Below are 136,396 nucleotides of genomic sequence, written 5' to 3' on the forward strand. Positions count from 1 at the left end.
TGCGTACGATAGTATCTCAACTCTCAACTGTCAAGTACGCTTGAACATCTCTCTTGGACTTTCTCTATTTCATTGATTGAGAAAGCGAATGCTGAGGCCAATATTACATTAAAAATGCTAAAGTAATCTAGTAAAATTAATGTAGTAGTATACGAATGTATTTTCTGGGACAGGATTCAGGCTGTGGTGACTGTGGTGACACCCGCCATCTTGGATTGTAACGTCACGGCGGCCATCTTTGACTCAAAATTCCTCAAAATTCCTCAAAATTGACTCAAAATAATTCAAAATTTCCCGTTTTCGAGGGAAAATTTCCCGTTTTCGAGGGGAAAATTCCCGTTTCGAGGTAAAATTAGGATTTCGAAAAACCACAAATGTCTTTTGCCTTAGAAAGAACACAAATTCCTGATATAGGCTTAAGCATCCTTAACTACAGCCTCCGATAGGCCTCTTTTAGGATTATGACGTCACCGTTGCAATTTTCGTTACGCCCGCCATCTTGAAAATCCGCAATTTTTATGTTAGAAAATCGGGAAAAATTTTAAAAATCATTAAAAAATTATTTAACCGAATAAATAATAAAAATCTTAAAAACCACTGTTGCAGTTATCGTTACGGTCGCCATCTTGGATTATATAAATGTTTAATATTTCGTTTCACCCGCCATCTTGGTTGAGTACCATGTCATTCTTACACTTTACGTTACGACCACCATATTGTATCCTATTAATGTTGCAATTATGGTTATGGTCGCCATCTTGAAATTTAGATGCCATCTTGGAAATCCGTAATTTTTATGTTAAAAAACCGGGAAAAATTCCAAAATTCATCAAAAAAGTAACTTAATAGAATTCTGATTGATTATATCGATTCCCGTCCTTGGTCCGAAACCGGTGAGGGCAAAAAATAAAAAAAAATCAGATCCTTCCTCCACAGAAGCCACCTTCAGACTGACCTACCACCACCAATAACAAGATATTTACCTTCAGCTGGTATGACGTCATGTCCGCCATCTTGTCTTTGTCCGCTGGAGGCATCCATCTTGTTTTAGTCTGCTAGAGTGTGCTGGCGACATGTTGATATAATTTTCTGTTCACCACACCTTTGACCTTGTCCTTGAACTTTGTCATTGACCTTGAACTTTGACCTTGAACTTTGACCTTGAACTTTGTCCTTGACCTTGAACTTTGACCTTGACCTTGAACTTTGACCTTGACCTTGAAATGTGACCTTGACCTTGAAATGTGACCTTGACCTTGAAATTTGACCTTGAACTTGAAATTTTAACTTGACCTTGTTATTTGACTTTGACCTTGACGACCATCATGGATCCGTCATTTTATGTTCACTACATGCTACCAGGAGCTACCACATGCTAGTGTTCATTACCGCCATCATGTTTTCGTCTGCTGGAGGACACCATCATGTGTGTACTCGTCTTACCATCATGCTAGTTTTATTCTAACCTGCTACAGTGCAGTAATCATTTATTATTACTGAGGTGCCCGCCATCTTGAAATTTGGGAGCCATCTTGAAATCATGTAATTATTTAGCTAGAAATGCGGGAAAAATTCCAAAAGTCTCCGATGAAATCAATTATTAATTTACAAATTAAATCGATGGATTCCTGTCCACGGTTCGATTCTTGACCAGTGACAGTTGTAACAAATTATTAAATAAATTTTATATTCTGTTTTCCATTACCGTTCGTGGTGTTTATTAATCATTCACTCTACGAAAAACAACTCAAGTCAATATACCTGACCAACGAATTAATACAGTGCCGATTATCCTATTATGAAAGTCTAATTTTTGAATGATCTGAATAACCTATAAGCCGTTCATGTAAAAAGCCACACATATAGATCAATTGCCTTCAGTCCATGAGACCGAGTCATGTCATTATCAGACGTATAGGCTAGTCATTTCAGGACCGCATGACCTTCGTCGTTAGCTAATTATATTCAATTAATCCATCGTGACATTTTTATACATTCTAAAGGACCAAGTAACCTTGAAAAATATTTTAGTAACACCAAGAGGTTTTAAACCTGTAAATATTCAATCACTACATTTTGTACTACGCGCAATCAACAAAAAGGAAGTACCGTCAACGAAAAGGCAGCACATTTGGAAGCACCGACAACGAAAAGGCAGCACATTTGGAAGCACCGACAACGAAAAGGCAGCACCGCCAACGAAAAGGAAGCACATTTGGAAGCACCGACAACGAAAAGGCAGCACCGCCAACGAAAAGGAAGCACCGCCAACGAAAAAGCTGCTCATTTGGAAGCACCGACAACGAAAAGGCAGCACATTTGGAAGCACCGACAACGAAAAGGCAGCACATTTGGAAGCACCGACAACGAAAAGGCAGCACCGCCAACGAAAAGGAAGCACATTTGGAAGCACCGACAACGAAAATGCAGCACCGCCAACGAAAAGGAAGCACATTTGGAAGCACCGACAACTATAAGGCAGCACCGCCAACGAAAAGGCAGCACCACCAACGAAAAAGCAGCTCATTTGGAAGCACCGACAACGAAAAGGCAGCACCGCCAACGAAAAGGAAGCACATTTGGAAGCACCACCAACGAAAAGACAGCACATTTGGAAGCACCGTCAACGAAAAGGCAGCACCATCGACGAAAAGGAAGCACATTTGGAAGCACAAGTTACGAGAACTAAGTTTTAGTTAGAAATCAGAATACAAGAAATAAAAACATTAAATTTTTATAATTCAAATTATTTATTTTATATCTGTACATTATACAAATGCAAGTAAAACAAGCCATTATTGTATGTAGCAAGCTTCCCTCAGTTCTTTGAGTATGAAGGATATTTCTTTGATGCACGAATAGTTTCCTGCACAAAGCGAGCCATGTAGAAGTCTTAGCCGGTCAACCAATATGTTTGGATCTTTCCATGATGTGTAATCAATCTCTTCTACCACCATTTTATTTGCTTGTTTATTATAAATATTATTATCTCTGGTGTATTCCGTTTTAACAACCTCAGGGTAACTTTCATTATCGAGATAGTGATCATCACAAGCTTGATCAGATTTATTTTATATATCTCGACGTTTCCATCGTTTCGGTCTCAGGACACCGACACAGTCTTCGATCTTGCCTGCTTTAGCTGCTTCATCACAGTCTATGTCTTTGTCAACAGCCTCAGAGTCGCTGTAGCAATCACCGTAGAAGGCATCATCTTCACCCAGATTACCGTAAGAATTCGATGCCGATGATGTCGAAGTGTCTTCATCGTCTTCATGCTTCCTTTTTAGGAGTCCATCATTTTTACAGAGTAGGAAAGATCTACTTGAATTCGGCTGGAATGTATTCTCACTTTTCACGTTAAGGATTCTTCCATGGTCTTCATTCTTCCATAAATCATCATCCTTCAATTTAAGTTTTTTGTCGAGATCGGAAGAGCCGCGTACATAATCTCTCCCAAGACAAGGAAAATTATTGTCGTAATGCAAATCGCTCTTCCTTAGCATAGTAGAGCCATCGTTGTCCTCTAGCTTGTACGCAGGCTTGGCGTTACAAGTTCTGTCATGTCTTTTTAAACTCTCTCTCCGCGTAAACGACTTGCTACATCTAACACAACTTATCATATTACGTAGTGGATTTTTAACACAGTCAATCTTCTCGTGTTGTCTTCCATTCTTTCTCAAGATAAATTCTTTGCTGCAAAACTTACACCTGTGTCCTTTCAATACAGCAACAGTCTCCGAATCAGGATTCATATTAGTTACTGAGACTATTGTCAGATGCAAACTGAGTGAATTAAATCAGATACATTACTTAAATAGAATTTTCTAAAGATTTCAACAGCAAGAATTAAGTTACCTCATACAAAAGAAATTGTTTCATGTGGTTTCGATTATTAGCATGAGATGTCGCCACGTGTTGTTTTGAGTCATAATTTATTTAGTTCTTTTATGTGGTATGCGGGATTCTGATTAAGTTGCGCAGCGTTTCGTTAACAAAAAAATTTTTTCATCGTTGCGTCTCAGTAAACAAACTATAAAAATAAAGAAAATTCACATACATAATTTATAGTATGATTTAAAAAAAATAATAATTTTAATTATTTTTCTAGTTTGTTTACTGAGACGCAACGATGAAAAAAAAAATTTTGTTAACGAAACGCTGCGCAACTTAATCAGCATCCCGCATACCACATAAAAGAACTAAATAAATTATGACTCAACACAACACGTGGCGACATCTCATGCTAATAATCGAAACCACATGAAACAATTTCTTTTGTATGAGGTAACTTAATTCTTGCTGTTGAAATATTTAGAAAATTCTATTTAAGTAATGTATCTGATTTAATTCACTCAGTTTGCATCTGACAATAGTCTCAGTAACTAATATGAATCCTGATTCAGAGACTGTTGCTGTATTGAAAGGACACAGGTGTAAGTTTTGCAGCAAAGAATTTATCTTGAGAAAGAATGGAAGACAACACGAGAAGAATGACTGAGTTAAAAATCCACTACGTAATATGATAAGTTGTGTTAGATGTAGCAAATCGTTTACGCGGAGAGAGAGCTTAAAAAGACATGACAGAACTTGTAACGCCAAGCCTGCGTACAAGCTAGAGGACAACGATGGCTCTACTATGCTAAGGAAGAGCGATTTGCATTACGACAAAAATTTTCCTTGTCTTGGGAGAGATTATGTACGCGGCTCTTCCGATCTCGACAAAAAACTTAAATTGAAGGATGATGATTTATGGAAGAATGAAGACCATGGAAGAATCATTAACGTGAAAAGTGAGAATACATTCCAGCCGAATTCAAGTAGATCTTTCCTATTCTGTAAAAATGATGGACTCCTAAAAAGGAAGCATGAAGACGATGAAGACACTTCGACATCATCGGCATCGAATTCTTACGGTAATCTGGGTGAAGATGATGCCTTCTACGGTGATTGCTACAGCGACTCTGAGGCTGTTGACAAAGACATAGACTGTGATGAAGCAGCTAAAGCAGGCAAGATCGAAGACTGTGTCGGTGTCCTGAGAACGAAACGAAGGAAACGTCGAGATATATTAAATAAATCTGATCAAGCTTGTGATGATCACTATCTCGATAATGAAAGTTACCCTGAGGTTGTTAAAACGGAATACACCAGAGATAATAATATTTATAATAAACAAGCAAGTAAAATGGTGGTAGAAGAGATTGATTACACATCATGGAAAGAGCCAAACATATTGGTTGACCGGCTAAGACTTCTACATGGCTCGCTTTGTGCAGGAAACTATTCGTGCATCAAAGAAATATCCTTCATACTCAAAGAACTGAGGGAAGCTTGCTACATACAATAATGGCTTGTTTTACTTGCATTTGTATAATGTACAGAAATAAAATAAATAATTTGAATTATAAAAATTTAATGTTTTTATTTCTTGTATTCTGATTTCTAACTAAAACTTAGTTCTCGTAACTTGTGCTTCCAAATGTGCTTCCTTTTCGTCGATGGTGCTGCCTTTTCGTTGACGGTGCTTCCAAATGTGCTGCCTTTTCGTTGTCGGTGCTTCCAAATGTGCTTCCTTTTCGTTGGCGGTGCTGCCTTTTCGTTGTCGGTGCTTCCAAATGTGCTGCTTTTTCGTTGGTGGTGCTGCCTTTTCGTTGGCGGTGCTGCCTTATAGTTGTCGGTGCTTCCAAATGTGCTTCCTTTTCGTTGGCGGTGCTGCCTTTTCGTTGTCGGTGCTTCCAAATGTGCTGCCTTTTTGTTGTCGGTGCTTCCAAATGTGCTGCCTTTTCGTTGACGGTACTTCCTTTTTGTTGATTGCGCGTAGTACAAAATGTAGTGATTGAATATTTACAGGTTTAAAACCTCTTGGTGTTACTAAAATATTTTTCAAGGTTACTTGGTCCTTTAGAATGTATAAAAATGTCACGATGGATTAATTGAATATAATTAGCTAACGACGAAGGTCATGCGGTCCTGAAATGACTAGCCTATACGTCTGATAATGACATGACTCGGTCTCATGGACTGAAGGCAATTGATCTATATGTGTGGCTTTTTACATGAACGGCTTATAGGTTATTCAGATCATTCAAAAATTAGACTTTCATAATAGGATAATCGGCACTGTATTAATTCGTTGGTCAGGTATATTGACTTGAGTTGTTTTTCGTAGAGTGAATGATTAATAAACACCACGAACGGTAATGGAAAACAGAATATAAAATTTATTTAATAATTTGTTACAACTGTCACTGGTCAAGAATCGAACCGTGGACAGGAATCCATCGATTTAATTTGTAAATTAATAATTGATTTCATCGGAGACTTTTGGAATTTTTCCCGCATTTCTAGCTAAATAATTACATGATTTCAAGATGGCTCCCAAATTTCAAGATGGCGGGCACCTCAGTAATAATAAATGATTACTGCACTGTAGCAGGTTAGAATAAAACTAGCATGATGGTAAGACGAGTACACACATGATGGTGTCCTCCAGCAGACGAAAACATGATGGCGGTAATGACCACTAGCATGTGGTAGCTCCTGGTAGCATGTAGTGAACATAAAATGACGGATCCATGATGGTCGTCAAGGTCAAAGTCAAATAACAAGGTCAAGGTCAAATTTCAAGTTCAAGGTCAAATTTCAAGGTGAAGGTCACATTTCAAGGTCAAGGTCACATTTCAAGGTCAAGGTCAAAGTTCAAGGTCAATGACAAAGTTCAAGGACAAGGTCAAAGGTGTGGTGAACAGAAAATTATATCAACATGTCGCCAGCACACTCTAGCAGACGAAAACAAGATGGATGCCTCCAGCGGACAAAGACAAGATGGCGGACATGACGTCATACCAGCTGAAGGTAAATACCTTGTTATTGGTGGTGGTAGGTCAGTCTGAAGGTGGCTTCTGTGGAGGATAGGATCTGATTTTTTTTATTTTTTTGCCCTCACCGGTTTCGAACCAAGGACGGGAATCGATATAATCAATCAGAATTCTATTAAGTTAATTTTTTGATGAATTTTGGAATTTTTCCCGAATTTTCTTACATAAAAATAACGGATTTCCAAGATTGCATCTAAATTTCAAGATGGCGACCATAACGATAATTGCAACATTAATAGGATACAATATCGTGGTCGTAACGTAAAGTGTAAGAATGACATGGTAATCAACCAAGATGGCGGGTGTAACGAACTATTCAACATTTATATAATCCAAGATGGCGACCGTAACGATAACTGCAACAGTGGTTTTTAAGATTTTTATTATTTATTCGGTTAAATAATTTTTTAATGATTTTTAAAAAATTTCCCGATTTTCTAACATAAAAATTGCGGATTTTCAAGATGGCGGGCGTAACGAAAATTGCAACGGTGACGTCATAATCCTAAAAGAGGCTTATCGGAGGCTGTAGTTAAGGATGCTTAAGCCTATATCAGGAATTTGTGTTCTTTCTAAGGCAAAAGACATTTGTGGTTTTTCGAAATCCTAATTTTTCCTCGAAACGGGAATTTTTCCCTCGAAAACGGGAAATTTTCCCTTGAAAACGGGAAATTTTGAATTATTTTGAGTCAATTTTGAGGAATTTTGAGGAATTTTGAGTCAAAGATGGCCGCCGTGACGTCACAATCCAAGATGGCGGGTGTCACCACAGTCACCACAGCCTGAATCCTGTCCCAGAAAATACATTCGTATACTACTTAATGTATCATCAAAGTTTTATTTTATTTTAATTTTTAAGAGAAAAACGAAATTTACCATATTCAAATTTACATGTCTGTAAACTTGAAGTTATCATTTAAATCGTGTTTAAATTTATTGTTTGAAATAGCTATTTGCGATACATCAATACGTCCGTAAGTCACAGTCGTAAGTCCTAGAAAACAATTAATCATTCCATTTATTAAACTTATTTTAAAACTAACTTACCGAAATAGTTTTTTACATACTTTATGTTATTTGTCCACGCGTTTGCCTGAATACTCAAAGAATGTTACTTACGTACGCTAAGTAGAAGTTGTAAATTATTCCAGTACTTAGTTTTGATACCTGGTTATCTGCAGCGCGTTGTGATGACATCTGTATTATTTACGGAGTATATAAGTTTGCAAATTCATAATATTGAAACCCGATTTCCCATTTCTTCGAACGCGGACACACGCAACGAAAATTAGCAACTCCTAACCTTTCTGTGGTACGTAAATTCGTGTAACAAATAGCAGCTCAGTATTATTTATCGTGATGGTAGCCATGTTTGTTTTTAATATGTTTGTTTGACTACAAGAATGGATGCACACAACTGAAATGTTATTAAAATGAAGGGTTTGATACTGTCATAGGTTGAAGTATGTGTATGTTCCTCCGAAGTAATTTTTCTCATCGCTTAAAAAAAATTTTGCGTACGTTACGTGACGTAATCGCCATTTTTTGTTTCAATGACTATCTTTGCCCTCCAAATTCAAGAGCATTAAAAGTTTTCATATTTCACAATACTTTACTACATTGGTAAAAAAAATTAGTTTTATCACGCGCAGCATTTAAACTTGGCTATGCTTGCGTTGATCATAAATTTGCCAAAATCATTGACATTCTTCGCCATTAATTACATTTATTTACACTGGGAAACAAGCAGATGGAAGACGAACAGCTGGTGCTTCCATGAGCTAACATATCCGTGTCATTGGATAACTGATCCGCCATGAAGGGGTAGTTTCCTCTATAATATTTTTTGTATAAGGTTATGGCTTGGTCCGTATTTAAATTTAAATTTTAAAGAGTATTTTACAACTCTAAGGGTATATTCATATTTCAACACTTGGGAAAACTGAGAGCATGTATGCAAGTAACGGACAGTTTTTAATTAACCTTTAGTGTGTAGTATTTTTTATCATTTATCTGTTTAATTTTGACAAAATCTTCAAACATAAATCTTTCATGGAATTTGAAATAACCAAATTTGTATACATTCATTAATGTTATTATTAAAATAAACCGTTTATTGACACAGGTTTACATAGTAGGGTTAATTAAAAACTAAATAACTAATGAATACATGTTCCACATTCATGATAGTGTTGAAGTATTGTTCTTTTTAATAAATAAACACTTTTGAATAAAAACACCAAATCGTACAGGAAAAATAAATTAGGAACTAACTTCCAAAAACTAAGCTTACTTGCTTGGGCAATACCCCGCTGTTCTCAGCAGAGCAGTAGTTTCGCTAAAATCCACGTGAATTATCTGGCGCTTCTAGCGATCCATTTATCGACTTGTGTTTTTCTTCTGTAGATGCCAGTAGTTACGAGAGTTCCCCCAACTAAGTTTAAGAATTCTCACGAGATGGCTCTGTAATTGGCGCCCTAGATACTTGAATATTCATATAATTAGTAAGAGGTTGCTGTGGATTTCAACTGGCATTCTTGGAAAATTTGCGTGATTTCTTGATATAACATTCAAATTGTCAAAGTCCGTGTTCGAACTACAGAGTAATGATCAAGAGCGTACGTATATTTTTATTTCGGGGAGAAAAGACCCCCTTAACCCGCTATTTACTTGCAAATTCTTTACTTTTTGGTGGTAATGATAAATTCTTTTAGAATTTCTGTTCAGCATATTTATATAATAATAAATGCGTTTGTTAATAAATAGTATTACAAGTGTATTTGTAAAAAAATATTTAAATGTAAAGCTATAGTTTGACGCAGCACATATTTAATGTGTACCAGACACGAGATATTGAATACACCGATGGCTTTAAAACTTACGGAATGCTATGGGTTTTTAAAACCTCGACATTGTGCTAACTGATTACGCATTAAAACCTTTTTTAAGAAAGCTATTAGTAAAGTCTAATTACTTTCTACGTAACTTCCGTGCTTTGTCGATCTAATCATTAGTGTGTGTGTGTGTGTGTGTGCGTGTGTGTGTGTGTGTGTGCGTGTGTGTGTGTGTGTGTGTGCGTGTGTGTGGTTCTAACTCCGCGTTTTGCGGGATGAGGTTTGTTTGGAGTTATTTTGTAAAAGTTAATTTATGTGTCAAATGCATTGACAAAACATTATTAACTTTATTGACCTATATAAGTAACTTACGTAATAATTCAAGTGCCATTGAGTTATTTCAGAATTGTTTACTTGATTATTTCGGAAACATTTATTCAAATCGGGATCAGCTGGGCAACAAAATAAAGCATCACCAGAGGCAATCAGTGGGGCTTTAGTCCATTTCATTTAAATTCTATCTTATTTTCACAATTCCTAATAATATTTATTTTATTTATTTCGTCTTCAATTTGGTGCAGTTAAGGCGTGTACGCCTTCTCTTAAACTGAACCATGAAACATAAACAACATACATATATATAAGTTATACCTAGAAATCAAACATAAAATTACATTCTAACAAATTACAAATTACAGCAATTACTGATGAACAATCTTCAATTTTACCATTCAAATTAAGTACTAACATAAACCATATAAAATAATGTTTTTAATATAAAAAATAAAATTCAATTACATGCAAGCCTAAATCATATTAAATATTGTTTTAATACAAAATATTAAAATATAATTAAATACTAACCTAAAACATATTAAGTATGGATTTACATAGAAATAAACATTAAAATATAATTAGAATTATTATGATGAGGAAATTCTCTCTCACACACACATTCATTCAATATTCCCTTGGTTACATGTCTAACTAAAAGAGCTATTTATTCTGCCAATAAATCTTGTGCAATTAAACGCCTGCATGTGCCATGTACCTAAGTAACGCAGCCCTGAAGACCACAGCCTTGCCGCGGTCCAGAGACACAACAAGCACGCATACACACACCTACACACACATAAACACGCACATAGTTCTTTAAATGGTTCGTGCGATGGCTAATGTTGATGTATTAAAATATTTTGGACCTACGCCATTGCAGTTTTGCAGTGTTTTCTTATGGAAAAAATTCTATAATTAAAAATAATAAATTAAAATGAAAACGTAAGCGCACCAAGAACAAGCCTAAATAAGCTGATGCCAAACATATGGACCCAATGATGAACTTTAACAGGTCTTAGGGACAACATGACGACGACCTGTTGTATGTTGTCTGCGTTGTCCAGGTTCGTTGTCTGTCTGCGTTTACTGTTCTTTGTTCTTGTTGGAACTGTCTCGTCGTTGTTAGCTCACTGTGTTCGTCTGTGCTGTTTATTTTTCCATGATTACGTTCCTTCCACGGAATACTTGTGCTGTCTCATATTTTACGTTTGAATGCTTTCGTCTGTGCCGTCGTCCTTGTGTTGTCTACAATATCTGCTAAGTTCATCGATGGATCCATCTGTTTGACTTCAGCTTATTTATGCTTGTTCCTGTGGAATTTCATTTTCATTTTTATTTCTTATTTATAATTCTTCAATTTTTTTTCATTAGAAACGGTGCAAAACTGCAATGGCGTTTGTTCAAAAATTTATATAAAACACATATAGTATAAGAAGAATACTTTTAAAATGAACTAAATACTGCTGTTTTTATAGGATTTGCATGCTACAAACAAAATTACTATAAAGTGATTTCTTAACGCGTTTCAATCACTTTGAAGACGTAAATTTAAAAAGGAACAAGTTATTTTTCTGCATCTTTTCTTTACCACTAGTTACATGTGTAGATGAAACATAACAGTATTTTCACGTAAGTATCATGCATCATTTTATCCTGTATATCTAAAAACCTTTTTTAAGGTCGTCATCATGCATCGAAGAAATATTAAATACAAGTTTTATACATACCTAGATAAATACGAATTTAGATTTAGTTTCACTATTCGTAGTTAAAGGTAATCTAGCTATAAACAAGTACCAACGACCCATTTGTAGAACCATGATTCAATACTTTTCAAATATAATGTTTTGCTTGTTTTCGTTTTTCAATTTTTATATAATAAGTGCTTATTATACTTTACAAAAATAGGGTACTTTCAATTATTTAAGTTTAAGCATGCTCTTTCTCTGTATAATATAAACTATTCGCGAAAATATTTAGTACTCAGGCTTGGTCATGTAGCCAATATATGTCTTTAAATTATGGATATAAAATCGGGCATTAACACGACAATAATTCAAGATCATTTGCCTGCTCTTGTACAGAGATACTAACATAAACATAAAGTACATGCCTTAACTAAATAAACAGTAAAACTTATATTTTCTTAGATACGTAACAAATTTTCTTTAAGAAATATATTATGGAATTTAATACTCTTCTATGCGGTGGTTTTGGATTTTCTCAAAAGGGTTGTATGCAACATAGCAGTACGAAAAAACAAAAAAAAATTACGGAGAGAAGTACGTTGAATAAATTGAAGTACGGGTGTTATGTCACACCAAAAAGCCTTAAGCGAGGTAACTTTCAAATTACACTGAACTCGCACGAAAACTGGCTTTTAACTCGGTATTCCTAAACAAATGCAAGTGATGGTTTGATTAACCTTTGCTTCTTCCCTTGATTTATAATCAAATGGCCTTTGGGATTAAAACATGTTAATACTTTACTAACAAAGTAAGGGGTTGTTCTATTTTACTCAATATTATCTGATTTGTAGGGAAGGATCACTAAAAAAAAATTATTAATGTGAAAAGTGGCGTGAGTTGTACTTTAACCCACCCTCTTTCTGTTCCATATCTGTGCGCGAAAAGCCCCTGACCCCTTATTGATTCCCAAATTTAAATATTACTGCTTTTTCTGCCTCAAAACATCTTAAAAACTAGTGACGGTATCTCCAGATTCATCTGCACCTATGCGGCGCCTGGAACTGCCCGAGTATGCAACCCCACAAGCAGTTCGAATATGCTGACAATCTGCCTTCCCGGCTGATGTGGGCGAAGGTGCCTCGCCTCGTCCTATGAAGTCATCTGCGCGCGCAGGGATTGGCAGAGACGGCCGAATGACGTCGTCGGGAGCTAGCCCTGTTGCCAGACTTTGCGAGGAGCCGTCAACGTGTTTACGAGGTGAGGAGGAGGAGGAGTCTTGCCACTTTCCTGACTGCGGGGCCGGCGGGGATGTGTGGGGGACATCGGCCGAAGCTATTTGCTAGAAGACTGTTGTTTCCTTTCTTTATCGAAGTTGTTCCCGGGATTGCGAGGCGCGGTGTCCGCGCTATCGCTGAAAGGATTTCGAGGGCTTCAGGCCCGAGAGAACAGAGACAAATATGGTTACGAGCTCTCGAGAAGATCAGATTCGCCACAGCCAACCAGAGTTCAGTTTAAGCTCCTGTTCGATACTGTTGGAATTCAGAAGATGATTTACAGTTTTTGACAATGACACTGACGATATAGTCTATGTACTTGTCGTTCTTGGAAATAATCCACATAGTTGCTCTGCTGGGCCTCCAGACCTAGTAAACGTCTCGTGGTCGAAGGAATTAGTCTCTTTACTTTAAATTATCTAGAGAACCAATCGCAGAATCGCCTTTGTACCAGGCGAAATTTAATCTAACAGAACGCGACACATTATGGAGGCATCAGACGAATTTTTTTTTTAAATTAACAATGGAGTCAAAACACTATCGAGGCTTTTGTAATGGCAGGCCAAAAATATTACAAAATCTTTTGTTTAGAGGGCCAGGTTTGTTTGGGTAGAGATGAAGTTCATTGTAGCCTGCTTCCCACAGAGAGCATGATGTCACTGTCCTGCAGTCGCCTGTCCTCTCAGCCAGTGTAGTAGTTCTCTGAAGCCCGCCAAATGCAAATTTGTGCTCTACTGCTCGCGCCTGTAACTTTGCAGGGTTTAGTTTCCATGCATATGTTCCTTAAACAAAAGTTGCTTGTTTTGCCATTTCCGGCCACACACGAATATTTTACCGGACTGGTCTTTTAAAACCGGTTTATTTCTGACCTTTGAAATGAGCAATCATATTGCCTACACTGTAAAAAAATGAAAAAATTACAAATACCTAGTGCTTAGTAATTTATTTTTTTGTTTTGTAATTTTTTAAGGACTTTTTTTCTTAAAGTGTTTAATTGTTTTGCAGGTTTCAGTTGAATACACGAATTTAATTTTTATTTCAATAACTAACGTGTTTAGTTACACATTTTAATGTAAATGTAAATTTAAACACAAAGTTATCAGTTAACCAACCTCTATTTTTCATCGGTACACCGTAATTGCATGTAGGCTACACGCTTCGTTAAAGTGCATAACATTTGTCAGTGTTAATTAATTAATCCGCAATTAAGATTAAGGTTAAGATGATGGACTGCCACCCAATAGATCGTAGGTTGGGTTGTTTGCCAGTTTTCTCAGGTTGTTGAAAGTTTTACTAGATAATTAAAATATGATAAAATATTTAAAATCACGGAAAATACTACATTGTTCTCATAAGGCTATAAACTACAAAAATATATAACATTTTTTTGGAAATAGTGGAAATTTACGTATTCAATGTTTGTGTAAATATATTTAAAAATTCGGTAAAATTAAGTGTGAATTGTAGTGTGTGCGTGCATATGCAAATTTGTATACCATGAGGTAAAATTACTTCTACATATGTAGCATATTTACCAAATAATATCAATATTAATTACTTTTATTTTTTGATAGTATTTTGAATTGAGGACTTGTGTAAAAGTACTCATTTTTAAGTGTAAATTTACACTCACAATAGATTAAAATACGGCTGCCACGTATATTATGTTTTAAAATAACGGTGTGCGTTATCACTTCCAAACTGCTCAGCTGGCGCTCAGCTATACACAGCGGATATGGAAACAAAAAAGGATAGGATTTTCTGGCCCATTCTTTTTAGAACTTTTTCTCTCTCTCCTCGCCGCCTTTTACTCATTCGTCCATTTTCCATCCGCAGTTTCAATCTGCCTCGCGAACGGACGGACGGACGGATAATAACATGAGACTCGCGGTGGATCTGGAATTTTCCATCGAGCGGCATTTGTTTCGCGTCCGCTTCTGGAGACAGCGGCCAGCAGCGAGAGCGGAGGAGCCCCCCGTCTGCCGCGGTCCGGGAGAGAGGCACAAGTTGGGACGACTGCCCCAGAGCTCGTCATATCACCGACACGATACACACTCACAATACTTCTGTGCCTTTACAAACCACTTGCCAAGAAATAGTTTGTGATACTACAAAAAAGACATTGTAAATATACAAAACATGGCTATGTTAATGTTTTTTTTTTTTTCATTTACTAAGATAATACTAAGTATTTAATACGAAAATTTGAGGATGATTATTTATTTTAATTGTTGTTTCATTCACGCATTTTTTTAATCAAGGAAAATATATTCGAATTTTAAATAATTGGACTTCATTTTGTTTTATTGTGCGTATTGTGTGCGCAGTTAATGCTGGAAAGCTATTCAGGAAGCGGTTAACAAATAACTTTAATTTTTGGAGGTACTGGGACAGCACAAAAAAATGCCCGGGTAAGAATACGAAATTAGTATTACTGTGAACACTATTTTGTAGTGATGCGGTTTTAGTTAGATTTCAAAGAAATACTGCTTATTGTAGCCGTTACTATTGTGCGACTTTCGGAAACATTATATATATATATATTTTTTTTTCATTTCATGGTCCATTGACCCAAAAACCATTGTCAACTCAAGAGTTTATTTATATATATACCTATCACAATTTTGTGCACACGATAACTGTCCCAATTTTTCACAAATCACTTCCAAACTGATACATAAAATCCAGTAGTGGAAAATTTCACTCGAATTCGTTAATGGGCAATATCCGACCAAAGACGTAGAAATGGGGAAGGGTTTTTTTTTTTTTTTTTTTTTTTTTGGAAAACAAAAATATTGCTGTAACTCCCATATGGAAAATATCATATCTATTTGAACAAATTATAACTCGTAGAAGTAATGCCAAAAACGTTTTTCTAAAAATCTTTTTGATAAAACTAACCATAACTGCAAGGGTTTTAAATAACAAGGGTTGGAGGGAAAAAATTGTAACTCCCTTCGTAGACACGGCATAAAATTTGTACGAATTTTTTATTAATGTTATAATTTGTATCTAAAGCTGTTTCATAAAAAAAAATTGATTAGACGAACCATTGCAGTAAGGGATATAAAAAATGAGGAGTAGAATTTTTAAAAAAATAAAACTTCCTTAGAAGGAACACTATCATATCCGTTCAAATTATGAGAATTTTGTAATTTTTATCTAAAACTTTTTCTGAAACAATTTTAACAATTTTTTTGATAAAATGAATCATTGTTGAAAGGGGTTGGAAAAATAATGGTGTTTTATTTTTAAAAAATTCATAATTTACGTACCATTTAAACTGTTAAATATGTACTGTTTTATTGTAAAACCTTAAATTATTATCTACAACTGTCGTTTAAAATAATTGTTGACACGACCATCCATTACTGCAAGGGGTAGAATAAACAAGGTTTGGAGAACAAGATAAAAATCATAACTCCTTTCGTAAGCACAACATCGAATTTGTACAAATTTTTTATTAATCTTATAATTTTTATCGAAAACTTTTGTCTGAAACAATTTTTGATAAGACGAACCGTTGATTCAGGGAGTTAAAATAATAAAGTTGTAGAATTTCAAAAAATTCATAATTTACGTGCCATGTACACTGTTAAATCCATTTTGTTTTATTGTAAAACCTATAATTATTATCTACAACACTCGTCTGAAATAATTGTTTATAAGAACAAACATTATTGCAAGGGGTAAAATTAACAAGGGTAGAAAGACAAAGAATATTTTTTTGATTACATATACGATCAAATCCATTATAATTTATTGTAAAACGCCTAAACTTTATCTAAAACCTTTGACTAAAATAATTTTTGATGAAAAGAACTATTACCGTCAAAATAGGGGTTGAAATTAAAAATTAAAACATTCTTCGTATCAAATTCTTCGGAATTTATTAATAACAATCTTAATGTTACCTTCAACGTTTATCCAAAAACATTTGTACGACTACGTATTAGTGCAATAAAATGAAAAATATCAAAAATAACTGCATAACTACGTTATTAGGCATCACATGAAATTACTTGGTCATGTCGTGATGGCTAAATTGCCTTGCGTGATGCGCACAGGCAAGCACACTTCTTGCTTGACGACTTGCATGGTACTCACGAAATTATATAAAAGCGAACTCATTTATATGTTTGTCTCAGTTGCGCTTAAAACCTCGAAGAGGTAAGAACAAAAATCAGATCGGCGTAGGTCTCGTAAACTTTCTGATTCATAAACTGTCTTTCGAGCTACACATTCCAGGCTACAGATTTTGTGGTTTAGGAACGTAACTAGCCAAACGAATAGCTCGAGGTGAAGTGAGCATTAATTCTCTCGACAAAAAATACAAGCAGCCCGATATTGCCTATTCATTCAGCAAGAATCTGGGGAAAAAGGCACCAGGCTTACGAGATAATGGCCCAGGAAGCCTAAGATATAAATAATTCGCCAGAAAAAGGACTTGGCGAGAAAATCGTGGCATGGGGCGTATCCAAAATCAAGGAGACCAAGACCAAATTAGGAATGAGTGCTCGTCGAACCATTCCCTGCAAGACTAAGCCCAAGACTGGTGCAGGCATGCAAAAAGCAAAGCAAAAAAGACCGATTCTCGACAAGAAGATTACTGAGGGATATCTACCGGTACATTTACCTGCATTGGGCTTCCTTGGTGGCCTCATCGGTGCTACTTCCAAGAAAGAGCGCAAGCAGTTGGAAGAAGCACAAAGACACAATACCAGCATGTAAACAATTATCATGGGTAAAAAGAAGGTGCAGGACTCTACTTACGACCCACATCGATACAGTTGTAACAGCAGAAACACTAGAGATAGCAGCACCAGAACCAGACAAAACATGCTTTCGTAGTCTGGCTATCCTGCTCCGTTCCGGCCACGTGCGATGACGCGCTGCCGTCTTATGGCTATACGTATGATGACGTGGAACAAGTCAGAGTGGTTTACCCCTTGCAAAAACACTCGGCACGCAACCTTACAAACACGTATGTATGGTGGTTCGTCTACCAACAAGCATGAATTACTCGATGGGTTTTTATAATAAAGTCTACAGGGGACATAATCACAGTTCTTTTCATTAATCATTAGTAGAGAGTTGCCAAATTCACTTTTTTTATGTGCTCGCAACACATAAACAAACCAAACTATTCCGCTCATTGAGTGCTGCCACATTCTACCGTTTCCTCGGGATAGCATATGGTTGGGTGGTACGTAGCCTATTGATTTTTATTATGTTATTACTATCTATCTGATTTCAGGGTAAGCCAAAGACTCGTGTGTTAAAGGAAATATTAATCAATTAAATAATCGTATCAACTTAAGACAATCTTCAAATTATAACGTTCATTTTTCACGTACTAACACATAAGCTGCTATCAAAGCGATAGTTTTAAATTTACTCTAGAAAGGGTTTCATGTCACGCATCGTGTAATTCGCTGTGTATTTTTTTTTTCTCCAAAGTTGTCTCGGAAGTGCGAAACACGTCACGTTTTATTGGTCGGTTAAGCCCGCGCGGACTCTCAGCACCGAGCTGGCGTTTCCGCTCGCTGGCCGCGCGTCTGTGTGAGGTATGGGGCTACGTCCGAGAGAGCGCGGTCAAATGGGGTCGGCCACCTGTTTCCCTGGGAGTTGTATTGGGCTTCTTTCCCACTGTTATTACGAACTGTGGCCCCGCTTCATACCGCTCCGCAGAGGAAGCCCATTGGTCTTCTTTATTTGTAATTCAACTGCCTCGCTTGAAGTGTTTCAGTGCTTACGGTATCGCAAGTGTTGGTGCGTTAAGCCTGATTCTGTCTAGCAAGTGACTCACCCTTGTCTTTCCGCACAGGGGACTGAATTTTTGCGCGTCGCTTCTCTATGGGTATTTAATCCTTTGCCGCATCAGTTTTACTGCGAACTGTGCGCTTCAGATAAAAATAATAGTGTTTGTAAAGGTCTGTAATTGAAATTAAACTAAGAAAAATAACCTGAGTAAATGTTGTTTATATTATTTAACATATATATATATTCTTATTGCTGGGAAGGCGGACCCCTATAATACGACCTTTTTCTATGACGTTTATACCTGAAATGAGAATTCAGACCTCTATATAATACGACCTTCTTCATCATTATATATTTAGTTCATGAGACAGATGTTTCGTTGTTAAAAGTGTTTTTTTATTTCGAGTGACCGCTTTCTATTTTCACTGCAATTCAATTTAAATCGTAATAAATGTACAGCTGCTGAATGGAGATAAAATTAAAATATATTAACTAGTTTTACTTCTACTTAAAATTTACTGTGAATAAACTTATATAACTTTAAAATATATAATAATATAATAAGTAGGCCTATAATATATTATCTAATATCTAAAAACTTACACATTTTAAAGATAAACATCTTAATTATTTTTCTACTTAAAATCGACTCTCAATAAATGAAGATATACAATAAGTATTTCATTTAATGCGTTTTTAATTACACAAATTAGGTAAGTATTATTAAATGAATATATAAAAAATATGTAAAATGTTATTAAATACAATGCATTAACTGATAAATAATGCAAATAATTCAAAATTCAAGGTAGTATTCACAGATATTCACCGTTGATCTCGCATTGTTGAGCCGTGCGCGCTCACCGCCCATCTATCGCAAAAACGGTTGAGCGCATGAAAAATGTTTCAAATAAAATTTGTCGAAACTTGTATGTTCTACAATTTTTATAATAGATGTTAACGTCATTGGAGCAATAGAAACAGAGATAATCGCGAAAACAAGCTTTTTTACCTTTGACCTTGAATAACTTACGACGCAGACACGAGCTATGAGAGACTTTTGAGACAGCTTTAAGAACACCAAAATGAAGGTACATACGAAAAAATTCAGCTTATTATCTCTCATTCCGAGGTTGGCCCTTTTTTGACGTGATAACGTCTTATAAATCTTAGAACGCCGGCTGCACGCACGAAAAATTGTCACGTTCCGCCTGAGGCTAGCGTGCAAGAACCGGCCAACCACCGTGCGAGAAAATCTTTTATAATATCAAACAGGTTAAGGCGGGCTTTTTAACTAATTGTTCGTGGTTATATTTAAAAAAAATATTTAAATAAAATTTGCAAAAACTGTAAATAATATTTGAAAATTAAAAAAGTATGCAATTTTTCATCAATGTTTTCTTATGACGTTATCACGTAAAATTATCGTCCGTAAACCGACTTTACAGACAATCCCCCCCTTTTTTTATGCTAAAGTGACTGGACTAAAACGATAGTGTGCCCTGGAGGTGGCTACTGAAACGTGTAGAAGTGTCTCCGGAAGACAGCGGCCAAGCGACTGGAAGGCCGGCGCCAGGGACGAGAGAACAACAAGTTGTTAGGCTCACACCTCATGAATACATCAGAACTCCACCTGGCAACTGGACCCGTTAGGGTGTACTCCTGGTTAGGATAAAAGATGGTTCTTTTACATGCAGGACACTGTTGCCAGTGTCTGACATGGGTTCCAAGAACCGGGAAATAGATTAGCCATTTCCATTCGCGGCATGACTGAGGGAACAACAGTGGATGTAGTGGGCGCCGGGGCGCTGGCACGCGGGCAGGTGGAGGCGGCCCCAGTAACTGTACAAGCACTGCCGGCGAGCAGGGATACTGTTAGGAGCGCGGCCCGCGTCCGGCCTGCTACAACCACTGGTCGCACTCAGGCCCGCGCGAGCCGCGTCACTGCGCGTGCGGCTTCAAACACTACTACACTCCTCTACACACGCGGTCATTTCACTCCAGGATGGACACACATTTCCTATGTGCGTGTGTGTGTGTAAATGTTCGTTTGTTCAAAATCTAAAATCTTCACAGATTTCTTTGAAATTATGACACAACGTTGCATTAGAATACGCGCGTGTTTTTATACACCTATGTCACACCTGTAACAGGTAAAAAGATAGATAAAATGTAGATAGGTAAAAACATAGATTTTTAATATTTTCATTGCTACAGAGTGACAAATAGAGATATAGAGATATTTAGATATAGGTATATAGAGGAGAGAGAAATGTAGAGGTAGATATAGATACATATAGTGATAGAGAGATAAGAAGAGAGAGATATATAAAGATATACATATATACATAGAGATATAGATAGTGAGTGAGATAGAAAATTAGAGGGATAATAGATGTTTTGTATGTGTGTAGATAGTTTATAAATTACAACAAAAAAAATTATTAGGGCATTGCAACGCATGCTGGGCATTAGCTAGTTATATATATATGTATATATATATATATATATATATAATGATTATTGGTCAATAACAAGATCACGTTCTTGGACAGCAAATTCTCATTGTTTTGTAACTGGCTCAGGGTCGTCCAGGGCGTGTCAAAAGCACTGAATCCAATCAACGTGAAGAAGATATGTGAGCGCTTCATGTCTACATACTTTGCCACCCAAATAGCCCGCATAATTATCTTTGCTCTACGAATGACAAACACCCAAAGATTATTTCGTAAATGCTTCGGGTAGCAAAGTGAACTTGAAACACATGAACATCTGCTTCACGTTGATGATTGTACTACAGAGCTATATGTAGGTGTTAGTGCCGGTTGTAACAAAAAAAATTTGTTGTCTGTAAAGTCGGTTTATGTACGATAGTTTAACGTGACAACGTCATAACAAAACATTGATGAAATTATTGCATACTTTTATGAATAAAATTGAATCATTTTTATTTCAATAATAAAAGAATAAATACTTGAAATTATACTAGTAATCAGATTTTTAAAATGCAAGAATAATTAACCTTTATGGCCGAAATTGTTGTTGTAATAAGCAATGAAAACCACATTAACTTTTCACTTCACTTAATAAACAGTCGACGAAACAGTTCACGTGTAGATGACTTGTAATTAATTTTAAAAACTGGCGTTTAGCTATAAAGTTTAAATATAATTATGAACAAGTTTTCATATAAATAAACTGTAATCAATTATCTATCATCAAGTATATGAATCACCATAATTTTTTAGTCAATTGTAACATAACCTATTATTACTGCACTCGCCGACAGCGTAACGGAACACAGCGTAACGTAATAATGATCGTAAAGGGACACAGCGTAACGGATCAATGAGCGTAACGGAACAATGTGCGTAACGGGACACTTTTTCGTGCGTGCAGCCGGCGTTCATCGATTTATTAGACATTGTCACGTCAAAAGAGAAGAATTAGTAATGGTTTCCTAATCAGTGTCACGTGTAACACGCTGATAATGTGTCCTTATTGACAAATGTGGATATAGTTAAGTTGAATCTGACCTGGTGCGGAATGAAACCGTGAAGTTAGCGTGGCCCTACATTCAAAAGAGACGCGCGAGGAAAGGGAAGGAAGCGAAGTGCGGTAACGGTAACAGTCCAGCGAACAGCTGATACTTGTCTATGTTCGATTTTGTGGATCCCAATATGGTGCCAGAAAATAGCACTTTTTTTATTTTTATTTTTTTTTTCTAGGTGAAAAGATAAGTCAGGAAAAATTGGCTTCTGGGAGAATAAACACACACCAAGGGTTTTGTGGAATGACGAGGGAGGGGGGTTATAAATACATCAGTCATCATACTAGGTGGTCTAGGCCTCTATTCATGCAATAAGCGGAAAACTTTATAGTATGAAAAAGTTTTTTTAGGGCATGGTTATTATTGTATTTTTCATCTCCGTTTCACAGTTACAATTGTCACCACAGTAGGAGGCATTAAATGTCAAGGGGATCTAATCCCCCCTGCCCCTCCTCCCAACTCCTTCCGAATATACACATATGCACATAGGCACGTCCACCATCGCAAAAACCCACGCCGGTAAAAATATTTTACCTTAAACTTACAAAAACACTTGCTACAAATTGTCCATGGATCTTCGTATATTTACAGATATCTTTTTAGTTTTACTGAAACATAGTTTACTAAAAAAAAATTTAAAAAAATGTTTCAAGCTGAAGCATTGCTCTTTTTCCATTCGAAAGTTAACACTGTTTGCGAAGGAAAGCAGAACTACCGGAATTTAATATCAGTGATCCTAAGATGCCCAGCTGGGAGAGAAGTGAGCGAATCAGGTATTGCCGATTAACAAGAGCAAAAAAAAAAATGTTTCTCATCTAGAAATCAGCCAACGGAAATATCAAACGTTGGCAGAGCAAACACGGGGCTTTGAACTTTAGCTTGACGCCAAACGAATTCCCAAATTTTTTTCCGGGGTCTCTAACCCTCACTAGAGACCGAAAAGGGGCGCGGCTTTCGTTGACTCATATGACAGACACCGTGGTCATCCATGCACTCGGGCAAATTAACACCTGCTCATTGACTACTGACTCCTGACGGCTGTTTTAACTGGGATGCCCGTGATTCGATGCTTGTTTTTGCTGAAGGGTTTTTCCATAGGCCCAGAGTCCCGTGGCCCGACCACTGAGGCAGTAGGAAAGGCACACGTGTTGATGTGGAGATGAACCCGCGGATGGTTCAGGTGCCTGGCGGCGGCGCGCTGGTGCGGGAGGTGGTGGTGGGGGGTGGCGGGAGGCGGCTGGCGGCGGCGGCCTGGATCCCCCGGCAGTGTGTGTCCGGAGCCCGACGAGACCAGCCGCTCCTCCTGCCCGCCCCTCGCCATGGATGTCCTCAGGCTCGCGGTGAGTGTCCGTCAGCCCTGCCTTCCAGGAGGTCACAGCCAGTGGCGCACCCGGGGGGGGGGGGGGGGTTTAAACCCACCTCCGAAAATGTGAAGGAAAAAATCTAGAATGGAAAAAGTAAAAACATTCCCAGTCCCAGCAAAATAGGTACGATGGTCAATGGGCAGCGCTCAATCTACCAAACTTTGTGAGATGTTTTCACGTCAGTGTATACATTATATTATGGTGTTAGTATTACATTTGTAGTCTGCTACCGTGAATTACTTTAATTTTTTTTTTTTTTGCAAATTAGTTTGTGTTATATAAAAACTAAGAATTGTTTGTGCGCTACGTTTATCTCAATTTTTGCATAATTTTGGACTTTTTAATGCATGCTATGATTCTCATGGTATTTAAATAATACTGATTTTGAGCGGACGAGACCCTGGGTTTGATAAAGGTATCTTTGTTTGATTCTTGTATAAAACAAAATTTATTACCGTACTAAAAATTATTCTTTTTTCTACCAGCAGTATATTCAATAATTAGATACAAAGCTTCTTAAATAGCACCAATTTTCACCTAGAAATCCAAATTTTCCCGGGAGATGACCCCCGGTTTTGAAACACCGGTGTTCCTTAAAAAAACAAACATCAACCCCCCCCCCCCCAAAAAAAAAAATTCCTCGGTGCGCCTCTGGTTACAGCGAGATGATTTCAGAAGGGTTAATGTGTATTCCTCAGTGGGCTAAAAGAATGTTTTTCCTCTCCATCACAGTCCGACATGCATCATACACAGAAGCCGCTGCATCTAAATTTTACGCCGGTTTGCACACGATATCTGTAAGCGTGTCTTGTTATACAAACTTGATTTGTGTGTTGCATTTATTTAATACCAGTAATTTATATATATATATATGTCTACGAATGGTTTTAAAGAAATACTCAAACATGTCATGTATGACAAAGTATTGAAGGTATTTAAATAAACACCAAAGTAATAAATTTTCAGTTTTCTATTTTCTAAAACAAAATCATCACTTAAATTTGTTTGTGTGTACATTCAAGTTTTAAAAGTCTGCTGCTTCCTGACATTGTATTTTTACATTCAGATTCCTTTTTAAAAGCCATTGTAAATAAAACATACTCATGAAATATTATATAACGGCACTGAAACTGTTTTGGGTTCAAGGGTTTTCCATTGGCTAAGGGTCCTCCAGATAAACTGTGTCTCAATCACCGAAGCAGCACAATGTTAAACGTTTTTGAAGTGAAACTTCTTTGGGCGCGATGGGAATAAATTTCAAGGCGGAATTTTAACGCAGCGTTTTCGTGAAACATTGTGAAACGTGTCTCACGCGAAAAGATGGAGAATAGGTTGCGGACGGTTCAGAGAACTAGCAGGGCCGTGATGCCTAGAGCGGGCTCCACGTGGCGGCGTGCGGCTCAGGTTGAACCCCGCCATGCTGCAGGGATAGGCGGGTCACGGCGGTAGGGACCCGCCTGCGTCTGACGCCACCCGACTTGCTGGCATCTAGTAAGGGAGTATCTGGGCAGAGGGCAACACAATGGGGTTTGAGATTATTTTGAAGTGAGTAATACTTTTTGTTAATTCATATTTGTTTAGAAAATTATCTTGTCGCTTTCTCTCTCTCCCCTTCTCCTGTTTTACCCCGTTTTACCACTTACGTATCGAGGTTTTAATTACCAAATAAGTATCACTTTTATCACGTGTACTGAGTTACACGAGCTCTTTTTTTTAACGGAGTAATATCTGCTGACGCATTGCATCCTAATTAGCATAGTTGCTTACGACTGGGACATTTTATGCAAATTTGGTTTTTATTGGGGTCACGTATTTTAGGGCGTTAAATAACCCATGAACCAATGATAGAAGCTTTTTAAATATACAATATTTCACATTATAATCTGCTGCCAAATAATAACGCGAAAATTTGCAGGTTTCTACCCATAGCTCGCAGATAAATTGTGGCACACCAGTGTTAGGGTAGTGGCCCCCACCACAAATGGACCCGCTATATTTTTAATCTGTGTTGTAATTTTCTTTCGCTATTTTAATGTTGTCCAAAAATTTTTTGTAGAATATACTCAAACGTCCTCTACGTTGGCTGCTCATTGGCCATCTACATGTGAGGCATGTTGATTTGGATGCGTGTGATTCGTAACTTCTGACTATTTCTCACTGGCTGAGTTCTTCAGATTTAAATGTTAACCCTTCCCAGATGCAGCAAAAAGGAAAGAGCGTTTCGATTCAAACCTACCACGAAATGAATGCTTGAAATTTCCCTGTCTCTAGTAATTGGTGAATACCGGAATAATTCACGAAGTTTTTCCATGGCGGGCAAAAATTCCAACCCGCATAAATTTTCACTGTGTCCGTTAACTGGCCCACACACAAAGCAGATTTCTAAACGTCTGTTACAAACCAGAAGCTTCAGAAGTGCCGCGTCACAGGCAACCAATACCAGCGCGTAGTCAGCAGCCAATGAGCAAACATCAGCCCGAGTGTACAGAAGAATGCGAAGTTGATCCTGTAGGTCACTGAACTGAGCCTATTAGGTATTACCAGTTCCCATTCTATAGAGTCCGGTAACAATCCGCATTTCTATTTCGCGCTAGGCTGGAGTCAAAACAATTTACTTTTGGTCTCTTTAGTGATTGTTCCACATTTAATGCTTTTGACTATGATTAGAGACCGGAAAATTTCGCGGGTTCAATGAACTTCAGGATAGACTCCAATATACTCTACACACTCGGAAAAATGCCAACTATACATTGGCTGCTGACTTGTGAGTCGTCTCGACTGGGTAACCTGTGATTCGACACATCTATGAATGAGGGTATCTAATTGGCCCTCAGACCTCCAGATTAACAGTGAACCAATGGTAGAAGCCGCATTAAAGTATAATTATTTGAATTTTAGCATAACACCAAATGAAACCGCGAATTTTTCAGGTCTCTAACTATGATCCATTGACGAACAATCAACCAAATAAATATCACAATCATGTGAAGCTCAGTTCATTGGGCATTAATTAAGCAAGTAGTACGTTATTTGCTCGAGTACAAGAGAATTGTTGAGTTAATCCTAGAGGTCATTGGTCCGCGTATTCTTCCAGTTCCTACCTCTTTATTGGTTAGTAGATGACCAATTAAGGTTACACTTCGCAATAGGCTAAAATTCAAGCAAAATTAACTTTGAGATGCTTCTAGCAAAAACATATTGAATGGAATCACGAAACACCAAATTCATACCTATCTCAAATAAGCAACCAATTAACCGGTGGAATTTTCCCGAGTATGAATAAGCAGGATTTAATATGGTTGGCTGTAATTTTTTAATCTAAATATGTACTGCACTGAGTTGTTTTTTTTTTGAGTGAGTCAGACATGTACTCATTAATAAAACTTTCTGGTTTACTGCGCTATTGTCACTCGCAAGTGCATGACCTGTATACAAATCATCCTAAACCGTTATTTATAACATGTCCATGTATAGCATGAAATATATGTATAGCACTTCCGAAAAAAAAAACTTACCGGTGACCCGATACAAACAGTCTTGAAGTATGGCGGATACATAGGGACTGGAAAAATTCGCTGATTCAATGACCTCCAGGATAGACTCCACGATCCTGTGCATACTCGGGCAAACTTCACCTGTTCTTTGGCTACTGACTTGTGAGGCGTCTCAATTGGGGGACTCGTGAATCTATATTGGTTTGCCTGAGGGTCTATAATTGGCCCACAGTCCCCCATATTAACAGTGAACCAATAGCAGAATTTGCATAAAAGTATAATTATTTGCATTTTAGCATATCGCGAAATGAATCCGCGAATTTTTCCGGTCTCTGCGGATACGATACAGGATAAAGGTTCCTACAACCATACATTTTTATCGGTGTGCAACGTTCGCCCACTGCTACCACCGCATAAGTTAACAAACAAGGAGATTTGTGTGTGAATACGTTCTTCGTCCTTCTCCTTTTCCACCATACATCCTCTGTAATAGAGAGTTCACTGTTTAGTAACTTTTTCCCTTTTGGAAATTAAGTTCATTGGTTCATTTATATCTCGATCAAGAAGCATATGAGCACATCAGCCGAGAACAAGTATTCTAAGTACAAGATTACACGGCACAGCTAAATTATTTTTAATGAATGTGTTTTGGCAGCCATATTTAAAAACATTTCCTTTAACGCAAAAAAATAATTGTTGAGTTCCACGGGAATCAACTGTTTACAGCTCGAATTGTTCGCAATGATAATGTTTATATTTCGGTGTTTGTCAGGATGCATCTTAGTTTCATGCTTAAAGCTACCATGCCACATAATTATTTTGCATTTTCATTCACTTACACCTGTTTTTTTTTATGACTCATGTTTAGTCATCCATGGTCTGTTGACGTTAAACCAGTCAATCGGAAGCAAGTTTAGAATATATGTCGTTGTGAAGTACCTACTTGCGTAATATGATTGGTTTGAATGAGAAATAATCCCAACTGTGACATTACTGATTCAAGCATGTTCACTCTGACATTTTTTTTTTTTGTAAATTGAACAGAAATATTCCTATAGAATTACAGGTTGTTATAATTTGTACATTTACATGAAAACAATTGTATCAGTACACAATAATGTTTGCAGTAATACTGGGTTAAGATAATTTTCTTACCTGGGCATTTATGCTTTGTGTTGTTCCAGTATCTCTAATAGTTAGTTATTTGTAAACCGTTCCCTGAATAGCTTTCCAGAGTTCCATTATTGAATATTCTATTACCTTTCCCGTGGTTTAAAAGAAAATTATTCTTGCATGAAACATCAATCAATGTATAAAATAATGCACAAATTTCTGTAAGAAATACTTAGTGTTATCTCGAAAAAACTTAATTCACATACACAAAAACACCATAGTAATGTGTTGTTTAAATATACAATATTTTCTTGTAGTGTTACAAACTGTTTATTGGCAACTGGTTTCCAAATGAATATTTTTTGACGTGACGTCTAATAAATCGATGAACGCCGGCTGCACGCACGAAAAAGTGTCCCTTTACGCACATTCTTCCGTTACGCTGTGTCCCGTTACGCTCATTGTACGCTTGCGTCGCATCTATCTCTCTTCCACTCGATTGGCATATGCGTCCGAGGAGAAGAAAGACAGCGGCAGTACACAACTTACATCTACACGTGAACTGTTTCGTCGACTGTTTATAAAGTGAAGTGAAAAGTTAATGTGGTTTTCATTGCTTATTACAACAACAATTTCGGTAATAAAGGTTAATTATTCTTGCATTTTAAAGATCTGATTACTTGTATAATTTCAAGTATTTATTCTTTTATTATTAAAATAAAAATGATTCAATTTTATTCATAAAAGTATGCAATCATTTCATCAATGTTTTGTTACGACGTTGTCACGTTAAACTATCGTCCGTAAACCGACTTTACAGACAAACCAATTTTTTTTCTTCTGTGTTGTAAAGACATCGTGCAAAGTGCAGCGCGGCCGGAGCCTGACCCCCGCTCGCCCGCGCGGCCGGGAGTCACGTGACTTCCCCCGCCGCGGCGGGTTCGCCGGCTCCGAGGCGCGGGCCAACGGGAACGGAGTCGCAACCTGTTGGCCGAGTGGCGACGAGTGTAGCGGAGGGAAGCGCTCCTAACGGCACCCGTGATCCCTGCTGGCGACCCGGCGCCCGATGAAGAAGACGGGTTGTTACGGCGCGCCGAAGCGCAGCGACTCTTAGGCCTCTGTCTGACGAGCGACCTGGGTGGCGCCACCTACATTCTCGCCACTCGCTGTGCGACCCGAGTGGCTGGCCAGTTGAAGAATAGACACCGAGGATTAGTTGTACATATGCATTTGGCTAGCAAGAAAAAGAAAAAAGGCGATATTGGGTACATCCAATGATAATTAGTACTACTTACCAAATTCGTTTTTCTCTTCATTCGACGCCGCTTCATTGTTAATCATAAACATGTTAATTAACTCTTCCCATGCTTTCTTCTTTTTGTCCCTACTCGAATATTCCGATGTACCAGCATCCCAAATAGCTGGGCGGAGTTGTACTTCGTGAATAAATGCCTCAACGTCGAGGTCCATAGTGAAGTGGTCGCTTCTCAGTGGTGTCGTGTGACAGGCTGCACTGACTGGGTGGCCGCCGCTTACAAGTGGCGTCCGGGTAGCGGACGGTCGACAGTCGCGAGCCACTTGATAGGTGGTACGACCCCGTCTGGCAGGTCCGTTCAAATATTGTTGTCGACTGGGTGGCGCCACCCAGGTCGCTCGTCTGACAGAGGCCTTAGACCCGTCGCACCTGGCACGGATATCCAGGAACAATACCACTGTCGTGTCTGCTGCTCCCACAATGCACGGGAACGTAACAAACGGCAACCAAGGATACTAAATATTATTTTTTTTTAATATATTATGTTTCGATATCATGTTACAGGCCGCATTCACACGTATGATCAAAATAAAAACAAAGTTATAATATAACACCAGATATTCTTGTACGTGAAACAATATTTAACGTATTTATAACATAAACAAACATGGCTACCATCGGAACAAAATACTCTGCTTCTAGTTGTCGCACGGAGCGACGTGAAAGGAGGAGCTCAGCATCGCTGAGATAATCCATGTGGGTCCGACTACGTCTGCGTGCTGTTGTGTAAACTATTGTTCCGTGAGATCCGTCTCCGTTTCCGTGATCCGTCTCCGTTTCCGTGTCACTGTAGAACGGGCCTGAAAGCTGAACCACGCACGGAACGCTACAGCCTGCACGCAACCAACACAAGAAAGTCACAGTCGTTTATAAAGCACGTTAAGTCGCACGACGTCGCTAACCCTATAACTAGGGACCGGAACAATTCGCTGGTTCATTTTGTGTTAAGCTAAAATTCAAATAATTATACCATAGTGCTGCTTCTGCCATTGGTCCACTGTTAATCTGGAGGACTGAGGGCCAATTAGAGACCCTCACTCATTGAAGTGTCGAATCACAGGCCACCCAGTCGAGACGACTTACAAGTGAGCAGCCAATGAACAGTTGGCATTTGCCCGAGTGTGTAGAGGATATTGGAGTCTATCCTGGAGGTAGGTCATTGAAGCCGCGAAATTTTTCCGGTCTCTACCTATAACTTAAAAAAATGTAAAACCGTATAAAACATATATTTACCCCAGTCTTCTTTTAATAACTCAAACTTTATCACTTTATCAGTGATTGGTTTTAAAATATGTAATTATTTTCCATCACTGTGAGGAAGTTTAGCAAGTGTAAACATGATGTTTAAAGGAAAAGAAGGCTGAGTTTTTGAAAGTCTTCGTGGCCGTCGAAAACGCAAGCCAAAACGCAAGAAAGTTGCGTTGCAGAATTGTGCTTTGCGCAGTTTACAAACCGGTACTTTGAATGTTATTTCTGAACATGTGGTGTGTTGCGTGCTGCCCTCTGGAGAGTGCGTGCCTCACTTCCCCGCAACTCTCCTCCAGCAGCCTGCTGCCGCTGCGTGAGGCACATGTCGCGTGCTGCTCTCGTCCCAGAGTTCAGGGTTCAGCCTCCGTGGTATCGATCTTCCGATGTTTCCCGAGATCACTTCAGGCATACGTTGGGATGGTTTTTACTGAAGGCCATGACCGATTCATTTCCCAATGATCCGTGAGTACAGACAATTTTTTTTTCTATACGTAACTATTTTAAGCACTCTGTTTAAAGGTGTGACAAACTTCAGGGAATTTATTCCATTAGCACAACGTAACATTGATTGCAAAAATGTCTGTGGTAGTTACTTCTGCCAGGTTTATTTTTCTTGTAGTTTTCTAACGCTCATCATTTCCCCGTTATTCTCACGCATAGATTAAAAAAAAATAATGATTATATGAACAACAGAAGGCTTTTCTTTTTGGTACCATGTATCTGTTTCTGAAACAAAATAATTTTATTAAAAGTTCAATTTATTTCCGGTGTGAAGACTCGTTTATTACAGAAATGCCTGCAGTCATGTCTCTGCTTGCTTTACTTACTGCAGTTGAACCGTGGATGCAACCAAGCAGGAGTAACGAAAATACTCCTCCATTCATCCGTTCCGTTGTTGCTTTCATTGTTTTATTTCGCTTTGGCCAAGAATGAAGAATGTGGAAGCTTGCAACCGTCAGGCATTATTTGCGAAAAAAATATGAACTCCCATTAGACTACAACAAGGTATCTCCTTTGCTATTGTCTGCGAGAAGTCGTTACTTTATTCTACCGGAACATTCAGGACGCGTTTGCTTCCGCACTGAACTACTGCAACAAACAATCCACTTGCAGCTACACATCTATTAGTAGACGAGCCCGTGGGAGATCGACCTTCACCCATCTGATAACCAGATGAGACCTATTTTTTATGAAATAGTTTTGATTTATAAACACGCCTATGATAGCTTGCCTATCAAAAAGTGTTCATGGCTATTTTTAATTAAATTAATTTTAATCAATTTTTTTTTCATCACCTTCACTCTTATGATAACCAAACCAATTTATTCTCAACAGATAGTTTTTAACATAGAGAATATGCCTTGGTAAGCTTGCCTACTGATTTTTGTTCATAGCTATCTGGCAAGCAGGTATGAACAGGTAAGTCAATTTAGATAACTTCATCGATATGATAACCAATACAAATTGGTATCAGAAGAAAAATAATTTAATTGCAAAAATAACAGTATAGGCTTGCCTGCAAAAAACCGTCCATAGAATATTATTGCTATGCTTTAAAGTTTTGAAATTGGAGCGATTAAATATGTGCGAGAAAGAAAGTAGATTGTCTGAAGTCCGTGTGATGGAACAGGACGCAACGTAGCAGCTGCGTGCGACCAGCCAAAAAAATTATCTATATGATATAAATAAATTCTCATATTAATAAAATTTTCATTCATATTCAGTTTATTAATTAATGAACACAAATTTCCCGGAACTCAAATTTACAGACAAAACAATTTTTTTTAGTTTTAAAACAATCAACATAATTAAAAAAATAAAACAATATTTACAAATATAAAATCTTTGAAAATCAACGTACCTTTTAAAAATGTATTTAAAGTTTTTTTACAAAAAGAAAAAATCAAGAAAGTTGCTAATCTGACATATTGATTCAAACAAAAATGTTTACTTACGTCATGATTTTGATACAAAATTCTTCTTTATATTTATTACTTAAAACAGTAACTTTATTGTAACACGTGTAGTGATAGACTAATCAAAAAAATCCAGCGATTCTTTAGTTAGCTGGATATTTCCATATTTAAAGTTATGTTTTTTACGAAAATACAACTTTAAGAAACATATCTCAAATGAATCATCATTAAAATCAATAATAGATTTTTTTAATTACACAAAAAACCATTTTTATCCATCTTTCTAAATTTAATAAAAAAGCACTGAGCACGTGTTGTCACAAAATATTTTTCTACAATAAACACAACTGTTTCTGCGAGTCCCGTGTCTGGGAGCATGCGCACTGGGTCACATCCACAGGCTGGTCGCGCGCAGCTGCTACGTTGCGTCCTGTTCCATCACACGGTCTTCGGACAATCTACTTTCTTTCTCGCACATATTTAATCGCTCCGATTTGATAACTTTAAAGGATGACAATAATATTCTATGAACGGGTTTTGCAGGCAATCCTATACTGTTATTTTTGTACCTAATTAAATTATCTTTCTTCTGATACCAATTTGTAGAGACCTGCAAAATTCGCGGATTCATTCGGTGATATGCTAGAATTCAAACACATACGCCTCTTAGATAATTTTGCTATTGGCTTACTGTTCATCTTGGTGAATCTCAACCAATTATGAACCCTCAAGCAAAGAAGGATCGAATCACAGACAAACCAGCTGAGACGACTTACAAGTCAACAACAAATGAACTTGCGTTATTTGCCCAGTGTACAGGAGAATGTGCAGTCTATCCTTAAGGCCATCGAAACTGAGAATTTTGCAGGTCACTACCAATTTGTATTGGTTATCATATCGGTGAAGTTATCTAAATTGACTTACCTGTTTATACCTGCTTGCCAGATAGCTATGAACAAAAATCAGTAGGCAAGCCTACCCAGGCATATTCTCTATGTTAAAAACTATCTGTTGAGACTAAATTTGTTTGGTTATCATAAGAGTGAATGCGATGGAAAAAAAAATTGATTAAAATTAATTTAATTAAAATCAGCCATGAACACTTATCGATAGGCAAGCTATCATAGGCGTGTTTATAAATCAAAAATATTTCATAAAAAATAGGTCTCATATGATTATCAGATGGGTGAAGGTCGATCTCCCACGGGCTCTTCTACTATATCATCTCCATCAAAAATTTAATTACTCCACTGGATAGCTAAAGGATCAAAGAATTATTTACGCTAAGTGAGGACTTTGGCGCATAGCGCGCGGTGGAGGAAGAAGTGCCGCCATTTTGAAGTCATTTTGCTGCGTTTCGAGATTTCCATTTAATATAACTTTTGACTCGGAGAAGCTAAGACGTACGTTTGGGTTTTTTATCGTCAGCTCTCGTCCAAATCTATCGATTGCGTGTAAAAAAACATTAAAGTTAAAATATTTACAGTGAATGTATATGGTTTTAAAATAATGTATCATGTCGGCATATACGCGACTTCTTAGTGTCCATACATAAAATAGCGTATTTTATATTTTGCATGGAAAATATTACCTGTTTACGTGCATGTATTCACGTACAACACACGGCCGTGTCCATGACACAGTCACACCCCATTTTTTTTTTGAAGTGGCAACGTCTAATAAATCGATGAACGCCGGCTGCACGCACGAAAAAGATAACTCATTGTCCCGTTACGCACATTGTCCCGCTACGCTTTGTTCCGTTATGCTCATTGTACGCTTGCGCCGTATCTATCTCTCTTCCACTCGATTGGAACAACCATCGATTTGACTTTTTCGAGGCATATTAAACTTGAAACACTCCCATTCGTTTCCTACTTTTCCTATCATCGTCCTATCATTAACAGTATAACACAGATTGGAAGAAGTTAAATAGCAAACATGTATAAACGTTATAGCTAAAATAATCTGTTCGTTAAAGTAATAAACATATTTGAATTAATTAGTGCAAATGAAATTAAAATTATCAAATAAATTGTAGATTTCATTTCACTCCTTTGTATCCATACAAAATAGTGACAATTCAATAAAAAATATTCAATTTTATTCATAAAAGTATGCAATCATTTCATTATGGTTTTGCTATGACTTTGTCACGTTAAACTGTCGTCCGTGAACCGACTTTACAGACAACCAATTTTTTTTATCATCGAGCTAGTGTCGGGATCTTCACGCGGAATACGCGTGCCCCAGGATGCAAGGCAGGCCTGGACTGCGCTGCGCCGCGGTGCTAGCACTGCCTCGCGCCAAGTCTAATGGCTACAGCTCGGTGCTCGCTCGCATGAGTGAAGCGGCGCGGTTCATTTGCTGCGAGTGCACGGAGCCGTCGAGCGGGAGAGCTTTCTCGTGTTCTCTCGCTCCGCTCAAACTTGTGAACTTGCTCAAAGAACACACAAATAAATATATATATTAGCGAGTCCTTCAGTACTCGCTAGAGATGCGTAGCCTCGATGAAGAGAAAATTATATCTTGTTCTCGTGTTGCAAATGCACTTATGATACGAAACTCGGACACGAAATTGAACCTAAAATTCTTTAAAATCAATCCGAGTTTGATACAACACGCAAATCGTATTTTCAACTAAATTTCAGTCTGGAAACGTAAAAAACATTTAGTTGCCGGAGCAGCTACGTTGTCTATCGAATCGACTCTGTAGAGATCAGCACACAGCCCATGGCCTTCATCTAAACTATAATGGTAAAATGGTATTGGTAGAGACCTGAAAAATTCGCGGTTTCATTTGGTGTTATGCTAAAATTCAAATAATTATACTTTAATGCGGCTTCTACCATTGGTTCACTGTTAATCTGGAGGTCTGAGGGCCAATTAGATACCCTCATTCATAGATGTGTCGAATCACAGGTTACCCAGTCGAGACGACTCACAAGTCAGCAGCCAATGTATAGTTGGCATTTTTCCGAGTGTGTAGAGTATATTGGAGTCTATCCTGAAGTTCATTGAACCCGCGAAATTTTCCGGTCTCTAGGTATTGGTTGAAAAAATCTGTGAGGCAATAAACAAATTTCAAGCTGTAAATCACAAAGATCCAACTTTGTATGTTCCCATATGACTAGAGAATTTTTTGCACATCTCAAAGACAACATGTTGAAACTCAAAATAGCTTTGGGAGTGTTCAACAGGGTATACCTTCAGATTCTCATGATTTTTGTTTTTTGAATATATTATTACTAAATGTATTATCTATTAGAAATAAAGTAAATGAACTAGAACTTCTTATAAATGAATACTCTGACATATCTTGTCTATGTCTATGTGAACATTGGTGCAGTGAGGATGAACTTTTCACATTGCATGTAACTAATTATGGTATTGGCAGTTATTTTTGTAGGTCAACCTTTAAATGTGGTTGTTCCTGTATATATGTTTCGAAAAACTTAAACTTTAAAAGAAGAACAGATCTGGAGTGCTTATCTGTAGAAAAAATAATTGAGGTTGCTGCCATTGAAATTACTGATGCATACAATAAGGTTTATATTGTATTGTGCATCTATCGATCTCCTAATAGTGCCATAAACTCTATTTTTGTTAAGCTTGATGAACTTCTTGCTAAAACTATTAAAATTGATCAATCTGTACTTCTTTGTGGTGATTTTAACATAAATATAAATAGTGCCTCAAATGATGTACAACAATATTTTGCTATTCTTCCACAACATGGAATGTTACTCTTAACTAATTTTGTAACAAGAGAATCTATTAACAGTTCAACCACAATAGATCATGTTATAATTAGTAAAAATATTAAGGGCGCCTCTCTAACACGAATAACAAACAGTCTTTCTGACCATTATGGTCAATTATTAAAACTAAATCATTTTAAATTTGTTTCTAAAAAATGTCTTATGTATATTAGAGACTACAGTGCTCTTCCATGGTTTTATTGTGATCTTCAACTTGAAAGCTGGGATCCTGTTTTTAAAGCCAAAACAGTTGATGATAAATTTAGGGTGTTTATGAATATTTTTTTTTTGAAATTTGAGCAGTATTTTACAAAAAACTAAAACATATAAATAAGTGTTCTGCTAGAATAAATAATGGTTGGATAACCACAGGTACAAAAATAGCAAGTAAAAATATAAAAAATCTCCATATGAGAAGTAAATACGATAAATCTCCATATTTTGTCAGCTATTACAGAAATTATAAAAAAATATATAAAAGAATTTTAAAAATTGCTAAACAAAATTATGTTGAAACTCTAATAAAAAATTCCAATAATAAATCAAAGACAATCTGGGGTATAATTAATAAGGTAACCAATAAATTAAAAACTTTGTATGAAACTCCACAGTTAGTTGGCTTAAAGGGTGCTCCAATTAAATCAGCCTCTTTCACAGCTAATTACATAAATAGTTTTTTCTGCAATGTTCCAAATATAGTTAGATCTAATTTACCTATTCAAAGCGTTTCACCCTCATATTGGCGAACAAAAGTATCTGAATTTACTATGTTTTTATATCCTGTAACATACTTAGAAATTATTGTATGTATAAAAAATCTTAAATCTAAAAAATCTTCTGGACTTGATGGAATCCCCATTAAAGTCATTAATGAATGCTCGGATGTTTTAGCTGCACCTCTTGTCCATATTTTAAACGAATCTTTTATACATGGTGTTTTTCCAAATGACTTAAAAATTGCTAAAGTTATCCCATTGTTAAAAAAAGGTAATCCCACATTAATTGAGAACTATAGACCAATCTCACTTCTTAGTTTCTTTTCTAAAATATTTGAGTCTATCATTAATAACAGATTGGTTAGCTATCTCACAAAATTTAACCTGCTATCTACATCCCAGCATGGTTTCTTAAAGGGAAAAAATACAGAGTCGGCTATTGGCGAGTTCGTTGATTTTGTCACAGAATGCAAGGACAGATCAGAGGATGTCGTTGGTATTTTTCTTGATCTGTCCAAAGCTTTTGACACCAGAGATCATAAATTACTTATTGAAAAATTATATAATTTGGGAATTAGAGGTGTAGTCAATAAATTGTTGAAGTCTTATCTCACAAACAGAATGCAGATAGTTCAAGTTACTAGAGTCAATAGTAACAACATATTAGAGTCTTATAATTCCCTACCTAAACTTATGAATGTAGGAGTTCCTCAAGGTAGCGTTTTAGGGCCACTTCTTTTTCTGGTCTATGTAAATGATCTAAGTTATCATTTTACCGATATTCCTATCATTTCTTTTGCAGATGATACTAATGTACTGATTAAAGCCAATCCAGCTTCCAAACTTGATGCTCTGGTTATGAATACCCTACATACATTAAACTCGGTTTACAAATAATAAACTGCTACTGAATTATGGTAAAACAAATTTTATTTATTTTTCCTCTAAATTAAAATCAAATAAACCAAATACTCTGTTAAAAAATACAAACTTAAGTTTTGTGGCACATTCACGATTCCTTGGACTTGAGATTGATGAATTTTTATCATGGGACAAACATATGTTTGGTTTGCTAAATAAATTAAACAGTATGTGTTATATGTTTAAAGTACTTTCTTATATAACTACCAAACAATGCCTATGGTCTGCCTACTTTGGCTATGTTTATTCTTTAATCAGCTATGGAATTATGTATTGGGGGAGTAATAGACATAATCTACAATCAGTTTTTATTATACAAAAAAATTAATCAGAATTATACTCCACATGAAACGTTTGGACAGTTGTCGTAACATTTATAAATCCTTAGGTCTTCTTACTGTACCCTGTATTTATATTTACAAAGTATTATTGTTTATTCATAAAAACAAATTAATTTAATTTAAAAAATACTAATATTCATGAGCATTTCACGCGAATTAATGCAGATTTTCATCTGCAAAGGGTTCACAAGAAAAAAACTTTAGTCAGTTAGAAATGTTGGTATTAGATTATTCAATAAATTACCATCAGTTCTAAAAAATATGGACCAATATAATTTATTTAAAAAGGAATTATTTCTTTATTTATCACATAAGGATTTTTATAATATAGATGACTATGAACAGGAGGTAGCTTCGTAATTTTTTAATTTTTTTTATGTATGACTTTTCTTTTATATCTAATTTCTTTTATATATAATATATAATATGTGCTTATTCATGGAAGAGCAGCTGTTATATTTTATTATTTTAATTTTTTAATGCTTTTAATACTGTTCCTGTACCTGTTTATGTGTTTGTATTTATGTTTATTTGTAATTTTTCTTTTGACATATTCTATACCATTGTATGGTCTATTGAATGAAATAAAAAATCAAATCAAATCAAAATCAAATCATTAGATTTTTTTAGAGCGAAATGTTAATCTTAATAATGAAAAATCTCCGTGAAAATAAATTAACAAAAACTTGAAAAAATAATATACTTTGGTTTTGGGCCGTATTTTCTACAAGTAATTTTATTAAAATACCCCAGCTTGTTAAAATTTAATAAACCGTTTATAATATAAAGTTTCCTTTTGGCTTTGCGAGTTTTGGTTCGCGCCATCCGCCACAGATGGCAGCACCGTGGTCACGGATATCCGTTCCATGCGACTTCCGTTCCATGCACAAAGTTACACCTGCCAAATTCCGTGTACCGAATTTCTAAGATGTAACACGTAACAAAATTGCTGTAATGCAAGACAAATGCACTCGGGAAAACCTTTTGCTTCATTTTATGCTTTATCATTGTTTTATTTTGTGAAAAAAATTATATTAGATATTAGCTTTTGTAGTTTAAAACGTTTATAAAAAAGTTCGAAATGTTAGAGGTTTTCTTGAAACAGGACACATTGATTAAATTTTCAGCTGTTGCTTTTTATCGTTAGTAATTAAGAACGAAATACTCTTATCGCTGTTACCTTTGGCTTTGTGATACTTTTTACGAGATTAAGATTAATCAACTGTTAAGTATATTTTATACTTATATATGTATACCTATATATTAAACTACTATTTGAATATTTCTATAGCTTTAAAATTATACATCTGTGCTGATTCTTAAATCTTTATTTTTTTAATTTTTACCCACGGAATGAGCAAAAAATTCGTGGCTGGCCTCAAATCTAAATATACGCATAATATTTATTACTGGTCTCCCAGTCACCAGGAAAGACTTTTTTGCACAATAAGTGAAAGTGATCCCTTACGGAATCATGCGTCATTAAAAAATGCTTTTAAAAGTATATGTTAAAAATATCATTAACCTCTGGAGATAACCATACAAAACTTTTGATAGTGATTTTGTTCAATGGATATATCACACCTATAAAAATTATGATGTAATATATCCAATCCACCATAAACTGTTAAAACTGGACTATTCATCCTCTTTTCACACACACGCGTGCTTACACACACACACACACAACTTATTTATTCATTTAAACAAGATATCAGAAATCTTTTTGAAATCTTTTTGTAGAAACTCTCCCATGCTCATCGTTTTCAAGAATTCAAATTTTAGAGATTCCTACGACAAATCTGTCTCCAACATGAACTTAATTTATTATTACGGTAATCTTGCCAACGGTGAAACTGGGAATATTTCTACAAGATGACCTCCTCTATTTAATATTTTTTTCGTGTTGTTTTTTTAGTAATTATGAGCCCTTTAATCCTTTGTTATAAATTACTTTTAGTCGAGAAACATCACTACTGGAGATAACATAATTCTGTATAAATCTTCTGTGAGTGAATAAGTTTAAGTACATACATCTCATTTAGTTATATTACCTTCCATTATTCATGAAACTTTTTTTCAGGTAGAGTTTTCAGACGATTAGTTTTAATCTTTAGTATGGCATGCTAACTAACTCATTTACCTATTTTCGATTCAGATTAAATACTAAAAATGGTGGCTGCTCTCAGTTTATCAATGAAACTTTATAGTATACTAATTTAGTTTTAAGTGTGGTAAAACGTTCGTCACACATGGTATAAGTTTGTTTTTTTTATTTCATAGTCAATAGTGGTTTATTAATAATCACAAAAAAATCTTTTGTTAAAAATCTGATAAACGTTGACGTAGTCACATTCTATAGAAAAGGTAGCCTTAATTCCCAACTCATAGTTTCATAAAGATTAACTTTCAAGCGTGCGTAATATTAAAATACCACAGTGTATATTGTTTATAGTATTTATATAACACAATTTTCATCCAATATAAACAAAATATGCAAATATTGCAGGTATTTAAAAACGTTCCTATAGTTCATCATTTTCCAGAAACCTCTTATTTTTGCCATTATCGAACAGAATACGTAGGTGCTAGAAGATTTATCACGGAAAAAATTAAGATTGTTAACATAATTTTTTTCAAGATATTGTTAGATTACCTCAAAAAATTTTATGAAATTAAAGTTTTTCAATTGTAAAATACAAATAAAATCATCAAAACATAATATTTCCATTACTGCATTAGATACAGGGCGTTATGGCAGAGGGAGCAGTAAATATGTATCCTTCCACCGGGGTTCCGGGCATATGTACGCTGTATTTCATAACTGATTACATCTGCGGCTTCGTGGCCCAGGTGAAGCCACCGAGAGGGTTCTTGGTTTCTAATAGGAGGGGTTAAATAAGTGGTGCGAGGTACAACAGGTGTGAAGGAAGGATGAACTAGAGTGAATCAGTGGTCCCAACAGACTTTGCGTTTGGGTGTAGGGGGTGGGGGTAAGGGGTCGTACCCGTTACCCGCAGATATCCACGTGAGGTAGAGGAAAGGGGACTTTGTTCCCCTCCCTTCCCCCCACCATATAACGTCCCCGGAAGGATGAACGGCCGACGGAGGAAAAACAAGGGTCTTAAAACTGGGCAGGCTCGTTAGTCCGCCGCCGAAGCGCATTCTAGCGAGGTGGCGCCCGTGCTTAATTAATGAGCTCACGTGGAGCCGCTTTGGGCTGGAAAACGGTGGGAGGAAGTGGAAATACCGCATCTCCCTCCCCCCCCCCCTCACCTTTTTTCCGCCCCCAAAAACAACTGTTAGATACAAAAACTTTAATTGCCTCTTCCGCGGCCCCTAAAAACGAGTTTTGGCAGTTTGGCGCGCAAGACGTGACGGGCGCTAGTCCGCGAGCTTTATGGCAACATTCATTACTGCAGCAAAGTGACTTCCGCGCAAAAACCGCTGTACGTTGAGCGCAAAACAGACGAGCGCTGCTAACCCATCACGTTGCGTGGAAGCGCTCTGGAATTGTCTCGTACTGCATGATCGAGAAAGCATCGCAAGAACTGCCAGCATCTCTGCCGCTCGGCGCATGCGCCGTATTATAGGCCTTGTTCCAAACTGCCGGCCTCGGTGCTCAAGTTGTTAGCCTCTGACTTAAAAACTCTAAGATGGTGTTTCTGATTTTTTTTTTTAATTTGGGTTTAGTTATTTTGTAACCAGCTCTCATCCTCCGAGGAAAAAGTGGAGGCACCAGAGTTCGTGCGAGGTTATAAGCTACGTGACCTACTTACAAAAAAATGTTTTCTGTACTTTTACAAAAGATTCCAGTTGCCTAGAAATAGTTTGTTATAGCTACTACCAGAAAGATATCTATCTTTGTTCAACACATGGCTACGATTATTTGTTTATACATGAAATAGGTTTTTCGAAATAATACTGAGTATTTCTTACAAAAATTGGTCCATGATTTTACATTTTAATTGATGTTTCATTCAAGCTTAATTATTTTAAAACACGTAAAATATAATCTAATATTCTACAATTGTATTTCATTGTATCATGCTTATTCTATGCGCAGTAAATACTACACAGCTCTTAAGGGAACGGTTAACAAATAGCTTTAACTATTGGAGGTACTGGGACCACTCAAAGCATACATTTCCAGATAATAATTCGAACCCAGTATTACTCCGAACACTATTTTGTATAGTGATACGGTTTTTTTTATGGAATTGTACAAATATACAAATTTCTGTATTATATAACATTTTAATTTCATAAATTAAACTAAAAATTTAAAAAATTACTATAAAATTTAGTAATGTTTGATTTGATTTATTGAAGTAGCTTGGCTTCTGGGTTGGAGCCGTGTCCTTGGCGAATAATTCACCGACGTTTCGGTCGATATTGCAGTCGCCATCATCAGGGAGCAGTTACCTACTAATTACCTACAGTAGGTAACTGCTCCCTGATGATGGCGACTGCAATGTGGACCGAAACGTCGGTGAATTATTCGCCAAGGACACGGCTACAACCCAGAAGCCGAGCTACTTCAGACAATGGCCGTGACAGCCTGCGAACATTATTTTGAAAATTTAATTTTTGAAATGAGAATAGATATTGATTGAAAAACATGTTGAGCGGAGAGTCAGTAAATGAGCTCGTGTGACTTGCACGGGACCAGTCCGTCAGGTGCTCGCTCCGATATCCCGGGGATCCGCCTCCCACGAAGCGAGCACTTCACAGGCCGCAGGGAGAGGTCAGTGCACTCCTACCCCTCCCTTCCAGTACACAGACGACAATCAGAATATAGAATAAAATAATCTTCTTTGGCATTTTAAAACCTCGACTCGTAAGTATGCCGTAAGGGGTAAAACGACAGAGAGAGAGAGAGAGAGAGAGAAAGAAGACAATTTTCAAAATAAATATTACTAACCGTTCAAATACTCACAACATAAAAAAAAAAGCTGTGGGTCTTACTGTTCCTTCAAAAAATTCTCCCGTTTGGAACACGCCAAATCTTTGAACGAACTACGAAATTCTTTACAGGTAGTGCTATCTATGTGGGAAATTCAGGGACTGTCCCAATAGCGCTCTCTACGCTGCTGGTTGAACAAGGAAGAACGCGAGCACGCTGGTAGCAAACATAAAATTCAGCTCGTTTGCAGCTGAATGTATAGGATACCTGTATCTATTTTCTCAAACTTTCGCATGCTCACATATATTCTCTGACTAATTATTTCGTTCATCTATCTCTCTCGGTTATATTTATTTTTGGGTGGGGACGAATCATCGCACAAAGAGGAGAACGAAAACGAGTCAAGCAATGTATGTAGCATAGTGCTCTCTTTATATATCTTAGGCAAATTACCTATGCTCTGTCATTTTCGCGACATAAACGTTTTACAACAACGTTTCACTAAAACGTTGCATTAAAATTCAGCCTTGAAATTTTACTCTCATCGCATCCATAGACGTTTCACTTCAAAAAATCACACAGAGATTATTTTGGAAGGATTTTTGTAATCCTTATAATCCTTAGTGGGCTTCAATAAATTATTTTTATCCCCATTACAGCCCAACATGGCTCATACACACAAGCAGCAGGAATTGTGTTTTTAATTAGTCTATATTTAATTCCGGTTTGCACACGTGATCCTTGAAGTATGTCTTTCCTACAAACTTTAAAAATTTGTGTTTTTTTTTTTTTTGTATTTTTACTTGTTTTAACGAAATAAACGAAGTATTTGGAAATAAGTAAATAAATCAGTTTCATTTTTTCAATAAAAGTTTATGGTTAATTTTCTATGTGTAAACATTGGAGTTGAAACAGTCTTCTGTTCCTATAGACTTAAGTGTGAAGATCTATTTTATTTTCGAATTCAGTTTTAAGGAAACTTGCTCATAGAAATATACCACAGACTTCCTCCTCCACGAGCTCCTGGCTACGACCCTAGCTAGAGGTCTGGCAACATGGCGCGCGGTCAGTGTGACGTCATCATCAGCGTGACGACTCGTTAGCACCGCCACAGCGGTCATTACTGCGGAAGAGCTCTCAGCTCGCTTTAATTCTCTTCACCTGTTGCGGCGGGCAGGTGCGCATCTCGGAACACATCTTCATAGTTGCCAACGAAAAAAAAATATATATACAAATTAAGATATACGTGATGGGCGAAGAGAGCAAACAAGCTTTGCGAGGTGTAGGTACTTTCACAGTCTGCTAGGTTGCCCGCCCTGCTGAAGTACAGGTGCAACTCGTTAATAATGTTGCCAGTCGTCCACCGCGTCTGCTTTGTTTCACACCGCTGCTTCTGCTTTCGTAATTGTATTACTTTAATGGCCGGTAGCGTGGGAATGACGTAATTCAAGCCTTGGCTTCTTTTCTAATTGGCGTGTAACGCTACAAAAAAAAGCGTGGACTACACGTAAATTAGAGCGGAAACGCACGCCAAGGGAAATATGTGCACGAGAATTATACGGTGGAAAAATAAATATTTTTTTGTTGTTGTTGTTTACTTAAACCACGAGGTGCGAGATGTTTCAGCAGAGTACCGAGCTCGAAGCCCCGTCGCTACAGGCAAACGCAGAACAGTTTACTGGGCTCGGGGGTTTATGGTAGACGCCTTCCTCGATTTGTCTGCATGCGTTCCGGTGTTACTGTGGGAACTTGTTTCACTCGTGATCGCCGTTAGATCTGAGACCTTCCTTGTGCATTCGACATTCTTTTTGACGTGACAACGTCTAATAAATCGATGAACGCCGGCTGCACGCACTAAAAAGTGTCCCGTTACGCACATTGTTCCGTTACGCTGTGTCCCGTTACGCTCATTGTACGCTTGCGCCGCATCTATCTCTCTTCCACTCGACAATTTATAAAGTGAAGCGAAAAGTTAATGTGGTTTTCATTGCTTATTACAACAACAATTTCGGCAATAAAAGTTAATTATTCTTGCATTTTAAAAATCTCATTACTAGTATAATTTCAAGTATTTATTTTTTATTATTAAAATAAAATGATTCAATTTTATTCATAAAGTATGCAATTATTTCATCAATGTTTTGTTATGACGTTGTCACATTAAACTATCGTCCGTAAACCGACTTTACAGACAACCAATTTTTTTTATATCCCTCTGTTTTCTTTTGATTCATTTTGCACGTTGCTGGAAGAAGTTATTACTTTTAAATTGATAACGGTTTCCTGTGTTTGTTTTTTTAAGTCCATTGAAACGATTGAAACAATATCCGGCAAACAGATGTGTTTCCGCTTCTAATGATAAAACTATCGACTCGACATTGAAATCAATTTTGAACAACGTTTCAGGCTTATAATATACGGTGAAGTTAATGGGTGCAGAATTATTTACATCAGTTTTTATTCCATAATTTCGTTTATTTCGGAGACACATTTACGATTAAGAGTATTTGGTTTCTGTAAAATGTTTTGATAATTAAAACGAGACTTTAACGCATATTTCAGCCTAACTTAAATTTAATTCAATAACTTGCTTCAGGTGATGAAATACAAAATCACATGTCCCTTCTGGACGCTAGAGCCTAGCCACAGAGTAAGTCAACTCACAGAAGCGGAACTGAGTTAGTGGAGTTTATTTTTATAGTGGGCGTACCCGGTTGCTTATTGGCTGCGAGGGACTGCCGCTATGGTCCTGCAGCCAACTGGCTTCTCCAGGCTGTGGAAGATCTGGCCAAGCAAGTTAGTTTCTGGGCAGCGAACGGCAAACTGCGTTCTGCCATGTTGCACTGAGTGAAATAAACAGAGCAGGTTCCGCAGAACAGTTCCATGATCAGTTTGAAACCTAGCAACTAACCAGCTTTAGTTGCAGCAAACACATGATAAAATGCCAAGAAATCATTTTTACTACTACCGCTCACCTTACAGGTAAGTGCATTGGATTTCTCTTCTTTCTTTGGAAGCAGCCTTAGTTTCTCTTTAACTTTTGGAAAGCCTTACGAATAAAAATGAAAATTTGCGTTGCAGGACGAGTTAGTGACGAATTTCTGCGGACAACATTTCGAGGCACCAATCGATGAGAAAATTTCTCAAAGAAGGTATTTTCACTCGGCCGTTTAGTTTCTTTCGTTATTTTTCGGGGGGGGGGGGGGGGATAATAATTAGACAACATGATATCGATTAAACCAAATAGCCTCAAAGCAATATCAAATATGGAATAATTAAATTCCTATATAAAGATAGAAACCAACATAAAATTAATTAAGCTCGGTCTTTATATAAACTGTGTAAACGAGTTAATACATTCTCTAAAGTATATGTCATGTAAAACTAACATCATTAATTTGAAACTTTAGAAATTAACATTTTTATTAATGTCCTCTATACGTGTCTCCATAATTCATGACGTACTAAGTCAAATCAAATGCTCATTGGGTACACTTTTGAAACCTGTTTGCTGAATTGCTGTGATTCGATACATCGTTTGCGAGAGAAATGGGGGTTTCATTGGCTCATTTTCCTTCAAATAAACTGTAATGAATCACAAAAGCAGCTCAGCAATAGTATAAATTTGTTTGAACTCTCACCTATGGTGAAACGAATTTTTTTAATTCTCTCCGTTTCTTACCAATATCAAGTACACAGTTGGTAAGTAGGTATTTTTGGGTGAATTAAATAATGGCGTAACGCAACTCCGACAAACATGAATGAATTTACATGTGGCATGTTAAAAGCACCATTTTCTGTGTTTTATGTATTCTTAGGGAATAGCATAAGTAGTTCGCATTTTTAGTAGATCTAAAATAGACTCAGCAGTTCTCTGCGTAATCGGAAAGAAGCTGCCTGATAAAAGACAGGATTTTTTGAGACGTCTCAACTAGGTTGCTTTTAATTCGATACTTCTTTGTTTGAAGGTTTTTTAACTGGCACAGAGCTATCCAGAAGCAACACAAGTGCTCTTTTTATTTTCAGGCTGTGAAGTCTAGACTGCAGGTCGTTGACCGCGCGGACTAGGAATTTAATATTCTTCGGAGACACGGGTGAGAACTAGTTCATGTAACTAGGATGCAAATTGCACGTTCCGGCGAATAGAAAACACATCACTCGTCTAGGTCAACGACCTGGACGTGAATGTGGAGCAAGTGGAATCAGTACACTGTAAATATATATATATATATATATATATATATATATATATATTAAAGGAACAGAAATATTCTTGTTATATTACAGGAATATATATATTTGTACATTTACATGAAAACAACTGAAACACTACAAAAATAGTGTTCGCAGTAATACTTTGTTCCGATTCTTACTCGGTAAGTTATGATTTGTTTTGTTCCAATAGATACCTCCAACAGTTAAAGTTATTATTTAAACCATTCCCTGAATAGCTTTCCAGTATTATCTAACTGAGCTCATAATAAGCAGGATACAAAAAATAAAGTTAAATTGTTTAATATTCGATTCTCTTTTTCATGGTTAAAAAAATATTAATTAAAATATAAAAATTGTTTGTCTGTAAATTCGGTTTACGGACGATATTTTAACGTGACGTCATAAAAAACATTGATGAAATTATTGCATAATTTATGAATAAAATTGAATCATTTTAATTGAATTATCACTATTTTGTATGGATATAAAGAAGGAGTGAAATGAAATCTACAATTTAATTGATAAATTTACTTTTATTTGCACTCCTTAATTCAAATATGTTTATTAATTTTACGAAGAGATTATTTTAACTATAACTTTTATACATGTTTGCTATTTAACTTCAAGATCGTCGAGAATGTTTTACGTTTTTTCGCAGTTACACATTTAACGACGAAGTTTGTTCGTCGTGAAATTAAACGTAAAATTTAATAAAAAATGTCCTTGCAATTAATAAAATAAGTATTAGTAAGTTTAAGAAAGAATATCGGCTTTAATCTCCAACCCAGACGCTCGTGGTGCGGTGGGGCCGAGATTAAAATTCGTCGAGAATATTTTACGTTTTTATGTCTTCCAGTGCTCAAAATTATATGCAATTGTGGCCCCGGGCACGAAATTGTATTTATAATTCATTAATAATAACGCCCCTCACGATAAACAAAGGAAAATATGTATTAATGAGTGCCTGGTTGCCGCGGAAGCGGCTAGATAGGGCGATTCGTTCGGTTCGCGTCAGTCACCGTAGATGACAGCACCGTAGGGGAATAATATTATTTAGTTTTTATAATACGATTTTATAACAAATACGCATCCCAAATACACCATTCTTATTTATAATGTGTTACAATATTTTTTTATAACATTGTGCAAAAGATCCCGGGTGTAATTTGAATTATTATGTGTAACTGTAAAACACCATTGTTCGTACAAAAACGCATTTGAATATTTAACATTACTTTAAAATAACCGTACCGATTGTGCTGAAAATCGCTGGACGATCGATTAATTACATAATATTAATAATTCAAACGACGAAAACATGATTGAAAAGTCAAATCGATGGTTGATCCAATCGAGTGGAAGAGAGATGCGGCGCAAGCGTACAATGAGCGTAACGGGACACATATTAGTGGGACAATGTGCGTTACGGGACACTTTTTCGTGCGTGCAGCCGGCGTTCATCGATTTATTAGACGTTGTCACGTCAAAATTATGCGGCAGTTTTTGCGGGTGCGGCATGGACGATCCGGTGGCCGGGGTCTGCTGGCTTCCCTGGCGGTGACCTCGGGCGAGCCTCTTCGCCCGCGCCGGTGTAACTGTGCGACCCACTTCCTCGTCCGTCTGCCGCCCGCAGATCGTCCCACATCCAGCGGCGCGGCCTAACACTCCTCACAACAATACACACAGCAAACTGAACCAAACTAACCTAGTCGTTCTTACACATGTTCAACGTGCTCATCTTTAGTTATACGTAGGGCCATGCATTTTTCGCGGGAAAAAAAATCTGAACATCTACTAGACTTAAACAAGGTATACCCGCACCAGCGGTTTCTTCCTTGTGATTGGCGTCCGTCCGCGAGAGAAGTCGTCGCCTTGTTTTACCGAGCCACTCATGACGCGTTTGATTTCGCACTGACTTAATGTGATTGGTGTTGTGACAATCGACATGTACCTGATAGAAACTCACCCAAACACGGACGGTGCTACATGGTTTTGACTTTCAGCTGGTCTCGGAATCTTTTCGCGAAATATGCGTGCCCCTAGTTATACGGCACTCATGCAACCTGAAGTCCAATTCTTCCCACGCTTTGGTTAACACGTCCGGGATAATGGAAGCAGTAGTCTCTACAATTATGTGTATCAACTCTGGCAAATCATTAGGTAGCGGCGGAACGTTAGTCACGATATTTTTTACAAAGCAACAAAGAAAAAAAATTAAATGACTTTATGCCAGCGAAAAAGAGCTCTGTCGTCTCGACTATTACGACCAATCCAACGGTCAGGGACTTTGACATTGAACCACACTCGCACAAAGGAATTCAAACGGGAAAGAGGCTCAATCCTGTTGCCAAATAAAGTTTACAGGTCCATCCTCTACACTTTACACTCAGTAGTCGTCATTTTGCGTAGGTGGCGCTCCAAGCGAGAAACAAAAAAAAAGCAGTACTCGTGCATGCGCTTATCTAAAACTGCTTCAGTTACTTTTTAATTGTGCCCTTTAACAAATTTACTACAACGCTTGCAGTTGATATTATTACAATTTATATCTGGGACATTATTTTATTTCGCCAGTTCATTCAACCACAAGTTAAACTACATACACTCGAGTGTTTTTTGTTTAAAGCACGCACTAAAGAACACTGTGATTTTTTTTGTAAATGGATCAGAAATACTCATAAAATTGGTAAATTTCTATATTTACATGAAAACAATTCTATCACTACAAAATATATTTCGCAGTAATACTGGGTTCGGATTGTTACGCGGTAAGTTGTGGTCTTCTAGCAGGTTACCTCTAATAGTTAAACCCTTCCTTGAAGAGCTTTCCATTATTAACTAGGCTGATAATAAGCATGACGCAACAAAATAAAGTTAACATTTTGATTATTCTATTCTTTTACATGGTTTTAAAAAATTATGATTGAATGAAACATCAATTAAAATATAAAATTATGTGCCAATATGCGTAAGAAATACTCAGTACATCTCCAAAAACGTGTTTCATATATGTAAAAATAACCATAGCCATGTGTTGTACAACGTTTCTTGTAGTATTCCCAACTATTTATTGGCAACTGGTTTCTAAAGGAATCTTAGGAATATTTTGTAAAAGTACAGAATTTTATTTTCTGTGTAGTCTCAACCCATAATAAACCAACAGCAATTCAGTGTTTTAGCTACATTTACGGCATTCAAGACGAAAATTTCTTATCTCAAGGACAGTAGCTTAGGAACTTTTGATTTAATTGAAACTTCTTTGGACGCGATGGAAGTAAAATTCCAAGGCCGAATTTTAATGCAACGTTTTCGTAAAACATTGTGCAACTTTTTTTCTTCTTAACCTAAATTAAAACTAAGTGTGTTGGGGAGGGTTCCGGGTTAGGGAAGTAGACTAAGGGCGGAATTCGTAGTGGTGATATAAGCAATACTTTAAAAAAGTACTGCTTACATGCATGCTTAAGTATGGCATTAAATTCATAGCGAACAAAAAGAGCACTGCTTATTAGGACTACTTCAAGTAATACTTCACGAAGCACTGCGTCAAATAAGTACTGCTCAATACGAATTCACAGTCATGAAATAAGTTTGCCTTGTTTCGCAAGTATTCATAATCAAATAAGCCACGCTTATTCATTGATATAAGTAATACTTCATGAAGTCGGCTATCTAGGTGACTCAAGTACCGGTACGGATTTGTTTGTTGTAAGGAATAGGTTATGTAAGGTATTAATTCCCGTTTATTTTTCCTTATATTAAATTAAAATTGAGAGAGTAAACAAATTCAATTTTGGGAAAAGAAACGAAACAAATAGTTGCCGCTTAGTTTTGTAAACAATACAGGCTACGTACATAACCTCTTATGCAGCTAGTGTGTTGTTTCGCTACCACGTGGTTAACTTCACCCGCTTATAGAACTAGAGCTGTAGCAAACCGTATGTATTCGGTACTGAGTAACGGGTGCGCCATCTAGTAACGAGTAACGAAACGTTACACACGGCTGCATCTCGTTACTCGCATTTTTCGTATGTTTTACGCATACGTGCGCATATTCGATGAATTTACGTTACAAAGAACGATGTTTGTTTATTAAGTCAAGTATAATTTGGAAATTCGTCGTCCAAGTTTTTAACTGTTTATTAAAGGTATTGTGTGTGTAGACAAAGTTTGAGATTGGAACAGAAACAACGTAAGAAAGTATTTTTTACAAATTAGAAATATGTATGTTTTTGTTTTTTATTATCGCGTATTTTCACGTTTTTTTGTTCTTATCGTAAAAGAAATAATATAAAAAAGCCGCTCTAATGAGATTTTATTGTTTCTTGGTTAACAAAAACAGTTAATTATCAAATATTGTTAATTGTTTATATTATATTTATTATTATTTACGCGACGTCATACTGTACGCGGCGTACAGTACGCGTACGCAATACGACTCGATTCTTTGCTGCAACATAACATAGCATATGCGGTATCAGAAGTAACGAGTAACGTAACGATACGATAATAACGAGTATAAATTGTTATAGTAACGAATACATACGGGTACGCTTTTTTTCGTTACTTTTACACCTCTATATAGATCACAGACACAAGTTGGCCAACATAATTTAACAACACAAACATTAAAAACATATTTATGTAGTTGTAAATTCGTTTTTAATACATGTTTATATTTATGTTATTGAAGTTCACTATCAAATAAAGTATAAATATCATCTTACATATTAATTTCATTATTTTAATCGCATATATGGTTTGAAACGTGGGCATTTTTATTTTCAAACAGGTAAAATATGTATTTACAGCAGTATATTTGCTTGCGTTACGTTGGCACAAAATTCGTCCTTTACTTTTTGAGATACTTCATCAAGTACAGCATGGCCAATATAAGTAGTGCTTGTTCAAGTATTTCTTCGTCAAGTATAGGTTTATGAATTCATTGCTGGAATAAGTACTACTTGAAGAATAAGCACTAATTTATAAAGTATTGCTTATTCGCCAAACAAGCCTTCGACTATGAATCCTGCCCTAAGTGCGTCTCAGGCCGAAGCCCATACGCTCTAATCATGCTGGGTGTAAGCCATGCAGGAGGGGTAGCATGTATCATGTGCTAGGAGGGGAATTGGCCAGCCATGGCAGCGATTGGCGCCATGACGAACTCCCCTCACTGACTATACTAGACTATAAACTAGATAAGTTGAGCCCAGGTAAAACCTGCATAGACACAGGGAAAACCCTGGGCTCTGACATGTGGGATGCAAAATTTTATGCATTAGGATATCAAGCAGGAGGCTTACGGGAAAACAGAAGGATGGATCTGGAAGAATAGTTGGATAGAGTAGAAAAGAGTCTACCAAACGGGGGGGGGGGGGGGGGTTGGGGGTTGGGACATTGCTGTCCGCATTGGTTTGGGTGGCACTGGTTGTTTCGGGGGCGACTTTAGTCGTTTCCCGCCGGGCTGCCAGCCAGCCCGCTTAAATTAAGAAGAAAGAAAATTATTTATTTAAGCTGTAATTCAAAATCTCATACCTTTCAGAACACAGCCGGCACTGGAGGTGAGGCCTGCCAGGCGAGCCATGCCATCAGACATGAGGGTCAGCACTAACACGACAGGCAGAGAACCCGAGGGGGTCAATTCATACACCTGCGTGCTTCGCACTATTTTTAATCATGCACTGTAGTTTGTTTATGGTGATTGTGTGTATTTTGGGGGGGAGGGAAGGTGTTTCGCATGTTTAACGCGAAATAAATTTTTAGTGTGATAACAGCTAAATACTTAATCTATTTATGACGAACTGCCAGCAATACCCGCCAGTCCGCAACCACGTGGTTGGGGTCCGGCCTCGGCCGTCATAGACGGCTGTGATTGGCCGGCTGCTCGGCCAATAGCGCATCGCTACGGGGGGCGATGCGCGAGGATTGATTTCGGGCGTTTTTATTTTTGTTTTATGTCGGGATCGTAATTTCCGAGTGAGGAAACATGCGGATTTAAACTGTTTACGCATTTATCGTAGAATGTTTGTGTTGTACGAATGTAAAAATCTTGCACAGTTTCCGATTCCGTTTCGCGATGCAGAGCTTGTACAGGACAGTATACTGGGGCGTCTGTAGCGATTCGAATAAATTTGTTTTGAATTCGCTGTAGTTTCAGAAAGTGTGTGCGAGCTGCAGTTACCCAAACAGGGGCTGCATATATTATGATGGGGCGGATAAGAGCTTTGTAAAGCAGCAAGCCATTTTTGACTGTGCTGCCGCGTCGCCTACTCATGACTGGGTATAGGGAGCTGATTCTTCTATCCTGCGCTTGTGTTCGTTTCGCGTCGATGTGATTGCACCGAAGCAGTTTCTCACGCGAAAATGATGGAGAATAGGTTGCGGACGGTGCAGAAAACTAGTGGGGCCGCGATGCCGTGGGCGGGCTCCACGTGGCTTAGTGCGGCTCAGGTTGAACCCTGCCGTGCTGCAGGGATAGGCGGGTCACGGCAGTAGGGACCCGCCTGCGCCTGACGCCACCCCGACTTGCTGGCATCTAGTAAGGGAGTATCTGGACAGAGGGCAATACAATGGGGTTTGATCTTAATTTGAAGTGAGTAATATTTTTTGTTAATTCATTGCTTAGAAAATTATCTTTAATATATGTGCCGTTTTACCCCGTTTTACCTCTTACGTGTCGAGGTTTGAATTCCCAAAGAAGTTTCACTTTTATCACGTGTACTGAGGTACACGCGCTCTTTTTATTACGAAAAAAATTATGTTCGCTCATTAAACTGCATTAAAGTTTGCCTGCGCTATTGATAGTTTCCGTGTTAATTGGTGGCCGTCTGCAAGAGAAGCCATTGTCCCTCTTCGGTTGGGCCATTCAGGACACATTTGCCCTGCACCGCATAGCAATGATCAGTGAACGTAAAAATTCGCAGATTCATTTCATGATATACTAAAATTCGAATACTGATACCTTTGCACTGCCTCAGCTACTGGTGCACTGTTAATCTGAAGGACTCTGGGTCAATTAGGGACCCTCAAACTGTATCGAACCACAAGTCATCCAGTGGATACGCATCACAAGCAAGCAGCCAGTGAACATGCGACGTGTTGCCCAAGTCTGCACAGAATCGTGGAGTCTATCCTGGAGGTCACTGAACCCGCGAATTTTTTTCCAGCCCCTAGGAATGATTTGTGTGCTGAAGGTAGGCATGAACTTGAAATAATTCCAGCCAAACGCGAAACACTGACAATGCTACAAAGTTTTAACAGTCAACTTGTCTGGAAATCTTCATGCGAAAAACGCATGGCCCCACTAATGACTTAATGAATAAGGTTGGAGCAACCACAGGCCATCATCGTTAGGGCCATGTATTATTTTGCAAAAAAAGAATGTGAGTTAGTATTTCAGTACTTGCCAATGATATTTCAAAGTCTTAACATCTGTAACGAAGAAATTCATGTGTTCTCATGTTGCAAATAAACTTATAATTAGAGACCGGAAAAATTCGCGAATTCATTTCGCGATAGGCTAAAATACAAATAGTTATACCTCAGTGCTGCCTCTGCTATTGGCTCACCACTCACCTGGGTGACTCTGGGCCAATGAGAAACACCCAACCAAAGCTTTATCGAATCACCGGCTGCTACGTTGGGACGTCTCACAAGACAGCAGCCAATGAGTAAGTGGCATTTAACCGAGTGTACGTAGAACGATGGAGTTCATCCTGGAGGTCATTGAACCCGCGAATGTTTCCGGTTCCTGCTTATAATACGAAACTCTGACATGAAATTTAACGCAGAAATCTTTAACTTAATGCCGTGCATGATAATTATACGAAAAGTATTCATTTTAGAGAGAAATTATAAAACAAATTTCCCTATTTTATTAATCTAACTATAATTGTGTTCAACAAGATGGTACTCAGGGCTAGGCGAACAACAGGGACATCGAACGCGTCGCGTGTGAATGCCTCAGCGCCGAGCCTGTGGAATTCTTTAGGCGCGTTGAGGGTGAAATACTAGTATGCACCAGAAATGCAATGAAATAAGAGCGCATTTCATAAAGGAAGTTTGGCACATTTCATAAAGTAAGTTTGACAGGATGAAAGTCCAATGCGCATGCATGCAGAAACGCATGCAGCCACGAGCTGAAGTCGTCAAGATGGCGGACCCACAAGTGGCAACACGCGCGCCCTTTCTTTTAACTTTTGCGAACATCGGGTGATGAACTGAGCTGTTTTTGTGTGCCAAAGAAAACTTTATGTTAGTGAAAATATTCTAGAATACATTTTCTTAACTTGAAAAATCCATAACAAGATATAATCACAACTTAAAAATTGCCTTTAATTCATTAGCCATGAAAATCATGTTGAAACAAACATGGCGTGAAAGATTTTTAGCATTTTGTTGGTTCTCTAAGGCATTATGAATGCAGCGCTATCTTTTAAGTTTTATTTCAAACTAAAAGTTGCCAAAAATTAACCTGAAATATTTTAAACATATATTATTACACTAAGTGCGTATACATCTATAAATAACGACAATAATGCCTAAACGACAGAAAGCAGTATGTAAAAATACTTTCTACAAACAAACCTTAACCTTATTGAGCTGATTAAACATTTAAGATTTAGTAGTAAATTTCCATCACGGAATTATTTTATTCGGCGTGGTGTTGAATATATGTAGGCTAAAAATATTTTTTGTCTCTACAGTATGATGAACACTGCGCTATCTCTACACTTCAATGTTGTCAAAATTGTAATGCCGAAATTTGAAAGTATTTTTTTAATTGTCATCATTTCTTTTTATGACTGTAAATTATAACAAGAAATATTTAATTATTGTTCTATAATAAAGTAGAATTGGCACACCATAACGCTTATTAAATCCTCCTATGTTCACGAAAGTGAATTTATACCGATGATTCACGCGGGGCCGCCATCTTGTCGAGATTTCTGAGACTTCCAAACATGGCAGCGCCGTGTTTACACATTTCCGTTCCACTCGGCTTCCCTTACATTCACGAAATTACTCCTGCCAAATGCCGTACACCGAGAGCTAAGATGTACACATCAAATATTTCAACGCTCATTAGACTGCAATAAGGTTTTGCCCGCGCCAGTGATTTCTTCCTTGTGATTGGTGACCGTCTGCAAGAGAAGCAGTTTCCTCATTCGACTGGGCCATTCAGGACGCGTTTGCTGTGATTCGTGTATCAACCGCCAAAATGTACTTGAAATACATCAACCAATCGCGAAACGCAGCCGATGCTACTGTGTTGAACATTTTTGGATTCACTTCTACAGTTCATTCCTGTAAATGACTATACTACATTCCAGTTAGACATAGACTATTTCAAACTGATTCATAATTATTGAGCACACGCCATCGCTAAAGACCTGCAAAATTCGCGGATTCAGTCACCTCCAGGATAGACTCTACTACACTCTACACACTCGGGAAAATGCCACCTGTTCATTGGCTGCTGACTTGTGAGTCGTCTCGACTGAGTGTCTGTGATTCGTCACTTCTTTGAGCGAGGGTCTCTAATTGGCCCTCATTACTCCAGATTAACAGTGAACCAGTGGTAGAAACAGCGCTAAGGTATAATTATTTGAATTGTAGCATTTCACGAAATGAATCCGCGAATTTTGCAGGTCTCTAGCCATCGCTGTCAAAGAAAAACTTCGAGAACGGACAAGAAAGATTAATACATAAACACAAGAAGAACAAGTCGATATCTGCTGATGTCAAATGTTACATGACAAGACGGCTCAGAGAATTCCATGGAAGTAGTTTGGATAGAAAATATTACAGCACATATGATATGGACTCAGTAGGCTTGAAACGACAAGGCAGTTGCAAATACAGAGAAACGACCACTCGGACAATACAGCGCCGACAGCACGGATGAACACTGTGTGTTCTCTACGACGCGACGGTGCAGTTGCGACGTTTCAAGAACTGTCATCTGCTCCTTTCTACCAGGCTAAAACAGGCCGCTCGCTGTCTTGCTCGTAGAGGCGGCTGAACACTTGGTGCCAGTGTGAGTGTCACCCTTAAGCGCTTCCTTGTGTCCCTCAAAATAACAAAAATAATTCCATAGGCAAGCGAGTCTCGTTGGGGGTTCGCAGGATTTAAGGTCAAGGTAGTAGACGTGCAAAATAACTTCTCTTCTGGACGGAGTCTCGCGGAAAACTTACCAATAGTTGCCAATAAAATGGACAGAACATACATGAACATGCTGTGAACATACCTGTTTTTAACTTGGGTTTGTTAAAAATATTATTCTTGTCTTTTTTTTTTCAAACACGTTGTTATTTTCCTGTTGACTGGAAATCATGTGCAAAAAGGTGTTTTCACTCATTTTCCATAATATTTAGCATTTTTGATGAACCTTAACGGGTATTACGGACAAAACATCGAGTTCGTCCGTGCTGTCGTTACTGTGTTGTCTATAAAACCTGTTTTATGTTTAACCTTGGGTTTATCTGTTTCACGTCAGCTGATTTAGGCTTGTTTTCTGTAGGTTTATGTTTTCATTTTTTTATTTTTTGACGTGACAACGTCTAACAAATCGATGAACGCCGGCTGCACGCACGAAAAAGTGTCCCGTAACGCACATTGTCCCGTTACGCTCATTGTACGCTTGCGCCGCATCTATCTATCTTCCACTCGATTGGAACAACCATCGATTTGACTTTTTCGAGGCACATTAAACTTGAAACACTCCCATTCGTTTCCTACTTTTCCTATCATCGTCCTTTAACAGAATAACACAGATTGGAAGAAGTTATATAGCAAACATGTATAAAAGTTATAGTTAAAATAATCTCTTCGTTAAAGTAATAAACATATTTGAATTAATGAGTGCAAATAAAAGAAAATTTATCAATTAAATTGTAGATTTCATTTCACTCCTTCTTTGTATCCATATCTACAAAATAGTGATGATTCAATAAAAATGACTCAATTTTATTCATAAAAGTATGCAATCATTTCATCAATGTTTTGTTATGACGTTGTCACGTTAAACTATCTTCCGTAAACCGACTTTACAGACAACCAATTTTTTATTTTGCATTTATGAGGGGGGGTTTTTTTTCCAGTGGCAAACAACGCAAACTGCATTGTCATATGCCCAAGAAACTGTGTCAAATCCTAATCGTCCGTTGCACGGTTTATCGAGAGAACGCAAGGAAGCCGCGGTGCTTGTGTCGCTCGAGGCGGCCCGCGGCGGGTCACGGACCGCGCGCTGCCCGCAGCCGGGTTCACGACCCGCCGTGACGTCACCTCCCGCGCAAGGCCGCGCTGCGGTCGCGTTCCTTCGGCGCGTGGGCGAGTCGCTGGCCTGCTTGCAGCGCCGCCATCACTCCGCGCAGTCACTCCGCCCTTCCCGACCTGCGGACACTTGCTCGGGCCTTTCCTGCAGCGCTCACCGGGTCACCGTCTCTTTGTACGGGTTATGACTAGCGGCAGGTATTATCTTTAAAAGATTTGTGCAATGGGAGTGCATGACTTGATGTAAGTTTTTGGACATACGCCATTGCTAAGAACTTTTTATGTTGAAGAAAAACTAATAAATAAAATAAATAAATAAAAATACCCAAAAAAGACAACAAAAAACACAAAATTAAGCAAACAATTGCTGTTGTCAACAAGGATATGAACACCACAAAATTTTCCGAAACAGGAATATGGTCAACAAACAAAGAAAAACAAAGAAAAAAGTACTACGAAAAAGAAAAAAAAAACACAAATGATTACAACACAAAAATATTGAACCCAAAATAATTCAGCACAACAGTTGAAACGAGACAAAAACACGACAAAACGAAAAGACAAACAAACACAATAGTTTTACCAAAACAGAAACAAGCGACGTTTCGGGAACTGATATCTGCTCCCGTCCTCAGGCAGAGACGCACATGGTACGGAAACACAGGTGCGACTCTGTGGTGTTCATATCCTTGTTGACAACAGCAATTGTTTGCTTAATTTTGTGTTTTTTTGTCTTTTTTGGGTATTTTTATTTATTTTATTTATTAGTTTTTCTTCAACAGAAAAAGTTCTTAGCAATGGCGTATGTCCAAAAACTTACATCAAGTCATGGGCAGAGTTTCCGAAATAAAAAAAATCTGAACGCATATTCCCAAACTTTTTCAACTGGCGACCCACATTTCCTTATAGGTAGAGACCGGAAAAATTCGCAGGTTCAATGACCTCCAGGGTAGACTCCAATATCCTCTACACACTCGGGCAAATGCCAACTGTTCATTGGCTGCTGACTTGTGAGTCGTCTCGACTGGGTGGCCTGTGATTCGACACTTCAATGAGTGAGGGTCTCTAATTGGCCCTCAGTCCTCCAGATTAACAGTGGACCAATGACAGAAGCAGCACTAAGGTATAATTATTTTAATTTTTAGCATAACACGAAATGAACCCGCGAATTTTTCAGGTCTCTACTTATAGGTAGGGGCGTACAGATTTCGCGAAAAGATTTCGAGACTAGCTGAAAGTTAAAACACTGTAGCATCGTATGTGTTTCTTGATTGGGTGAGTTTCTCCCAGGTACGTATCGATTGTAACAACACCAATCACAGTGATTGAGTGCGGAAGTAAACGCGTCCTTAGTGGCTCGGTCAAACAAGGCAACGACTTCTCTCGCAGACGGCCGCCAATCACAAGGAAGAAAACCACAAGTGCGGGTATACACCGGGAAATAATTTTGGCTCTACCTATATTGTATGGAATGTTTACCATCTAAATATATTTCTGTGCCTCGGAGGCATTTGGGGAAAATGCACTTTAAATCATAAAATTCGACACCGTTTGACGTTCTCTTCAATGAAATAAACACTAAGCTCTAAGATATCGAAAATTCCCATTTTTTAGGTAGAAAATAGTTGAGTAAATAAGTTAGGAACTCTTTAAAATTCTTTAAACTGCTCTCATTAAAATAAGGTTTTTGTGACATCGTGCCTTAGCCTCCGAAGTACAGGTTATTTTCTGTTAACTTTAATATCTCCTAAACAAATTAAACGAGCTACCATAAATTAATGGGAAATATTTTTCCGTTCTTAATTTAATATATTAGAGACATGCAGAATGTTGTATTATTTATGCGGTATTAAGATATGCTCCACAAACATCTGCACCGACAAACCATGTCTTTGACTGTAAGCTGTTGCCACTACCTTCCTTCCGTCTGGATTGCATTTGACTGGGTCACGTGAATTGTCATTTTCTTATTGGCTTCTTGCATTTTTGGATGCGTCAAAGACCCGCGAACGAATGATAATTTAATTCAAATATATAACAGCATCCACTTAAGACTGTCTCCAAATGTTAAAGCGAATTTTGCATGTCTCTAACATGGGCTAGTTGCACTGTAGTGCAACGCAAAACATACTATAAAAAATTTATTCCAGATATGTATTTTTAAATTACGAAAAATTTCAGAATGTTAAATGCGCTCTTCAATAATTTTTCAATAATTCAATTCTATCCAAACAAAAACGTTTAGCTGGAAGAATTAGTAATTAAGTGTACTTATTTACCGTCACACGAATCAACGACAACCTACTTAAAGATTCCGCCTTTGTTTTGTAAGTTACGATCGGTATGTATATAAACGTAGGCCTATTTGTTAAAAACTTAGTTATAAACATGTTTAAATATTTTTTTATTCAACGTGGAAAACCTAGTTAAATATGAACTGAAAACTATTTTTAAAATCTTTAAATTACTCAAGTGTTCTATTAAATATAACCTACAACGCGATTTTAAAAATGGCGAAGTTTCTTAACCTGCAAGTACGCGATAAGTACACAGATGCGTATACTTGCTCACAGACGTAATTCGCTCGTGATGTCAGTTCCGGGGTCACGTAGGTACACGGCCTAAGCAGTGACGTCACCGCAGCCTGTACACTCCACGCTAAACACGGGATAACAACACCTCTCAGAGGCAGTGGCGAGGCGGGACCAATGGCGCAGGCGTGCTCGGGGTCGCTCATTGGCCGGGCGGCACTGCGATAACAGTTACTTCCGCGTTCGACCGGCCGTTACACGCTGCGGGAGATCTCGTCTGGTCCGCCTGTCGGTTATTTCATTTTCTTGTCATTGCTATTTATTAAGGAAATTTATCCTTATTGATCTGTTGCATAGGTTTTTGGGTAGCAAATTATCTCACCAGATATTTATTAATCGTTATTTCCAAACTGTAAAGCGTCCAACATGCAAGCTATCATTATTTATTAAGAACACTTTTAGATGATATTTTTTTTTAGATTATGTTTGACGAAATTTGAGACGGTAAATAAGGTGCGAGAGAGTTACATAAATGAATTGAGACCAGAAGTAACGACAATGCACTGCGAAGTACAGACACGGCCCGACTGGGCAACTGGGGCGCCGGTCAAGGAACCCTTCCTGCCCCGCTAGCACCCAGCTGGCCGTGACCTTGAGCCGCGCGCTCCGCCTGCTCTGACGTCACTGGACACTGGAGGAGGTGTGCTCGCTCCAGGGCCGGCAAGCCGCCCCCCCCCCCCCCTCCCTTTTCCATCCACTCACCAGGCCTCGATGAAAATATAGGCAAAAGATAGATCATTTTATCCCATGATCAGATAGTTTTAAAATTTTGGATCTCTCATCGAAGTTATCTTACTAAAAATTTAAAAGTAACTTTTTTTTTCTACTTTACGAGCTTGCTTTGAAAAGTTGAATAGTTACTGAGCAATATTGGTTGAAAAGTGGTATTTGAGAATGTAAATCCAGAGACATTTACGACATTTACGTTCCACTTATAAAGTGGGATGTAATATATAATGTATGTAAAAGTATTACAGTTATTTAGTGTTATTTATAAAATATTAGAAAATAAAGTTATATCTAAAGACATCCAAGAGGTCACTTCCAGACACGCAATTTGTACAAATTTGGCTATATTTTTAAAGCAAATTATTGAACGTATGTTTTGCAACGAGCGGTACAGTCTGTTCGCGACATTCATTGACTCACTATGAGTAACACCAAATATTATAGAACCCAATACCGAGACTCGGCCTGTTTAGCATGGAGAAACATGGAAACGATGGACACTAGCGCTACCTTGCGAGAGTTGTATAGAACTTTGTTTATAAAAGTGGAGGGAAATTACATAATTAGATACTTATTACTACGATAAATATTATTGTTAAAAGCCTGTGTATAAATTCCAACCAAAAGAAAGTTTAACTATTCATAACATCTCTAATACATAATGCTTAATGGAAGCAGTGATACCTAAAAAAATTAATCAATATTTATTTTTTTAAATCGTGAAATATATCGCCTATCAGTTATTAAATTTTTACATGATCAACAGGCGTTTCAAACTCTTTGATACATTTGCAGGAATAACATTGCGGAGTGAAATAGGTTTACAAACATGTCGGTTTTGGGGAATTAATAGAACGATTTCACGTTCTTTTGCATTCGGTAATTATTACACCCACAAAAGCACATATTGTGCCAGTTTTGCCGTGCATATGATTAATTATCAGTATATCCCAACTGATTGAATACTCGCTGCGAGAAAACACACATTCGAAAATAGGCCAAATTATTGCAGATTTTCTTCATTGTCCAACTACTGATATGTTAACTAGACTCAGTGGCACCATAAAAATAATTCTTCGAATCTGGTTTCCACAAATATTCTCCAGTTGTAATATTTACCCAAATTCATAGCCATAACAAATCTCCTCCAATCCTAAGTATCTAACAACTCTCGCTGGAGCGCTAAACGCAGTGGTTTTCACGTATTTAGGAGATTGATTAAACATAATCCAGACGCTAAGTGCTCAATTTTTTTTTATATTTTATATATTATTTACAATAAAACTGATTTTCAACTGTAAATTCAAAGACGTATAGCCGAATTGGAAAGCTCTTTAGACAATAAGTCGTAAAGAGGTTTCCAACTATTTTGTCGTGCAGCCGAAGTTTTGTCGGTCGAATCCAGATTCTAAGTGATGTAGTACAGATGAGCACTGCTGCACCAAAGAACTGTCACGTAATTCTCGGCGTGTCCATGCAAGCTGTAGCTGACATCGGCTGATAGCGGCTTCATCCCCACGTGTTAATTGCTGTTGTTAGCTCCTGGGGTGTTCTGCGGCGACCTAGCAGTAGCACATGCTCGAGGCATGCTGGAGTAGTAGTGGTCAACGACAATGTAACTGAAAGACTGGAAACTCACCGTTGTTTTTCTGCACTAACTACACACCAATCAAATAACTTGATCGAAGGTTGCGTGATGATAGGATGTATTGAAAAAATCGATCGTCAACTTTTTTTTTAAGCACGAGTAGAGGCACTAGATAAATATCAATCTCGCATAGTCTACTATTAATAATAAATAATAATAATAATAATAATAATAATAATAATAATGCTCTGTACAATTTCAGAACGCTTAAATAATTAGGAGGGGAGGTTCCTCGTTTCTTTACATTATGGTCTATATTGTCACGATCCACTTTCGGAGGGGGGAGAGAATCGTAGCTCTTTACATAGAAACAACTCGCTTGGCATCAACTAGTCTTAACTTCATAAAATACTTTACTGTACCTAGGATCATAGGTTCGTCATCCCGTACAGGATGTCTGGTGAGAGCTGAACTAAGGAGATTTTGCAAAATAACATAATACTTAATTAAAATTATTTTATTCTTAAAGTCAAATACTCAACATCATTTTAAAGAACATTTAAATAGCGGGATTACAATTTAAAACAATAATCTCTTTACTTCCTTAACGATTGAACGACCTTACAAGAGAGAGAATGAGAGAACTTCACTAAACACTTCCCTAGTCCTTCCGAATACCTCAAATCATAATTAATACTTAAAATTAAAACAAAGATAAGTCCATACATTTTCCGAAAAGCCTTTCTTGATCGATTACTTTAAAAAAATAACGTAGGGGCCTCTCCTGCCCTTGAAATCCCGAACGAACATTACATTTTAAAAACTATGACGCGTGACCCCTGACGAGGGCCATAGCCTCCGCCCGAAAGCTTGACGACTACATTATGACCTAACTTAAATTAAACGACTCGTGGCCTCTGGCGTCGACCATAGCTTCCGCCCGAAAGCTTGAATTCCTACATCACGAACGAACTAACAACTCGTGACCACAGGTGAGACGCATAGCCTCCGCCTGAGTGAGCCCCGAGTCACCAATCACTTGCGCTTAAATTCGCGCGCCCTGCCGCGCCTAGCATAACAAAAGCTCGTTATTGAAGTCAAATTTACTAAACAACTAACTAGAACATCTGGGAAGACTACCCCCCCTCTACCCCAATGTGCAGGCCACACCGCGCGGCTTGTTACGACAGCGCGCCCCAGTAACTGCGGCCCGTGGCTGCGCCAGCGCGCGGCCAAACAAACAAACAAAATTCTGCAAGCCCGCAGCGCGCCGCGCCGGCCCCGTGCCCCAATTACATGGTCACGCCACTTGCGCTGACGAGTGAACAGAGCAGCCAGCCCAGAGTCCCGTCAGTAAAGTCCCTAAATTTGATTTCAACAACCCTGCAAAATTTCAACCCGCGACATAACCCTCCCCTCACAGAGCTCGAGCCCCATCGAGCTACCTCAAAATTACAAATTGTCTTTTTCCATTAAACCATAACTATAAATTCCTCATTTCACAAAAATAATAATTTTCTTAGTTCCTTGCTGTCTGAACATACATCTAGATTCTGCGTAAGATTTATTTTAAAACAACAAGTATTCATAAAATTAAATGTAAAACTTTTATCTGGTTTGTTCTCACAGGAACCTTCAGAGGCTCGAGTTCTCAATTCTAAAAAAATTGTTCTGTTAGTGAAGCTCTCTTTACAAATTAAATTACTGTTCTTAGTTTCTCAGTATTCGTTAAACAATGTGCAAATTCTTGATAATTATTATTATTTTTTTTTTTTCGGTTTCCGTTTATTACCATACTTCTTTCGTTCTTCAAAAAAAATTAAGTGTCCTTACAGTGTTTCAATTAATTAAACTCTTATCTCGTGAAGGTTGGTGCAACTCCTCGAAGTCAGTGTTGTCGAGAAGAGTAGCTCCCTGGGCTGGCCATCAGCAAACACCACTCAACTCCAACAGCTACTGGACTGGCTTCCAGGGCAGCTCACAACTTCTCCCCACATCTGCTTCGGAGTTGTGCCATCCTCATCACGAACAGATTACAATTCTGAAACATCATCAACAGGCATTACCATCACGCCTGACAAATACAAAACTAACTACTAAACTGCAATCGATGGGCAAGGATGCAAACACACAAAAAAATAAAATTAATTAATTCAACTGCTAACATAAAGTATCCCACCCTTAGCATAATCTAATCAGGCAAATAATTTGATAGGAAAAACTTAAGGAAGGGAAACATGACCTCCAATGATTTTCCCTAACTCTTGAGTCTTGATCTTCTCTATACAGCAAATAGTCCCCACGAAGTAACTGGGTTGAAGGTCAGTTCACATGACCCACCCATAACCTCTTCTACTCTTCTTTTCTTCTGGGGGCAACCACAATGCCCACCAATCTCTCTCCATGGTGCCGAACCAGCTATCCCATGAGAGTAAACAACGTAGTCAATAGAAGCGCAGAGGGGAAACACCAATCTCTGGCTTGTCGAGTCATAAAACTGCTTTATCTTCTTCTTCTTCTGAGTAAAAATATCTGACTAACCTTGCTTCTATTCTTCCAAACAGTAAAAGTTCATCAGGTATCTTCATGAAAGAAACATTCTAACTAATAATTCTTCATTTTTCTTCTTCTTTATTTCTGTTAGTTGTAATAGAAGGCCATGTTAGGGAGGTTATAGGGAAAAAGAGTGGCCAATTCCCACCCCATCACCCACCTAGATCATGACTAATTAACTTTTAAACTTTCTATTTCAAACAAATAAAAAAAAAACATTTTTTTTTATTCAAACTTTTAAACTATAATTACTTTTACTTCATAACCTCAAAAGCTAATCAATAATTCTAAATGAAATTGTGATTTACTGCATCCTTGTTCCATCCGATCTGTTTGTTTATAACCTTTCTTGTAAAGTATAAAATTTTCAAACATTACTAATTCAAAAAAAAATTAAATTCTGGTGTCCTTTGAGTTACAATTAACTTTACTATTTCTTAGCTTGAAATAATTTAAGTTTTCAGAACTATTTCATTGTCTAATTCACAACACTTAAAAATCAACTCAAAACAACAAATCATCAAAATCAATAAGATCATCTGACCTACCTATCAGTACTGTGAACTTGAACTGTTCGTACACATTTATAATAAGCTATTGTATTTAAATTCCAACCTAAATAAGGTTTAAAAAAAACTACTAATCCCTCTGTAAATTAAGAAAATTAACTTTAAAAATTAAACTTAAGGTATTAGTTCTTTTTGACAGCTACCACAACTCACTAGTTCCATTACATTACTATAACATAAAAAGTTCTGTAAATAATGTTTATAACAAAAAAAAACTCCAGTTACTGTCTTCCATAAAAAAAAATAAAACTTTACATGACCTTATTAATCTCCACTTGTAAGTCCATGGCTGCCAGCTTTCTCTTCTCTTGAATCTTCAGTCTTGGCTCTTGTTTCAGTGATCTTGTATCTTGTCTCTCGAACTCTTGTCATCTTGTAAACTGGACTGCTGCTCAGCTCATCTTAAGGAATCTGTAACAGTTTCAAAAATACATGTTAATTTAAATTACATAATTCCTGTTCTTTGGTCCTAAAAAAAAATTGTATTATTAGTACACATTACCCTGAAACAACATTATTATTCATTGTTTATTACTTAAAAAAAATGCTTTACCATAAAATCCTTTTTTGTTCTTTTCATTAGGCCTATTTATTTTCCTTCTTAATTAAATTCTGCTTCAAATGTTAATCCTAACTTAAGACCTACCATCTATTTATTATTCATTACCTACATTATTTATGTTACCCTAAAATTCCCATAAGTTTCTAATACTTCCTATCAAAGACATTCTCTCTAAAAAAAAATTTACTTGTGACTCTTAACTTAACAAACTTAAAAAAAACTTTTACACTAGACTTAACTTATTATTCATTCTTAGTTACTAAATTTCTATATGTAAACTTTAGTACTTACAAACAAAAACTGCCTATTTCTCTCTACCTCTTAATCTCTTTCAATTATTACAATAATAATGTTACCTTGCATCTTTAAACTTTCTTCTTTTCAATTAAATTAGACATCTCATAACAATAAAAATTCTGCCTATACTCTTCTTATGGGTGTACAAACCAACAACAAAATTTCAAATTCTCAAGTTTCCTTATATTTAAATTATGCAATGCACATAACCTCTGTGGTGCCTGTACCCTTTTAGGCCTACCACCTTCTCCTCTCACATCATGACAACTCTTATTCCTCGGGGTCTGTATTCACTGTTACAAATCAAATATCTCAAAAAAATTAAAAACAAATTTATTATTTTAAGAAAACAAAAATTTACATTGAATTTACTATGGAGCCTGGAAATCTTAATGTCTCACAGCAGCTAACATGACTAAATCCCATGGAACCCCAGGTTTACATAACCTGTGCCCAAAAATTTAAGCATACCAGGCTTTCTCTGCACTGGTTTTACAGCATCACACACTATTTAGGGCCCCTGATCTGCCATCAGTCCCAAGGAGTTTTCCCACAACCCCTCTCTACACAAGCGCCTACCGCATTCCTCTCAATTGGCTATCGGTTTTACGGCATTCTTTTGGGATCCGACCATCAAGTTAGGGCTAATCGAACACTAAACCTCCATACTTCCAAACTAATGTAAATCAATTAAATTTTCTCTGTAAATTCTAAAAATCAAAAAAAATTATTCCAACATGCCAAAGAAACTTCCAAAAAAAATTCATAATCTTATCTTCAAACCATTAAAATAAAAATAAATAGATTACTCTGTTTTCTCCTTAATAACTGTAAACTGTCAACAAATATCATGTCGTAAATTTTAACTATGCTTACTGACTCTTAATCATAAAATCTCATTTGTCCTAATTAATAAACAACCGATTTCCTTAAAATCTCACTGTATCTCTCACACTCAAACTTCACTGGCTGAATATCTCAATAAATTCAAAAACAATTATCTAAACTCTTAAAGAAACTCCTCCCCAATTATTCAAATTACTTCACCTTATTTTATTTCATTACTTAAAACACCTTACTCAAAAAAATTAATTAATTATCTAGCTATCTTCCATTATTATTTATTTACCGAACAAAACTTTCTCCTAAATTAATTTAGTAAAATTCAATTTCACATTAGGCAAGTACACTAACTCTCTACAGCAATGTTTCTCATTTCCCTCCTTCCTAACTGAATCCAATCTTACTTAACCTCCAGGGAATTTACCTCACAAAATAACCAAAAATTTCACTGTAGTGCCTATCTGCTATAGGCCCACTACACAGGGGGCTCTAACCCCACCAACAAACTTCATTGAAATGGTACCCTATCCCATACAGGATAGCCACTTCGGTACTACCAAGGGGAACTCCTGCCCCAAACTACTCACAACTCTCAGGATTCTCCTGACCCTTAATTCCGTAGTCAGCCCATCTCCTATGGTCTGCGCTACAATTCCCTTTCTTCCCAGGGACACAACGCCTCACCTTAGGGTCCCTCGCCCTAATGAAAACATTAATTTTGTCTCTCTGTTCTTTTGGAGTAAATTCCCTCTACACACAAAATCTAGCCTTCCCAGTTTTCTCAATGCTTATCGATTTTATAGTGTACCTCCTTAATAATGTTTACAAATCCCAAAAAAATATTTTTAAAACCGAGGTAGAATTTAACTAACAAAAACATAAACAACTTACAACGAAACACTTCTAGCCTATACATCATACACTTCTTAAATTAAATTACTTACATACTGAAAGTTCCTCTTCTTCTAAAACACACTTAAATTTAAATTTATTTAACCAATAGTCAATTTTCTTATCGCTAAGTTACCGTACAGCTGATCAAAACAAGGTCACGGCCGTCCACGTCTCTGTACGTGCTCGTGACGTCACCGAATTCCATCAGGTGCGCCAACCCTCGCTTGCGGTTCCTCCGTTCTCCGCTAGGTCTCAGCACCTCCCCGTCACGTGTTCATTCTGCCACGTCCACTGACGTGTCGTTCTGAAACAACTCTCAACATTTTTCTAATTAAAACAAAACATCACTATAAATTCTATAACTCTCTTTTACATAAACTCTCGTTTTCTCTTTAATTCCTTTCTAACGTTTATCCTTCCCTCGACTGATTTAATTCGTACGTCTCGTCTCCTACGCGCACGAAAACAAAACAAACTTCTCTTGAAAATAATTCCTATTTACGACAAAAAACTTTATTTTAAATTATAATTCTCTTAACCTACAATCTTAAAATTAATTTCAATTAAATTAAACCACTTGCATTATCTCTATTAATCATTTAAATTATAACGTATTCTCCTCACGTAAAAATCCCTGATAAACTCAACGACTTAAAACAACTTATCACTATAAACTTTATCCTTACAAGTATACTCAAATAATCATCTGTTACGTCAAAAAAAAATCTCAAAGACTTCCTCCACTTAGATTAAATTCCGTAATCCTCTCCTCAAGTAAACTCTTAATAACCTGCTATCAGAAGCTGAAACTAACTTAATAATAAACATAAAAATCTACCTCTCTCTCTCCAGAAATAGAACCTATCCGGCGAACTCTACCATTTCTGTCACGTGCACCTACCCGGCGCCTCCACCATTTCTGTCACGATCCACTTTCGGAGAGGGGAGAGAATCGTAGCTCTTTACATAGAAACAACTCGCTTGGCATCAACTAGTCTTAACTTCATAAAATACTTTACTGTACCTAGGATCATAGGTTCGTCATCCCGTACAGGATGTCTGGTGAGAGCTGAACTAAGGAGATTTTGCAAAATAACATAATACTTAATTAAAATTATTTTATTCTTAAAGTCAAATACTCAACATCATTTTAAAGAACATTTAAATAGCGGGATTACAATTTAAAACAATAATCTCTTTACTTCCTTAACGATTGAACGACCTTACAAGAGAGAGAATGAGAGAACTTCACTAAACACTTCCCTAGTCCTTCCGAATACCTCAAATCATAATTAATACTTAAAATTAAAACAAAGATAAGTCCATACTCACATTTTCCGAAAAGCCTTTCTTGATCGATTACTTTAAAAAAATAACGTAGGGGCCTCTCCTGCCCTTGAAATCCCGAACGAACATTACATTTTAAAAACTATGACGCGTGACCCCTGACGAGGGCCATAGCCTCCGCCCGAAAGCTTGACGACTACATTATGACCTAACTTAAATTAAACGACTCGTGGCCTCTGGCGTCGACCATAGCTTCCGCCCGAAAGCTTGAATTCCTACATCACGAACGAACTAACAACTCGTGACCACAGGTGAGACGCATAGCCTCCGCCTGAGTGAGCCCCGAGTCACCACTCACTTGCGCTTAAATTCGCGCGCCCTGCCGCGCCTACCATAACAAAAGCTCGTTATTGAAGTCAAATTTACTAAACAACTAACTAGAACATCTGGGAAGACTACCCCCCCTCTACCCCAATGTGCAGGCCACACCGCGCGGCTTGTTACGACAGCGCGCCCCAGTAACTGCGGCCCGTGGCTGCGCCAGCGCGCGGCCAAACAAACAAACAAAATTCTGCAAGCCCGCAGCGCGCCGCGCCGGCCCCGTGCCCCAATTACATGGTCACGCCACTTGCGCTGACGAGTGAACAGAGCAGCCAGCCCAGAGTCCCGTCAGTAAAGTCCCTAAATTTGATTTCAACAACCCTGCAAAATTTCAACCCGCGACAATATCATACCTGCCACTTTCATTTTCTGAAGTTATTATTGAAGCAAACAGGTAAAAAAACGTAAAAACACATATAACAAACATTAATATTTAATAATAAGAGCTTTTTATTAATATTTCTTATTTAATTTACATATTTAATTCATTCATTAATATGTTTAATTATAAGTAGGTATTATCGCTGTCTAGAACTATGTAGCTAGCTGCAGTAGTGTTTACTGCTCGAGGCAGCCTTGGGCCGGGTGAAGGCTGAAGAAAGCGGCCGGCACAGAGGAACGCAGGAACGCAGGAACAGTATCAGGTGGGGGGGGGGCGGTGACGCAGACACTCGCAAGCAGGTGGCTCGGTCGCTCACCGTTACTCGCCGCCCGGGGCGACCTCTGGTGACGTCACCGCCCCTCCGCATTCCGCGGCGCGCAAGTAGGTCAGGTTGGCCACCATGCGTCGCTAGTGAGCCGTCACAGTAGTACCAAAACAATGCATCATTATCATTTTCATTTCACATTTCTACAGGTAATTTGTTTTTGTAATGTTATTATTTTACTTTTATGTAACATGAATGATTAATTTCTACAGGTTATATCTTATAAAATACTATGGCTGTAGATTTAATCGTGTATTACTTAGTAGCTGTTTCTTTCTTTTCTTCATTATAATACTTTTATTTTAACTATATTCGTTTTTTTTTTTTTTTTTTTAACGTGTTATGGTTGAAAGCTTGGATATCCACTGGTGCCCTTCACGTTTGATTTTATTCCTTATTTTATATATATATATATATATATATATATATATATATATATATATATATATATAGTTTGTTTACGTCTTTGTTTTTATATTTAAATGGTACCAGCAGCGTAATTTGTATTGTGTCTGTCAGTTGGCGCTTGGTAAATAATTAACAAAATTAATAAAAATTAATATTTTATGGCATTTGCAGTGTAAAAGTGTATGTTAAAGGTATGCTTGACTTATTCGAAATTAATTTGCAGCATTATAAAATAATGCCTTACTGACTTCATTACACTTATTCCATACGGCCAATAAGGTAAATGACTTGACAAGTGAGATGTTCAATATTGTCAACGGCGTGTCCGTAGATTTTACATTACATTTCATGATACGGTGTTAATTTTTTTACAGGTGCTGCAAGGAACATTCAGGCTTCGATAGCTGATTATTCTTTTAGGATCAACAAAATAATTAAGTATACGTTATTAGCTAGTCTTGTGGTGTATTTGTATGTGTTTGTTTTATTTATTGGTTCACGAGAGTCATTCGTTGAAGTATGAACGTTCGCTGAAGTACTGGATACCACTCATGCTACACCAAAGAACTAATCGAAACGCTTTGGAATACCCCTCCTAACGGCTTGTTCGACATGTGACACCAAAAATGGCCGCCATGACGTCAGAATTCAAGATCGCGTTCGGCACCTCAACCAAACCCTGCACCTCACAAGAAACCCTGCCGCAGTATATATACATACATATATATTTATACTTCACTTAAGTGCTTTTTAAGAGTGCCATTACTTACAACGATAACAGACTTTTTTCCAACATTTAGAGCTACTAAAATTTATATTACTTATAATTTATAATATTTGCATTTCCGTATCAACTACATATACGCTTGCACTTTCGTAAAAACTAGCTATATAAAATTATTAACGCTACTTTTAAATACGTACTAACTGTGTTTATCTGCACTTCTACATTACTATTACAAAGAGGAAGTGTTTGTATGTAGTGGGTAATCTCTGTAACTACTAATCCGATTCTGACAATTAGTTCACTAATATGAAGCTACATTATCCCTGAGTGATAAAAGATTTTTTATTTTTAAAAAATTATTGAAAAATTAATAATAAAATATTAAATGCCAGTAAAAAATACACCATAGATATGTGTATACGTTAAATACATTCATATTAGGAAGAAATAAAGTTACACCACAGATATATGGAAGTGCGGATATAAAATGATGTGAATTAAATTCATATTTTTTATTTTTTTTCTCTTATCTTGCCATGGAGTAAACAAATTTTGGTGTGGACCAGTATTCAATATCAGTCACTATAGTATAAGTTTTAAACGCGCGCGCGCACACACACACACACACACACACACTAACACACACATATATATATATATATATATATATATATATATATATATATATATATTCATATGATGAAAAAAAAGGCTACATACAAATAATATATATATATATTATTTGTATGTAGCCTTTTTTTTCATCGTATGAATATTTCGTTGCATGCTGCTCACGAATCTTATAGTTTCACTCTAATATTTTTTTTCATAACGTGCCCAAGGAAGTATTACATAACCACACTTTTATATTTATATTTGAATAAACGCTCGAACACGGCTGGAGCACGCGGTGAGCTCCAACGGAATCACGTGTTGCACAATAACCGTAGCGCATGTGCAGTTGGAGGTATGTACCGCTACGGTTACCCTCGCTGCAGCTGTGTGCACCAGCCGCATGTAGTCCTCTGAAATTATTGTATTAACAAGTTACGTTCAATTTTTTTTTAATTTAATTATATGAATGCGGGGTTGTTATCATCTATATATATAAAAAATTCAGCCTCCGTATTTATGTGGTCGCAAAACTCGAGAAGTAGTCGATCAATTGTCTCGAAATTTTGACACACTGTTGCATTTTAATACGCGAGTGTTTTATAGTAGAAGTTTAAAAAAAATCTTAAATTTTCCTGGAAGTCCCGTCATTTTCAAAGTAAGAAGCATTAATTTTGATTTTATGGTGTTTGGTTAGAAATAAACATATAAGGTCTGAGTGTTTTTGGAAAAGAAAAAATATATGTTTTTTGATAGAATTTTTATAGGTTTTACTTACATTCTGCTGATATGTAGTTTAGAACCGAATTATCTCTGGAAAGTATAGCGAGAAAGGATATTAGACTCTTCACTGAATGAATATATTCTTTTTGAATGCACGCGCGAAAGAAAATAAAAAATATTTTAACTACCGTATTTTGTTTTCGCTTGCCATACTACGCATTTTACGAGTTGGCTCATAAGTCATCGGAAGTATTAGACGATACATTGAAAGACTAGAGAAATAATCAGGTTCAGTTTGGTGGTGCATTGATGTTATTATCCGATGACTTCAGATAAACGCTTTCAGTTATTCTTCGCTCAACACCAGTTGATGAATTAAATGCCTGTTTGAAATATTAAACTTTTTGGAGCAAAGTCAAAAAAAGAAAGCAATTAACCACTAATATGAGAGTTCAGCTTCAAACCGATTTAACAGCTGACATTTTTTCAAGACAATTACTCGAGGTACCTACATATCCAAAAACAGGAAAAATCACTTTTTCATTTAATTTTTTTAATATCGTGAATACAAAAGAATTAGTAGACAAGGTTTTCCAAAGCATCGAAACAAATTATCGAAATCACGCATGGTTAAGTAGAAGAGCCATTCTAGCGGCTAACAATGTTCATGACAACATCCGCCCTGGCTTCGCTTGCCCGACAGCCCAAGTAGCTAATGCATTAACTAAAATTAATACACACAACTCAATACATACAGTAAAAGTTTCACATATAACAAACTGGATCAGAAATTTGCGTGCCAATTATATTACTCCGAAACATCAATCAGCCAAAGTTATGCAATGGCATACGATTGGTAATTAAATAATTATGAACTATCTAATTGAAGCAACTATTCTGATTGGACCTTGTTACACTTCACTCTCTCTTAATGACTTGTGTAAGTGGTGGATCTTTTAGTTTCAAAAGGCTGAACAAAAGGAAAACAACAAGGTGTGATCTAGTCTAGGTAAAATATGTAATACCAGTGCGTTTAGTTGTTTTCAGTAAAAATAAATATGTTATATTTTTCGTCCGGTCATGAGTATGTAGTCCGAATTAATTTCAAAATTATTTAGCAATAGCATCATGCTATTGTTTAAATATAGAGTAGAATCTATATTTCGTAAGCATGATATGGATTATTTTTCACATTTGCTTTAGAATTTTTGTGTAATGCATGAACATGTAAATTGTGTATTTATGCATGCATGCATGCTACTTACTCTCTTAAGACTGCTCAAGTTTCAAAAGTATTTCCAGCATTGTGAATATATTTTATAGTTTCTTGACATAAAACATAAAATTAGGTAAATCATAAAGTCTAATTAATAAAATACTAGGTCCTGAGAAAAAAAATTAGTGAATTATCTTATATTAATTTTGATAGCTTTAAATTGAGTATTTTAATACAACTACCTACTTCTGAAAGCTATTGCGAGGCTCAGAATTAATTACTAAAATAAAATAAGTACTTTGGAAAAAATTAAGAATATTTGTTTTAAGATGAGATAACATTGCTTTAAAATTATAGGTGGAACCAGGGTAGAAATTTATAATTATAACTTTACGGTATTTTTGGTAACTGTGATCGTTACCATGAGTATTGATTATAAATACTTATAGAAGAAGCCAAGTCATAATTAATTTTATCGCGCTGAAACCACCAATACGGCAGGCCGACAAAAAAAAATGACGTTCTAGTCGCCTCGCCAAGCAGATGGCGCCGTTGTACGGTGATCAGGGGCTTCACTTCCAGATATTCCTCTTTCTTTGTCCGAGCAGCAGATGAGATTCAGGGGGAAAAAAGATTTTTTTAATCAAAGAGAAACAACGGTGTTGTGAAGTGATGATTGTTTTCACTGCTCACCGCACAACGACGCAACTAGACTGGCGAGGCGTCCATGGCGCCTTCTCGTGCCGGGACGAGCTACTAGTTTTAAGCGCGATGAAAAACTTGTACAGCTTGGCTCGGCGTCATCTATTAGCACTTATGTTCGACGCTATTACAATAGAATTATTTAATAAAATTTATCTTATGCAATGTTGTGTTTCTATTTGGCTTAAAAAGATGAGAGAAAAAAATTGTTTTAATTATGTCAGTAGGAATAATATAATATATTTTAATTATTATTTTTTACAGATGCCATTGATGGTTACACGGTATGTCATGAGAAACATCAATAATGTACAAAAAAAGATGAATATGCGAATACACAGGAAAGAAGCGAAAATCAGCCGTATCAAAAGTTAAATGCACAGACAGCACAGAAAATTCCATGGAAGTTATTAGGTTTTAAAAATCACAGCAGAGACTAATACAGGGAGCTGGCAATCACGAGACAGCTACAGCAAGAACAGCAAATAAAGGCAAAATATAACCTTTGACAAAAGCGACAAACTGCGGTGTTAGAAACAACAGTAAATTTGCAGACTTTCATAGAAGAATTCACCTCAAATAATTGAAGAGATTCAGATACCTGGTTCTTCATATATACAATGTAATTTTTTGTAAAGGTTTTAATGTTTGCAAGCTAGCGGGGAGGTGTAAACATGGCAACATTGCGCGCCACTTGCTATGTACTGAAACATAACCTAACTCGCAGACAGTAGCTGTATCCGAATAGTGGCATAATGGATCCCTTATCTAAGGGATCCATAGATAGTGCATCGTAATGGACGCGGCCATCTTTGAGTTGTATCCGAATTCTCACAAGGGATGTCGATGCATCCTCTCATGCGTCCACTAATTCGAGATTTTTAGGGATGCGACTCTCGCATCCACTGATACGTCCATACATCAGTTAGCTTTGTTAATGTGAACATAACCCATAAAGAGCGAACGTGTGATACGAGATAGTTAATCAAAATGGATTTCACCACTGAAATATTCTATCACAATTTCCAAAGGGTGACCTAGCATTTCGTCGCCACACCAGACGTGCGTCGCTCCAGCGGCGATCCGACAGCGTGACGGCGTCTGTGGAGTCGGAGCGTCGACGGGCGTAGCGACGCTGCTTGGAGCGTCGGGCACCGGCGGACTCTGCTCTCACTCGCTCTGGAGGGGCTCGTACACCCGGCAGCGAGAACCTTCTAGAACAGTCTTCTAGGTAGTCGCAGCGATGGCCACCTCACTCCTTCGGGTATGACGTCGTCTCCGGGTGTCGACAATAGGAGGAACACTCTTTCCTTCACACAGAACCACTGCTTGCCTGGACGACAGACTGCTCTCCAGGCAAGCAAGTATTGCGGGTTGCAAGGCCCCGCAGGCGTCGAGTACAAGTTCTCATTAAATAATAACAACACAGGTAAACCGATTTTCGTAAGAAATGCACACTATTATCTCAAAAAACGTATGTCCTATATGCAAAAATAACCATAGCCATTCGTTGTACAAAGTTACATTATCGGTTTTGTGGTATTGTAAACTATCTTGGCAACAGATTGCAAAGTAATGTTTTGTAAATGTACAAACAATTTTTTTTTCTGTATGCAGCACCGTATTTTGATTTCCGAGGAATTTTTTTCGATATAAACAGGATAAACGCGCACATGGAAGCAGTATGTTTGTTTATGCACGAATGCTTCAGAAATTTTAAAACGTTCGGAGTAAAACATTATTCTGGAACTACACGTCTTTAACAACAGACGTGTAAAATAATATAATTGTAAATAAACGTGTGTATCTAGTTCTTATTAGCAATCCATACGTTAAATTGTTGGATTTTAGACACTGCAACTCAGTAAAGTGCATATAACTAGATAAACTATACAAGGAGCTGTAAAAAAGGTGAGTTAAATATCTGCAGATTCACAGTAGGTTTCCTTACAAATTTCTGAAATCATAGACTTTAAAGTCCTATTTTTTTTAACACACCGAGTGCAACAGAAAGTAAATATTCTGCTTTTAAAGTATGTTTACGTGTTGACTGTGTAGAAAAATACTGAATCACACTGATTTATTCAAGTTTTTATATGTCATTGAAAAGACGCTACTTTACCCATGCACTGTAGTTTCGAGTTAATTTTATTTTCTTCCCCAGAAGTCCAGGGATTTTAAGATTCGTGTCACCCTTAGCCTATACTGGCCGGATAATAACAAGATAATATCACATACTTGTCGTTTAAATTAATAGTTTTAGATACATATTGATACCATTTCAAAAACATGTATATTGATCAGATTTTGTGAATTTCGTATAAGTGAAAGTTTAGAATCTGAAAACAGAACACTTCTGTTTATATATATATATATAGATATATATATATATTTCTATATATATGCCCTACATATATTTCCAGATCAGTAGCAAGAAAGGCCGGTAAAATTAAACTAAGCTGTGTTTGTGTTTAAATTCTTTATTCAAACCAGTCATCATTTCTCTATTTTACTGTACCATTTCACCTGTTTAAAATTATAGTTTTAACGTGACACATTATCCTGCTATTCAAGAATATAATTCACATATTTATTGTTATATTTGGTTATCAATACTCATACCATTGTGGTGTGGAAATAGTGTACAATCAAGGCGCCCCGATAAAATGTATTGTTATAGCACAGATGAACACAGTAGGCATCCTAAGACAAAGCAGTTACGAATTTTCAGGGGCTTCTTTTAGCACTTTTAACCATTTTTATTGAAATTGATATATTTTACATAAATATAAAATTTCATGGATTAATCAAGTATCAAAGTAAGGACATGGATCCTTCGAATCAATCATTATATTATTTGCTGATATTTTTAATGAATTATGGAATTTTTCTCAAATTTATAGCTAAATAATTAAGAATTTTCAATATCGTGGCCAAGATGGCCGACAAGATGATGGGCGCGTAGGCAATAAATAACAAAAACTGCACTATATCGAGTGAAGATTAAACTAATATTGCAATAGTGGCCTCTAACTGACGAAAACCATTTGTCAGATTCAATATGGCTGCCTACAGCAGACGAAAACAAGATGGTGGATGTGACGTTCTAGTAGCTGACGCTATATATACGTTGACATTAGTATTGGAGGTCAATCTGCCGGTGGCTTCCGTGGAGGAAAGATACGTCGACATTTTTATTTTTGCCCTCACCAGGTTCGAAACGAAGATGATTCCATGGTGTAAGTGTGTTTTTTTTTTAAATTAAAATTGTATTATTAAATTTTTTTAATAAATTTAATTTTTGCCGATTTTTTGAATGAAAATTGCGAATTTTCAAGATGACGGACGTGGCGTTATAATTCAAGATGGCGGAATTTCTTTTTATTAACATTTGTTAAGTAATTTTTTTAATAATTTTAAAACTCTACCATAAAAATCAGATAATAATTACGGAATTCCAGGATGGCGGCCGTAACGATTATTGCAATGGCGACGACACAATTCAAAATGGCGGCCATAACATCCTAATTGACATGGTCATTACCTAAGCGTCTAAGCGCGGCTTGCTTTTAGGACTCTTAAGCCACTTTTAGGACATTTCAAGCAACTGGCATTTCCGAAGACTAAAATGGGTATTTTTACCTCAAAACGGAAATTTTTCCCTCGAAATAGGAAAAATTTTATTTTTCTCATTTTTGAGAAATTTTGTTGGATTTTTTTTTCTTTAAAAAACCTCTACATTTTCTCGGATTTTGGGGGAATTTTGAGGAATTTTGAGTCATTTTTGTCAATCCTGGGCCAATTTTGAAGGTTAATGTCAAGGTCAAAGATCAAAGTCCTACAATATGGCCACCGTGACGTCACATTCCAAGATGGCGGACATCGTCTCCGGCTCCACGCCCTAAACCCTGCCGCCGGAGCCCCCAATATATACAACTCGCCACATTTTTGTTCATTCGACATCCGTTCCATTCATGACATCACTCCTACCAAATGCCGTATACCAGGAGCTGAGATGTTTACGCATCAATAAAAAAATATATACTTTCAATACTTGCACGTTATAAAATATGGAATACTCTCAAGCTTTCCCTTGATTTCAAATTTTTTGATACCTCAATTTCATTCCTCGCATAACTTAAATTTTAAGTTTTAAATCTTTAAGAGGGAAATGATACGCCGTTTCATCGCGACTTGTATGTGTTTGAAGAGAAGCTGCATAATGAGCATCATTGCCACCCTCCTCTTCAACCATTCGGCTAACCTGCGGTGGACTCAGAGTAAGAGTATCACAAGGTGCTTGTCCAGATCTATGACATCTCTGGGTCCCCTCAGACACCCAGAGAGTCTGTGGTCCAGCCTCTACTAGCTGTCCGTGCTAGTGTCTCTCACTCGCCCGCCCTTCACCGGGCGTGCTCCGAGCTATCACAGCCACCAGCTGCCAGTACGAGACCTGTGGGACAAGTCTTCCTGTCCATCTGCGTGGCGTGCCGGAGTACCGCGCGGTACCTGCAGCCATATTGGTAGAACCCGTTGAAGACTACGTGCCGGTCCGTGGGTCACCGGCAGCCCACGCGGACTCCCTACAGATGCGCTGTTTCACCGCTGCATTGCCACGCCACCACGACCCGCCAACCTGCTGTGGTCCATCCAGTGCCACGGAGTGCACTAGCCAGTCCTGGGTCGGTGTAGCCACAGAACATACCAGTGCGACACTCTTACAGTAGAATTTTAAACCATGTTTCGCGCAACATGGGACGCTATCTTTCGGGTTGGCCCATAACTACTAGCCAAATAAAACTCAGACGAAGATTTGGTTTATAATATTAATTTAGTAGCTTTAAAACATATTGCTCAATAACAGAATTTTAAATTGTGCGGAAAACATTAATGCTGTTTTTGTAATAAAACATTATGTTCTACATAAATTAGTAGATGATGCAAAATATCGGTATGCCACACCCATAACATATGTGACTAAAAAAAATAAGATGAATTATTTTCACGGGTTTGTTTGCCTCATAATAGTGTATCACAATCAACACAGCTATGTTAGTAATATAGAGTTTCTTCCCCAAGAGTGTAGCTGAGCGGCGCGTGGTTGTTCGCAGATGTTTGTGCTGCTGGTTGCCGCTGGGCGCGCGCAGGCGCAGGAGGACCCTCCCCCTCCTGAGGGCTACCACGCCTTCGTGCAGTCGCCCAGCGCCGAGCCGCCGCGCGTCAGGCGCCCGCCCTACCTGCAGTCCGACTCCGAGTGCCCGGGTGAGTAGCTGACCCTCTCTCCCTCCCTCTCTCCCTCCCTCCCTCTCTCTCTCCTCCGACACTGTGTGCTCTCGATCCGTGCGGCCAGCTGCGAAGCTACGGGTGTGCGTATTGCTCATCTAGAAAATTAAAACAAAACTAATGTGCCAAAAACTCCCTCGGATTATCATTTCAAAATCATTTTGCTTCAATTTAAATTTACTTAGTTATCCTGTGCTGAGGGAGCCTGGGAAAGGACTGCCAGCAGCTTGGCAAAGTTTAAATGGGAGTGAGCCCTAGAAGGGAAAAGTTTAAATACGACAAATATTTAGGAGAAACAGTGTCCAGCCGACTCTGCTGGACCTGGTTTTCGTTCCCACCGTCCAGAACACGCCCTGGCGTAAAATTTCGTTCCTCCTGATTTTATCTGTCACGAACTCGCGTTTTGTTCTGTGCTTCCAAGCTTTTGCAATTTAAGTACACATAGAAACATATAAGACACGAGTTGGTTTTACTAACAAAATAATTGTTTATGGATTTGTTTCACAAAGTTACAAGTTTTTAACAACTGCAAAACAATAACATCCAGTCATCCCAAGTGCTTCAAACAGGCATTTCACATAGGTTTTTCAAAGTTGTCACTAATAAGTAAAAAATTCCAGTCGTGTGGTTCAGGTGTAGTTGGTACACATGCACCTAACTACATTTTTTTGCAACATGACCGCTCTTAACTAATGTGATTCAGAAACACGATCAACTTGTAACTTACGGCAACTGTAACTATTTACGTTATAAACTTGTACTTTGGTGAAACTTAGCCCAGGCAGTGTTACTAGTAATTTGTTCAAGAAGATTTTTTCTGCAAACCCTTAAAACAAGTGCATTCATTTGAAAGGGGATAGTATGTGATAAATGTTTTTGAAAAAAGTGTTCAAGCTAGGAAATAATTCTTGAGTGAATGAGAAAGTAGTACAGAACACTGCGAAGACCTCCAATGTTCTCTGCTGCGTGACTTGGTGGTTGTGAAGGTAAGACCTGTGCCTGTGATGGTCGGTGTGCGTGCAGGGGTGAGGAGCGGTCAGCGCTCCCTCAATAACCTGTGCGGGGACCTCAACAAGGGCTTCATCCCGCGCAACCCCATGGAGCAGCACATCCTCGGCTCGTCCTACCCCTTGTGAGTGCTGCTCTCCCACTGGAGCCGTCCACCCGTCACGGACACGCGGACAGTCGCGACTGCCGCGTGTGTGTGCGAGCAAGGACTGGTGGACTGACGACTGATGGCTTACTGATGGCTCGGGAGACCTCAGTCCGAACGGATGTGCGTGGGGAAAAGCATCTCGCCACTCCGAACTGTCAGTCCAAACAATCAGTCCGTCAGTTCATCAGCTTTTTGTACTGGCGAACATGTTTATTCGTACTTTTTGTATACTTTGCTATATTTCCCCCCCCCCTTTTTTTTTTCTTTGACGTGACAACGTCTAATAAATCGATGAATGCCGGCTGCACGCACGAAAAAAGTGTCCCGTTACGCGCATTGTCCCGTTACGCTGTGTCCCGTTACGCTCATTGTACGCTTGCGCCGCATCTATCTCTCTTCCACTTGATTGGAACAACCATCGATTTGACTTTTTCGTGGCACATTAAAATTCAAACACTCCCATTCGTTTCCTACTTTTCCTATCATCGTCCTATCCTTAACAGAATAAACACAGATTGGAAGAAGTTAAATAGCAAACATGTATAAAAGTTATAGTTGAAATAATCTCTTCGTTAAAGTAATAAACATATTTGAATCAATGAGTGCAAATAAAAGTAAATTTATAAATTAAATTGTAGATTTCGTTTCCCTCCTTCTTTCTATCCATACAAAATAGTGATAATTGAATAAAAATGATTCCATTTTATTCATAAAAGTATGCAATCATTTCATCAATATTTTGTTATGACTTTGTCACGTTAAACTATCGTCCGTAAACCGACTTTACAACAACCAATTTTTTTTTTACTGAAAGTGCAACTGCGACATCCAAAGTTTCTTCCATATTATACGATAAAACTATGCATCCAACAGCAACAGCAACCACAAGACTGGTCGTATGAGGGAAGGGCTTCAGTTTAGTCCAAACTTTCAATTTCGGGACTGTTCGGTTCGAACTGAGCACCTGGACTGATCGTTTGCCTCAGTTCAATACAATTTGTCATTTCGGGCTGACGAGTCCGAACTGGGAACTGGGCTGATCATGTGAGGGGACCTTTACTATACTGTTTATAAATAAAATTAATATATTTCTGTGGCTAGTCATTTTTAACGTAGCATTTTGGCGTTCAATATTTTTCTCGACAAGGTGTTAACAAGTTTTATGTTTGCGTGGAAAGGTAAACTGTAAAAAGCATATACCTGTTGAATCTGAATTTACTACACAAAGTTTGGCTGCAGGTTCGTCAAGGAAATATCAAATGTTCATATTTTCGCCTTGTGGTGTAAAGTGTTTTCTCTAGACTGTTGTTGTTGCGCCTTTGATGTTAGAGCTGACCAACTGGTTTAGCCTATTATAAATAGTAGTAAAGTATAGTTTTTATGTGCGAATGGAGAGTATAATTTGGCATACAATGTTAAAGTTAAAATATATATATATTAATATTTTAAATTATTAGAATTAAAATATAGTAAAAATATAAAATTTAAAAAATTAAGTTTAATAAATAAATAAAAATTATTTTTCATTGCAGTAGAGCTTTACAAACTTTAGGACTGGTGCTAGCAGTCAAAAAAATTATTTTTCGTTGAAATCATAAAAACGTTTTCCCCTTTATTTTGACAATGAATACACTGAAATAAAAAAACAGCATTGTGGCTACGACAAAGTATTTTTGTCAATGTAGACTCCGCAAAATATTTTGTGTTGATAAAAAAAAAAGCTTTCTGTATGTCCACTTAATATATACTACATATGAAACTTTTAAAAAATACTGCGAATCAGTGGAGTTTTACCGGAGAAGTGTTGGAAACTGCTCTGTCCAGAATATTTGTGTAAATATGTTAACATTATGTTGAGTGAAACTGCAGTGTAGTTAGTAGTTGGAGTGCGAGTGATGCGAGCGTGTGGCTGCCCGCAGCGAGCTGATCAAGAACAAGACGCTGCAGTTCTTCAGCAGGACGCTGCCCATCCTGAAGGCTGACGACACGCTGCCCAAGGTGGCGCGCTACCGCGGCCTGGAGTCCTCCGAGGCCTTCTCCGGCAACCACCTGGCCGACCCCGGGTGAGTGTCAGCTAGAGGTGGGTTGTTACAGCAATTTTCGGTATCTGTTCCAACCTGTTACTGATACAGTAATGTACCTAGTTACAAGTGTCTGATACTTTTGTATCAGAGCATTAGCGGTCCCAGGAAGCGACAAGGTATCAGCATTCTCGTTACAGGGTACACATCCTCCGTGCCGTCATCACCAGCGTAAAAAGGTATCGGTGTTTCTGATACATTATTCATCACGCCCGGTAATTCTCTACCTCTGTTACTCTCATTCCCGCCTGATACAGCCAGTATCAATCAGTTCAACATTCACTGCAGTTCGTCCTGGCCGTGTATTAATTACCACCATGTACATTGTTGCGGGCTGTCATGCTTTGTAGTTAGTATCTTTATAGTGAAATAAGGAATGGATAAGTGCAGGAAAAAGACTTCATTTGTTTGGAATTTTTTTACGGAAAATAATGAGTTTGCTAATTGTAATTTGTGTAAACAAAAACTGAGTTCTAAATCATCATCGACTAATCTGAAGAAACATTTGAAACGTAAACATTGATATAGTATGCTCACTAATGTACGTATCTGTTTTTTTTATTTATAATTTTTGATAAAATCGTAATCTTTTAATGCATGAAAACACTAGTTACTAATTGTTTTCGGGAAAAAAAAGTCCTAGTATTGATTACATCTGTTATTAGTGTCAACTGAGAATTTATTTGCATTTTCATAGCTGTTAGGTGCACAAATATAAATATTATATCTTGTATTAATGTACTTTTTAATATTAAAATTTCATTAGTTTTATTATTGAACGAGACTGTGCACGCACTGCGCACTGAGCGTACTTTTATGTGGGACAATAACCAAACGACTCGTAACAATTTCGCTTTGCGCCTCTCCTTCAACGCCTTCCCCTGCGCTTCCTCCCCTACATTATTTCCCTTCTTTATCCCTTATTCGTCGTTCCTGCTCCCTCCCCTTTCACAAGCTCCGCCCAAGTGACCGTCATCTGCGATCGGGTTCTGCGCACATTGGCCGTGGTGATGTTCCAGGCGAATTCTGAACTGATACTAAAGTACTTGATACTTTTCAAGTGTACTCGTTTGCCATTCCTGATACAGGCGCGTATCAGTGACAAAGTATCAGGTTGATACTTTTCGACCCACCTCTAGTGTCAGCACGCACTGCGCGCTTCGAACTTCGCGCTTCGCACTTCGCGCTTTACACTTCGCACTTCACACTTCACTTAAGGAAAAACCACGTGATTTGAAATCGTTTCAGAGAAGTGTCTGCTCAGGAAAAGCATTTAATAATACGTTGAGGGGAAGATAAATAGTTATGTTTCCGTAACTGGCTTCAAAAGGTCAATCTCAGCCGTTGTTGACCAGCCTGAACACTGAGCAAAAACAATGACGTGATGAATACGCAGGTTCAAACGAGAAAAAATATCATAAAACCCTTTTGGTAGAGGGCTTTGAATTCTTTAAAGGTACTTTAATTATCTGGAGACTTTCGTTAAAACTAAAATACTGGACCAACTTAAAAAAAAAAATTAAAATAGCTGGAATATCGGTTTATATCTTACAAAAGAGAAAAATATTTACGTACACATATCACATATATGTCACAGTGTCGTGCTTCACTGGTAGAAATGTGTGTGTCTAATAGTACATAAATGTAAGTAAATTTTATTTGGGAGTTTTCAGGTTTGAATCTGATCTACTGTAAGTTAGTTGGGTGTGGTGTTTCCCGAGTTGTTTGTCGTCGCGAATCTTAGAAACTTCCAGCGTAGTTCTGTAAATTGTCCTTCCGACTTCTACGTAATAATATAAATTTTCTATGATTCAAATGAATCGTGAAAGATGCTTGTAAGTTAAAACGAAGCACTCTTTCAGAGCCAGGCAGGGACGTTCTTTTCATCATCCGGTGTTATTGTGTTACTGAGACCCACGCACTAGTAGAGTCGACCGATTTGCTTGCACTATAAAACTGGAAAAAAACGAGTGATGTGTTGCTGTCAATTCCAGATCGTCCGGCTCGCCCAAGCACCGCAAGAAGAGGGAAGACGTGTCCTTGAGCAAGGAAGAAGCCAAGGAAGAACCAGAGACGGACATGGAGAAGGCGTCGAATCGGGAGGCCAGGAAGTTCTGCGACAACGGAGGAGTGTGCGTGACCACATGGCCAGGCCTCTGTCCCCGACACACCACTCAAAGAAAGACGTCGCATCACCAGGGTATCTGTGCAAGCATCTGGCCGACCGTCGGCCTCTGGCTGTCGTGACTCCAAAAACATACCATTTTACTGTACAAACTGAACCAAAACCAAGTCATAAATCTAAAAATCGTACATATGATGCTTGCAAGATAACCGGGTGTTGCAATACTTTTTTTTTAGTAGTGTGTGTGACATGCGTGAGAAATGAGTTTTCTAGACACGGTGGTGAAGTGATCACATTACTATCCTCTCGCTTGTTCCACCTGGGTGACACGGGTTTGTTTCCCGACAGGTCAACTCTTGGACTTTACGAGTTGGTTGTCATTGGAAGTGCATTACCGTCGGTTCCTTATCACATGTTCTTAACTCTCATTCGCCTAAAATTATCTCGGTATTAACAAGAGATCAAAACTTAACCATAAAAACCAGCAGATTCAAGAGTTATACTCCAGCAGAAGGCTGAACTGTGCGGAATTTTAACGCAATGAAATCTAAGTCGTGTTTATTTTGTCTTGTGTGTACAGTATTCAGTTACTCAGTATATAGATATTGGAAAGTTTCACGGCTTCAATTACCTCTAGGATAGTCTTCACAATCCTCTATAAGTAATCGGGCAAATGTTGCCTGCTCATTAACCAGTGACTTGAGAGGCACAGTGACTGGGATAGCGATGTTTTATTTGAACATCGCCCATTGTTTCCTGGGATAAACTGGCCTGATCCCAAAAACAGCATAAAAGTGTTTAGTTATATCATATAAACAAATAATTAATTTCATTCTATGCCAACATGTAGATCCATTATTATTTCGTATATTTATTCCGTGCTAAACTCAACTTTCCTGTGAATAATTGTAGAGTGTTCATTGATTGATAACAAAGTTATTGCTGGTTGCAAGCGATGGAGTAACCTTTTATACTTCATTATAACTGGCTCGTGGTCATCAAAAGTACTGTAATCCACTCATCAACTTGAAGATTTATGTTTGTTTTAAGTCTTCATTGCTACCCAGTGATACCGCGAAAAGTATCGTGGCTCTATTAAGTGTCAATCAATAATGAAAGTTTTGCAGAGTAGCCTGTCGCCAAATGATGGCGCGAAAGTAGCATGTTTTAACCGCAATCCCTGTGCGGTCACAGGCTGTGCATGCTGTACAAGGCGTTCAACGGCGAGTCCCCGGCGGCAGGGACCCCGGGGGCGGCAGGGACTCCGGGGACGGCAGGGACTCCGGGGGCGGCGGAGCGGCGCGACGGCATGGCCGAGGCGCGCCGCCCCCAGCACGAGCCGCCGGCGCCGCCCACGCCCTGCCCCGCCAAGGTGGACTACGCCACCCCCGTGTTCGCCAAGAACTACCAGGGCGTGTGGCGCTACGTGGTGCAGATCCCCTACGAGGGCTACTTCACGCAGACCATCGAGGTCACCCGCTGCCTGTAGGTGTTCTTCAGTACCTAGTGCCCAGTGCCTGTTCCTCAGTACCTAGTGCCCAGTAGCTGTTCATCAGTACCTAGTGCCCAGTACCTGTTCCTTAGTACCTAGTGCCCAGTAGCTGTTCATCAGTACCTAGTGCCCAGTACCTGTTCCTCAGTACCTAGTGCCCAGTAGCTGTTCATCAGTACCTAGTGCCCAGTACCTGTTCCTCAGTACCTAGTGCCCAGTACCTGTTCCTCAGTACCTAGTGCCCAGTGCCTGTTCCTCAATACCTAGTGCCCAGTAGCTGTTCATCAGTACCTAGTGCCCAGTACCTGTACCTCAGTGCCTAGTGCCCAGTACCTGTTCCTCAGTACCTGAGCCCAGTACCTGTTCCTCAATACCTAGTGCCCAGTACCTGTTCCTCAGTACCTAGTGCCCAGTACCTGTTCCTCAGTACCTAGTGCCCAGTAGCTGTTCATCAGTACCTAGTGCCCAGTACCTGTTCCTCAGTACCTAGTGCCCAGTACCTGTTCCTCACGACCTGGTTCCCAGTACCTGTTCCTCAGTACCTAGTGCCCACTACCTGTTCCTCAGTACCTAGTGTCCAGTATCTGTACTTAGTACCTAGTATCCAGTACCTGTTCCTCAGTACCTAGAGCCCAGTACCTGTACCCAGTACCTAGTGCCCAGTACCTGTTCCTCAGTACCTAGTGCCCAGTACCTGTTCCTCAGTACCTAGTGCCCAGTGCCTGTTCCTCAGTACCTAGTGCCCAGTACCTATTCCTCAGTACCTAGTGCCGAGTACTTATTGTCCAGTACCTGTTCCGTAGTACTAGTATACACTACCTGTTCAACATGAATATAGGTCCGGAAATGCTTATTTTAGTAGCTGGAGCAGTTATCGCGAGCAATGAGACTCTTGTAAAGTGAAATGCCATGATGGTGGGAGCAGACATTTTTCGCGAAAAGATTCTTAAATCTGCATAAAGTTAAAAACACATTAGCATTGACTGTGTTTATTGATTGGGAAAATTTATTTTAAATACATGTCAAGTGTTACAACACCAATCACAGTAATTCAGTGCGGAAGCAAACTCGTCCTGAGTGGCTCCGTCAAATAAGGTAACGACTTCTCTTGCAGACGACCTCCAATCACAAGGAAGGCACCGCTTGTTGCAGTATAATGGGCGTTCAGATTTTTTTCTCAAAAATTGCCTGCCCCTACCTCCATGGCATTAAATTTTACAATAGTCTAATTGGTTACGATTACTGCTCCAGTGACTAAAAGAACATTTCCGGAACTATGATCATGTCTCATTTTTTTTTGCTTCCGTTTTACGTACCGTAGCTTTGACTTGCACTTTAGACTATTTGTGGTTACGGCTTCATTTGCATGGAATTTGAAATGAGCTGCATGACCGTCGAGGGTACTTGGAAAGCTAGGAAGACGTTGCAAAATGACAAGACTAAGAAGTGATTTGAGTATTTAAAGAGCTTTTCCAAAGACACTTAACTAGACCAATTAGCCAATCAAAAAATATTGACGATATAACTTCACTTCGTAATCATTTACGAAAATCAGTTTTCAGTATAATATTATTATCGTATCTTCGTAACTGCTTGGTATATCACAATAACATAAAGACTAAAACAATCCTGGTGTTATTATGTAAAGATTATATGAATTTTTATGACAATATCATTAGCAGTTTATAAGTAAAATCATTTCGTATCGATAGACACTAATCATTTGTTTGCGTTATTTCGTTTCGGTTTAGAATTTGTAAACAGAAGAATTATTTAATAAGAAATATTACGGAAACCACAGCAAGGCACTACGATGGGGGTTTTAATTGTTCTTTCGATAGAGCATGCGCAGCAGGGGTTGTGTGAGGAGGTGTCGGGAGATGATTTTATTTATTTATTTTTATTTATTTAAGTATTGTGATATGAACACAGACAGTCTAGGATGTGCACACATAAAAATATAACAACAAACAATATAAACCATGCAATAGAAACAAACACACTGAACCAAAAATAACACTTAAATAATTTAAAAATATGATATAAATAATAAATATTTAAGACAACAACAACGCATTGTAAAAAACACTAAATAACACAAAAATAAATATATTTAAGTCAAAATAATTTAATTAAAGTTGGTGTTGCAAAAGACAAACACAACCAAGTATTTTAAACTAAGTTAAAGGAAACGTGAATTTGGAAATATTCGTACGAATATAGCACAAAGTAAATGTAATATTTATATATAACATAAGACCAAATTACTACAGCATATCCAAGAAAAAATCCCTTTCGGCACAAACAAAAAATGTAGGTAATATTTAAGGTTTTACAATAAAACAACGGATTTCACAGAGTAGGCCTACATGGTACGTAAAATATGAATTTTTTTTAATATTCTCCATCTTTATTTTTTCAACCACCTGCAGGTGGAAATTTTAGATAAATTTTTAAGATTTACACATAATTCGAACGGATTTCATAGTGTGCCTAATAAGGGAGTTCTGATTTTTTTTTATTCTACCACTTATTTTCCCCCTTGCAGCAATGGTTCATCTAATCATAAATTGTTTTTGACAAAAGTTTTAGTTAATAATTATAATATTAATACATAATTTGTACAAATTCGATGTTCTGCCTACGAACCGAGTTATGAATTTTTTTTTTGCCCGCCAACATTTGTTTTTTCAACCCCTTGCAGTTATGGTTGATCGTATCAAAAACGTATTCAGACAAAGGATTTTGGCATTACTCCTATGAGTTATGAAACGCTTAAACGGATGTGATATTTGCAATATTACAAAAGTTAGAACGATTATTTTATTTTTATTTTTTTTTATTTTTTTTATTTTTAACCTTTCCCATTTCTGCCCCTTTAGTCGGATTTTGCCCATTAAAGAACTCGACTGAGATTTTCCACTACTACATTTTATGTATCAGTTTGGAAGTGATTTGAGAAAAATTGCGATAATTATCTTGCCCATATAATTGTGATATATATGTATAAACTCTTGAGTTTACGATGGTTTTGTGGTCTATGGACCATGAAACGAAAACTATATTAAAAAAATTCCGGAAGTCGCAAGTAGTATAGGAATGGCGGAACTAGATCTGGCGCTGGCGCGTGGAGCCGGAGCCGGTGTCCGCCATCTTGGATTGTGACGTCACGGCGGCCATCTTGTGTCAAAATTCTCCAAAATTGGGCAAAATTTACCCAAAATTCCTCAAAAATCTTCAAAATTTCCATTTATGTGGAAAAAAATTCCGCCAAAAAATCTCAAATAATTCCACAATTCAAAAATTAGGATTTCGAAAATCCTCAAAAGTCGCTTTGCCCTAGAAAAAACGAAAACTCCTGAAAGTGGCTTAAGCATCCTTAGAGCTAGCCGCTTTAAGCCGCCAAGGTCATGACCTTGAAAATTAGGATGCCATGGTAGCCATATTGGATGATGACGTCACCGTTGCAATTTTCGTTACGGTCGCCATCTTTAAAATCTTCATTTATTATCCGATTTTAATGAAAAAAATTTTAAAATTTATTAAAAAATTCATTTAATAAAATTTTAATAAAAAATATTTAAAAATCATACATTAACGACACGGAGCTCGGAGTCCGCGGTTCGAACCCGACGAGTGCAAAAAAAAAATAAAAATGGCGACCGATCCTTCCCCCGTGGTGACTTTTGGCAGACTAACTCCCACCACTTTTCTTAAAGCATATATATCGTCACCTAGTATGACGTCATGTCCGCCATCTTGTCTTCGTCTGCTGGTAGCCATCATCATCTTGTTTTCGTCGGCGAGAGTGCGCTGACGCTATGTTAGTTTAGTTCTTATCCGCTAGAGTGCAGTAATCATTTATTGCTGTGTCACCCGCCATCTTGTCATTTGGCCACCATCTTGGAATCGTGTAATTATTTAGCTAGAAATTCGTAAAAAATTCCAAAATTCATTAAATAAATCACTCATTAATTTACATATTGATTCGATCGATTCCCGTCCTTGGTTCGATACCCGATCGATGCAATAATGTTTAATTTGATGTAAAAAAATAATAATTTCATTATTCCATGTTCAACATTCTTAAAGAGACATTAAAACCTTTACTGTCATCATCCTATAAGCCACCAACACCAACATATTAGTAATTCATAATTTTAATGCTAGAGATTCGGGAAAAAGTTCAGATATCATTAAATAAATTTCCAATCAATGTACTGATTAATTAGATCAACTTAGGTCCTTGGTACGATTCTGGACGATGAAAAAAATATCAATTTAACATAATAGTAACAGGTTCGAGGAATTAAACACCACAAGTTCTTTCACAAACATAATATTTATTACATAATTTCTATTCTACTACAGGATCACTTACGAAAGCCAGCAAATTTACAATCATTTAGTTCCGCAGCGGTGTGAAATGACTAATTCTTAGCTCCAATCGGTTTATACTAGACAGAGTCCAGCCAGAACCTTTACAGATTTCTCCAATAAATAATAAAGGCATTATTTCTATTGCTTCATTCCTATATGTAATCCCTGTTAGGGTATAATAGGAGATTTATCAATCTAGTAATATTTTATCTTCAAATCATATAATCTTTATATTAACTTATTTTCAAAAGGTTTATCGGGGTTAGTGAGAGATTATATTGACTTGTCCCCATAGTTAATGTTATATGCATATTATATATCTTCATGTAAGATTAATTTCCTCTATCCAAATAAATGTTAAAGTAAACATAATAAATAATATTAAACAAAAATTTTCTTCTTTCTTCAGAATCTTCTGAATATATACCATCACCAAAAATTATAATAAATATTTTCTTCACCTAAAATGGGTTTTAGACTATTATATTTATCACATCTTGAAAGTGAACAAATTTTCCTTCTTGCTTCAAACCTTAATTATATTCCATAACCAGAACTAAGTTTTCTTCATCTATATTTAGAGTTTATCTTCATAATGTTTATCACATAAATCAACTGGAGAGAAATTCCTCTAAAATTTTCTTACAGTCAATCTTCATCGCTGTCCGTTTCCACAGATGCATACCACCGGTCAAATTCTTCTAACCGTTTCCCCATTTCTGTTACTAGGTTTCTCCAAATTTCAAAAGAATTCTTATTATGGATAAGACTTCGAAGATCTTGAAAGTCATATCCTAGTGTCAGTAATTCTTGAGTATAGTTTTCTCTGATATCTTCTGTCTTCTTACATTGATTTAAAACATGCAGTACTGTATCTTCTACTTCACAAATCTGACAAAGAGGTGACTGTACTAATCCAAGTGAATAGAGTTTTGATTTAAAATTTCCGTGGCCACTGAGAAATTGCGATACATAATAGTCCGGTGTGATCCACCGACATTTAAGTCTTGCGTTAATGTCAGGTATAATATTGTACGTATGTCTTCCTGTTGTTGAGGAGTCCCAAGCTTCCTGCCATCTTGATATAACATTCCGCCGAAGTTCCTTCTTCTCTGCCACAGAGATCTTCCTATCCCTATTTAACTGGGATACTTGCCCACGTTCATATATAACTAGGTCAATGGGTATGAGTCCGGCTATAACTAGGAGTGCATCTGTTGAAATTGTTCTATAAGATTTAGTTATAGCAATAAGTACAGTTCGTTGGCTGGATAATAAAGTTCTTCGAGGATGAACTTGACAAGCAATGCGACTCCAAGCACCAGCTGCATATGTTAAAATACTCACATAAACTCCTTTATAAATAATCTCTAGGGTCTTATAGTTTAAGCCCCAATTAACAGGTGTAGTAGATCGTAATCGGTGGAATAATATTGCAGATTTCTTCGTTATGTACTTGATATGCTCGTGGAATCGGAATCCAGTCCCAATCTGTACTCCCAAATATTTAACAAGTTGTTTAATTCTTACAACACGTCCCTCGTAGCGAACTGTGGGAGGTCTATTAACACTAAGTTTACCCTTGAGTAAAATACCTTCCATTTTTTCTGGAGCAATCTTTAGTTTAGAAGCAGTTGCCCATTGGTGAACAATACCTAAAGCCTCTTCAGACTTCTTTTCTAACATGAATCTTGAATTAGCAGGGATTAATAAATATCCATCATCGGCATAGCCGTATATGACACAATCTTCTGGTAACTCTTCTCTAAGAAGTGGATCAAATAGCACATTCCAAAGAAGTGGACCAAGGACTGAGCCTTGAGGACAGCCTTTGGTTAATGTCTTATTATATACTACGTGTCCCTGTTGACATGTACATTCTCTATCACATAAGAAATCAAGTATCACTTTATAAATGTTTGAGGGACACCTCAGTTGCTTCAATCGAAACATAATCTGGGGCCACCAAGCATTGTCGAAGGCCCCAGATATGTCGATTGTTATTCCCATTATATATTCATAAGAACTTGATTCAACTGTAGAAAGCACATCCATCAGAGCCAGCTCTGTACTTTTGCCTCTGCGAAATCCATATTGGCGATTATGTAAACCATGAACTTTCTCCAAGTAAGCATGTAGTCTTTTACTTATTAGGCGCTCATATATTTTACCCAAAATGGGTAACATAGTAAGAGGCCTGTAAGATTTAACCAGCGAAGGGTCCTTCCCATATCCTTTGTATATAACTTTCAATAAACCCTTTTTCCAGGCACTGGGGAAAACTTCTTGGAGCAAGGCCCTATTATACATTTTCAACAATACATCTTCCATTCTAGTATATACTCTCCAGAGCATTTCTACAGTTACATTATCCAGTCCAGGTGCTTTCTTCGGCTTTAGCTCCTTTATAATTTTCCTTAACTCCTGTATTGTAAACTCAGGTATGGGAAGAGTAGCAGGAACTTGATTCATTTCTTCCCTCTTCTGTTTGCATAATTCATCCTCGTCTGCAGAACAATCATCCGGTAGAAGTCCATCCAGAATAATTTTTAAATTCTTTGATATAGAGCATATCTGTAATCCATCAACAACAAGGCCTGGTATTTCTGTAGGAAGCTTATTCTTCTCAGCACATAGTCGATATATTACACCCCAAGGATCTTCATTTCCTTTCTTGGTAACTAAATTAAGCCAAGATGATCTTCTTTTTTCTCTAATTAACATCTTGTATTTTTTCTTCGTATCTTTATAATTTTCTTTAAGTGTGTGCATTACTTCATAAGTCCACATCTGTTTCAATTTTCTTCTTAAATTTTTAAGTTTGATCCTTAGTTTCTCAAGTTCATCATCCCACCAGGGATGTTCAGGGCTTTTGGGGTGCAAAACTTTAGAATATTTTTCAAATAGTTCAATTATTAATGCAGTTACATTATGAACAAATAATTCTATATCGTCAGGAGTATCTTCCAGTAATATTTGCGATCTTCTGCATAAATCCTTATCAAATAACCGCCAGTTAATAGCTCTATGAGAGTATCTTTTCCTATAGGCTTGATATATTACATCTTCAGCATCCAGGTTTATTTGAAATAGAATTAATCGATGATCACTACTACTCTCCTGGCATACAGTCCACTCCGAAATCTTAGGATAAGTCCTTCTGTCGCAAATAGTTACATCAATATAAGTCTCAGTATCCCATGCCGGTGAAACATATGTAGGGAGTGTGCCAACTCTATTTAATACTTCTAGTTCATTTGCAATAAGTAGATTGTTAACTTCTTCTCCCTTATCATCTGTAATAGGAGAGTTCCATAATGCAGATTTGGCATTTAAATCAGCAGAGAATAATACTCTAGATTTCTTAAGTACATCCATTATCTTCTGCCAATGTTCCAGATGTACTGATATATCATCTGAAAATTTAAAATATGAAGAAACCAGATTAATCTTAAAGATTCCACAATCGACTAATAAACATACATGGTATTGATTTGTCAGTCCTCCAGAACCTTTACAGACATAGTCCACCTCTTCTTGACAGAGTTTCTGGATACCGTTTTTAACAGTTTGCTTCACATCGTTAGAACTGTAAATTACTGCAGCCGATGTCTTGAATGCACACTTCTTCACTTTGTCATCGAACGGATATGGCTTTCCATATATACAGTCCAACCACAAGTTATATTTCAAAGGTCCGTTTGTTGCTACATCATCAGTAAGCTGATTGATTATCTTCTGTCTGATATCGTCAAGAAAATTACAAATGTCCTTCGACTCACCGAACGTATTTAGATAATAGTAGTCTTTCAACGTTCCACGAAATGCAGACTGCGCCAAGTAGAAGCCATTATCGTTCACTTGTAATGCTCCGAACACAGTCTTAGGTTTAGTTCCATGTTCAGACGTCATAACAATCGGTTGCTGGGCATCTGTTCTTTTGGTTGTACGCTTTCGTGTCTCCAATCTAAAGCGAGGAGTCGAAATGTCGGCAGGTAGTTCAACAGTAGGAGCACAGACTCCACCTTTACATTTTTTCGCATGATGTCGCAAACTGTCAATTCTAGTAAACCATTTAAGGCACTCATCACATCGAAACTTCATGCGAGAAGGATTCTTCGTACATTTGCTCCGCTCATGTCTTCGTGCATCATGGGAAAATGCGAACGACGTATCACAGTAGCTGCAAGGATACCGTGGTGATGAAGACGATCCTTTCAGACCCGATCCAGATCCAGACGTTGCAACAGTAGTACCATTTCCAGGCATTCTCTTATGCACATCGATGCATCGTTGTTGCGACGAAACCTTTACTTTCTGCCGCACAGCAGGACCTTTGCATGCCTTCATGTGCGTTTTCATATTATCTTTTCTGGCAAACTGCTTATGACATTTCTCACAAACAAACATTTTACGATATAGGTTCTTGACACATTCGCTCCTCTCGTGTCGTCGAGCATTGCTGCTGTTTGAGAAAATCTTGTCACAGTAACAACACCGATGTTCGTTAGTTGTTGTCGATTCGGCATCCATTGAAGCCTCCATCGAGGGCGAAACGAAGTTCGTCGAGTTTTCCTGCACAGCCAGCACTACCGGCATTAAAGTCTCTTCTGCTGGTGGTATCGCGTCTGATGAAGTCTCCTCCAGTGTTGTCGCCGTGGTTGTCAACGGAATCTGCTCCTTCTCCGTCGTAGCTGTCGTCAAGGTTCCCGTAGTCGACGGTACAACCTCCATCGAGTTCGACGTTAAAGACGGTAAAGATGCCATCGAGGTCTCAGGAACAGATAATTGACACGACTTATGCACCAGAAGAAACAAACTAGACGATCCTTACACCGCCGACGTCAGTAACAAACTGGGCGATCTACTGTCTAGGACTCGCTTATATACATGCACCGTATGGAATAATACGCTAGTCAAATCAAGAACCATGTACAATAATACTAGAGTCAAATCTACAAAATTAAAAAAGAGGATCATTTGATCGAAAAAAAAATTCGATCTCTCCAATATACGCCAGGCTCCAAGAGCTACAATTCACGTCATCAGATCCATCTACATTTTGCTCCTATGCTTCAATTGACCATTAGCTGCAAGTTCTCCAACAGCTCCATCAGCTCCAACACGTAATGTACGCAATGTACGCGCAATACATGCAATTTACGTACAATAAATGTAATGATCACACAGTACACACAGGAAACGGAACGTACACACAGTACACACAGAAAACGGAACGTACACACAGTACACACAGGAAACTGAACGTACACACAGTACACACAGGAAACAGAACGTACACACAGTACACACAGGAAACGGAATGTACACACAGTACACACAGGAAACGGAACGTACACGCAATTTACGCAAAGTACACGCAATGTACGCAATGTACACAATATATATGCAATGTACACACAATGACTACGCTTCGTTCGCGCAGGACAAGCATTTAATGAAAACGAAGCACGTTTGGACGGAAATTCTATAAAACGAAAGCTCATTTAACGAAAAGGAGGCACATTCTCTCGTTCATTCAACTTGGTAGGATACGATCGTCAATGATAAGTTAGGATATAATCTCTCCAACAGTCTATGAATCCAACAGTTTATATTTCCATTAGCCATCGACTCCAACAGTCATTGGCTCCAACAGTCATTGGCTCCAACAGTCATTGGCTCCAACAGTCATTGCCTCCAACAGTCATTGGCTCCAACGGCCTTTTGGTTCATCAGCTCCAATGATATTTGGTTAGAATGCTACGACTCTAAGAGACTATGAGACTACAATTCTACGAGTGTACAAGACTCCTCCAACTACCTTCAAGTGTACAAAGCTCCAACTACTTCAGCAGCATTATGTTATAAGATTACATGACTGCTTGTTTACATAGCTACAAGTCAACGAGGCTACTTGGCTACGTAGATACAAGTATACGAGGCTCCAAGCCATCATGACTACGCGACTACGAGCCATGAGGTAACGAGACTACGTGACTACGGGTATTCAAGCCTTCGAGACTGCGAGGCTACAGAGCTACGAAGCTTCTAGAACATAAGTTTACGAGACTGCGAGAATACAGGACTACAAGTGTACACGAGTACTTGACTACTTCTTAGCTTCATCAGCTCCAAATGGCTCCAACAGGTCCAACAGCCTCCAAATGCTTAACACAGCTCCAAAAAAAGGCTCCAAATGCTCCAATAGCCTCCAAATGCTTGACAGCTCCAAATGTCTCCAGCAGCTCCAAATGCTCCAACAGCTCCAAAAAAAAGGCTCCAAATGCTTAACACAGCTCCAAATGGCTCCAAATGCTTGACAGCTCCAAATGCATAACACAGCTCCAAATGGCTCCAAATGCTCCAAACGGCCTCCAAATGCATAACACAGCTCCAAATGGCTCCAAATGCTCCAAACGGCCTCCAAATGCTTGACAGCTCCAAATGTCTCCAGCAGCTCCAAATGCTCCAACAGCTCCAAAAAAAGGCTCCAAATGCTCCAACAGCCTCCAAATGCTTAACACAGCTCCAAATGGCTCCAAATGCTTGGCAGCTCCAAATGCTCCAAATGGCTCCAAATGCTCCAAACAGCCTCCAAATGCTTGACAGCTCCAAAAGGCTCCAAATGCTTAACACAGCTCCAAATGCTTCAAAAGGCTCCAATTATCGCATCTGTCTTCGTCGGCATTTTCTCTTTTGCTCCCACTGCTCCAACAGCATTATGTTATATGATTCCATGGATACTTTGTTACGTAGCTACAGGTCTACGAGGTTCCAATGCATCATGTTTACGAAGCTTCCAGAACACAAGGTTACGAGACTGCGAGGCTACAGGACTACGAAGCTTCCAGGACACGAGGCTACATGGCTACGAGACTACATGACTCTAACTGATTACAATAGCACCACTCAGTGGTGAGAGTTAGGTTATCTAATGCAAAGCAAATTGATGCAAGTAGTTCTGGCTGTCATCAACAGATGTAGCCACGTGTTGCTTGCAGGTGAATATTAATTAGTTATTTTATGTGGGATGCGGGATGCTCACTAACGATCGCAAAAGAAGGAGGGCTTCGCTAGACACCAAGGAGAAGGAAGTTCGTCCATCCTGTTAGTGCTTCTTAGATTTCTCAGAGATTATTTGACTGAATAATGATATATTTTTTTTTTAAATTTCCACCTGATAAAAATTTACAAGTGCTGATTTATTGGCAGAATTTCAATAATTAAATGCAACCTTGAATAAAAAATGACATGACTCATTAAGTAAAAAATTCTTCATGCAGAGATCAATTCCTCATCAGTAACCAGAAGCACTCGGAGAAAACCATCAGATGTCTAGTCAGGAATAATCAGGAGGACACGGAGAAAACCATCATAAAATTAGCAAGAATAATCAGCAGCACACGGAGAAAACCAACAAAATATTGACAAGAATAATCAGGAGCACACGGAGAAAACCACCAAAATATTGACAAGAATAATCAGGAGCACACGGAGAAAACCGCCGAAAGTTTTCTTTGATATCATAAAATTTCAGGAAAAAATAGTAATAAAAAATTAAAAAAAATAAAATAAAAAAAATACATAAACAGATTCTGCTAGCTTGTGAACTTCTCATTGTTGAACAATGATAGAGTTCTAGTACAAGCCAGAATTTTATGTATTTTTTTTATTTTATTTTTTTTAATTTTTTATTACTATTTTTTCCTGAAATTTTATGATATCAAAGAAAACTTTCGGCGGTTTTCTCCGTGTGCTCCTGATTATTCTTGTCAATATTTTGGTGGTTTTCTCCGTGTGCTCCTGATTATTCTTGTCAATATTTTGTTGGTTTTCTCCGTGTGCTGCTGATTATTCTTGCTAATTTTATGATGGTTTTCTCCGTGTCCTCCTGATTATTCCTGACTAGACATCTGATGGTTTTCTCCGAGTGCTTCTGGTTACTGATGAGGAATTGATCTCTGCATGAAGAATTTTTTACTTAATGAGTCATGTCATTTTTTATTCAAGGTTGCATTTAATTATTGAAATTCTGCCAATAAATCAGCACTTGTAAATTTTTATCAGGTGGAAATTTAAAAAAAAAATATATCATTATTCAGTCAAATAATCTCTGAGAAATCTAAGAAGCACTAACAGGATGGACGAACTTCCTTCTCCTTGGTGTCTAGCGAAGCCCTCCTTCTTTTGCGATCGTTAGTGAGCATCCCGCATCCCACATAAAATAACTAATTAATATTCACCTGCAAGCAACACGTGGCTACATCTGTTGATGACAGCCAGAACTACTTGCATCAATTTGCTTTGCATTAGATAACCTAACTCTCACCACTGAGTGGTGCTATTGTAATCAGTTAGAGTCATGTAGTCTCGTAGCCATGTAGCCTCGTGTCCTGGAAGCTTCGTAGTCCTGTAGCCTCGCAGTCTCGTAACCTTGTGTTCTGGAAGCTTCGTAAACATGATGCATTGGAACCTCGTAGACCTGTAGCTACGTAACAAAGTATCCATGGAATCATATAACATAATGCTGTTGGAGCAGTGGGAGCAAAAGAGAAAATGCCGACGAAGACAGATGCGATAATTGGAGCCTTTTGAAGCATTTGGAGCTGTGTTAAGCATTTGGAGCCTTTTGGAGCTGTCAAGCATTTGGAGGCTGTTTGGAGCATTTGGAGCCATTTGGAGCATTTGGAGCTGCCAAGCATTTGGAGCCATTTGGAGCTGTGTTAAGCATTTGGAGGCTGTTGGAGCATTTGGAGCCTTTTTTTGGAGCTGTTGGAGCATTTGGAGCTGCTGGAGACATTTGGAGCTGTCAAGCATTTGGAGGCCGTTTGGAGCATTTGGAGCCATTTGGAGCTGTGTTATGCATTTGGAGGCCGTTTGGAGCATTTGGAGCCATTTGGAGCTGTGTTATGCATTTGGAGCTGTCAAGCATTTGGAGCCATTTGGAGCTGTGTTAAGCATTTGGAGCCTTTTTTTTTGGAGCTGTTGGAGCATTTGGAGCTGCTGGAGACATTTGGAGCTGTCAAGCATTTGGAGGCTATTGGAGCATTTGGAGCCTTTTTTTGGAGCTGTGTTAAGCATTTGGAGGCTGTTGGACCTGTTGGAGCCATTTGGAGCTGATGAAGCTAAGAAGTAGTCAAGTACTCGTGTACACTTGTAGTCCTGTATTCTCGCAGTCTCGTAAACTTATGTTCTAGAAGCTTCGTAGCTCTGTAGCCTCGCAGTCTCGTAAGCTTGAATACCCGTAGTCACGTAGTCTCGTTACCTCATGGCTCGTAGTCGCGTAGTCATGATGGCTTGGAGCCTCGTATACTTGTATCTACGTAGCCAAGTAGCCTCGTTGACTTGTAGCTATGTAAACAAGCAGTCATGTAATCTTATAACATAATGCTGCTGAAGTAGTTGGAGCTTTGTACACTTGAAGGTAGTTGGAGGAGTCTTGTACACTCGTAGAATTGTAGTCTCATAGTCTCTTAGAGTCGTAGCATTCTAACCAAATATCATTGGAGCTGATGAACCAAAAGGCCGTTGGAGCCAATGACTGTTGGAGGCAATGACTGTTGGAGCCAATGACTGTTGGAGCCAATGACTGTTGGAGCCAATGACTGTTGGAGTCGATGGCTAATGGAAATATAAACTGTTGGATTCATAGACTGTTGGAGAGATTATATCCTAACTTATCATTGACGATCGTATCCTACCAAGTTGAATGAACGAGAGAATGTGCCTCCTTTTCGTTAAATGAGCTTTCGTTTTATAGAATTTCCGTCCAAACGTGCTTCGTTTTCATTAAATGCTTGTCCTGCGCGAACGAAGCGTAGTCATTGTGTGTACATTGCATATATATTGTGTACATTGCGTACATTGCGTGTACTTTGCGTAAATTGCGTGTACGTTCCGTTTCCTGTGTGTACTGTGTGTACATTCCGTTTCCTGTGTGTACTGTGTGTACGTTCTGTTTCCTGTGTGTACTGTGTGTACGTTCAGTTTCCTGTGTGTACTGTGTGTACGTTCCGTTTTCTGTGTGTACTGTGTGTACGTTCCGTTTCCTGTGTGTACTGTGTGATCATTACATTTATTGTACGTAAATTGCATGTATTGCGCGTACATTGCGTACATTACGTGTTGGAGCTGATGGAGCTGTTGGAGAACTTGCAGCTAATGGTCAATTGAAGCATAGGAGCAAAATGTAGATGGATCTGATGACGTGAATTGTAGCTCTTGGAGCCTGGCGTATATTGGAGAGATCGAATTTTTTTTTCGATCAAATGATCCTCTTTTTTAATTTTGTAGATTTGACTCTAGTATTATTGTACATGGTTCTTGATTTGACTAGCGTATTATTCCATACGGTGCATGTATATAAGCGAGTCCTAGACAGTAGATCGCCCAGTTTGTTACTGACGTCGGCGGTGTAAGGATCGTCTAGTTTGTTTCTTCTGGTGCATAAGTCGTGTCAATTATCTGTTCTTGAGACCTCGATGGCATCTTTACCGTCTTTAACGTCGAACTCGATGGAGGTTGTACCGTCGACTACGGGAACCTTGACGACAGCTACGACGGAGAAGGAGCAGATTCCGTTGACAACCACGGCGACAACACTGGAGGAGACTTCATCAGACGCGATACCACCAGCAGAAGAGACTTTAATGCCGGTAGTGCTGGCTGTGCAGGAAAACTCGACGAACTTCGTTTCGCCCTCGATGGAGGCTTCAATGGATGCCGAATCGACAACAACTAACGAACATCGGTGTTGTTACTGTGACAAGATTTTCTCAAACAGCAGCAATGCTCGACGACACGAGAGGAGCGAATGTGTCAAGAACCTATATCGTAAAATGTTTGTTTGTGAGAAATGTCATAAGCAGTTTGCCAGAAAAGATAATATGAAAACGCACATGAAGGCATGCAAAGGTCCTGCTGTGCGGCAGAAAGTAAAGGTTTCGTCGCAACAACGATGCATCGATGTGCATAAGAGAATGCCTGGAAATGGTACTACTGTTGCAACGTCTGGATCTGGATCGGGTCTGAAAGGATCGTCTTCATCACCACGGTATCCTTGCAGCTACTGTGATACGTCGTTCGCATTTTCCCATGATGCACGAAGACATGAGCGGAGCAAATGTACGAAGAATCCTTCTTGCATGAAGTTTCGATGTGATGAGTGCCTTAAATGGTTTACTAGAATTGACAGTTTGCGACATCATGCGAAAAAATGTAAAGGTGGAGTCTGTGCTCCTACTGTTGAACTACCTGCCGACATTTCGACTCCTCGCTTTAGATTGGAGACACGAAAGCGTACAACCAAAAGAACAGATGCCCAGCAACCGATTGTTATGACGTCTGAACATGGAACTAAACCTAAGACTGTGTTCGGAGCAATACAAGTGAACGATAATGGCTTCTACTTGGCGCAGTCTGCATTTCGTGGAACGTTGAAAGACTACTATTATCTAAATACGTTCGGTGAGTCGAAGGACATTTGTAATTTTCTTGACGATATCAGACAGAAGATAATCAATCAGCTTACTGATGATGTAGCAACAAACGGACCTTTGAAATATAACTTGTGGTTGGACTGTATATATGGAAAGCCATATCCGTTCGATGACAAAGTGAAGAAGTGTGCATTCAAGACATCGGCTGCAGTAATTTACAGTTCTAACGATGTGAAGCAAACTGTTAAAAACGGTATCCAGAAACTCTGTCAAGAAGAGGTGGACAATGTCTGTAAAGGTTCTGGCTGGACTCTGTCTAGTATAAACCGATTGGAGCTAAGAATTAGTCATTTCACACCGCTGCGGAACTAAATGATTGTAAATTTGCTGGCTTTCGTAAGTGATCCTGTAGTAGAATAGAAATTATGTAATAAATATTATGTTTGTGAAAGAACTTGTGGTGTTTAATTCCTCGAACCTGTTACTATTATGTTAAATTGATATTTTTTTCATCGTCCAGAATCGTACCAAGGACCTAAGTTGATCTAATTAATCAGTACATTGATTGGAAATTTATTTAATGATATCTGAACTTTTTCCCGAATCTCTAGCATTAAAATTATGAATTACTAATATGTTGGTGTTGGTGGCTTATAGGATGATGACAGTAAAGGTTTTAATGTCTCTTTAAGAATGTTGAACATGGAATAATGAAATTATTATTTTTTTACATCAAATTAAACATTATTGCATCGATCGGGTATCGAACCAAGGACGGGAATCGATCGAATCAATATGTAAATTAATGAGTGATTTATTTAATGAATTTTGGAATTTTTTACGAATTTCTAGCTAAATAATTACACGATTCCAAGATGGTGGCCAAATGACAAGATGGCGGGTGACACAGCAATAAATGATTACTGCACTCTAGCGGATAAGAACTAAACTAACATAGCGTCAGCGCACTCTCGCCGACGAAAACAAGATGATGATGGCTACCAGCAGACGAAGACAAGATGGCGGACATGACGTCATACTAGGTGACGATATATATGCTTTAAGAAAAGTGGTGGGAGTTAGTCTGCCAAAAGTCACCACGGGGGAAGGATCGGTCGCCATTTTTATTTTTTTTTTTGCACTCGTCGGGTTCGAACCGCGGACTCCGAGCTCCGTGTCGTTAATGTATGATTTTTAAATATTTTTTATTAAAATTTTATTAAATGAATTTTTTAATAAATTTTAAAATTTTTTTCATTAAAATCGGATAATAAATGAAGATTTTAAAGATGGCGACCGTAACGAAAATTGCAACGGTGACGTCATCATCCAATATGGCTACCATGGCATCCTAATTTTCAAGGTCATGACCTTGGCGGCTTAAAGCGGCTAGCTCTAAGGATGCTTAAGCCACTTTCAGGAGTTTTCGTTTTTTCTAGGGCAAAGCGACTTTTGAGGATTTTCGAAATCCTAATTTTTGAATTGTGGAATTATTTGAGATTTTTTGGCGGAATTTTTTTCCACATAAATGGAAATTTTGAAGATTTTTGAGGAATTTTGGGTAAATTTTGCCCAATTTTGGAGAATTTTGACACATTTTGAGGATCAAATTCAAGGTCAAGGTCAAAGGTCAAGGTCACAACCATCCAAGATGGCCGCCGTGACGTCACAATCCAAGATGGCGGACACCGGCTCCGGCTCCACGCGCCAGCGCCAGATCTAGTTCCGCCATTCCTATACTACTGTCGCACCATGATAACGGCTGCAATAAGTAGTATTTCTTTTAAATATACCTAATAGACAACAGCCTTATGTTATAACAAACACATACCATGTCCCACCGTAAGTTCACGTTGCACATTTGCAATTACGTTACTATAGTCAAAAGAAATTACATGATCCGCTACGTTCGTTATACCAAGTGATTCTAAAAAAAACATTAACAAGAATAAGCCAGAGCAATTTTTTTTCCTAACCTAACTAAAAACTAAGTGTGTTTGGAAAGGGTCTGGGTTAGGGAAAGACTCTAAGTGCGTCTCAGGCCGAAGCCTCTACGCTCTAATCATGCATGGTTTAAGCCATGCGAGAGAGGAAGCATGCATCATGTGCTAGGAGGGGGATTGGCCAGCCATGGCAGCGATTGGCGCCATGACTAACTCCCCTCACTGACTATTCTGGACTAAAAACTAGATAATTTGGGCCTAGGTAAAACCTGCATAGACACAGGGAAAAGCCAGAGCAGTAGGCCGCAAGGGCTTGTATAGCAGAACGTAAAGCCAAGTGCGCATGCGCGCTAGCAAAGTGTGGAGGGGTCAACAAGGCAGAAGGGGCTGGTAAAAGAGGGGGTGAAGTTTGAGGGGGGGGGGGGGTTGTGTAATCGATGTCCGCGCCGCGCAAAGTGTCTCGTCGATGTAATTATATTACAGGGGAGAGAGCCATTCTTTCGCGCTGCAAGCGAGGAAACAACAAAGCATTATCCGCGCATGCGCTTATCCAAAATCTTTGCGAGGTACATACTCTTTAATTGTGACCGTCAATCAAAACTCTACCATGCTTACAGTTGATGCCGTTATATGTTATAACCGGGACATTGTTTCACGGGCATGCTGTAGTTGGCGGTAAGCCGGGGGGAAAAGGGAAGGAGGGGAAAGTGGGAAAGTGGGAAGGAGGGGAAAGAGGGAAAGTGGGAAGGATTGGAAGAGGGAAGGAGGGGAAAGAGGAAAGTGGGAAGGAGTGGAAAGAGGAAAGGAGAGGAAAGTGGGAAGGAGGGGAAAGTGGGAAGGAGAGGAAAGTGGGAAGGAGGGAAGGCGGGGGAAGAGGAGAAGAGTGAAGGAGGGTAAAGAGCGACGCGCGTGCCCGCAGGCAGAGCCGCTGCTACTACATGGAGGGCGGCTGCATGGCCTCGCCTCGCTGGACCAGCCTGCTGGTGGCGGAGATCTTCTACCCGGACACCTTCCTGCCGTCCTCGGGGGCTCGCTGGCCGGCCCGCCGCCCCCCCGTGCCCGCCGAGGGCCCGCCGCCCGTGCACGACTTCAACAACTACCAGCAGTACCTGCGCAAGAGGGCGGGCGAGGAGGCCGCCGCCGGCTCCAGCCCGCCGCCCCCCGCCGCCCCCGGCGCCCCCGACGCCACCGCCCCGCACTGCGACGGCGTCGACGAGCTGGGCTGCTTCCAGGTGCGAGCTGCCCCCTCCTGCCCCCATCCCTCCCTCAGCGGCGACACTTCATGCATTCAGTTCTCAAGTTGTACACGCGTCTCTGGGCACGTTGTGAAAATATTACCGGAATGAATTTTTAAGATGCGCGCGCACCAGGCCACAAATTATTGACAGAATAAAAATAAAAGGTTACGTACAAATAAAAATTATATAAGTGCATTTAAATCATATGATTTAGTGATTGATATTAGATACTAGTACATATAATTAAAAACATTTATTTCAAAAATTAGTGACAAATTGTGTTTATAAAGATTTTCGTGTTTTTTTTATATAAGTATGGTTTTGTTCCCATATGTATAATTTGTTTACATTTAAATTTTAAATTATTACATTATTATTTTATAAATAATTAAAACTAAAAATTTAAATGAACATTTGACATATTTATTGATTCACATTATTAATTAATATTTATCTAGATTATTTTCCTCACTTAAATAATAAATTTTGTACACGTATTTAAATTAATATCGAAAACTAAGTATTTATTTTAAAATTTTAATTTAATTTATAATTTACAACCATATTGATTATCACTCCAGTCCTTTTTTATTTTATTTTTATTAAGTTTTTGCATGCAAAATTAAAGTTTATTTTTAAACGCCAAGTCAGTATAATTTCTAAAACGCGTACATAAGTACATAATTGCGCACTCATTTGTTTTATAATATTACTTAGTGTCAAACATGAATGATTAACTTTCTTTTTAACAGATTTTTAACCACTGCGGTTAATTTTTTATCTTAATCTCCGTATAATGATTTTTTTAAAAAAAAGTGAAAATATAGTTATTTTCATGGTGGTAATGTTGGTACCAATTTTATTAAACAGATACGTGAATCATACTGGGCATACCGCCTGAGATCAATCAGAACGACGATGACAATGCCGGTCTAGAATCTATAGTACATTCTCTAATAAACTCTAATAAACTCTCATCTCTAAACACAATGTACAGTTTTGTAACTAATAATTTATTTCGTCTGAACAAAAACACTTTACGGTACAGGAAATAGCGTTCACAAAGGTAAGCTTGTGTTTCAGAGATACTGATCTATTTATATACACGTACGATGCATTTTACTATTAATGATTATCATATGACAAAAAATTTATGTAATATGTATGTTAAATACTATTTGATTCAATATATTAAGTATAATTATAGATTTGTTAAAAATAATTATGTAAGATTAAAATTCGAACAGCAGCAATATTACAGAAACTTCATATTTAATTATTGATACATACGTAATATACTTTTCCCCCCTCCCTTTTATGATGTTCCTATAGCTACAGCTATTTTATACTGACATTAAATCAATTTATCTCTGAGAAATGATTTTGTGATGCTAGGTAATCGGTAATTATTTTGTATTTGTGCCGATTCTTAATAAAGGTACGGTAACTCTCTCATTACTTTCAGTAACATTGGTCGAATGAATTTGGGTATTTGTGATATCACTGATAACGTCATCTTTTTTTAAGGCAAGATGGAGCTAGTTTCCACCAAACATTTGGGACGTTTTTTATTTCATTGGACTTACAATCACGCTATTATATAATATTGTATAACTATACAAACTTAACGCACATCTGTGCTTTACCCGAGATTCGAATCGAGAAACCCTCGCGTGAAAGTTAACGCTTCAACCAATTTTGAAACAGAGGCTGGCTGTTAATAACACAGAAAAAGTCCATTATTTGTAGATGTGTGATGGACTCGGCCAACAAGAAAAGTTATAAACTTCAGACGTTTCCGTCACAGCGAAATTTAAAATTGGCGAATATGGGAGATAAAATATTTTATGAAGGTAAACTAGTTTCGTATGAAAGTTTTCTTTCGGTAATGTAATTTAATTTATGTTGAACAAGTCTCTTACTTTGCCTTAATTTTGTTGGATGAATTTTCGTACGCGCCCCTTAATCATGATAACAACGCAAATCGTCTTTATGCTTCCATATTGCGTCACACTTGTCACAACATTCTCTTAAGTTAAATATTGGACAAGAATAAAAGTGACAGGGTTTTTGCAGATGTACCTACAAAAGATGGCTGGTGTTTCCCACATTGTATTCTTATTGCTCGTTTAGGACTAAATTCAGGCTAACAAAGGTTTCTTTTTATACAGCATTATATTTCTACTTCCCTTGAGCTGAGCCGTGAGATGTGTGCATGATACATCGCTTTGGTTATATTTTTTGTGTTTTTACCGAAAATCGTAACTATAAATGTATTCAATTTTATATACGCATTGAGTGTTGCTGTGTATAAAAATAGTATGGGGCGAGTACTTGGAATTATTGAATATTTTGTGCTAACCCAAAAATTATCTAGAAAGCAGGGTATTATTTTTTTTTCTTCAGAATGATAAAGAGTCAGGTTAGTTAATTGTTGGTTATCTTTGGGTTATAAAGCAAAGTCACCAGAAAAAATTAGCATCCTAGATTATTTTATGTCCAAATAACTATAAATATTTATGTTCTTTTGTTTTTCTAAATTATAGTAATTTCTCAACCAGTAGACGTATTCAGCTTATCACTCGAACACAATTTTCATTCACACATTTTCATCAACAACCGGCACTACCGAAGTTGTCCTAGCTAAAGATCGTGTCTTTTTTGGACGTACCCAAACGTGTTCGTAACTGAGCAGGTGTGAAAAAAAAAATGTTCGGTGAATTCTTTTGCTGCCCCGAAAGCTATTGAAAACCCAGTATAAGAAAATATGTAAGCGTTCGGTTATTCCTAACTGAACACATGAGATAGTACAGAAAATAGTAAATTCGATGGAGGTGTTAGTTTATGTAGTGGGTGTCTGTTCCAAAGATGATGTCACGTGGGTCAGCAGATCCCCGCGCCGGCCTTTTTACACGCTTTATATTAGCTTCGCCTGTATGTTTGTGACCGACTCCTTTGCACTCGATTTTGACCCACTTTAAACGGACAGATTTAATCTAAACTTCGTACACTTATCGAGGACCGGTGACAATACACTAATTTAATACGTTTATCTCATTATCCTGATTAGGATTCACAGGATTAAATAATTTCCTCACCCTGCCTCTGTGTGAGAGCATCTGAGACAACCGTGCAGTCGGCACGATGTATTTTATTTAATAAAAGCGTGGGGTACTTTTTAAGATATTATCAATATGATACTAATCCTTCTACTCATATCTGTCAATAAAATAATTATAACTATTGACGCCATGCACCCCACGCTTTTTTTTAAATAAAATACATTTTTTTTATTTTACACTATTTTTAATTCAAATTTATAAAAATTTATTTTCTATTTTTTAGTTATATTTTCTATAAAAACGTGTTTTTTTTTAGTTTTTTAAAGCTATTATTTATTCAAGTGTCGGTTCCTTGGGCGCGATGAGAGTTACATTGCAAAGTCGAATTTTAATGCAACTCTTTCGTTAAACGTTGTTGGGAAAAGATTCTGACGCAAAAAGGACAGAGAATAGGTACTTGGCTAAAGAGATATAAAAGCTGCATCCGTATACCAGCCTAATGGATCCCTTAGCTAAGTGAGCCAATAGAAAAGCATCGCAGTGCACGCGGCCATGTTTTTGGTGCTTCCGAATCCTCACAAGGGATGCATCGGCATCCCTACCATGAGTCCACTAAAATCCAGGTTTCTAGGGATGCGATCACTAAAGCGCAATCACTGATGCGTCCCTACAGCCATTTGCTTCGTAGCCGTGTTTTATTCATTTTTAGCTTCCTTGTGTGTCTAGTTTCTGTTAAAAATGGATTATTAATGAGAATAAAAGAGAGAATGCAATAGTTATTAGCATGTATTTCAAAGTGCTGGTCAGTACTGTTTAGATTTCAATTGAGTGTTCATGATTTCTTACTATAAAAACTTTCAAACATTTCACTGACTCGTGTGATGACGCGAGTTCACCAGAATTCGATCATTAGCATTTATAAAACTAACTCGAGTGTACTTCCTGATAAGGTTCCTCCCCACCATGTTTTCTGGCTCATCAAGTCTACGGCTGGCTCGCAATTGGTTAGCAAACCAAATAGTAGCTGTATAATAGCTAATACTAAACGTTTGTATGGTGGCTTTAAAGGAACTCGCTAGGAGTAATTGTAAAAACATAGACATGATTCGTTATAAGTATAAACTGTTTTGCTGTCCAGGTGGGGGAAGTCCTCATCGTGACATCAATTACTAACGTGGCAAAGATTGGACGCACAAACTCCCTGAAGGTCCTGTCACACTTTCAAATTTTTGCTTCCAACACCTTCCAATATGTTGTGTCAAATTAATTTGGAGGTTAATGACGTCACTAGTGCAGCCATGTTTGTTTGACAGGTTGGATGACTTGAATTTCCATCAAAGATTTTGCATATATGGTGGGTTCTAAAATATGTTGGGTGTTGGACGCAATCGGCCAATCAAAATCGTGCCTGGCGAAAACGGAAATGACATCCGTTTACGTCACAACGGTTCTTTAAAATGGCGAAGATTACATGGGCGGTTAAAGAGGTTATAAAAGTTAAATAATTAAAATAATTTTAATATGAATGTTGCGAGCAAAAACATGTTATGTGTAAAAATGTAATAGTTTGTATAGCTATAACTTAAAAAAAAATCATTGAACGTTTATTTCATTGTGAAACTAATATTATTGTGATTTGAATTTATATATGTTTTAAAACATTTAAAAATTCTCAAATGAAATGACAAATTCAAAAATTCGGTCCAGCACTGTGATGCATTATTTAAGTTCAAGAATTGAGATCAAAAATGAAAAGTTTGAATTTAGCTCAGACCAAAAATATGTTTTTGCTAGTGTGACATGATTTAAAAACATATTTGAGGTTATCTGTCCAAATGTATTTGATGGAGAAAATAGGAAGCCATTATCCCGGCCAATGCTTCCCCTCCGACTCTGGAGAGTGTGCAAGTGCACGTGCTGCAAGAGGCGCCTCGTGCTTGCAGGTGCGGCTGTACTACGACTGGTTCCTCGTGCCGGGCAGCTGCAAGTGCTGGCGGCCGGACTACTTCTCCAGGTACATCAGGCGGAAGGTGGTGTCGCCCGAGCTGTGAGCCGGCCTCTGCCGCAGCCGCGCCGCTGCTCTTCGCTGACGAGAAGCCTAAAATGTACATCAAGTTCTGTCCCTGCCCGAACACGCCCGAATATTCACCTTCGGCCAACCTCGGGATTTGTTTTATTTTTGCACAGGTAAAATGAATTCAAATATTGAAAGTGGTCGGTTAGGTTAGTTACATTAAAACACTTTAAAACACTATCGACGGTTAGTTAGGTTAGTATAGCTACATTAAAACAAACAGAGAAATATAAATACATATAAATGAACCCGAGGTTGGCCGAAGGTGAATATTAGGGCGTGTTCGGACAGGGACAGAACTTGATGTACATCTTAGGCTTCCCGCCAAGTCGCTGCTCTTCGCTGACGCGCGACACTCCGAGAACGCTCCGCGGTGCCTCGACACTAGCGCTGTCGAGGCTGGTGGCGAAGCTCGCAGATCAAGTAACAACTTCCAGCTCTTGAAACTACGACTTCGCGCTCAATTCTGCTAATGCCGGATCAGGCCTGATTAGCTTCCATTTAGAAAACCTCACGTTTATTCTTTTTTTACACCTCAATATATTTAGCTGAATGTATTTAAAACGTAACCCATTTACCTCAGCATGCTAGGCTCGTATCCTGTCCAGCACATGATGTGGCAGTAACAGGAAATAAAAGATGTGATGACAATTTTATCGACAATTTACCTTGTTATTCTATGGTAGAATATATTTTATTTTATTGTGAAATATTCAGATTCTTCCAAATTTAGTTGCCATGCGCTGTTTCCAATACATATGTAATTTTTTTCTGGTATTCAAAAACAAATATTTGAAACTTTGTAAGTTATTGTAATGTTTAATTATAGATGGAGACTATTTTGCAATATTTGTAAAGCAATTAAATATTTAAATATATAACTGTATTTTTCTACAGATTAGCTCCATGCCGAATTTCCCAGTGTCATTATTTTAACTATAGTACCAGAAGCGAAATATTTTTGTACATTGTATGTACTATTTATTCATTGTATATTATGTATATATTTATATATATACATAATTGTCAGTGTGATATTAGCTAAAGTAATTTTAGTGATCGTCTATGGCGAAGTTCATAAAATCCTCAAAAATCTGCTACTGTTTTATATAAAATAAGCGCTTTAGAAAATTTGGTGACTTTTATCACTGGACTTGCAAACGCAATAGTATGAGTACCATAATAAGTGTCAAGAATCACTTAACTGTTTTTTTTTATTTTATATACGTACGTGTGATTATTGATGTATTATTTAAAATATTCGAGCCTGTATCAGGCAGCCAGTCCTTTCCAAATGTTTTCCTATTAGGGAGAAGGGTAATAAACAGAATGATAAAATTGTTATAGAAGTTTTTCATGATACAGCACAACAACATAAGTGCTCAAACAGTTTGAAATTGCATAATTTGTTTAGTAATTTTCTACATTCACTTGATTTGAATAACTAAGCTAGAACTTACGGGAATGTATTTTTCATAACTGTTCAGAATGAAAACATATAGATGTGCTTGAGATCTTTAAATATTAATGATAACCTAAAGTATTTAAATTTCCTGTAACAGATTTGTGAGTTCTGCAAACATTGTAAATATAGTTATATTGTATTTTTAATGTTAAGACCAAGCAGTGATATGCACATTCATCGAGCTTTTTTTAAAAACAAATACTTGTTTTGGTTTATTGTAAAAACCACGAAAAACTTAATTTTTTTATTAAATAAATTGAACCTTTGTTTTGTTATGTAAGTGCTTTTTTTATAATTTACAAGAAAAAAATCTTTGATTAGAAGTATAGTAAATACATCAGTATTATTCAGTACAGTAGATAATAGCATGAGTTTATTTTTGAAAAAATTTATAACTTTAGAAACATTTGTAGGTGGTACGTATGTTTAAAACTTTTCTCGGTTTATTATTTATTGTATATATTTATTTTTGTAATAATCTTATCAGTATTCTAATCAATGTTTCTGACTGAAAATGCTTTTATATTAAAAAATATTTAAGAAATAGATGTACATTAATTTTTATTTTTTAAATTGCATAACAGTAGCTTTATTTTAGTGATTATTTCTGTGTTACAAAAAATTGTACATAAACAATGTAAAGACTGTTGTAATAAATTTATTTTACTGGCAAACAACTTGCTACGTATACTTCTACAATATGATATGAGTAAATGAAGCATATATTTATTAGATGCATTTATTACGTCAACTTATTTAAATGTATAATATCATATACTAGCTGCCACCCGGCTTCGCACGGCTATACTAATGGAAAAAAAAATTAAGCCACATCTCCCATTTACAGTAATGATAAATAAAAAAAATTCAGTGAAAATTTATTACAATGCTGTATAATGTACTGGAGAGAAAATGAATAGCACCGATGGTTTCCCGACTCGTGCGCGCAACGTACAACTGATGTACCCGTACTTCGCTACGGCAGTCTACAGGCAGATCACTCTTGCGCCGCTCATTATACATGCCCCTCCTTGTGGGTACGCCACTGCCGCGCGATGCCCGTTGCCATGGAGACGCAGAAGGCATGAACAATGCAAAATCCTGTTCTCATGCAGACAAAGTACCCACTGTTGCCTGGTTTTAACCACCCATGGGATCTAATTTTCGGAAAATGTCATCCTGCGTAACATAAGGCACATAACTGTGAAGTTTCAAGTCTGTAATATATATATACTTGAAAAAAAGGACAATAAAAAAACAAATTAAACACAGAGAGAGGAAAAAAATAATAGTTTAGGCTTGCGATTTAAAGTGATAAAAAGTATTTAAATACTAATTGAACTCTTATGAGGGTACTGATTGCTTCGTTGTTAATATCACACGGGTGTTTTTTTACTTGTATGGGAAAATTAAGAATGATAAGGCATCTAGTGCGTGCCAACAATGTTAATAGGCAATAGGAAATAAACTTCTATGCGCCTGCGGCATTGTCAACACACACTTCGTACGTGTACTGCATGTTGCATCTAACCCCCTCCAACGCATTTGATTCTAAATTGGACTTTTAGTAAGGATCACTAATGTTATTGATAATATAATATAGCCTATAGCCTTCCTCGATAAATGTACTATCCAACACTGAAAGAATTTTTCAAATCGGACCAGTGGTTCCTGATATTAGCGCTTTCAAACAAACAAACAAACAAAAAAATCTTCAGCTTTATAATATTAGTATAGATATGCATTACAAAAATACATGTTTCCCAATTTATCAAATTAGGCTACTTAGAGAAAAACTATGAATTATAGTCATTAGCTGCAAAGTAGTTTTTATACATAAATAATATCACTAACTAGATTGTGTAGCTTGTAAGTAGCGACTATGCAGATTATTTTTAGTGATAGGTACCGTATTTGATAACGTTGAACTATTTCGACTTTTAATACGCTAGGCTGAAGACTAGTTAATGGGCGACTACACGCGAAGCATAAACGGGATAGCAACTAGGGCTGTCCCGTTTACCTGTACAATCGAACCTGTTACTTGCCCTAGTTGCTATCCCTTTTACTCTACCCCTGTAGACGGTATTTTACTGACACAATTTTGTGACATTGATGTTTCAGCAAATATTTGCTTTTCTCTAATTTATACTTAATATTTAAATATTTTAATACATTGTGAAATATATAGGTATTATGAAACGTTCCATTCTTCTTTGTTATTCAAAAAATTCTTAGATTTATATTCGATGACCTTAGTTTTACTCATAGCAAAAAGTATAGTTAAATATCTTTAGATTTGTAGTTAGTTATTTTCACCGCTATTCAAAGAAGTTTTCAAGAGAAAACTTACTCTTTAACTATCCAGTATTTGTGGATTCACTGAGAAACACGAAGACTGAAAGGTCCCCTAAACTAGTTATTATCTACATTAAAAGTAACAATTATGCAACCACAATTTTCTATGGTGTGGGTGTGAATTTATTCACGCACATTTATTCTTGATTTACTTTTAAACACTGAGAAGGGCTGGTTGGTTATCCAACCCTCCCCGCTTTTCTAATAGTGTCGTATTTCAAACATCAGCGTGAAGTACACAAGTCATGATGACAGCCTTCAAAAGGAACTCTGGAAATACACGAGCCCTTGCGTCTGGCATTACACTTAATGATAATATAGGGAAGTCTGACGTTATCTTCGCTGTATGCCTGTTGTTACTTATCCCAACGAACTTCGAGTATCGTAACAATTAAACGTGGCACACACTATATGTATCACCTTAGCGCTCGGATGAGAATCCACCTATTAGGGATTTCAGACAGAAATATTTGGGAGTCCCAAGAAATAACCGAATATAGTTTCAACAGAACTGTAGCAAAGCTTTGGTACACATTTAGTTGTTCTTAAATCCACCCGAAATATTTCGGGAACTGAATCCTTATGAAAACTGAGATAGTTTCATAATGCCTAAGCCTTAAACAGCTTATGGGATCCCCGCCCCCCTCTGGAGCGGCTCAGATCAACTGCTTAATGAAGCGACCCCAAGCAGCCATTGCTGGCTGTCCGACAGGGATGTCATCATCGCCTAGCGGACCCAGGGGCCGAGTACCCGAACTTGGCATCGAACCCCGAGGCCCGCAATGGAGTACCAGGTCGCTTATTGCGACTCCTAACCTCCTGATTTGAGTCTTAAAAATATAGTTTTGACGGATTTGTGAATAAACTGAATTTTAAAATTTTTGCTGCGAAGAAATGATGAGACTGAAAATGGGCAATTTAATTTATTTTAATTTCGTGGGAGGTGAATTTATTTTTATTGTAATCTCGAGTGTGGTCCAGCCCTACTTTTAGTTAAAAAAGGGGGGAGGGGTAATTTAGAATCTAGCCAAGCTGGTTTCTTTGTTGTTTATTTATTTTTAAATTAATTGGTTGGCAAAAGCTGGATATGAACTATTGTGTTTAGCTAGGTGTTGTTGTTCTTGTGGCGAGATTCCTAAGACGGTGGGCCACTGACCCCCGCCCTCTAACGGGAGAAAGGGCTAGGTCGGTGGGGACGATACCCCTCGACCCACGGCTGGCTCGCTGTGTACCTGGGGCAGCTCAGTGCTGCAGCTAGCATCTCTGCCAACTGCAGCGTCACGCTCTAGCATGATTGGCTGCAGCTCGGTGCGGCCCCAGGCCCTGGGGAGCTGCGGCCTGGCGTGAGCTGGCTCAGCTGCTAGGTGTCGATCCTGGCCTCCATGAGTCGAGTGGCCTCTTCTGAGGTAGCAGAAGCCACTCGGTGGAGGCCGGTGGGGCGCCCTGTTGCCCAGCACTTGGTCGGCTAGTGGCCGGCCTCGCGCAGTGCAGTCTCCACTTCTTCAGTCGGCACCCCGGCCCCTCCGCCGCCCCGGAGGACGATGTCGTGGCGGCCGCTGGCGTCTCTCTTCAGCAGGCTGTCCTCGTGGTTCCCGCGCAGCTGAGGCCTCCTCCCTCTTCTTGGCAGGGGCGGCCTGCGTCGCTGTGAGGACTCTCTGTGTCGGCAGCTGTTGTTGGTGAGCTGTGACGTCTGTACGAGCAGTCCTGGTACCTTTCTCTGCAGTAGGAACGGCTGTTTGTGTGCCCGAGTGTTTCCACTCGGTTGGAGCGGGCGTCTGACACGAGGCGTGTCGGAGCCTCGTTGGCTGGTCTGACTGGGTGCTGCTATTGCGCACCTCTGTAGTGGACTCAGTTGACTGGAGTGAGCTGTCGTTTTTGTTTTTGTTCTTGAGCCTTGCCTGTTCCTCGGGGAAGCCTTCTTTTCACAAAAGAAAGAGCCAAACCACCTATCGTGCATCTTCGGTTTTTTTTTTTTTTTTGTTCATTGTAGATAAATATGGCGGTGTTGATAAAAGGATACTAATGGTCAATTAGGTTAGGTTAGCTACATTATAAATACTTTAAAACATTGTGGACGGTTGATTTGGTTAGGATAGCTACATTAAAGATACAGAAAAAAAAAAGCGAGCGTGAACTTAGGGGAACTTCGGGTGTGGCTCTCTCGTCTGTGAAATGAAGGCTTCCCTGTTCCTCGCATTGAACAACATCCCAGTACGTGCACCACGAGAGGTACTCCACCGGGTCTGTTGCGATGCGAACGGCCGCTATGTATGCGGTCTCTGGAGTCTCGTACTCTTTGGAGCCTTTCCATAAAGTATGCCTCCCGCAGATACACCAGCGCTTCTGTGCTGCCTGGTGCGCTGTGTGTCGCCACTGCCTCAGCTTCAACTTGGTGATCTTCGTCGTCGTAGCCTTCCACGTAGGCGAGAATTTGCTCGCGCAGTTTCTCCGGCTCGATGGTGTCGCTCCAAGTGACCTTGGTACAGAAGGCTGGAAAGCCAATGTCCGCAGGCATATGGGCCTCGTACATGCCCTCGAAGAACGGTGACAAGTGTACTGCACCGCGATCGGATTGGCGACATATCCATGCCGAAGTCTGCCTCTTGCTCTAGGCTAGAGTCGCGCTGCTCTAGGTGCTTGTGGTCGAGTTTCTTGCCCCTCTTCCTTCTGCGCGGGTTTGGCATCTTGACTGGAGTGAAGAGAGAGCTCATCCGCTCAGGCTGGCAGCTAGAGCGCGAATGTCCCCCTCTGGAGCAGCGACATGGACGGTCGGACACTCCCAGTACTCCAATCAGACCGCACGAGTCAGACAAGCCATTGTGTTAATAGGCAAATAACTAATAAGTGCAGTGTGAATGTTTACCCGTAATTCTTCTTTTAAATTTTTAAGTTAATCCATACTGTTAATTGTGTTTCCTAAGGTCAAAATAGCAAATGGAGCGGTCAAAGCAAGCGACAGACGATCTCCATTTTGACTCATGTTTTAAAACTATTTATTTGTATTAAAATTTTCTACTGCATTTTTAGGCCTTTAGTCACTTAATATGTCAGCCAATTTTTTATCCAAGTAATTTTCTCAGTGTTTAGTTATTAAGTTTCAAGTAAAATTAGTTTTAGTTCTTTTATGTAGTTTGGCGGGAGGCAGCTCTGTTCCCCCCTCTCTCGCCACTACCACCATGCGGCAGTCTTTAGTCTCCAACAGTCCGCGGACCAGGGCAGATGCATTGTCCCGCGGGGGTGTCATTCCCCGTTTCTCTCACTGACTACAGTACTTCTAGTAGGTAATTATAGTTTTTTTATCCTAGAAATTTCTGCTTTTTCCTTTATGTGCGTCCCCGGACCATTTACGGTGCAGGGCTTAACCCGGCCGTCATTAGCGTCATTAGTCGAGCATACATCTGCTAACATCAACAGACTTTGTAATTACTAACATAATTTCGCGGCTCACCATAGCCAGCTAGAAACTATAGTTACTCCATCAGTTTAATGGTACTGCCGACACCAGTAATCACCCGTGCAAGACTGTCACCAGTTCTCATCTTAAGTAACATGAAGTGCAACATGTATATTTTAACTCTCAATAACATCACGTAAATATTAACGTATAATTTTCTGTCTCATCTAGTGTATTTGTAACTTTGCCAGCCACCACTCTTACAGTATGATGCAAACGCAAAACTTGAACTGCTTCATGTTCGATTAGTGTATTAGTTTATGTTATTGAATTTAACGTATCATTTGCCAATTTTTAAGTGCGCCTTTGTCCTGTCGGCGCAATACCGACACTGTGTACTGCTGCCAGCCTAAACAGCAATAAAACTATGTGTGTTCCAAACGCTTCTATCATTCAGAGACCCTTTTCAGCTTGGCCTACAACGCAGTGTGTCTAGTGTTTATTTTAAATGTTAATTAAACCTCAACCTCCGAGCCTAGCGGGCCATGCTGGGGCCGACGACCTACAAAACATCAGCAGTTAGCTGCAAGAGTTAGTCTGGCAACCTCCCGGAACAAAGAAACCTCTTTCATGCCAATCCCCACAAGGCCCACCCCGGGTCTCGAACCCGCAGACCGTGGGTGATGGTAAAATAATATGACCGTATATAATTATCATATTGACATGATGGCACAAGAATTACAAACTAAAATTTCACATAATGATAGCTTCACTCCAGAATATATTAGTCTCGTAGCGTTAACTTCTACAATTGGACATTTCAATTGCTTTAAAGAGGAAGGCTTCATAAGACTATGAAGCCACCTGGAATATGCAGAAATACCATGGAAAATGAAACATGGATTGGTTTTTAATGGTGTCCATCGTTTCACAAAACTTTTGATTCAAGTAATTCATGAAAGTGAATTTATGGTTTGAACCGTTAAGTTTTAAAATACATTCATAATTCTGGAATTTAAATACACGCCAGCAATTAGCAATGTCCTTCATAACTGCTTACCATGCAATATTGCCCAAAGTTAACAGGTGTAAAGATGTAATGGCTCATTTATCAACAGATAATTGGCAAACAGCATATATTTTGCTCTTCGCATGGGTAAACACCAAGAACCTTGCATCTAGATCTAGCAACAAATATGATCAAATTCATGTTCTAATGGCCTTCAGATGTTTCTCCAGCAGAAGAAGAATTCCTCATACAGTCTATTCTGACCATAAAAAGATTTCAAGCTGTCACCAAAGAACTAGTAGATTTAAACAATGTTTTCACTGGCCGATGTAAATGTAGGCATTTTTTCTCATAAATGTATAATGAAATTTTGTCGCTTCGTGAGTGGCATTGTGGAGAGGATAATGAGAGTATGTAGTAGGCACTACAAAGCGATGTCTGAGGAAGGTGCTGGACAAATCACAAATCTTGAGAAAACATTAGTAAATGTGTTAGTGGAGACCGAAGCCATGATCAATTAAGGCCCATAATACAAGATGATTGCAACATCTTAATGCCTATATACCTTTTAAATGGAGGGCTTCTGATACTATTGCTAACTGGTCAGGAACAACAATACTTTGAAAGGGAATCTAAGATGATAAAAAAGGACTGGAATACTTTCTAAATCGGCAGACAAATTATACCCCCTTGACCTGAGTTTAAACATATAAGAAAGATTGATATGTCAAATTATATATATGTTATATAGCTACGATGTGCCAACACCCAAAAAACAAGGGCACATTGTATGTGCAAGATCTGGTCACAACAGCGAGATCAAGACCCTGATACCCAGGTCAAAAATGGACCAACTATTGACAGTGCAAAAGATAATCCCATTGGAGATCGACCAGGATAGGGAAGGATGTGGTAAATATGTTTAATTATAAGCTCCTTCCTCGCCATTTAGTTAGCAAAATAATATTTTGGACTTTATTAGTTCAAAAGAATAAATTACTCGAATAAAATAAAACAAATAGGAACAGTAAGTAACCGATTATATCTAATTTTATATTAACCTGTGAGCATGTTCGCCTCTGTGCACTTCTGTCCTCACATGCCTTGAGGTTTTGTGCTCATCTCCATATCCTTCTCTGCTCAGTGTAACTAATTCTCTAAACTGTGTTTGCATTCTATGCTTCATGGAATACTCTTTGCTTTGGCATGCCCTGCCCTGCTTTGTCTGGTCCTCATCTCCCCTGAGTACCTCTGCCTCTCTTGTAGCCTGTATGTATATACCCAACACGCCATTTTCTTTACTGTCGCTGCATGGCAACGATATCGTACAATCCCAACTGAACTACTTTTATTTGATATCCCTTAGACTTATTTGCCCTGATCAGCTATACATTAGTCCATAGCTGTAATTAACATCCCTGTACTACTTTACACAGATATAATCTGCGATTGCTGGTCAATAACAAGCAAGCTTTGCTGTGAGCTACCATTAACAGTCTTCCTGCAAAAGCATGTTTTTTTTTTTCTAATAAAATATATCCCTTATTGTCTCCAACTTCAACCACCACATCCTCCTGAAACTATTCAATCCCTAATTAATTGAATACCTGCTAAAAATCCACTTTCAGATACAAGAAAAAATAGTATTTATTATGGTTTCCTCTCAAATGTTCACATGAACGATAACTATTTTCGTATTAGCATAGTCAGCTCTTGAATAAGACATTCTGAGTTTATATGTAGCTAGATGTGTCACTACAGTTTTGACTTGTAAAGGAATATCTACAGGACAGAAGAAGACTCTTCGAGGTAGGTACCCAGGAAAGAATGGCTCTTCTTTTAAAGATTGTGATGTTCTTTGAATTCGTATTTGATGTGCTCGTGATTATCCTGGCGTTTCGTTGCTCATTGATGGAGTTCCAAATTTCAGCACGCACAGCAGCACTGATCAGAGAAGTAAAGTCTTATGAATCAGCCCGGTAGATGCCAGTATTGTCCACTCAAATACTATCACCCCTAACCAAACAAACTTTTCGTTTTCAATTATTTTACGTCCAGTGGAAACAAGTAGTTGCGTGTGGTTCAATGCGAGCGTAAATATATTTAAATAATTAGTGTGCGTGTGCGTTTGTAAAATATTTTTCTGTGCCTTACGCAGGAATTTTTCTGAGGTACCTAGCTATGTTATAAAGTTTCCCTTTGTTCTAAGACTTGAACTGTGAAAATGTGACTGTGTTATTTGACGCGTACAGCAAACATGTACGATTTTTAAAAATCGCCATAATGAATTCCGTACAAACAATTTTAGCGAACAGAAAAATTATGTACGAGGACAAGTTAACAATTAAAAATTTAGGTCCTGATCAGCCACATATAGAAATAACTACGGAAACAGTCACAAAAACGTATTTTCAGATGTAAATTTAACAAGAACATTTACACAAAACACAAGTGGCTATGCGGCTGTGTAAAATCAAATGCTCTGTTTTGTTTTCCGTGCCTGATTTTAAGTGCAGAAGTTAGCGCGTGGACAAAGTCAGGTTATAAGTACCTCGTACATTTGGGCTCACAAAAATGCCAAAATTGAACTTACATTGTTAGGTAGAATAAACATCAGTACACAACTAGACAGTGCTTACAGAGAGTCTGTTAAAAACATAATGAAAAAGTGGACAGGAACAGATATATTGTCGGTAGACTGATAGATTGTGTAAAATTTTGTGGAGCGTTTGAACTGGCGTTACGAGGCCATTATGAAAGTGAAACTTCTGAAAATCCTGGTGTCTTCAGGAGCCTTGTTAATTTTGTAAGCTCGGTCGGCATTGCAATGAAAGAACACTTAGAAAATGCCACTGTGTTTAAAGGTACCGTCAGTTGGGGTAACATTGGCCCTTTGAGGGTAACTTTGGCCCAAGACAAAAAAAAATGTTAAACCATGTTACAACTCTTCCAAATATTTATTAGATGCGATGATACATATATATATATATATATAACTGACCGCGCGCGAGAAAATATTATCTCCCATGCGCTCTTAAGATCGCCGCACATATGCCTGCCAGCTACAACCTCACGTAAGTGTAGACTAGAATTTAGGATCACGCTCATTAAGCCCTCCTAAGACAATTAACTTTCGGTGCTGGCTGTCTTCAGCAAACAAGTAATCACGTCCCCGCGAGACTGCTGCGGCAAAATCACAGTTTTATGTTAGTGTCGTCTTTTGTTTTGTAATAATCAGTGGCGTGTATTCAATAGACGCTAGGTAAGCAGTGCTTACCCTGTTGTTATGTTGCTTGGCGTAATTTAATAATTTTTGCTATCTGGTAATTTCATCTCGTGTGCCAATGCGATCCGATCACCGTAGCGGGCGCGTCAGGTAGCATGTCACCCGGTTGTCATAGTTACGTGAAAGCCGGGTGGTTGAGGAGGCATGGCGGAGGGGGGGAAAGGGTTCGCATATCTTCGTGAGACTACTTCGGTAATGTTCGCTCAAGGCCCGCTCTAGACAGAGCAGCTGGCCTTAGCCCTTAAGCTGTGTATGCGTGCGTCGGAAAGCAGAAGTTGTGTTGTCGTCCCCAGGCTGTGGCTCCTTCCCGATCCCCGACGTGCGACTATGAATTTAGGTTGGAATTATTGTTGCCGACTAACTCAGTGAGAGGTGGGGGTTCGTGCCTACTGTGGCCGGGACCGGGAGCTGGGGAGAGGGGGAGGTGATGAACAGGGCAGGAGTATGGGAGTGGAGATCGAACCAGGAAACGTCCGCTGTTCGTCTACAAGATGCTTTATTTAGCCCTTTTCCCTGAGCGCGCCTGACCCACAACGATGTTACGGGACACGTCCCCCGCCGCGCCGGGAGCGAACGCAAATTGCAGGTCAACCACGAAGGTGCACTACTCCGCGACTGAGGATGTCGAACGTGGGAGCTAACCGAAACGACGGTAGCGACGCTAGCAACGCGCGTGGCAGAGGGCCTACGGACTCGCGGAGTGTAGCGATACAGGACCTCCCTCGACGGCAGCCAAGCGGCGACTGACGACTCCCCGCCCCGCGCGGCCGCTGCGCCGCGCGAGAGGAGGAGGGGGGAAGGGGGGAAAGCGGCACGGAGGGTCGCGTGTCCACTGCGGGCCAGGCGCGGCCCCTGTACAAAGCTACACGATTCAAACAAAACACATAACTACCCTATTTGCATACATAATTACAAGTTCAGTTATTACAAATAATTATACAAAGATATCCGTCCTTGAGCGGTCCAGAAGCGAAGTTAGGGCGCACGCGGGTGCGTCCCTAGCACGGAGCACTCACTGCACTGCACAGAGGGGTTAGGGGGAAATAGCCCCCCTCAGGTACCCGGCGGTGGGCAGAAACGGCCTCTAAGTCTATGAGGGCACGACGACTGTCGTCATATGCCCCCCCTCTCCCCGAGGCCGCTCTGCCCACCGACGTCGGCTCAGGCCGGCAGGCGCTGTCGAGTCTGGTTGTTAGTTCGGTCAGGTGTGTGCTCATCGCTCGTCTGAGGTCGAGCGAACCGCGGCAGCAGCTGCATGACGCTGCAGCGCAGTCCACCCCTGTCCGTCCGTCGTAGGTCGCGGTACTTGTACTGCCCCTCCCACTCATAGTCCTGGAGATAGCGAGGGGCCGTCACGCAGCGCGTGGACCGGCGTACCTCGGGCCCGTCTCCCGCGTGCACCACCATCGTCGTCTCCTCAGGGGGCATGTCAAGCACCACGAGCTGCGCCCGGTCCACGTCACTCTCCCCGCTGAGGAGTCGCACCGTCACTTCGTCGGCCATCGTGTCGCTCGTAGTCACCGGCCCGCCCCCCGGCCGGCGCTCGCACGGGCGGGTGCACCCCCGTCGGCGTCTCGTACCATGGTCAGGGGGGGTCACTGTCGGGTCGTTCAGGTCGACCGGGTCCCCGGGGACGGTGTCGTCGGCGGACACCTCCTCGATGGTGACGTCTGATCTGCGCGTTCCGTCATCGTCGTCGTCCCGGAATATCGTGTCCACGAGGCGCTCCAGCTCGTCCAGGCTCGCACCCCGTGGTCTCCCTCCGTCTGACGCGTCAGATGTCATCGCTCCCCCCTTTGGCTCCTGAATTAGGCCGACGCCCCCCACCTGGTCACCCTCAGGGATCGCCTGGTACTGCAAGGCCCGGTCAGGCTCTTCCGCTGGGTCGTCGGCAGGTACGGGGGTCGGTAGGTCGTCATCGTCGGTCGAGTCCCCCAGTCGGAGTTTGTCCCTGTGAACCTTCGTCGTGCGCCCATCAGCGCGATGGACGAGGTACGTCGTGCTCCCCAAACGAGCGACCACCTCCTGCGGCCCCGTCCACTTGGGCGCGAGTCCAGCGCAGAATCCCTGTCGCCCGACGACAGATGGTGGCACCGGACGTAAACCCACTGTCCTGTCTCGAGCCGACCAGGGGGCCGGGTCGTCTGGGGTGTTCGTCGTGCCAGGAAGAGCTCCTGGTGTCGTCGGGCATCGTCACGTAGCTCGTCAACAGGTGTCACGTCGGTGTCGGCGAGTGCTTGCGCCTCCCCGGGCAGGGCGAGGTTGCGCCCCTGCACCAGTTCAGCAGGGGAATGGCCCGTGACCACGTTCGTCCGTCGGCGCAGGCAGTACAGCAACGTCGGCAGGTGCAGGTCCCACTTGGTGTGGTCCTCGACCAACCGTATGCGAAGCTGAGTCTTTATGTCCTGGTTCCGCCTCTCGGTCGGATTCGCGCGCGGGTGGTAGGTGGGCGTCGTGCGATGCTCCACCCCCCACCGCTCACAGGACATTCGCCAGTGTCTCCCCACGAACTGCGCCCCGTTGTCCGTCAGCAGGACCGCGGGGTACCCATATCGTGGGAAGAACTCGCGCTCAAGCAGGGCAATCACGGTGCCGGCCTTCACGTTTGGCACTGCGAACGCCTCCGCCCAGCGGGTGAAGACGTCCGTGACCACCACGATAAAGCGCCGGCCGCGGGACGTGCGAGGATACGGCCCCATAATATCCACCGCCACAGTGTGGAAGGGATCCCGGGGCCGTCGTGGGACCTGCTGCTCCTCGCCGTCGGGTCTCCGGGACTTCCGCTCCTGGCAACGCTGGCAGGCCCTGACATAACGACGTACCTCCGCCGCGTCCCCCGGCCAGCGGAATGTCCGTCGGATCTCCCGCAGTGTCTGCTCCGCGCCGGGATGTCCAGCCAGGGGGTGGTCGTGCAGGTACCACAGGGCCCACCGCCTGGCCTCTGGCGGCACGTGGGTCCGCCACCTGCCCGACTTGTGCGGCCCCCTGGTCTGGAGCACGCCGTCAAGACCCCGGTGGCCCGGTACCTCTTTCTCCCCGCACTCGGCCAGCCGGGACTGGGTGTCTGGGTCCCGGAGCTGCTCCGCCCGCACCCGCGAAAGCAGGTCGGCTAGCGTCTCCGGTGGCGTGTCTGGTTCGGCGACAGCGGGGCCGGGCAGCGCATACAACTCGCACGGCCGCGGCCCCGGGTTCTCGACGACGGGCTCGTGAATCGGGGGAAGCACCTCCTCCCAGCCCTGGTCGTCGCGGAACACACTCGTGGGATCCGGATTCCTGGACAGCTCGTCGGCCAGCTGATTTTCCAGTCCCGGGACGTGTTCCACCGAGAACGAGAACTCCTGAATCAGCATGGACCAGCGAGTGAACTTGGACTTCCGGCCCTGAGCGGAGTCCAACCAGCGAAGGCACTGGCTGTCGGTCCTAAGCGTGAACGAGCGGCCTTCGAGGTGGTGCCGATAGCGCTGAAGAGCCCAGACGACTGCCAGGCACTCCTGCTCGTTCACGTGGTACCTCCTCTCAGCCGGCCCAAACTTCGCACTGGCGTACTCAATCACACGCCGGACACCGTCGCCGTCCACCTGGTACAGCACCGCACCCATCCCCTCCTGACTGGCGTCCGTCTGGACGAAGATGGGTTGGTCAGGTTTCAGTCGCCACAGCGTGTGACAGTTCCGGAAACGGTCTTTGACCTGGCGCAGGGCCTTGTCCGCGGCGGGCGTCCACCGGAACTTGGCCTTCGGCGACAACAGGTCAGTCATCGGGGCCGTGATCGTCGCGAAGTCAGGCACAAAAGACCGCAGCCAGTTCAGCAGTCCCAATAGCTTTTGGAGCTGCTTCCTGGTCTTCGGCGCCTGCTTCTCCTCGATGAGTTCCAGCTGGGCAGGACGTGGACAGCACCCCTCCGCCGTCACCAGGTGCCCCAGGAACACGATCTCCTCAGCCCCGATGTGACACTTGTTCGGGGCACAAGTCAGTCCATGTCTGGCCAGCCTTTCCAGGACCAGCGCCAGGTGGTGCGCATGGTCCTCCCACGTCCCAGAATAGACGATGACGTCGTCCAGATAGGCACTGGCGAAGATGCCGATGTACCCGTCCAGGACGCGCACCATCATAGACTGGAACGTGGCCGGGGCGTCCATGAGCCCGAACGGCATGGCACAGAACTGGTACCCGCCGACCGTCAGGCGCAGTGAACGCCGTCTTCGGACGGTCCGAAGACGGCGTTCACTGCGCCAGACGGTCGGCGGGGCATACCGGCACCTGCCAGTAGCCCGACTTCAGGTCCAGCGTCGTGAAAATCTTTGCGTCCCCCAGCCCGGCCAAGGCGTCAGTGATGTTGATCTGCGGGGGGGGAGCGGGAATCGTCAGTCTGTTGACGGCCTTAAAGTTTACGCAGAAGCGTAAACTCCCGTCCTTCTTAGTGGCCAGCACCACCCTCGAGTTGTATGGGGAGGTGCTGGGCTCGATGACCCCGTCGCGCAGCATCTCGTCCACCTGGGACTGGATCGCCTCGCGCTACCGGGGCCCGAACCCATGCACCCTCTCAAACGGCGGGCGGTGCGGTACCATAGGGATACTGTGCTCTGTCATCGTCGTGCGCCTTAACCGGTCCGCCGCCGCAAATACCTGAGGTCGGGACTCAAGGGCCCGACTGATGGCGTCAGCATTATCTGCCGGGACGTTGTGCCAGAGGTCCTCCAGGCGGGTGACTGACTGAGGAGGGGGAGGGGGGCTCTGGTGGATGCCGTACACCGTCCAGCGCCCGCGGGTGCCGAAGTGCATCCGTCCGGCCCGCACCTCCACAGCGGCGTCGACCTCGTGCAGCCATGGTGCTCCCAAGATCAGCCCCTCGCGCAGGTCGGGGACCACCCAGGCCTCGATGCGACTGACATGACCAACGATGTTCAGTGTTACCTGGGTTGTGCCCCTCGCCGTCGTGCTGATGTCCCTGATGGCCAGCTGCACCTGCTCCGGGCGCGGTACCACCTCCTCCTCGGGGACCAGGTGAGCCGCGACGAAGGATCGGCTGGCTGCGGTGTCCACCAGGGCCAGCATCTCCCGGTCGTCGGCACGAACTGGTATCCGCAGCAGCTCTGGTTCCTCGGGTCCGACTCGCCCCAAGTGGACCGGCACCTGGTCCACCTCGCTCGCGAGTCTCATGTCATCCGGACGTGGGGAGCCCAGAAGGGGCTCCGCTGGCAGCTCCGGCACTAGTGCGTCGTCCCCTCGGTGAGCTCCTCCGCCGGCGGCAGGCCGCCGGAGAGACACATCCGGCTCCTGGGCGGCTGGTGGCGAGGCCGCGGGAGTCGGGGTGGCACTCCTCTGTCCCGATGGCGACCCCGGCACGGGAGCGTTTGGCTCAGACCGCGCCCGATCCCCGCCGTCGTCCGACGGCGCTCGGTCCTGCTCCGCAGGCGGCGTCCGAGTCTCCGACGGATGCCATAATCGGTGGATTAGTTCTGTCGCTGGTTCCGCTGGTAGTTGACGCCCCGGGGCGCGGCGCCCAGCCGTCTGTCCGCCCCCGGCCCCGCGTTTCCCACCGACGGCGCGCCTCCCTCGCGCGCTCCCTCCAGCGCGGCCTTTGTGGGGCACAAGCGGTGCCAGTGTCGCTCCTCTGTCGGGCAGTAACGGCAGCGTGGTGGCCGCTCATCGCTCTCCTCCCGACCCGTCTGGCGCCACGACAGGTCTGAGGGGGCCGGCTGTGATGAGCCCCCTCCTCGTGATGGTCCTGCTGCGTCTCTCTGCTGCGGGGGTGGGCGGACGTAAGGCACGACAGCACGTGCGTCCTCTAGTGGCAAGGGTGCGGGAGGCGGTGCTGCATGCCGGGAGTGTACCGGGCCGCGCGTGTACTGCGCGGCCTTGAGGTCCTCTTCTATGTCCCGTGCTAGTGCGAGGAAACTGTCCAGGCTTCCCCCGGCTGCCCCCCGCAGAAACTGGCGTAACTCCGGTGTTAGCAGCTCGACAATACTGGACAGCATGTCCCCAAACCGGCTGCCCGTCGCGAGGCGTCTGTGGAGGCGGAGCTTTTCGTGCACGAAGGCTTCCACGCTCTCGCCGCGGGTCTGAGCATGACAAAACAGTTCGCGCTGGCATCGCGCGCGCGCGCGAGAGTCGTTGAACCGCGACTCGAGGCGGTGAGTAAAGTCGCTCCAGTCCATGTCGTATTCGCCCGTCTGCTGCCACCAGGCATGGGCTTCGCCTCGCAATTGGCCGCTGACGCGCTCCGTCCACTCGTCAGCCGCGACGCTGTAGCGCGTCAGTTTGTCCTGACACACACGTGTGAATAAACACGGGTCCTCGTGTGTCTGCCCCGCGAACTCTGGAAGAGTGATTGGTCCTCTTGCGATGCGGGAGATCGGCAACACTTGTCCGTGAACCGCCTTGCTTGTGCGTTCCTCGCACCCTTCGCACATAAACAGGCCGTCCCGAAAGTTCAAAAACTCTCGTGCGTCAGTGCATGCACGATGTTTCATGACGCCGCATTGGTGACAGCGTGCGGTCTCGTCGGGGCGCCCGTGACACTGTACTGCTGCGCATCGCGCACTAGCTCTGTCCTCTACACTGTCCGCCTGGTGTTCGGCTTTGATGCGTTGCTGGTACATGCAGTATAGGTAACAATATTCCTCGGCCGGGCAGATGGCCGCGCGCGGTTTCCGGCAGTCCCGGCATAGGTCCTCCATGTTAATAGTTATGTGCGCGCCGTCTTGCATTACGCGATTCGTGGTTCCGACCCGGACGGCGGGCCGTAGCGTCGGCGGCGGGCGGGACAAGTCGGGAGGGAGGGTGAAGAAACTGCCCCTTGTTTGGAGAGCACTACCCGAAAAAAAAAAAAAAAGCGGGGGAAGAGCGTGCGGCCAAGTCACTGAAATGCCGCACTTTCACCTCGCAAACAAAGGGTGCGGGTTCCGCCGCCCCCTTCCGTTAGGCCGCCCCCTTCCGTTAGGCCACCCCTATCGCTTTCCCTAGCGAAGCCGGGCGCGAGTCCTGCCGTACGTACTCACTACTCCAGCCTCCGCCGAGCTACTCAACGAATTAGGCGAATTTTAGTTACACCTTGGCCCCACGTTGGGCGCCATATGTCGTCCCCAGGCCGTGGCTCCTTCCCGATCCCCGACGTGCGACTATGAATTTAGGTTGGAATTATTGTTGCCGACTAACTCAGTGAGAGGTGGGGGTTCGTGCCTACTGTGGCCGGGACCGGGAGCTGGGGAGAGGGGGAGGTGATGAACAGGGCAGGAGTATGGGAGTGGAGATCGAACCAGGAAACGTCCGCTGTTCGTCTACAAGATGCTTTATTTAGCCCTTTTCCCTGAGCGCGCCTGACCCACAACGATGTTACAGGACACGTCCCCCACCGCGCCAGGAGCGAACGCAAATTGCAGGTCAACCACGAAGGTGCACTACTCCGCGACTGAGGATGTCGAACGTGGGAGCTAACCGAAACGACGGTAGCGACGCTAGCAACGCGCGTGGCAGAGGGCCTACGGACTCGCGGAGCGTAGCGATACAGGACCTCCCTCGACGGCAGCCAAGCGGCGACTGACGACTCCCCGCCCCGCGCGGCCGCTGCGCCGCGCGAGAGGAGGAGGGGGGAAGGGGGGAAAGCGGCACGGAGGGTCGCGTGTCCACTGCGGGCCAGGCGCGGCCCCTGTACAAAGCTACACGATTCAAACAAAACACATAACTACCCTATTTGCATACATAATTACAAGTTCAGTTATTACAAATAATTATACAAAGATATCCGTCCTTGAGCGGTCCAGAAGCGAAGTTAGGGCGCACGCGGGTGCGTCCCTAGCACGGAGCACTCACTGCACTGCACAGAGGGGTTAGGGGGAAATAGCCCCCCTCAGGTACCCGGCGGTGGGCAGAAACGGCCTCTAAGTCTATGAGGGCACGACGACTGTCGTCAGTGTTGTGTCGTGCAACAAACAAATACCGGTACAAATTTTACTTTACAACTTATAAGGCAAGTTTTCATTGCGCAACAGTGTCCGTTTTAAGAACATTTTATTCTGTTTTGGTGTTTACTGTTTTCGTTTTAAGTGCTAGCCAGTGAGAATGTAAACTTCATCTGCGACTGCCGTCCATGTGCCAACAAGGTTAGCTGTGAGTTTCGCAGCGTATGCTGTCCGGGATGGAGCATGACTCTCAACCCGGCCCCAGCCGAGAACACAGCCACTGCGTTGTTTGCAATTTTTTGAGTACTGATTTTAATTATTTTTCTTTTGAAGATAAAAAAAAGTGTTTGGCAGTGGGGAGACCGACTCCTGATTTAAACATAAAAACAACAGGAAAATCTTTTGTTAGACATTTTAATTGTAATTTATATTCGAAAAATGAGTGGTTAACAGGCTGCCCATTACTTGGAAAACTTTTTTGCTGGCCAAGTGCATTTTATATTTCTACCAGGAAAATTGCAAAAATAGCCCCATTTTGCACCTAGAAATCCAAATTTTTCCGGGTGGAGGGCCCTCGGACCCCCCCATCTTAAGGTCGGGGATGGGTGAGACAGCTTACCCACACAATAACTCCACCACACGCCACTGGTAATAATCGTGTGTTAGTGTAATAGTACAACAGCTCAGACGCCACATAACGAATTATCATAGCTTTTGTAGTGGTTCTGCCACCGTGCAGTGTATGTGTAGGGAGTACAGCATACCCATGCGTACCACTGGAGAAGTCCGTGGATTAAAAGCCAATTTAATGTAAACTGTGTCGTGTTACAGCAGGTAAACATGCTCTGTGTAAGTACCATTTATGTTACATTGGGTAACCACACTAAATGATACTATTTATGTTACAGCCTTGTTCATTAATAACTATGTTTGTTACTTTGAGGCAGTGTAGTTAAATCAGTTTAAGTATATAAATAATAGTGTTTACATTATACTCTGCTGTAACGGTGGATCTTTAAGTTTCACAAGGATATGAGGAATGAACAGAAAAAAAGGTGTGATTCCGTATGAAAATAATTACTCCATACTTATTAAAGGAAACTTATAACAGATATTAAAAGTGTTACAATACAATTTCAATTATATAATTAAAGAGCTCTCAGATATATTTAAAATACGTATGGGCCGGACCTAAATTCATTATTAAATGTTTCACTTAATATAAATAAACTCAATTAAATTAAAAAAGAAATACAAAGCAGTATAACAATCCCAATACTGATTGTGAAAGTCCAGAACGGATGTTTTATAGTTAATTTCTTCGAACTTAGCAAATTAAAGAAAGTTCCAAAAAGGGTTCATAGATGCTAGAGCACCGGAGGTCGGTGGTTCGCTTCCAGTAGTTCAGTAGTCAACCTGGTGCCAGGGCGCCTGTATTTTGAAGAGGAAGAGTGTGGAAAATACCAAGCCTGCATCCAGGCTCTTGGACCCTGTCTGTGAACAGTCCGAATCAAACATGATCAGAACTAGTACACAGACAGCAAACTGGGCAGAAAATGCCCGCAAAAGATAAGGGGAGGTTGGGGAATAACACTGATAGTAACTCACCAGACAGGGAAGTTGGCTTCTAGTTTCTGCAGCGTCGCAAGTCCGGATCTGGAGCCCGCAGATGGCGCGGACGTTTTCCATAATTTAAAAAAGAAATTATTTAAAAGAAATAACTATTATTCTGATTACTGTACAGACGAACTAAACTACTTAAAGAAATTTACAGGGATAGCATCCCTTGTCTAATAGACTACATCGTCGGTTGCGGCTGGATGGAAGTCTTGTAGTGCGTCTCGTCGATCAGCTGATAATCTCAAACAGTCCGTCTGGAATCACGACGCGAAGTGTCCACAGAGGAGCGCGTATCGTAATTAAAAGTAATGCTCAAACCGAAGTTGGTGGGGGGAGGCTACGGCGTCCGGACCGAAAGGTTCAAAAGTTCCCCGAGTGGGAATCATAAAAAACTCTGACTTCGATATCTTGAAGTTGGTAGCACTGGTCGATTTTAGCGCTGCCTGTTGAGGGGTGTCTGAAACAAATAGGGATCGACTCGCCCGAGACGTTTGCTACAGCCTGGGGCTAATGGCGTAGTCGGTGCTGCTCTCTGGCGACCTACAGGGGAAGGTAGATGGGAGGTTAGCAAAGTCGTCACTAGATGTCGCGGGTGTCAGCTCCACGAGCTGGCGACAAGAAAATAAGTTACTATTTCAGCCGCTAGATGTCGTGTGTGATCCATCTTTGCACATATTTTTTTCTATGGCAAGTCTTCCTTGAAGTCGGTCACTGCCTGGCGGGTTCACGTCAGGACAATGATCCTGGGCCAAATTCTCAGAACTGAGGGGGGTGGGGGTGGACAAAAAACGCAACTAGGCTGGGAACGAGCATCCTAACGTGACTTTCGAGGAGAGAACCTAAGACGTATGCGTGATGGTTAAAGCTATGGTAAGGTCGTCTCTGAGAAATGGTAATAACTCGTCCAGAGCTGTTGTATGCAGTTTTAGTCATGCAGGAAAATAATATTACAAACCCCGGATGTGACTGCAAGCGGGAGAAATGTCAAACGGGCTGCTAATGTCTTAATTATACTAGCAAAAGACCAGATTGGTCCCTGCGAAAGGGTGCCTCGGATCACTGGTGCAAAGTTTAACTAAGTAGCGTACACCAGCCTAACAAAGTGTAAATCACCCTTTTGTAACCAAATTATATCGAAAATAAAATTTCCAAAAATAATTTAAAATTATAATAATTTAAAAAAAAACGTGCCGACATACCTAATTTCTGGCACAGTCGTCTACGATTATTCCGCACCATTCCATCCTCCACACGGCCGAGCGGCTTCACAGCCAAGTAGGGAATGTCAGGGTAGATTTCCAGCTGCGTACCTGGCGGGGCACGCGGAGGCAGAGTACCCACGACCCATCACCAACGGCCTAGTGTCCCACTAGCTTGGAGGTGCCCCCCCCCCCCCCCACAACGGACAAAAGTAGCACCACGACGCTTATAGCACCCGTCAGGTATTTCCCGGGCCTTCTACAGAGGCCGGGTGACGGCAGTTTTAAACATTAATTAATAACTCATAGGTGCTCCTATTATAAGAAACGAAACATCATCTTTTGAGTATATTATCTTATATGATGTTTCTTTTTGCTGTTTATCTCATCTGTGCGTTAAAGCCTCCTCTAATGTATGTATGGTCACAACACTGTGTGGTCACTCTGTGTTTCACATTTATATAGTTTCTAACTCATGGCAATTTTACAATGACTTAGAATAAATTATATTAGCATTATGTACAAAAAATAGTATTTATATTTTAAAGTTTAATAATAGTGATTCTGATTTGTGTACGAATTCTAGGTTACGTGCCAAAAAAGAGTATTTTTTTAAATTCAATCGTAACTATATGTATTACCGCCTTCCCCGCTGCCTGTTTTGAAATTACGTTAATTAAAAAGGTTTTAAAGAATTTTGATCTCAAAGGCGGGGTTCCTGGCCTCGTGGCTTCAGGCAGGGATGCGTCGGCAAAGGGCTCCGCGGGCTGTTATGGCCTCCCAGGACGCCGTATTAGAGAAAACACACACGTACGTTTAACAGATTTATTACATCGCACACGTTACACTTCTCTACGTCACATATGGCACTCTCACGCGACTGGCCGCATCATCGTCGACCTCCACTCAGCCTACACCACCCTCAATTGGCGGTACTCTTTACGGTCGCTCGGTAGCCCGGCGGCTAGTACTTTAAGAGGGGTAGGTAACATGGCGAGTTATGAGACGAATGCTCGGGAGAGCGGTAAGCCCGTTTCTGCACACGTGGAAGTTTGTGCGGGACGTAACACGAGGTACACTAACGTCTGGTTATACAAGTTCACTTAACAAAGAAATATTACACTAGAGTCACTAAGGGCTAGTCCCGAGTTTGGGGCAACATTCAAGTGTCCCACTCAGGTGGTCACACAAAGGCGGCTAATCCGCGTGGTGGCGAGGGCCACTTTATTCTGGGGACAAGCGCGGCAGAATCCGGTGGGATATCTCGTCCACGACCGTTGCACGTCCCAGGTGATGAATCGTTATTAAACTCTGTTTCGCGTTTGGCACTATGCCGCCCCGCGTGGGCTATGAACTAGTTCCCCAAGGGGTTTTTTAATAGCATGAGGCACAGGCGCCACGACGGACCGCCTAAACAATTACACTTACGTAGCACTGGAAAGACTCTCTGGCGAGTCACACATTTTAACGAAAGACCGCACGAAATATCGTACGGCCGGTTCGGGCCGACCGGGGAGCTGTTGAAAAAGATTTGAAGATAGTTACCTATTGCTGTTAATGTGGATATGGCGCGAAAGATGAGTGCTCCCCATGCGC

General features: G+C 39.7%; 1 protein-coding gene and 1 long non-coding RNA gene across 2 annotated transcripts; one reads left to right on the forward strand and one right to left on the reverse strand.

The window, feature by feature from the left end:
• The first annotated feature begins 23,619 nt into the window (after nucleotides 1–23,619).
• LOC134541672 (uncharacterized) lies at nucleotides 23,620–112,545 on the forward strand. Its single transcript, XM_063385287.1, has 8 exons — nucleotides 23,620–23,666; nucleotides 81,405–81,555; nucleotides 82,600–82,708; nucleotides 84,652–84,795; nucleotides 86,808–86,945; nucleotides 88,133–88,423; nucleotides 107,114–107,426; nucleotides 112,438–112,545. Exons 1-8 carry the CDS (start codon nucleotides 23,646–23,648, stop codon nucleotides 112,543–112,545), a joined length of 1,275 nt encoding a protein of 424 aa, XP_063241357.1. The 5' UTR covers nucleotides 23,620–23,645.
• Nucleotides 65,612–71,536, reverse strand: LOC134541612 (uncharacterized). Its single transcript, XR_010076667.1, has 3 exons — nucleotides 70,428–71,536; nucleotides 69,581–70,391; nucleotides 65,612–67,345 (listed from the first exon to the last, which is right to left on the reverse strand). It is a non-coding gene; the product is annotated as an uncharacterized LOC134541612 (long non-coding RNA).
• Nucleotides 112,546–136,396: the final 23,851 nt, after the last annotated feature.

This window comes from Bacillus rossius, assembly GCF_032445375.1.
Source record: "Bacillus rossius redtenbacheri isolate Brsri chromosome 4 unlocalized genomic scaffold, Brsri_v3 Brsri_v3_scf4_1, whole genome shotgun sequence".
Classification (NCBI taxonomy): Eukaryota; Metazoa; Arthropoda; class Insecta; order Phasmatodea; family Bacillidae; genus Bacillus; species Bacillus rossius.

What these genes read in the sequence shown, in the direction of transcription:
- LOC134541672 (XM_063385287.1), top strand. Translation starts at nt 23,646, where the DNA reads ATGGATGTCCTCAGGCTCGCG. An exon ending in CTCGGCTCGTCCTACCCCTT is followed by an intron (nt 82,709 to 84,651) that starts GTGAGTGCTGCT and finishes GGCTGCCCGCAG; the next exon opens with CGAGCTGATCAAGAACAAGA. An exon ending in ACGAGCTGGGCTGCTTCCAG is followed by an intron (nt 107,427 to 112,437) that starts GTGCGAGCTGCC and finishes TCGTGCTTGCAG; the next exon opens with GTGCGGCTGTACTACGACTG.